Source organism: Saccopteryx bilineata, chromosome 8 (assembly GCF_036850765.1).
Source record: "Saccopteryx bilineata isolate mSacBil1 chromosome 8, mSacBil1_pri_phased_curated, whole genome shotgun sequence".
NCBI lineage: Eukaryota > Metazoa > Chordata > Mammalia > Chiroptera > Emballonuridae > Saccopteryx > Saccopteryx bilineata.
The window spans coordinates 3,895,400-4,024,237 of NC_089497.1; the positions used below are offsets into that span (position 1 = coordinate 3,895,400).

At 46.0% G+C, this 128,838-nt stretch overlaps 1 protein-coding gene across 2 annotated transcripts; it reads right to left on the reverse strand.

Moving 5' to 3' along the window:
* Positions 1–14,167: 14,167 nt before the first annotated feature.
* On the reverse strand, positions 14,168–106,056 carry PLOD2 (procollagen-lysine,2-oxoglutarate 5-dioxygenase 2). Of its 2 annotated transcripts, XM_066241323.1 has the most exons (20): positions 105,789–106,056; positions 68,347–68,438; positions 64,724–64,860; positions 54,834–54,997; positions 51,317–51,429; positions 48,889–48,952; positions 47,531–47,628; positions 40,133–40,234; positions 35,254–35,379; positions 33,994–34,115; positions 31,933–32,037; positions 28,396–28,521; positions 25,342–25,483; positions 24,118–24,180; positions 22,934–23,047; positions 18,476–18,541; positions 17,308–17,412; positions 15,203–15,349; positions 14,964–15,089; positions 14,168–14,771 (listed from the first exon to the last, which is right to left on the reverse strand). In XM_066241323.1, the coding sequence occupies exons 1-20, from the start codon at positions 105,907–105,909 to the stop codon at positions 14,616–14,618; spliced, it is 2,289 nt and encodes a 762-aa protein (XP_066097420.1). In that variant the 5' UTR covers positions 105,910–106,056; the 3' UTR covers positions 14,168–14,615. The 2 variants fall into 2 exon arrangements, with proteins under 2 accessions (XP_066097420.1, XP_066097421.1); XM_066241324.1 differs by lacking the exon at positions 24,118–24,180.
* Between the last annotated feature and the right edge of the window lie 22,782 nt (positions 106,057–128,838).

Consider the following 128,838-nt stretch of genomic DNA (forward strand, 5'->3'; position numbering starts at 1 on the left):
GGCTTCCATGAGGAGGGAGAAGGAGGAGGGAGAACAGAAACCGAACAGAGGAGCCAGGAGGAGGGGCCGAGGGGGGGGGCGAGGGCAGGGCCGGCCAGCCCGGTGCGTCCAGGCAGCAGCCAGGAGGAGGGGCCGAGGGGGGGCGAGGGCAGGGCCGGCCAGCCCGGTGCGTCCAGGCAGCAGCCAGGAGGAGGGGCCGAGGGGGGGGCGAGGGCAGGGCCGGCCAGCCCGGTGCGTCCAGGCAGCAGACTGAGGGTCAGCTCGGTGCCGGAGCTGGTGCGTCTGGACGTCGGAGTCCGTCCCTTTGGCTGTACAGCAACTGAAGCTGGCTAGCAAGTAACTCATAAACCGCAGGATGTGTGTCACGTAACAGGTGTGCATAGAGTCCCACAGCCGGGCTGCCCCAGTCACAGGCCTCGAGCGAGAATCAGAGCTGCAAACCGCAGCGTCCTGGGACCCAGGACGGGGCTGGGGGCCGAGGTGGAGCTGCTGCTTCTGCTCGTTCTTCTTGCTCAGATCTTCGCCCCCGAGGTGCACAGCTCGAGGGGGACAGGCCTGTTCACTGTAGCAGGAACTTGGCCAGAGGTGAAAGCACAGGATTGAATAGATGCTTTTGATTTGTCATAGAATACGTTAACGGTGACCGCCAAGCTAGAACGATTGGATCGTGGTTTATCAGCGCAACACACTGGGCTGAACGTTCTACCAAAAAGTCTCGTATAAGCTTCCGTTGTGGACACGTTCTTCTCAGCGAACTCTCTGTGACGGCTCGTCAGATTAACATCGGTCAGATGAACCATCAGGAATATAGCACACGTATGCCCGGTGACATCTTCAGCCCCCACGAGCACAAAGTCCAATGGTGAGGGCTCCACCCTTATGACCTAACCCTCTTCCAAAAGCCCTAGTCCTTAACGCCATCACATTAAGGGGCAGGTGTCAAGATATGAATCTTGGGGGACAATCAGTCCTAACGGGCACCTAATTATAGATTTCTGTGAGACTGTACCCCGCTTTGATGAAATGGGCATCGTCTCCCTCCGCCTCGGATTGCTGACGTTTTAGGGGCTTCGGAAACTAGCTGCCCAGGAAGTTCAGCCACACTTCCCGTCGGCTGCCTGGAAGAGGGGCTTTACCTCCCTCGCCTCCTCGCTCACTTTCTGGTGCAGGCACTTTTTACAAGGAGGGCGTGTGTCTCTTATCACAGGGACAGTCAACTTTGAACAATCATTTCAAACTAAACCTATATGAGATTTTAAAAATAGGTATAATGTGGATTTGCAGGGGGAAAAAAGTCTATTGCTATATAGACTCTTCAAGAAAACATGTTTTCTCTCTTGCTTTAATCCGGAGGGCCTGAAAATTCCATTTATTTTGTTCTGTAATACCCAGAGGTACAATTTTACTGGAACCCAGGGCATCTCTGCAATCTTGTAAACGTCCATTTTTCCAAAACACAGACTTTCTATACCCAGGAGCCAGTAGTTTAGGTTTGAAGAGGCATTTCCCCGACCCAGGGAAGGCTGAGAAGCGGAATAGCTCTACTTTCTAGCCGTGCTAGTGGAAGGAGATGAGAAACTGGAATGGCTCACGGCAGCCCAAGTTCACCGCCGCCCGTAACTGGCATTCTGCATAACTTGGTGGCAAAAGAAATCAGGCACCAAAACCTCCTATCTGGAAATGAAATTCCTCTGCACAGGGCAGAGTAGATGAGCCTTTGCAAACAGCCTTTCACAAAAGTGTTGGCCCCTGCTAAAAAAAAAAAAAAAAAAAAGAAGAAGAAGAAGAAGAAGAGAGAGAGAGAGAGGGAGATGAGCTATTGCTTAAATAAAAATAAACTGAAGTGTTTGCGGAGTGCATTAAGATGGTGTCCGTAAAATGTTGTTCTTCAGAGGAGACAGTTAACCTCTCAATAATGGAAGGCAGATGTTGGTCGGATGCTAGATATATGGACTTGACCCCAAACGCGGCTTTGTTGTTACTGTGGGTAAGCTCAGATTACGGCTCTCTGCACTTGATCCCACCTAGGCTTGTAACTTGCACGTAATGGTAGTCTGTGTTCTCCTAATGCCAGAGTGGAGAGCCCGGGGCTGTCTGCGTGGCGGAGGGCGCAGCCTGGTGGTGGTGACCCAGGGCCATCATTAGACCTTGGTTATGATGTGTTAAAATGCGTAATGGGTATCTTTTCGAAAGTCGATTCTTGACCACAGTTCAGGAATTTTGTGAATGAAAACTGTGCTGCGTACGACCTTTTAAAGTGCGTCACCGTAGAGATCAAGAGATCGGCCCTTTGGCGACCCTCTCCTGGAATTAGTTCTTTTGTACAGTGAGGTGGAGATTCTCCGCCGATCTGCCGGCCAACATCCCTAGCTTGCTTCCCGTCCAGACCTCCAGTCCCTCTCTGTCTCCATTTCCTCTCTCAGCGAACATGAATTCTGCTCGCAGGTTTTGTTTCTATCACCTTAAGGCAGGGGTCCCCAAACTTTTTACACTGGGGGCCAGTTCACTGTCCCTCAGGCCGTTGGAGGGTCGGACTATAAAAAAACTATGAACAAATCCCTATGCACACTGCACATATCTTATTTTAAAGTAAAAAAACAAAACGGGAACAAATACAATATTTAAAATAAAGAACAAGTAAATTTAAATCAACAAACTGACCAATATTTCAATGAGAACTATGCTCCTCTCACTGACCACCAATGAAAGAGGTGCCCCTTCCGGAAGTGCGGAGGAGGGCTGGATAAATAGCCTCAGGGGGCCGCATGTGGCCCGCGGGCCGTAGTTTGGGGACCCCTGCCTTAGGGTATGCCATAATCTAAAGCGGAAGAGAGAAGTGACTCGGAGTGATGTCCAAGGCTGACCTTTCAAGACAGGAGACAGTTCAGAGTCCACACAAGGAGAAGGAGGTTACGGACGTCTCCTGAGTACAGGGTTATGTCTCTAAGTTCTAAAAATCACTTTTTTCTTTAACTGAAAGAGGCAGGAGGTATAACTGTATGAGGAAGTAGATCACAGGTTTCTGAAGACCTGGGCTTCGTGTCTAGTCTGAGAAACGGCACAACCCCACCGCCCGGATTTTCACGTCCTGCCTTCTTTGTGGTTTCAGTTATCCATGGCCATTCGTGGTCCCAAAATATTAAGTAGGAAATCCAAGAAATACACAGCGGGTACGTTTTCAATCCCACGCCGTTCTGAGTGGAGGAGGAACTCTTGTGCCTTCCCCACTCCATCCCACCGGGGACGTGAGTGGCCGCCTCACCAAGCGCGGCGATTTTCAACCTGTGTGTTGCGGGGCACACGGCTCAGATACTTAAAACATGCAATACCTGACTTTTTCATCAAGAGACCCTTCTCCCTTAGATGATCACATAAAAAGAATGACAGCAGCCAACACAGCAACAGCCACCCTGTGTGAATACATCAAACTGATCCCTGTTCTTAGCCCTACTCTGGTAGCTCCGTTGGTTAGAGCGTCCTCCCCACACACCAAGGCTGCAGGTTCGATCCCCAGCCAGGCCACATAGAACAATCAACCAATGATGGCATAAACAAGTGAAACGACAAATCGATGTTCTTCCTCTCTCTCTCTCTCTCTCTCTCTAAAATCAATAAACTTTTAAAAAATCAATTATACCTATTTTTTTGTGTGTGAGATTGGCAAATATATATGTTTTGGTGTGCCGCAGAAAAGTAGGGATTGGTTTATGTGCGCCACGAGAGGGGCAAGGTCGAGCATCTCTGGTCTAGCGTGTCCACGCTGCGCTCGCCGTCTGCCTGCTGGTCACTCGGCAGGTGTGTTGGTTGTCCGATCAACGGCTGCAGCCTCACGGTGCTCGCTGAGGTCGAGTCAGCCGGACGGGAGCTCGGTGCTGCCTCCCAGTGGCCACGCCGTGACTTTGCCTCATCACCTCTCCTATACATTGTGTCACCTCACATCGTCACAACAAGGGGGAGTACGGCATCATGAGATACTGTGAGAGAGAGAGGGAGACCACATTCTCGTAGCCTTTGTTACAGTTTTCTATTATAGTTGTTCGATTGATTAAGAGTTGCTATGGTTACTCTCTTACTGTGCTCAGGGGCGCATGGAGAGGACTCTCCACAGTGGCCCGTGGGTCTCTCCCCTTGACGTGGCTGTGAAGAGAGCTTCGTGATAGCTCTGTGTGCAATCACAGCCCTGCTTGTCTTCATTTAATGTGAGTCCTTTGGACTCTCTCCCTGAATCCTTGTAAGTGGGCACGATGGATATTATGAAACCTGTGAACTAGTGCCTTCCAGCCTGTACATCACAATCCTCAGTGACCATGTGCTCATTACACCAAGAATCACGGAGGACACTGCGTGAGGGGGCTCCTTGCCTTTATATAACGGACAAGTAACATTTTAAAAATAAAATTCTATCCTGACCAGGCAGTAGCAGAGTGGATAAAGCATTGGACCCAGGTTCAAAACGCCAAGGTCACCGGCTTGATCGTGGCTTCATCCGGCTTGAGCGTGGGTTCACCAGCATGAGGGAAAGGTTGTTGGCTTGAGTATATGATCATAGACATGACCTCATGGTCACTGGCTCGAGCCCAAAGGTCGCTGGCTTGAAGCCCAAAGTCGCTGGCTTGAGCAAGGGGTCACTCTCTTTGCTGTAGCCCCCCGATCAAGGCACATATAAGGAAGCAATCAATAAACAACTAAGGTGCAGCAATGAAGAATTGATGCTTCTCATCTCTCTCCCTTCCTGTCTGTCTCTCCCAATCTGTCCCTCTCTCTGACTCTCTCTCTGTCTCTGTCACACACACACACACACACACACACACACAACAAAAACAAAGAAAGAAATTCTGATTCACTATCCTGTAATGCTCAGGCGATCTTAACAACTTTGGGGGTGGGAGGGAGAGAAATGTCTTTGCCAGATGACCCAGAGCTGCAAGTTGAAATCACTGTAGTTGTCCTAATTAACCCTCCTCACTCAGCGCTGTGATTAGTTTCAGATGGGCCCGACGGAAAAGATTTTCCGCTGCCAGGCTCTCTTAAACAGCGCTCTTTTCAATAGCTCTGAGATAGCACAAGTCAAGGAATAAGAAAGTAGTTTACTTTTTGATGTGCCTTGAGACCTGGTATTTTAAAGAAAAAAAAATAGCCACTAGCATGGGATGAATGCGTGTTTTATTTGGAAGACCCTGGACATTTGGAAGCCATTCTGTATCCCACGCTTCTTGGAAAAAGCCATTTGATCTGGAGGCTCACCCAAATTTATTCACTGTGTGATCTTAGCGTGATTTACATACAGTACATGTTAGCCCAGTTACACTACGCATAAACCCAACAACATAAGGCTATAAGACATAGTAAACCGAGGTTAAACTTCATCATTTTTTTATTAAAAAAAAAATCCTTTCCAAAGTTTTCTAAACACTGTATAGACACTAGTAGTAATTTTAATGTTCCGTGTTGAAGACTGACCTTAAAAAATTACATTTGGAAGTTTTGGGAAGAGTAGTATCAGACATCATTAAACTGGAACAGAGAACTACTATAGTCTGATACTTGCATTCAAATAAAAAAAAAACTATTTATATACAAGTTGAGGAAAACCTTTAAAAGTGAAACTCATTTAATTACACATTTGAGTCACTGGAACACTTTAAAAAATACCTGTACCCAGGCCTTCGTCCCCGGGGTTCTGGTTCTGGTGGTCCAGGCCAGATCATGGGCAGCGGTACTCTTTAAAAGCTCCCCCCCCCGGGGGGGGGTTAAATGCATGGCCTGGTTTGAAGGTCACTTACCTGGCGTTTTCTTTTAAATCGCTATAGTATGACTCCTGTAAAATATGGCAAAATTCTAGGCTTCATTTCTACAATTACAGGGTCCAGACCAAGGGAGACAGCCAGCCCTACTGCCATCGTCCTGTGGCTGTGACCCACCTCCTTCAGGGGCCACAGGGGACAGACCCAGGGAGTCACAGAGGATAGGACGATGAGACAGACGGGTGTGAAAACCTGAAATGATGACCTTGGATAGCGGATATAGAGAAAAAACACAGCCCACCTGCATCACTAGCACACGGGAAAGAGGCATTTCCGTTCAGCCCGCGTCCCTCCAGAAAGCAGGACGAGAGGCCACAGGAGGGGTTTGGGGGGGGGGGCAGCTGACCTCAGCTCGATGTGAGAAGAAGCCTTCACAGCGAGAGCTTCGTGAGCAGTGCTGAGCCATCGGCGACGGCCACGGGCAGAGACGCGGGAAGGAGGGTGGACTGTGGGGTCTCTTTATTCTCTTTCTTGTCATACATACAGGCAACCTGAGAGGAGAGCTTAACACTTCACAAAACGTCTTAAAACAGGGCCCTCGAGTTCTGGGAGCTAACGCAGAAGAAAACACCCGACCGAAGAACTTTCCGACTGTCGGCTGGAAACCACAGCCGTCTGTCTAACCGCGAGGGGTCTCTCCTCATGGAACTGCATCGGGGCCAGTGCAGCCACCTGAGTGCTGGGCACAGCTCTGGAGGCGGGAGCCCCTGGGGAGAAATGATCGTTTCTCAACATTAAATTTGAGTTGTTGAGGCCCTGGCCGGTCGACTCAGTGGCAGAGTGTCGGCCCGGCGTGTGGAAGTCCCGGGTTCGATTCCCAGCCAGGGCACACAGGAGAAGCATCCATCCACTTCTCCACCCCCTCCCCCTCTCCTTTATCTCTATCTCTCTCTTCCCTTCCCGCAGCCAAGGCTCCATGGGAGCAAAATTGGCCTGGGCACTGAGGATGGCTCCATGGCCTCCACCTCAGGCGCTAGAATGGCTCTGGTTGCAACAGAGCAACGCCCCAGATGGGCAGAGCATCGCCCCCTGGTGGGCATTCCGGGTGGATCCCAGGCGGGCGCATGCAGGAGTCTCTCTGTCTTCCCACTTCTCACTTCAAAAAATAAAATAAAATTTTTTTGACTTGTTAATTTTTACCTAGATTGTCATTGAACAATCAATCAGACAACTTTCTTTTAACATAATTCCATTATTAGCTGGAAACTCCCACGCAGTGTACTAAATGTACATGAGAAGTATTATATAGTGATTTTTAAAAAAACCACGGATCTCTGATGAGAGAACAATGATTCAATGACTCTCCTTCAAGCTCAGCAAGGCCAAGTTTATTCGGGGCCTTGGCAACAGGTACAGGAACCCCCTCCGTGGGTCGCTGCAGTGCGGGAGAGAGACGGGATTCAACCGGGAAGGTCAGCACGGGCCAGCGGGAACGCAGAGCCATGGAGCAGGGTGGCGCCTGCGCCGCGGAAATGCCTCCGAGGAAACATCTGCAGAAGGGGGGGGGGGGGTTCTATCTAAACAGGCTGTCTGTCGGGCACCCCTGCTCCGCCAGGGACGGCGTGGGCGGTGAGGTCCCCGAGGTGGAGGGGAGCACGGAGAACCGGAGGAGGTGAGCCTTGTCCAGGGCTTTATCGCTGCTTGCCCTCTGCTGCTTCCGGTGCTCCTGATGCCGCCGCCGTTCTTTCTGCTTCTGAGGCTCTTCCCGGACTCTCCGTCCGGATAACTCCTCCCTCGCAGTCCCGGTGCAGGTAGATAGGGCTGAGGGGCCATGGCAGCCGCGTGGAGCCAGCCTGACATCGACTCTTCCGTCAGTGTGGCGATGCCAGCTTGCTGAGCCCGCGAGCTTGTACCCCAAAGGGTCGCCTTCCGGGCGGCTGACCTAGAAACGCCTGGGAGCTGAGGCCAAGTCAGCGAGCCTAAATATGTGTGGGAGCTGGTCCTGGGGCGCACGCGCAGCCCAGAAAGTCGGGGAGCTGGTGCTGCTTCCAGTTTCTTATGAGAAGCAGGGCTGGCTTCCTGGCTTTCACTCTGGGGCTCCTCACAGAGGCCTTCCTGAAGGCCGCTGGGGGTGACCAGACGTTGCCTGGGGGAGGTTGCCGGGAGATGAGCCCAATCAGGTATCGAGGGTGCTCAGAGGCTGAAGGTGAAGGTCTTCCTGCTAACCTGCGCAGAGACGGCCCCCCCAGAAGGTTCCGGAGCCTGACTAATGTTTGGCCAAAGAAAGAATCTTTATCACCTTCAAGGGTGGAGCTCAGTCAGGTCCTCCCAACCTTCCCTTCCTATTACAAGCATTTAAGGAGTCTTTTCAAACTCACTGATGGCCTGGCCTCACTCCCGGAAAATGAAATTTGATAGGTGAGGGGGGTGGGGACCACAGCATTAAGTGCTTTTAAAAACTCCCCAAGGGATTCTGAGAGGGTGCCGAGGCTGAGGACCTCTGAGTCCATAAACTCCCTAAAATGTCAGGATTCTATGTTTGTTTTCCTTTAACGGCAAATAGAGATATCGTTGCCTGCAAAAAAGTAAATTTTAAAAAGGTGACCGGAATTGGCACTCTGTTTAGAACACTCGGCTGGCTTATGGTCAGTCATTCCAGCCTGGGCAGGACATCCTGTGGGGTTTTGTAAATGACCAAGGTCCCCGATGTTGCTGAAGGCCTATGCCTCCTCTTGAGTGACAGGAATCAGGAGGGAATGACAACATTATGTCGACTGGGAGAATCAGCTCTCACAAAGATGGCAACAAGCAAAACCCAGTCTCAAGGCGAACAGTAGAATTTAACTGAATAGCATTCTCTCCTGGGCTCCAGGAGAACAAGACAGTTAAGTATTATACAGTGACGTTGTGGCTCAACAGCGCCACCTGTGAAGGAAAAGAACATCTCACACCTGCATGTCCATTGTCAGCAACATGACACGGCGGCCTGTTCCCCACCCACAGCAATCTGATATTAAAATCTATGGACTGACACCGAATTCTGAGTAACCTTTCACTCTGTTTCCACACCGCTGACATTGACCTAGCATGTTGCATTTAGATCTGAGCACACCACGGGCATACGGACCAATCACTCCAGCTGCAAAGAGCAATGTCCCAAGTGTTGTCAACACTTGGTGACATCAGCAAGCAGCGGTGCTCAGCAGACAGAGCCTCCAAAGGAGGTCATACAATGGCTCATGAAGAATCCCGTGTTCTAGGGACGGACAAGGTCAAATAGGCTGAGGCATTGGGTGTGTGTGTGGAGAGAATGGTGATGATTAATGCTGTTAAGTTTTTGAAAGATAAGCCTATATTAAAAGGCATTATTTTTTTAGCCTGACCAGGCGGTGGTGCAGTGGATAGAGCGACAGGGATGCTGAGGACCCAGGTCTGTAACCCGAGATCACCAGCTTGAGCATAGGATCATAGATAGGACCCCAAGGTCACTGGCTTGAGCCAAGGGTCACTGGCTCAGCGGGAGCGCCCTGTCAAGGCACAGACGAGAAAGCCAGCAGTGAATAAGGAGCCGCAACTACAAGTTGATGCTTCTCATCTCTCTCCCTTCCTGTCTGTCCTTCTCTCTCGCTCAAAGAATAAAAGGGGGGGGGGCATTTTGTTTTTCATATCATTCCCTAATGCGTAAACATACACTTTAAAGGAAGTTACAAAAGACAAATTTCGGCACGGTTCCGGAAAAAAACTTTGCCGTCCCTGGGTCAGGATTCAGGGAATTGCCCGTCTCTGGATTGTAATGAAGGAGGGTGTCTAAGTCAGGTCTCTCTCAGGTACAGTGATGGGCGCGTCACAGAGACCTAGCAGGCACTCACTAAAGGAAGTTCTCCAGTCCTGTCTGTGTGGCCCTGGACCAGAGCAGTCTGAAAGGGGTTTGTTTAGGGCGGGAGCAGGGCCGGGACTGAACTCGCTGAGGTTTGGGATCACGTCCAGTGCTGAGATTCCACTGTTAGATGATGCAGATGAAATCCCTACACCCTGGAAGAACCCTAGGATTTCATGACTTTACAATTGGTACATACCTAAATCCAAATTCAATGTATCATTTATTTGTGACATAGGTGATCATCGGATTAGGTAAAAAAAGAAATACACAGCACATGCAACCTAAACCCTTGGGTTAGGTTGGCTGTGTGTGTGAGAGAGAGAGAGAGTGTGTGTGTGTGTGTGTGTGTGGCTCACATACCTGGATGACCCACCGAACGCGGTCACATGGCCCCACCTCACTGGGAGTGGGCGGGGAATCTGGTCAGCACAGGGAGACTCAGGGAAAACACCCGGGGACGGTCACAGAAGGAAATCACCCTAGAAGATTGAGATTCTGGGCCACGAGCATCAGAGGGTGACCAGCAGTTAATCATGTCTCGCAGACAAGAATCTGTTCTGTACCCTGCTTCTTGTTCCTCCCTTTAGGCCCTTCAGCAACAGCGCAGCATTGGAAGAAAGATTTGCAAGGAAGCCTGTTGAAAGATGAAACCATGTGAGGAATGAACAGTGTGCACACAACACGCTCTCCAAAGAACAATAGGCTCTTCTATCTCCAGGCCAAGAACGGAGGTCCCAGATGAGCAGCTGTAACCCCTCCAATCAACGGCAAGTTCGTGTCCGGTTGGGGAATGCGGGTTGACCGCCATTTTTCACATTCCTACTTTGAAATATAATTAGTTTGATTATAACGTCTGAAACCTCTCTGCTTTCTCTCAAGGCTTTATTTGCACCCTGGAATTCACTCTTTGTTTAGCTTTTCTCTGTCTCAGGTCTGCCAAATCCTCGACCAATTTTAAACAATGAGTAATATTGCCTCCATATTTACAGAACGGTACTGCTTCCCGAGTCTGATTTATTCAGTCTTACATGCAGACTAGAAGTTTCTCAGTTCTGGAGCGGGTTTTGTTGTTATTGTTTGTTTGTTTGTTTGTTTGCGGGGGGAGATGTAGGGGGGCGTTTTCTTTTGCTTTCTGACATCACCCCAGTTACAGCTCTCCTGAACAACTCAGGTTTTGAACAGAGTTAAACAGGTCTCTACTTTTGAAATTATAATATTTTAATGCCATTATTTATCAGAATTCTAGGACCAGGCTTGAACAGATATGGAAAGTGTTTGGTTCAACTCAACCAGCCACGCCCCGTGAGGCAGGGCCGTCTGTCACCATGGCGACCGCCGTTCCAGAGAAAGCAGACATCGAGACCACACTTTCCACGGCATTGTGGAAACCCAGCTTTCACAAGTTCCTATTTCCGAACTCTTTTTCAGTTTCAAGTGGGCTAATAAAAACGCAGACTGTTTAGTTAGTCTAGTGGCATAATGCTTTTTAAAGCTTTTTTACTAAAAACTTTTGTTTTTGAGAGGCATCAAACCAAATTCATTCCATTCAAAATACTTCCGGGAAGTCTTCATCCCTAAGCAGGTTACTCCTAAACTTGCTAATCCCTGTCTCAGGCCTTCGGCCCAGAATGCTGAGGGCAATGGTGACATCCTGACGTGTCTTTTCCTGACGTCCTCGTATATCACACTATCCAACACGGAGCCACCTACCAATCCCTCTGTGCAGAAATACATATACAGGCCCTGCTTGCCAGGTTGGCTCAGTGGCAGAGCGTCAGCCAGGAGTATGATTGCCCGGGGTTCGATTCCTGGTCAGGACACACAGGAGAAGCAACCATCCGCTCCTCCCCCTCTCCATCTTCCTCCCCCCTCCCTCCCCTCCCTCATTTCCTCCCACAGCCAGTGGCTTGGTTCATTCAAGCGTCGGCCCCCAATGGGTGATGTTGGGTGGACCCCAGTCTGGGTGAATGTGGGAGTCTGTCGCACTATCTCCCCTCCTCTTGCTTAAAATAAATAAATAAGTAAATAAATAAATACACGTAGAGACTTTCTCCAGTCTTCAGCTCAGACGTCAAAACCAAAAGGGACCTCCATTTCTTATTTTTGGTCTATCTGCTAGACGCACAACTCCCGTTTCCTCCAGGCCACGTGCTAAGCTCTAAGGCGCGAGGACTGACTGAGGCCCGGTCTCTTCGCTCAAAGAACCAGTGGTTCTGCTGAGGAACACGGAAGGTGAGGAAGCAATCCCGGGGGCTAACCCCTTGGAAGAGTAGCCCCAAGCGGAGGAGCAGCTGAGGAAGCGCTCCCCGTTTTGGTTATTTATTGCAGGGTACAAACCACGCAGAGCCTAGCGGCTCCACAGGATGGTGTCTTCCTCTCTCACGGTCTGTGGGCTGACGGGGCTCAGCCGGGCGGCTCACACGGGTCTGCAGGCAGGAGTCAACCATGGGGACGAGAGTCACCTGAAGGCTTGACTGTGTTGGGTGCCCAAATAATTCACTCACAGGGTGCCAGGTGGTACGGGGGCTCAGCTCCAGCGGGCGGCCAGAGCGCAAGGACACGGCCTCTCCACGGGGCACGGGCTTTGCACAGAACCGTGCTTGTATTCTAGAGGGAGCACCCCCACAGTGAACGTCCTGGGAAATCAAAGCCCTGGGTCTCTCATGACCTAACTGGGAAGTTATGCAGAGTCACTTAGACTGCCCCCTGTTGGTTCCAGAAGGCCCACCCAGATTCAACACAGGCGGGAACAGGACACACACAGGGATCCTGGGAGTCATGGTTCACAGCGGACCACCTGTAGGGACTCGCTATCACAGGTACCAAATGATTTCAGTTTCAGTAATAGGAAACTTCTTAAAATGTGTCTCTCTTCTTGGCTCACAGATAATCCACAGGGATACTGCCTGGAGACACTAGGAGGATATGGGAAGTCCCTCTAGGGTTAGATGAGGGGCCCCTGGGTTCATTCAAGCAGCCAGCACACAAGGTGGTCCATAGCAGACACTAAAAAAATACCACTGAGCCCAACCATGTGGTTGTGCAGTGGACAGAGCGTTGGACTGGGATGCAGAGGATCCAGGTTCAAAACCGGGTCCCAAGGTTGCCGGCTTAAGCATAGGCTCATCCAGCTTGAGCGTGGGGTCACTGGCTTGAGTGTGAGATCATAGACATGACCCCATGGTCGCTGATTTGAGGTCAAAAGTCACTGGCTTGAGCAAAGGGTCACTCGCTCTGCTGTAGCCCCCCCCCCCCCCCCCCCCGTCAAGGCACATATGAGAAAGCAATCAATGAACAACTAAGGAGCCACAACAAAGAATGGATACTTCTCATCTCTCTCCCTTCCGGTCTGTCCCTCTATCTGTCACAAAATACACACACACACACACACACACACACACATATATACTACTGAATAAATATACATCAAATAGAAGAATGAATAAAATAAATAAAATAATAAATATATATCTCTATTTCCCCACTTGTGAAAAAAGTTAGATCAAATCCCTAGTCACTTTGTGACTGAAAATCACTCCACTTCTAATAGAGTTGTCATTAAGTTATAATACCAGTAAATCTATCAAAAAGTCACAGCCTGTAATGGCCATAGAGTCCTTCAGGCATATCCATTATGATTCTTTTAAGATACACCACCAATAATAAAGAGAACACCTGAAACTCATTTTAAATTAATTTTATTTTTCATAATTTTCTAACACATGGTGTTAGAAAAATGAATTTTGGCACCATGATTTAGAACTTTATTTTTCAAGTTTAACTTTTAAATTAAAACAGTAGCTACAATAGGAAGTTTAAACCTCAGGGAAATGGTGAAAATCAAGGCACAATTTTGTGTACGGGGTGTGTGTGTGTGTGTGTGTGTGTGTGTGTGTTAGGAAAATGATCTCAGAGTGAGATTTTTTTTTTAAAAGCTAGTAAAAAAAGAGTAAGAAAGGTAAAAATGGACACTAGGCTGGGAAGACAAAAAAGTGACTAACCACCCCGTACAAAGAGGGCAGGAGGGGCCAGAGGTGAAAGAGAGGCTCGCTAACTTACTTCCTGATAAGAAATTCAAGTACTTAACAAAAATTAAAATTATAAAATGTTGCTACTCATCTCAAAGAGAAATTCACCCTCATTATTTTCTAGAATGAAAACCACCACCACCTTGTCTGACCTAAGGACACTTAGTGATCTTAAGACAATATTTAAGAAATGGAAGGCTTGAAAGCTTTTTTCTAACTCTAGTGTCTACCTGATACAATCTACCTTGGAAACTTCTTCGGAAGGAACTCAGGGCCTTATTTCTAATACAAAGGTTAAAAAAATAATAATCTAACAATCTAAAATAAACAAAAATGTTTTCGACTGGATATTCAGCTCACTGTATTTTTGGACTAAGTTTCTAAAGGAACAACATTAAATACTGTCCTTTTATCCTGCCAGGAACTACTGCAAAACATACCTACAGAGGTGGTCAAAAGGTACTTTACACAATTAATTGCACACAAATTCAGTTAGAATTCCAGTTTTTTCAGACATTTCAAAAATTGCCAATTTTCACTTATTTCCATGTTAGGTACATGATGATAAAATTCTTTCTTTCCGGATTTTGTTCAATAAGAAAATATCATCAGCCTCATGTGTCCCCTGTACCTTTGTACCTGAATTATTTTTAGCAACTGACGCACACATTCGGAAAATGTGCCATTACCCTCAGAGACCCTAAGGCGAAGAAATAAATATTCACTGTTCCTTCCTTTCCATCCTCAGTCTGTGGTTTAAAAGGCTCAGAGCAGACATCCCGGATGGATCAGACGATTCCTTTTCCATCAAGTGTTGCAAAGGGGTTGGCCCAAGGGGAAGCTGGTCTGTAGGAGTTTCCTTAAATCACCCCCACGCATCCCCTCAGGCACAACCGCAGACGTGTTGCGTTCTTCTCGCCGCAGATGGTCACCCACACAGAAGAGCCGAGGGGGACCGCTGACTCAGGGGTCGATGAAGGAGACGGCGATGTACCTGGTCCCGCTCTTCACGGGCAGGCCCTCGTGCAGGTGCGTGAGCCGCCCCGGGTGCATGAAGCTCCAGCCCTTGCGTGGGGACTCGATGGAGCAGTTGTAGCGCAGAAACTTGCAGCCGCCTCCCTGGAGAGACAGGGCGCAGACACGCGCGTCAGCCTCCGGGACGCCACCTTTTACCGGCGGCAAAATCCCCACCCCACCATCTCAGCAGGATCTTCCACGACCAAGCGGGGAAGGCCGTTTAGCTACGACCTAAACCCTAAACCGGAGGGAAATGTGAAAAGGAAAAGAAAAAAAAAGCAAAGCCCCGCTGACCTGGAAGTCCTCTCCGACGCTATTGAGGGCGATGTTGATGGTGAAGGTGGACGCGTCGTGGTGGGGGCGGAGCGAGCGCTGTCTCTCCGGCGAGTATTTCACCACGAAATTCAATAACGCGAAGCCCTAGAGAAAGGTAGGGTGAACAAAGGGGTCTGTGGATCGGGAGCGCCTTCACGTGAGCCCCACTCGTGTAAAGACACGGCAGGGGGCGCGCGGGAGGACCGGGGAATAGCCACCTTGGTGTAATAGCCCGCGAAGACCTTCAGCGTCACGGGCGCGATGAACTCGCGGATGAAGTGAAGCCAGACGTTCTCCAGGTCAACCTGCTTCATGTGGATGTCGTCGGTGGGGACGTTCTCGTAGCCGCCCGATATACGGCTATCCTGGGAACAGCGGTCATGACCCCGTGTAAAGCGTGGTCCATGAGTGGGCCACAATTATACACTTGGAAGTTTTTCAACCCCCAAATCATTATAAACAACAAAACAACAACAAAATTAACAGTTTAATTATGACATACCATCTGCCTGAACGGCAAAAGTATCAAAAACAAATAAACAAAAAAACCCACAAAGAAACGCTTAGGGAACATGGGTTTGCAAATCAAAAAACACTGCAGCGTCAGTAGACTCCTTCCCTACTGATTTAATGTGTGAACCCCCAAAATAAAAAAGGCCAAAGTGAGAGGCAGCACCTTTTACTTGAGACCCAAAAGAACAGTTATTCAGGAAACACTGATCCGGGAAGACCCAAATCAGGTTCACACTAGAAGATTTAGAACAGTGGTTCTCAACCTGTGGGTCACGACCCCGGCGGGGTGTTCGTGACCCACAGGTTGAGAACAGCTGATTTAGAAGGTGAAGGCAGGGGGCGCTCATGAGAAAGGGAAGGGGAGTGATCACATCCATAGGAGGCACTTTTCTACAGGCGCAGATAAGCTAGCGATGGTGGCGCTCCTACGAAAGGATGATTTTCATGTCCCGTCTCCTCATTGTACACACGGTTCTGTGGATACAATGTAATCTAAGGTCCAGCCCAAGGTCACTCTGCCCTGTCCCGATATTCCAGAGTTCCAAGGAATAACACACACCAAGTTCTGGGATGGCAGCTCTAACTCCACTTTAAAGTGGCTCCATTTATATTAATGTGTGTGTGTGTTTTTTTACAAATGTATATGTGAGGTCTGACTATAAAGTCAATAAAGTTGATTTCCAAAGCCCTCCCATGCCCCCCAGACAGTGAGTTTTTTACAGTGACCCCTGCAGGCAGTCCTTGGCTGCCTGGTGGGCAGAGACTGGAAGAGCCACCACCCGACAACCTTTCCGCCTCTGTTCCTCACGTCTCCTTGGCTGCTCCCAAAGCCGTTCTCTGAGGCGCTTTCGTTATCCTGCCTGCAACCTGCTGACTTCCAGGGTTTCCCCAGTGCCAGAACTTCTGTGTCCCTGATCACTAAGGAGCTGAGGTCCACCAGGAAGCAGACAGAGGCAGGGAGATTCAAGACGGTCCACTCCCCGATGGCCTGGCATTGATAAGGAGCTGGCCCCGACAGTAAGACTTCCCGCCAAGTCTTCGACACTGAACGTGAATGCAGAACCGCATCACACTAAAAGGCATTCCAACAGATTCCCCCTTCTTGAGTTTCATACAAAATAAGAGCTTTGACAGTCAACCAGATAAACTGAGTCCTGGTATTTTCATCACAGTAGCTCACTGTGTAGCTGTCCCAGGTTCAATTCCTGGTCAGGGCACAAAGAAGAAGTGACAATCTGCTTCTCCATCCCTCCTCCCTTTTTTTTTTCTCTCTCTCTCTTTTCCCCTTCCAGAGCCATGGTTTGGTTGGAGCAAGTTGGTCCCAGGCACTGAGAATGCTAAAAATAGCCTGTTTGTTGAGCAACAGAGCCAGGGCCCCAGATGGGCAGAGCATCGCCCCCTAGTGGGATTGCTGGGTGAATCCTGGTTGAGGTGCATGTGGGAGTTTGTTTCTCTGCCCCCTCACTTCCTTACTTAAGAAAAATAAATGCAGAGACTGAAAAGCATCCTTGAAACACATCCCACAGTAAAGACATGCATTGCCTTACCGTGTCCAGCCTGGGGACACTGACCCTGCGGGGGTGATCCTTTGTAATGACATGTGTAAATGAGACAGTGACGTCCGGACAGATCACATGTCAAACACTAACGTCAGTGGCAGAATCAGACTCAACATCCGCATTCCTGACGGTGCGCTGGCCTGTTTGCGCAGGTCGACTCAGAGAGGGACGGCAGAAAGGACGAGTCCGCTCTGAGTTCTGTAACTGTTACCCCTCCACAGTTCTGTCTTCTGTGTGGAATGACAACTCACGTGGTGTTTCCCTCCGGACCACTGGCCGTAGTGCTCCATTTCCTCCACCAACTCATCACAGGCTTTTTCAGAAAATATGGGAAACCAGAAGACATCTGGGCAAGGCTATGAAACAGGGCAGCACCGTTAGGAAATAACACTCTGTCTTTTCACCAGGAACTAGCATTTCAAAAGCGATGGCACATACTATTCAAGATCCATCTCACGCCAATGTCCTTTTTAAGACATTTGTTCCATATTATTCACACTATGATTACAAACAATACTAGGTTGGTGTTTTATTTTTCGTTTTAACACTTTCTGAGTCTATTTTCTTTTTAACATCAGTGAAATCAACACGTGTCTTCAAGTCATAGCCAAGCAGCCATTGTGACGTAGTTTTAATGCCACAGAGAATGGTCATTCATTCTGTCCTCACCTTTGTGTGTGTGTGTGTGTGTGTGTACCTGTGTGTGCCGGATGCATACACCCATTTACTTGGTACTTTTGCATTTGCTGAACTAGGCTGCCCTTTAAAAATGTCTTTTAACATGATTATACTATAATTTGCGACAGAAACAAAAAGTTACTGTGTATCCATCCAATGCACTAGAACATAGAACATCTATGCCTTCATACCTCTAAAATAAGTCTTCAGATATGTATAAAGGAAAACATTCTAAGTAACCAGAAAACATTGTGTCATAGTATTATTGGCAGCATTTTTTTTCTTTCTTGTGGTATACAAAACAAGGAGGTATCTCAGAATCAAAGATGCCTCACGTTCTCTGAAATAAGACAGTAGCAATAGTTTGGAACACTAATCTAAAAGAGAGTTCATTTTGTGAAAGACATCTCTGAGAAAAGATTCTTGGAGCCCAATTTCTTTTAAAGGTAAAACTTCCCTGAAAGAGATCTGCCAATGGGTCCTTATTTTTAGTAGTCTGAGAAAGCTATGCTATTGGGAGCCTGCTTTAAAAAACACATGGTCTTAAAAAAATCTTTGTTCATCTCCACTTTCTATAGTTTTACAGTAACAATTGTAAAATGAGGAATTAAGCTATGTGAGTTATACCTAAAGGATAATAGTTTATCCACTTTCAGAACTTCTTCCTCCAAAGCAGTATTGTAGTAACATAGCAAAAAAATTACCACAGTTATTTTTTTCATAGTAATTATTAATACAAACCTGTTCGACTATATTTTCAGTGAAAATCTTTGAATAATCACGGTTTATATATTTTTCTTTCCAGTCCTACAAAAAAGAAAAACATTAATCACACAGATTAAAGTAAATAACTTTACAAATACTTTAATAAAAAATATAAATTATATGCATTTTAGAAATTGCTTAAAAATTTTATAAGACTATGTGTTTCAGACAAAACAAGAGTTCTCAGAAATCAGTTTGTTTTTGAATCTTAGCCTCATTCTGTGTTTGATCTTATCTTTCTAGGAAACATAAACTTTGCATTTATGGAGTTTTTTACAGCTCAGGATTTTAAAACTTGAGTAATCTTACCGTGATTACATTTCTACTCTACATCCTATGCATAGACACAGGGTTGATAAATAACGTGTCGATAACTGAACAATAACAAAACACTACTGACAAAATTGGTAAATATTCATGAACACATCAACTTGAGTCTCACCTATAATTTTATAGTAAACTGCTCTAAAATAGTCATAATTTTTAAAAGTGTATGAAAATTTCCTTCCATCACCCTGGTTTTTAACAATCATTGGGTCACTGACGCTTTCACTTGCTTCAGGTACTAAGATCAAGGTGCGGTGCCATGTATTTAAAAAACTGGTCTTCCTCAGGCTGACTCAGGGTCCTGACTCTGCCCTCTGACTCACTTCGACACAAGAACCACACACTGCGGTCCAGTGTAGAAAAGAAAGGCTTGTAACCTAAATGATTTTTGGCAAATTTACTTTCTCTAAAACAAAGAGACTTTTAGCAGAACTTACTTTTCTGAAAGTAAGTTATTCCCTATTGGCCTTGAGGCTGGTTTCCCAGGCTGTGGCCTTGGACTAGCTTTGCAAAGTTGCGAGTGTTCTCAGAATGTTTCTCCCTGAATTAACCCTATAGATCAGGGGTCCCCAAACTTTTAACACAGGGGGCCAGTTCACTGTCCCTCAAACCGTTGGAGGGCCGGACTATAAAAAAAAAAAAAAAAACTATGAACAAATCCCTATGCACACTGCACATATCTTATTTTAAAGTAAAAAAACAAAACAGGAACAAATACAATATTTAAAATAAAGAACAAGTAAATTTAAATCAACAAACTGACCAGTATTTCAATGGGAACTGTGGGCCTGCTTTTGGCTAATGAGATGGTCAATATGTTTCTCTCACTGACCACCAATGAAAGAGGTGCCCCTTCCGGAAGTGCAGTGGGGCCGGATAAATGGCCTCAGGGGGGCGCATGCACCCCGCAGGGGCTGTAGTTTGGGGACCCCTGCTACAGATAAACATTGTAAGAAAGCTTGTTTCACTGCTTTGTTTCACTGCTACGCTTTCTCTCCTCCCCATTCCTCAGTCAGTATGTAATTCTCCCTATAAAAGCCAGCCCCAAACTGTGTTTGCCTCCACATTGATTTGAATGACTTAGGTTTCCATGCGGTCTGCATAGCCAGCAAAGTAAAGACTCTTAATTTCTTAATTTGGCTAATTGATTGATTGTGTGGCAAGGCGTTTGTTATCTCGCTATCTCGCTGTTCCATCATAACAACGGTATCTCAACGTCTGTTAAGAAAGCTTTTTCCGGCCCTGGCCGGTTGGCTCAGTGGCAAGAGTGTCGGCCTGGTGTGCAGAAGTCCTGGGTTCGATTCCCGGCCAGGGCACACAGGAGAAGCGCCCATCTGCTTCTCCACCCCTCCCCCTCTCCTTCCTCTCTCTCTCTTCCCCTCCCCCAGTGAGGCTCCATTGGAGCGAAGATGGCCCGGGCGCTGGGGATGGCTCCTTGGCCTCTGCCCCCGGCGCTAGAGTGGCTCTGGTCGCAACAGAGCGACGCCCCGGAGGGGCAGAGCATCGCCCCCTGGTGGGCAGAGCATCACCCCCTGGTGGGCAGAGCATCGCTCCCTGATGGGCGTGCTGGGTGGATCCCGGTCGGGCGCATGCGGGAGTCTGTCTGACTGTCTCTCCCAGTTTCCAGCTTCAGAAAAATATATATATAAAAAAAAAGGAAAGCCTTTTCCTAGGTCGAGTGTTTCATTTAAAAACCCAGTGATTTCAAGGGTATATATTAAAGTATGGAGTGACTTATTACCCAACAAGATCCCTTCTTGAATGTATTTAGACCATCTAGTCTAACACAATTCTTTATTTTCTCTTTAGGAGGTACAAATAAAAGGGGGCCAATGGGGAAGAATTAAAGTACAGATGTAAAATAATTCCGATCAAAATATGTTCTAAAAATTACTTGTTTGAAATATACCTCCTGAGGCCAGATTTCAGAGAAGTCCAGATACTGTATTTGTCATTCTTAGTTTTGCATCTCAGCTTATACGCTGCTCAGATACTTTCTGATACAGAGAACCGAAGCTGTCTGCAAATTCTTTATTAAGTCTCACTTACAGTATATAATTATAAAGATCAGATGACTCTATTTCCTCATTATTCCCTCTAATACGGATTAGTTTTCTGATTCCAAAATATGAGGGAAAGTTAGAAGCAAATCCTCATTCGTAGCGTTTCAGAATCTTTCTGCATTCTTTCCTATGCATCATTATTGACTCCTGAAGTTAAAGAAAAAAAGACTCTAGGATTTTACATTCATTTTTCACTTTAGACCACCTTTCAAATCTCACTGAACAAACTGTGGCTTTAAGTAACTTCTCAGAAGTTCTGATAATGGGGCAGTCATTAACTATTTTGCTACGTATATTCCTCACACGGTATATCCATAGGCTAATTTCCAAAGGACAGAGCAAAGCCACAGGGAGAGAAGCTGCTCCAGCTTCCTTGAGTTATTTGCACGCTCTCCAAGGACCAGAACTGTTACCCAAACACCTACAATTCAGGATCTAATGTGGAATAGTTTTTCAGGGCGCTAACATTACCCAAGAAATCAAATAATTCCATTTCTCAAAATAAACAAGAAATTCAGTGTTGAAGTATAAAATAGGTACTGTGTTTTTCGCTCCATAAGACACGCTATTTCCACCCAAAAGTGGAGGGGGAAATGCCCTTACATCGTATGGAGCGAAAAATACGGTATTTTATCAAGTATTTTGACACGCCATTTGGTTCAGAATATTTTTTTCTTCTTTTCCTCCTTAAAAACCCTAGGTGTGTCTTATGGTCAGGTGTGTCTTATGGAGTGAAAAATATGGTAATCCTATTTTCACTATTAAAAAAAAGTGTCTTCGCAAGTCCACGCCTGTGGAAGGTTGAGGATGTGCAGCTAATACGGACTGAGAGTACTTTTCATACACACGAATCTCAAAAAGAGATGCTTTTTCTATTCACTCAACAGAGTATTCTAAAACCATTAACTTGACCATTCCTGGGATGTCCACTACTCCAACACAATAAGACAGAATTCTGATGGGGTGGACTGGGTCTCTGTCATTTTAAACTTTTACTATTTGCAAGGGAAAACCCCACACGGAAGTATAAGAAAGATGATTCCTGAAGAGAGTCTTTTCCCTTTAATACATGTGCTGACTTGGCTAAAGACAACAGGCCCCAGGAAGACCCCACCCCCAAAAAACACATTCATTTCTGGATGATTCGAGTGTTTTGGCAAAGAAATAATTTTAGAATTTAAAAGGAAATTGTTTCCTCAAGTTAAGACTTTCTTTGTATGCTGAAACCACATACTCTGCAATTTTCTCTGGCTATCTTCGGTACACATTCACAAAATTGTTATAAAATAATAAACAAAATGATAAAATAAAATGCATTTTCCCAAACTAACTCTTGCATTTTCTTTCTGAAAACCAAAATATAATATTGTCAACATGTGAGCTACTTGTAAACATTTTTTTCTGCAACTGTGACTAAATGTGTGATGGTGTTTTTCAATATGTAAGTTAAATTACTGGAATAAATAAAAGATCTTTCCTTCCCCAAACCTAATATATATCTTAATAAAAAAAAGTTCTCCGTCAGGTTTAGAGTTACACTATAGGACATGAGTTATAATCAATTATACATTTTTACAAATGATATAATTTTAAGAATTCTTTTAAATTCTCTTATCACATTTTCATAATCAGCCAATTTATTTTCATCCATTTAGAGTTACAGCAGTGATAGTCAACCTGGTCCCAACCGCCCACTAGGGGGCGTTCCAGCTTTCATGCTGGGCGGTAGCAGAGCAACCAAAGTATAAATAACAAGATAGATTTAAGTTATAAGTTGTTTTATAAAGATTTATTCGGCCAAACATAGTGAAAATCCAACATAAAGTACTTGGTAAGTAATTATTATGATATGCTTTAACCTGCTGTAACTCTGCTTTATAAATTTTATAAAGTAAAGTTATGTCCCTTCTTTATAAATCACCATGACTGTGGAACTGGTGGGCAGTTAGAAATTTTTACTACTAACAGAGATACAAAAGTGGGCGGTAGGTATAAAAAGGTTGACTACCCCTGAGTTACCAGAAAAGAAGTATAAAATACATACCACAGGATTTTCAAAAATCTGCCAGAGGTCATTGTTATAATGGGAAATATTGTAATTGGCAGTTGATAACAGCCTTCCAAATTCATGTCTATTAGAAATGTACATAAATACACCCTGTATGTCAACAAAATAAAGAGTATTAACAACCACAGAATAAAGTGCAAGAAAATATACCACAGAAAAAAATATGACATTAAACTCAACCTTTATATTTTCATTCATTAACATGCATTTTTACTTTTCATATAAAGCATGCATGATTGAAAAGGAAAGAAATACAATTTTGATTCGTTATGAATTCAGACACAACACAAAACTAACCGCTACCACAGACTCTCAACTGTAAAAGAAAGCAGAGACAGAATGAACTGTGTTTGCCCCTTTTTCCTTGATCCTAGATGTAGACATCGGGGGTAAAATCCTGTTTGAAAGCAGAATTATTTTTGAGACACCAAAGTGTCATGAATTGTACTTCTTTTGGCTTCTTTCCCTTTCAAAGAAGACATCACATTTTTAAAAGAGAATTCAAATGTCAGCATTCTTTCATTCATGTCATTTCATTTCAGTCTATTTTATTCTTCTATTGTCCTAATGTTGAAACCCCGAACACAGAAGCTCCTCATACACTGTCAGGCAGTATAGAAAATCACTCTCCTACCCTTGGTCCTAAACCAAATAAACGTGCAACACCACCACGGTAAGGTGGTTTCCTTTTGTACCTGCGTGAGTGGTAAAACAGGGCGGGTTAGTGATGAAATGACTTTTAAACATTCAAGAAGAGTGCCCGAATCCCATGTTTATCAAGATGTACTTTATAATCACGCCTACTTCTTCTCTCCTTCAAAAAAAACCAACAACTAATGAAAGGGATTTCGGTTTCATTTTCTCATCAGTCAACCACGAAATGTAATCAGCCCAAAGAACGGAGAGTTGAGTACCTCCCAATGCCCCTCCCAAAACACAGTGATAACAGGCAAACAGGCAGATTCAGAACCAATGAGTACCAAGTGTTCACTAAGCTCAATAAAAAGAAGAGCCTCTACGGAACTTTACTGCTAGGCAATATACCTATATGTATGTATACATACATATATATATATAAATATACAAAAGAACAAATTGTAAACAAAACAAATACAAAATAACAAAACAGAAACAAATAAAAAAATAAATAAAAATAACACCTTTGGGGGGCTGAGCATTTGGAATGTTTCCGGAGTAGGGGAGTCTTTTTCCCTTTGCAAAGTCTAAAATGAAGAGAAGCATTGGGTAAGTTCACCTGCACGCCCACCCTCTCAGGTCAGCACAGGGCAGCCCTTGACGCCAAGCTGGCATTCTGAAACGTCCTTCAGAGAAGACATGCAGAACAGGCAAAGCTTAGAGAGCACACAAAGGAAAAACCCCAGCCCTGTGTGTGTGTGTGTGTGTGTGTGTGTGTGTGCGCGCGCGCGCGCGCAACATAAATCCAAGCTCATTCCAGAGTAGAATTTCCATTAGACACAAAATTAAGACAAAGGAAAATGTGGGTGAGAAAGGCCATTCCAGGATGCGCGCCGTTGAGTCAAATTAGCCAAACATGAGCACAAATTACAACCACAGGTACTGAAGATACTCAATACAACAGTGCACACAGGCTTTTAGGAGAAACAAACATATTCCAAACCACACATGCCTTATTAAACTAATAATAAAATTTAAAAAAAAATAAAAACACTTGCCAACTTTTCTGGTTTCTCCTAAAAATTACATTCGCTTAAATAAATTTGAAGTCAATAACCCCATTCTTTCTAAAGCAGAAAACCTGGTGAATAAGTTTTAAAAGACATTTATCCATTTTGAAACACAGATTATTTTCTATAGCCATTTCAGTTTAAAAAAATGAAAGCAGATTTGTAGAAGAGCAATGCAGCATTGATTCTGCAGAGATGGCAGATACTGCAGACCTCAGGCCTCTCAGGTTAGTGGTAAGGACTGTGGAGATACCGATGACAAAGTAGGGATATTGATTTTCAGAGCGAAAGTGTGTTCTTGAATTTGAAAACTATCATTTCAGCCAGGTTTACATCTCATTAATTTTCATTCGGTCCAGTTTTCAAATATAGAACGTCAAATGAAAAGTGAAGAGAAATTCTTCAACATGCCAAGCTGATTTGTAACAAATTCATGTTTCTTACTGAATCCCACTTGTTGCTGATGAATTTAGCCTTAAGTACCAACCTAAGTTTTCAAATGTTCCCTAGGCCAATATTTGCAAATTAGTCTCCACAAGTGTGCCCAATTTTTTCAACACAGAACCAAAAAAATTGGCTAGTATTTACAGATCAGAAAGAAGAGGCACATCGTAAGACGGAGAAAGCAAGCCATTGTCCAAGACCATGGAGCAAGCCATCAATCACTGCGTCCCCTACCATGTCTCTAGCATTGCGACAAAGAGCCATGTCGGGATCCAGTCTGTCACGAACAAAATAGTTCCTCTCGTTCATCTCTGATCGGAGCGTCTTTCCTCTAATCAAGTACACGTTAGCCATGTACGGTACGTTCCATATCCCTCTGCAAGTACAGAGAAGGCATTCCAAAACACCACAGATACAAAATAGTGCAGGTTTTATTTTTTGTTTTAAAAGCAAGTGCCTGGTATGTTTTAAGTTTTGTATATATAAAATATTGAATCAAATTATGTGCAAACGACACGTGTTTATGGTATCTGACATCTATACACACACACAGATACATCTGATATATTCATATGAAATTATCTGACATACACCACATTCTTTATGAGATAAATCATTACCTCCATAGATAAACTTTATTGTGTGGTTGATGACATCTGTTGGGCACTTTGGCTGTCACCCCTCACTTATTTGTTACAGTTAGAGTATAATATTCTGCTGTACAGAAGGTGTTTCCATTTAAGATTAATCAGTTTGTTAGAAAAAAAAAAATGATGACATACACTGACTACCCAGGGCTGATTTGTAACTTCACTTCCCGAGTCTGCGCTCAGTGACTTCACATTAGAAGCTTGAAATCAGCCGTGCCAGCAGTGTTTACACCACAGAAACTGGCAAACACTACAAACCAGGACATCCTCCAACCCCCAGAACCAGCTGCTAGACATTTCACCAGCATACCACTGAAGAGAGCCTAAAATTCTCCTGAAATACATTCTCTTGAAATTCACTAAGCCATCTCAGATTTTTGTAAAATAAAAGAGAGAGAAGATATGAAGGAATATAGGCAGAAGAGCATGGAAGGCACATTATTTTGTCCTTCATTTTTCACACAGACCCCCTTCTCCCTCTGAGCATGACTCCCTTCCTAAGAACAGTGTATGAAAGGATTCGCCTGAAGGGAGATATATATACACACACCAGTTGCTTTTAGAGAATAGAAAGGGAAGATCCTGACCCCCCCAAAAAATGTATATATTAAAATGAATATGATTTCATTTTGTCTTACTCAATGAGCCTCAAGAGACCTGGTCATAAAAAAATAAACATTGTGGCCCTGGCCGGTTGGCTCAGTGGTAGAGCGTCGGCCTGGCGTGTAGAAGTCCCGGGTTCGATTCCCGGCCAGGGCACACAGGAGAGGCGCCCATCTGATTCTCCATCCTTCCCCCTCTCCTTCCTCTCTGTCTCTCTCTTCCCCTCCTGCAGCCGAGGCTCCATTCAAGAAAGATGGCCTGGGCGCTGGGGATGGCTCCTTGGCCTCTGCCCCAGGCGCTAGAGTGGCTCTGGTCGCAACAGAGGGACACCCCAGAGGGGCAGAGCATCACCCCCTGGTGGGCAGAGCGTCGCCCCTGGTGGGCGTGCCGGGTAGATCCCGGCCGGGCGCATGTGGGATTCTGTCTGTCTCTCCCCATTTCCAGCTTCAGAAAAATACAAAATAAATAAATAAATAAATAAATAAATAAAAATAAACATTGTGACATCTCAATTCAAAAACTATTCACTGGCCAAGCACAGTGCTTCCATTCTAAAAGGAAACACACGTGCCGTGTAGTTTTTGTAACATGAAGTGTATTCATGTATCAACTAGAAGAAAAACCTGTATCTTATTCTTACCCTCACACTTTAAGACATGACCTGAGATGGGACAGAAAGTCACCCATGCCCACAGCAACGTAAATAAAACATGAATTCTCTATTCCACCCCTGGGAACCCTAATTTCTACTATAACCTCAGACAACACCAGGCATCTGGTCTATAAAACAACCCCGGGACAATAAAAGTACTTAGAACACAATCTTCATAGTGTTTGCTCAGCTACCATGCTTCTTAATTGCAGCTTACAAAGGCCTGTATCATATTTCTATCACTCAAGTTTACTATTACTGTTTTTACACCTACTATTTTCACAAACAATATATCATATCTTTTTCTACTGTCCACTGTTGAACAAGCAGTGTGTGATTTTTCCCCCCTCAATTTAAAGGCACATGGTTGAGTCATGAAAGAATGTTTTCCCTTTTTAACTAGGCTGACATATTTGAGCCACCAGGCAAGGCATTGAATGTCTCAGTCACTCTGGTCTTTGTATGAGAAAAAGGATGACAGTCTTTGACAACATTACCTTAGAAAAAAAAACAGGATTTCTACTGCAATTATTTTTTTAGTTTAAAATAAGTATCAAATGTTATCTGTGAAGTAAGTATCAATCGTGCACACATTTTGCAACAAGTATTTTCTTTTCGAATTCTAGAAAATGAAATCAGATATGGGTGAAATAACTGACTTTAAAGCAAACCATTAGCTATTTTATCCAGAAAATGGTACAAGTTTTTGCACATAGGAAATGTGGGAAGAGTCTGACTCAGAGTGGTTTTTGTTTGTTTATTTATAAGTTTTAAAAGGTATGAAAACAACCTTTGTCTTCGCCACTAAATGAATTAGCTAAAATAATTTTGCTTTCCAAACTTTTAAATAAAGAATATTCTTCTTGCCTGGCCTGGGGTGGCACAGTGGATGAAGCTTCGAGACCACAGGAATTGCCTGGTCCAGGCACATATGAGAAGCAACTATGAGCTGTTGCTTCCTGCTCCCCCCTCACCTTCTCTCTCTCTCTCTCTCTCTCTCTCCCTCTCTCCCTCTCTCTAACATCCATGAATAAAATATTTTAAAAAATAAAAAATATTCTTCTTCTGATAACTGATCAGAAGACGGCTACCCATGAAAACCGTAGATTGTCCCGTGGTTACTTCTCACAACTGTGAGTTTGTTCCTTTGAAGATTTAGAATTTTAAGAACATTTAAAAATAAAAATAATAATAATACTTCACACTAGTATTTTAGGATCCCAAGCCTTTTCCAGGTTTTCAAGCCTTTTCCAGGTTTTCAAATTTCTATTCCACATAAAGAAAAAAGAGAGTAAAAAAGAAAAGAAAAATCAAGAAAGATTGACAAGACCCCATCTCCAGGGCACGGTGTCTTACAAGAAAAGATGAACTGCAGTGACTTACACTCTGTTCCCTTGAACAATGTCGACGTAATCTTCGGACCGAGCGTAGTACCCGTCGGGGCTCAGCGCGCCCCAGAAGTTGGACCACAGCTTTCCGTGACGAGTTACAAGAGGAGCGATGATCTTTCTACAGAGAAAGAAAAAAAAAATCCCAGGTAAGTTTTTGTTTTTTTTTAAATGGCCACAAATGTGTTCTGAACTTAGCATGACACATAGCAACAGAGGCTCTCTGAACACTCACATAGTTAGTCCAGAAAACTCAAAAGTAAAGCGAGAGACATTCCTTCCTAACAATTTTTCTTAAATAAGTTCACTGCTGATTTTCAGTATTTCTTAAAAACAGTCACAAAAGGAATTCATTCTTTTAGCTGAATGAAATAGCTGTGAATGAGAGTACTAAGAGGGACTTCTAAAACTCCCTTACCTATGTCCAAAAAGTGAAACGGCCTCTATTATGTAAGTATTTCAGAACCTACACTATATAAAATCAAACATTTTTGTTTTGTTTTTTTATTAGAGAGACATAATAGTCCCTGGCGATGATGGTATCCAATATCAATCTGCTGAATAACAAATGAATGCTGCTGGGCAGAAATGTTTGTAAACAGGCCTGTTTCCCTACAGCTCAGTCCTGAATTACTTTCAAGTTTGTTTCCACTTTACAACTTTTAAAACCAGCCGTGTTCACCCTGGCCACAGGGCACATTTTCCGGGCTCTCTCACTATGTTAGAAACCAAAGGAGAAGGTAGCTGCTCTGGCGCTCTAACTGCCCACCAGGAAACGGTCCCTTCCCGACATCTTCCAAATGAGGTGACCCACAATCTGAAGCACCGCTAGGATATTCCTTTCCAAGTAGACTGCGTGGCACACAAAACCCCTCCAAGAGAAAGCTTACGGACCAGCTGCTCACGAGAAGCCGCGTCCACAACACGCCGACCGTGCCAAGACCCGGTGTGCCCTCGCCCACAGAAAAGTGAACCCTGCTCCATAAAATACCCAACACGCGACATAATACATCCGGCTTATATTTCCTGGTGCCCATTAAAAAAAAAAAAAGAAAGAAACGTTCACCCAGAAACACTTCTATTTTGATTTGTTTAAAAGACCGAAAGAACAGGTTAGAATCTATCATGGTTAAGAAATCACTCAATGTCAGTCATCGACAAGATCAAATATTTTATAGAAAAGAAAAATCTTGTCATGAAAACGCCCACTGCCGCCCAAAGATCGATGGACCAAGAAAGGCTGAAAAAGCAAAGTCCACCCGAGTGTCATTTGCTTTGAGTGGGAAGGACAGGAACTTCCCCGCAGCGCAGGGTGATGAGCTGCACTAAACAGCTGAGAACCTGACTTGTGTCAGGATTTGGAGCAGGGCAGTCAACAGCAGAGGTGAGAGGAGGGGAGGAATACAGAACTAAGATGTGACCCCTCCCGCCCGCCCCGCCCCTCCAGCCCGCCCCTCCAGCCTCCTGTCAACTCCACCAACTCCTACAAGAGTCTGGCTGGATGTAAACGCTTTACAGATACTACTACAGGGGTCCCCAAACTACGGGCCCGCGGGCCGCATGCGGCCCCCTGAGGCCATTTATCCGGCCCCTGCTGCACTTTCGGAAGGGGCACCTCTTTCATTGGTGGTCAGTGAGAGGGGAGCATAGTTCCCATTGAAATACTGGTCAGTTTGTTGATTTAAATTTACTTGTTCTTTATTTTAAATATTGTATTTGTTCCCGTTTTGTTTTTTTACTTTAAAATAAGATATGTGCAGTGTGCATAGGGATTTGTTCATAGTTTTTTTTATAGTCTGGCCCTCCTACGGTCTGAAGGACAGTGAACTGGCCCCCTGTGAAAAAAGTTTGGGACCCCTGTACTACTACATGCTTGGATCCGGGAGCGTGTCCTGTGAGCCTGATTCTTTGATTATGAACAGAAAGTTATGAAACTGGAGAAATAACCAAAGTTCTACTGGCTCTCTGCTGATGGGGGAAATTCTATATTTTATAGGATGTAAAACATTAGGTTGATATGAAGGGGGATATATGTGAAACGTATTGTATGAGTTCATTAATAGTTCATGAGAAGAATTAGTAAGTCCCTACACCAAGTGACATATCATAGCATCTAAGTATTATTAGGAGCACAGGTATAATGAATGATACAGTATTGAATTTCAATCAAATTCAGAGGAAATTAGCAGGGCAATTTCAAGAAAATATTACTGAATTCCACCCCGTTTTAAGAATTAAAAGCTACAATCCTACTCCGTAGGCTTTTCCTTATGTGATGATTAACCTATATGTTTTGAAAAATTACCTGTAATGTATACTTAGTTTAGCTAGATAAGTATCTGTTCATAGCTAGACAGCGGGGCCGTACATACAGATGAACACTGAGATCTCAGATTTATAGGTGGTCTCTTTTTTCCCCGTTCCAATTCAGTTCAATGAAAAAAGGCACAGACCGGTGATAATCAGTTCTGTTCTAAATATAATAAAACCCCAGGTCGAACTGTAAAGTAAGCTGTACCTCTCAAACATCGAATTCTAAGAACCACCGCTCCTTGTTTGCCGTAAGTTTTTAGGTCAAAAGGTTTTATGAAATTCTTTTAAAAAATCTACAGAGCCCTGGCCGGTTAGCAGAGCAGTAGAGCATTGGCCCAGAGTGTGGAAAGTCCTGGGTTCGATTCCCAATCTGGGTACACAGGAGATGTGACCATCTGCTTCTCCTTCTCTCTTTCTCTCTCTTCCCCTCCCACAGCCATGACTCAAATGGTTAGAGGAAGTTGGCCCTGGGCACTGGGAGGATGGCACCATGGCCTCGCCTCAGGCACTAAAATAGCACGGGTGCTGAGCAACAAAGCAGTGGCCCCAGATGGGCAGGACATTTCCCAATAAGAGGCCTGCCTGCCAGGGGGATCCTTGTCAGGGTACATGCAGGAGTCTGTCTCTCTGCCTCCCTGTCTCTCACTTAATAAAATATGTGTATGTGTGTGTGTGTCTGTGTGTGTGTGTGCATCTCCTGTGTACCCTGATTGGGAATCGAACCCAGGACTTTCCACACTCTGGGCCAATGCTCTACTGCTCTGCCAACCGGCCAGGGCTATGTAGATTTTTTTAAAGTAGAATTTCATAAAACCTTTTGACCTAAAAACTTATGGCAAACAAAGAGCGTCGGTTCTTAGAATTTGACATTTGAGAGGTGCACACACACACACTATTTTTAAATTCCAAATTTTACTGGTATCAGATATATCATAGTTTCACCTATCTCTAAGTAGAAAAACAGGCCAAGTACAATCGACAAACATCGAATTTGTGATTGTAACTAATACCACACACTTCTAATTTTTATCAGGTTATTTTATAGTTGACTCCTTTAAAAGAAAACTAGTTCATTGGAATTGCAAGTTTTTAAGATGAGTTCCCTCATTTTGCTCCTTCCTGCCTGTTCCTTCCACAGGAGTCGGAGCTGTGTGTCTGTACCAACCAAGGCCATGACCATCATTTCAAAAATAAACTGACATCCAACTTTATATAGTACCTGTTCTGTTCAATCAAAATTTTTAAAGTCCTTGGGTTTGTCAAGACCACATCTGCATCCACACTGAAGTAATAATCACAACTGTCATCCTGGCGGCAAAAGTCCCTGACGTTGCAAAAGAAATGAAAAAATTAGGAAAAATAAATATCGCTGTTGAAAAATGGTCATTTAAATCCTGTATGTAAAAATAAAGTTTCTCTCACATAGTTCTCTAATCAAAATATAGTTAAGACAATATCCAAAAAGATAAATATTATCTTAAATTTCAAAATGGTCATTTTATCCACACAGACAGATCCACACTAAAACCTTTAGGCCTGGTGAAATATGTTCTCAACCAGAAAATATTTTAGCACACAAAACAACCAGTCAGAATGGCAACTTAAAATTTAGAAGCAAATCCTCTCTAAAAGGGAAATCATTTACACCAATGAATTTATTAGTAATATTTTTTTTTCAAAAATACCAAAAAGTTTTTGCACATGTGTCCACACACACAACAAAATCTTGTATATCCACCAATTCAGTTTTTAGGGAATTTTGAACATACAAGTCAATGACATTTTAGGGATTAACAGTTTCTGAACTTGATTTGTGTGAATTCTTTCTAAGCCGGTTACTCCTCACATCCTACCAGGGACACTGACTAAGGTGTGTGCTTTTCTTGGAAGAGTCTGTGGTGTCCTATCAGGACACCACAGAATAAACCACTTGTGACACAGGACATTCTTCCCAGTATGATGGTTTCTGCATTTGGGGTGCCCCTTTCTGGGTTCCTGGGTATCACTCTGAAGTACTGTCGAGGGTGTATCTTCCCACCACACTTGTTTCTAAGCAACTGTCCAACGAGCACACCAGGCAGTAAAGTAGTTAAAGCTGTACAAGTAATATTAAACAATAATTTTTGAATGTAGACCCAAGGATTCTCCAATAAACAAGTTATGGAACCATTAGTAAAAACATATCCCTCACCCCCCACACCAGGCAGTAGCCATGACACGGGGCACCAAGCTATCACAGCACAAAACAAGAAGCCACCATGACTTCCTGAGCAGGCGGTGGCACAGTGGACAGAGTATCGAACCTGGGGTGCTGAGGACCCAGGTTCAAAACCCAAAGGTCCCCGGCTTGAGCACGGTTGCACCAGCTTGAGCACAGGGTCGCTGGCTTGAGTGTGGGATCGTAGACATTCCCCATGGTCACTGGCTTGAGCCCAAAGGTCGCTGGCTGAAGCCCAAGGTGACTGGCTTAAACCTTAAGTTACTGGGTTGAACCTGGGTTGCTGGCATGAGCAAGGGGTCACTGACTCAGTTGGAGCCCCCCAGTTAAGGCAAATATGAGAAAGCAACCGATGAACAACTAAGGTGCCGCAACTACAAGTTGATACTTCTCATCTCTCTCCCTTCCTGTCTGTCTGTCCCCATCTGTCCCTCTTTCTCTCTCTGTCTCCTTTACTAAACAAAAAAGGAAAAGCCACCACGACTTACCAACCTTTCCAATGGCAGCTATTAACCCACTGCCTGGGATATTCAATTAACATCTACTAAATAAAAGTTTGTTGTTGCAATTACCAGAATTCTGTTAGTAATCTCTGAAGTATACAAAGGGCTAAACAAGGAACTGAAATATTTCTTTTGTTACTGTATATGCTAGATCAGTTGGCAACTAGGATATAGGAATACCTTCATTTCCTACTCAGTCTAAAACACTTATTTTTATCACACAAAACCTTCATATAGTAAACATTTAAATCACTGCTTACATAAGCCATACATTTGTCTGAGTATTTTTTTAAAATCCTTGATCTGAAGTTCAATTAATACTTTGACTAAATATGTGGACTGTTAGTCACTAAAAACAGTGTAAAGAACTTCCACGACCTTTGATGTACAGACACAGATAGAGTCTGACCCAGCGGTGTTCGGACGCGCGCGCACAAGCACACACAGAACTGAGACATCCAAGTTTAGGGTTCTCTTTTTCCTAAAACGTTTTTTTTTATATTGATATATATATATTTCTTTAGAAGAAATTGTTTAATTTAAATTTGTTAAAACATACATTCCCATGTTTCTGGCTTCGGCTTGACTTAGATCTTCTTCTGGTCCAACGATTTTTATCGTACTGATTTCATGTTTAGCTTTATCAAAAAATACCTTGATGTCCTTTTCATGATACACTTCCTGTAACATATTAAAAAAAAAAACAGAAAATGAGTGAGAAAATAAGACAATCCGATGACTGAAGTATTCATACATAGGGATGGTTCACATTCAAAGTGGTGAATTCCACGATTCACCTATTCACTCAATTACAGACAAAAATAACCAAAGTAAATGTGTTCTATTTAAATGTCACCTGGAATGTCACATACAGAATCTAAAATAGATACATATCAATATTTTTACAGAGAAGATACTTCAATATTATTTTAACATTTACTCCTAAACAGATACTGACATAATATTTAAATTCTGGATGCTATAAAGTGTTTCTAACTGGGGAGACAGAGGTAGGGGCATGGCTTATGGGCTGACAATGTTACACATGTGTTATATCTATTAAAAATGTATATTAAGCCTGACCAGGCAGTGGCGCAGTAGATAGAGCATCAGACTAGGATGCAGAGGACCCAGGTTCAAAACCCTGAGGTCACCAGCTTGAGCCCAAGGTCGCTGGCTTGAGCAAGGGGTCACTCGCTCTGCTGTAGCCCCCAGTCAAGGTATATGAGAAAGCAATCAATGAGCAATTAAGGTGCTACAACGAAGAACTGATGCTTCTCATCTCTCTCCCTTTCTGTCTATCTGTCCCTGTCTGCCCCTCTCTGTCTCTCTCTATCTCTGTCACACAAAAAAGTACATTAAATCTAACAGATAATTATCTTTTAAATAATTGCTTTATAAAATAAATATTTCAATATTCTGTGAAGCCAGAGAGAAAAAAAATAATGATTACACATAAAATTGTGGTTTTATAAACACAGTGTTTAACAAAATTTATTGTGGGAAAATTATCAACACAAAGTCACCAAATTCATTTCATTTAAACTGTGCTAAAACTTAGTAAGTTGAGCTATAGGAAATGGTGATATTCAACTATTGTTGACCTACAAAATTTGTCAGGTTCATGAAGATTATCCTAGTATTATGCTACTTGTTTCTAGACTCTTATGCTTAGGTCTTAAAAAGTCAGGGCAGTAACTACTCCAACCACCATAATTTAGTTCAGTGAATTTTTTGAGGCACCAACAGATAACAAATCATTCCAAGGATAATCAAAAAATACTTTTTTACATAAAATAGTCATTTCTCAAATACTTACTTTGTTATGAATAAAGACTTTAAGTGCTTCTTTTGGGTACTCCAGTGTCAACAATATATCCAGAAATCGAGATAGGAAAGGAGTTGGTTGCTCAATAAAAACACCTATTGTTACATTTGGATACACCTGCATTTTACAGCAAACATAAGAAAAAGAATTATTACTTTGGTTTCACTGTAAATTCTATTCAAATCTTGCTGAGAACACCACCAAACATACTCAAGTATCAGTTCCTTTCTGCTACACTTCAATGCCCTGTGGCATTTCTCTAACACTTGAAACACATTTTTGCAGATCCCATCAAACTGACTGGGATTCCACCAGAGCTTAGCATCCTGAATTAGGTTTAAGGAGGAAGTCCACGATCAGACTTATTACATGGCTCTAATTAAGGATATTGTCTACGTCACTAACCAACGCTTCCTTTATGATAATCCTTAAAGAAACTGCTTTCAGATCTGATTCTATTTCAGGGGCTCTATCTAAGAGAGTGGAAGGATACTTTGTTTCCCCTTTTGCCTCCATGGTTTAGAAGTTCAGTGGTTAATTTACAGTTCGAACAAAGCAATTATGGAGGGCCTGGGCCTTTATTACTGTCCTTAAATATCTCCTTTAACCTAATTTCCCTAGTACTCTTTTGCATTACTGATATATTTAGGAAAGCTATTTTCTTTAACTAACACATTTTACCTTGTTGTACCTATGTTTATCTATTTTCTTAAATGCTCTGGGTATGTTTTTTTGTTTTGTTTTGTTTTTGTTTTTGTTTTGTTTTGTTTTTTTCATTTTTCTGAAGCTGGAAACAGGGAGAGACAGTCAGACAGACTCCCGCATGCGCCCGACCGGGATCCACCCGGCACGCCCACCAGGGGCGACGCTCTGCCCACCAGGGGGCGATGCTCTGCCCATCCTGGGCGTCGCCATGTTGCGACCAGAGCCACTCTAGCGCCTGAGGCAGAGGCCACAGAGCCATCCCCAGTGCCCAGGCCATCTTTGCTCCAATGGAGCCTTGGCTGCGGGAGGGGACGAGAGAGACAGAGAGGAAAGCGCGGCGGAGGGGTGGAGAAGCAAATGGGCGCTTCTCCTGTGTGCCCTGGCCGGGAATCGAACCCGGGTCCTCCGCACGCTAGGCCAACGCTCTACCGCTGAGCCAACCGGCCAGGGCCGCTCTGGGTATGTTTTAAGGGATGTTTATCTTTCATTCATTGTATTCTAACCTCTGAACTATCCATTATATCTACCAGTCCTTGGGGATAAGGAACATTTTTAAAAATGCATGAACACAAAAAAGAAAAAGTGTATATAGTGGGGAAAAAAGGAAAAAAAGAAAAAAGTGAATAAGAAATAAATAAATGAAAGTTTCTGCTTGAAAACTTATAAATGGCAAGGGAAGTCAGAAGCCTACCTAACAATATATGTTACATGTAGTAATATTAGCAGAACTATATGGAAGACTTCTTTATAATGCCATTTTAAAACCATCTTTTAAAGCTTGGATTTAAGTATTAAAATTTAAAAAAAAACACAGATGTTAAACGCTGCATTTGGTTACCTCACACACTCCTTCGTTACCTGGATTATAACCTAATATTTGTCAGCACTGAAGTACACCTTGAACAACAGAGTATTTCTTTATCATTCACTCACTCACCCAACTATTCACTAATAAGTGAATAAACAAATACAACCAATTAGAGAGAAACTACCACCTAGTTCTTAATACTAAAGAAATAACTACAAAGTGGTTCGCAACTCTCTTATCAAATGAGATAATACATTTCATTTAAATTCCATAACCTTAAAGTTACTTATGACACCAAACTTACATGTGAGAAAAATGGAAGTTAGAAAAGTCAAGCAACTGAGAACACATAGCTTAGTAGGTAAAGAGTGAGGCTTCACCAGGCCACACACCATCACCTAAGTTCACTTTTATATACTAATGATAACAACAGTTAACATTTACGGAAGGCTTAGCAATTCATACGTGTATAAACTGATACACATTAAATGCCATTTTATATATTATACATAATATATATGTATGCATGTATGTATGTGTACACACACACATGAAATTTCATTTATTCATCCTGCCTACGCTCTGAGGTGACCACTTTTATTTTTACATATAAAGAAACTCCCCTATGGCCCAATCTAAGAATACAGTAGGCCCAAGGTCTAAACTACCCATATAATTGTAAGTTTTATATCAATATTGCATAAAAACTACATATACAAAACATAAGAAATTTATTCTGTATAATAGAATGGTCTTCCTTTCTAATATACTTTAATATAGGCTGTAAAACAAAGTAGACTAAGTAAAAATCAAGTTATTTCCTCCTATATGCAAAAAAAAAGATAAAAATTTTAATACAAATACATTTCTATCCTTGCATGTAAAAAAAAAAATATGTCAATAAAACCAAACAGAGAGAAAGTATTAACTCCTCCTCCAGGGCACAAAACTTCTTTCTGCAAAAAAGATCAGGATCTATTTTTACACATCGTCATAACGCAGTTTCCTTCAGAAACATTCTGGTGTTCTTTCCAGGCAGGAAACATTCGGTTTGTGATTTGAAAGACTGGCTAAAAAATCTTAATTTTCAAGTTGAAGAGGGCTCTCCACAAGAAGCTCCTCAGTGCGTGTGGAGAGGCGGAGAGCACAGGATCTGCAGACCTGGGAAGGGGAGCCATGGAAACGACCCTCCCCCTAGCGACAGGTGCAGGCGGCGCCTAAGCTCAGGGGCGGGCGGAGATACAGTGGAATGCTCCTCCGCCGGAGTAAGAAAAGACAAGGTAACTGCCATCTGCGACAACGTGGAGTGACCCTGAGAACAGCGTGCTAAGAAATAAGCCAAATAAGTCAGACAGAAGATGCCAAGAGCCAGACTATTTCAGTCCCATGTGACCGAGAAATTTAAAAGCAACAGATGCACAAAGAACAACAATAAACAAGCGCTCATAGCCACAGACAACATCAGGGCGGTTATCAGAGGGGAGGGAGGCGTAGTGGTAATACAGGGGTGACAGAAGAGGATCTGACTGGGGGTGGCGGGCACACAATGCAGTGCACAGGCGAGGTGCCACAGACATGTGCCCTTGAAACCTGCATGATCTCATGAACCAATGTCACCCCAATGAGTTTCATTTCAAACAAAATGTGACGCAAGAAAAGAACTTTAAAACTAAAAAGCTCTTAAATGTGCATGAATTACTGAGAGGCAGAGAAAGCCTCTCAGATACTGATAAGAACAGAAGCTATTTAACTCGGGTGATTTGAGGCTCCACAGTGAGAGTGGGTTGCATTTTCCCGGCCCCAGGACGTTATTGGGAAGTTTATTTTTGTCTGTTGGCTCTACTTATCGGGCATTCTGCAGACACTCAGTGCACTTAGGGTGAAGGAAGATTGGCTCTACTTATCGGGTATTCTGCAGACACTCAATGCACTTAGGGAGAATGAAGGAAGGAATCAGCCCTAATGCTTAACGTCGTCCCTCAAATTCATACCAATAACAGACTTCCCAATTAGAAGAGTAATTTTTTGGAAGAAAACTGTTACCATCCAATATCCTATAACTGCTCTGGTTGTTGACAGAAGAATTTATAAACACATTTTACAGATAAATAATTAACATTTCCAATTGCTCATTTACCCTCAAAGTGTAAATGTAAAAAACTACGATATAAATCTCTATAAAATACATACAGGGGTGAGCAAAAGTAGGTTTCCAGCTGTGTGAGTACACGAAACACAGAGTTTTTCTCGCATTATTATTATTTATTGTATTATTTTCCATACAAACAACCATAAGCCAACAACGGCTCACCTGGGATATGTAAGTACCGCTGTGCCTGGCACATTTGCTATACAGTGATATCCAGGCAAAATCGCACGGTGATCAAAAACACAGGTTGGGGAGTCAGACTGCCTCAATTTAAATCCCACCTCCAACACAAAAAAATTACACACCCATTAGCAGGTTACTTAACCTGTATGGACCTCCGTCTTTTCATCACACACCTTGGTCAATAATACTAGCTACAGTACTGAAAAGAAAATAAGAGGTTTAAATGAGTTCTTCTATGTATACAATACTTTACATCAGTGGTCCCCAACCTTTTTGGGGCCACGGACAGGTTTCATGTCAGAAAATATTTTCACGTACCGGCTTTTAGGGTGGGACAGATAAATGCACAAAATAAAATTATGCGACCGGTGTAAAAACTGTGGTATTTTTAAATATAATTGTCAAACTTATGAGACAAGCATCAAGAGTGAGTCTTAGACAGATGTAACAGAGGGAATCTGGTCATTTTTAAAAAATAAAACATTGTTCAGACTTAAATATAAATAAAACGGAAATAACGTAAGTTATTTATTCTTTCTCTGAGGACCGGTACCGGTCTGTGGCCCGGGAGTTGGGGACCGCTGCTTAACATAGTCCTTAGTTACAGAACATATTATTTTACAAGTGAATTTAACATCAAGCGCCGATCAAATTAGTCAGTAAACATGCCGAGACCTGTAACCGTTTTCTCCTCAGTGCTTTTACCACACATAAGCAGACTGAAACAAAATAAGCGCAGCCAATCATAGCAAGCTGTTAAGTATTAACCACCAAACTCCTTTCAGTGGGGGCACGGCCATCCTCTGGCTTGCTTTGCTCTCATCAACAGTTCAGATGTACACAAATCTAGCAATTTTCTGAATCACCATGTACATTATACACCCATTCTCTCTCATCAAAACTAGACGGTCAAAACTAGGCAATCATGCGCGTCCCCCCCCCCCTCGTTTTTTCTTGTACACTTCCCTGTATTTCATGACAATGTCTCTTATGACAACGTTTCACACGCAGTCAATTCCACTTACATTTACGGTAGACAAGTCAATTGTATCCAACTCACAAAAAGTGCAGCCATTATCCTGTGTCCATGCGTTAGGCACATAGTTTCCGAAATAATTGAGGAGAACCTGGGAAAGGAAGGAGAACCGTATTAACAAGAGCAAGCCTCTCCCCAGACACTGAGTCATAAAGCAGGTCAAACTCTGTCTAGAAATGTTAAAAAAATAAAATAAAATAAAATAAAAAAAAAGCATTATAAATCATAAAGGTCATTTAATTTTATGATGGGAGGAATGATACCAGAAAAGACACAAATAAAGAAATGTGTCCAACAATGAAACAGACAGTTTTAACTGGGCTGAGACTTATTAGAAAAACACCACAAATAAGAGTCCCCATTCCATGAGGTGTAAGTCAGTAACCAGATACATGTTTACAGGATCCGCACAGACAACAGCAGCGAACGGGCCGCGACCGAATGACCTCCCACCAACCACACAACTGCCGCACAAAACGGACTGCATACGCTTGATTATCAAAAGGCACTAAACTATGCTGTCTCCTATAAACTACGCTTCTGGGACACTGATTTCAGGGGGAAGGAGGGGGGGTACAAACAGCTCCAGAACAATCTCCAAAGACAGCCACCCCGCAAATCCTATCAACAGGATGCTAGCGCAGCGCTGCCTTCCACCCACGCCTTTCGGATCTACCAAGAGTGTCTCCTCCGTGACTCATCCGCCCCTTTCGGGAAGCACCGCCTGGCATCCCTTCTTCCTGTGAAATCTGGGTTCTGGTGTGCATTCTGGCTGAGGGAGCCGGTGAGAAAAGACAGACGGAGAACAGAGATAAGCAAACAAAGATGTGTTCTCAGCCTTCCAACGCATCTTGGAGATCCCTTTCATTTGAACATCTGAGGGGAAATTCTGCCAACTTCCTTTTTTAAAAAAAAAAAAAAAATCACCACTCTTTTCTACTGCAATAGTAACACCGGCTGGGCTGTGAGCATCTGTGGAATTATAGATTTTTTTTTTTATCATCACTTCTTTTTACCAACCCAATGACTTCAACTCCAGGCGGTGAAGCTGTAGGTTGCCTTCAGCAGGAAGCACCTACAATCCTCATGATGCTCAGAGCTCCCGCCGAGTCTTCACTGAGATGGATGGGGAAGAAAGGGATGTCTGCGGACAGAAGTGCCAACTCAGTTTCTCTAGCTCCCTACGACCCTAGGGAAGAGTTTAAGGTACAGAGTGACTGAGGTCATCAGTCCGATACCATTCTATGAAAACCCTCCAAAATATCTGCAACTCCATCCAAATATCTCTATGGCACGGAAGCTTAAAAAAAAAAGCTGTTGAAACAAGTACCCTATTCCCGACAAGGGGGGGGGGGATCTCCGTGTTCCACGTAGCGTTCCACTCAATCTGTACAGCACAGAGGACGTCCCAGAGGACGCGAGCAGCAGCCAACGTCTTATGAACTCCATGATTATTCCAGAAGACATTACAAGGCACAGAACCAGAAGTCGTGGCTTTTCATTCATGACATTGCAAGAGTCAACGCAGTCACTCCAATGCACCTCCATAATAATAATAATAACAACAATAATAATAAAAAGTTGCTGTTGTCAAATGGCAGATGCAAGGGTCGATTTCAGCCAGTGCCATGGTTTTGCAGGAGGAAAAGGAACCCATCCCTGTGGATAGGCACCCTCTGCGGAGCATTATTTGCAAAAAGAGATTTTTTTTTTTTTGAAGGCTAGTGGGAAATGAAATACACAACTTTGTTTAAAATAACCCTGGGAAAGAATTCTTTTTTCAAGAAAAGAAAAGAAATCCCCCAAATAGTTGGCCGTCGCTACAACTCCCATCTATCTATAAAAATCCGTCCTTTCCTTCCCCTCAGAGAAGCTCATGAAAATTTAATATTAATTTCATGAATTATTGATTCGTCTCTGAGAACCCTCATGTGAATATGAAAACGGCCAACTGTTTTTCTTAAACAGGTCTGAGCACACAAGGCATTGCTTTCTGTCCTCAAAATGAAAGACTTTTTTTTTTAACAACTTTGCCGCTCTCCCCCTCAATTCACCTTCCCAGATAATGCGTCTGTTTTTCCTGCGGTAGCTCCTGACGGGATACCTCCCTCTGGGATGTCTCCCCGCACGGGCAGCGGCCACCCACCCCTGGCCTCTGTTTCCATCTGCTTCCTTCATTAAAGACGGCAGACACTGATGCTGGCAGCCGGATCGGGGCAGGGAGCTCTGGATGCGTTCATGATGCTCTGGGCAGTGTCCCCCCCCCCCCCCCCCCCCCCGCCCCGGCTACTAGGTGGCACGCTTTCCTGGCCCTTCTTTCGCAACATCGAGATGTTTCCAAATGTGATGTCATTTCCTGGTCAAAGAAGCTTTTCCAACCTTCTCTTTGTTTCCTTTGATTTATCATTTCCCCCCAATCACTCAATGACTCAAGGTCACAGTGACCCAAGCATGGTCGTGTTTAGGCATGAAATACTAAATCTGTCATCACGCAAATCAAATCAGTTTCAAAAACGACTTGTTTTCAACGTGCGCGCTATTGTTCTGTTCGACTTCTGCTTGTGTATATCCACCACCACTTTCATAATGATTACCTTCAAGGGTATATTACCTGCTCTTTGAAAGAAAAGGTTGGGTATGTCATCTCTTCTTTCGGTTGAGTAGTATTTCACTCTGTTCATGGACCACATCATTATCCAACCATCTTATGAAGGACACTTCAGTTCCTGCCACTGTGACTAATCTTGCAGTGAATGTAGGGGTGCATAGATCTTTGTGAATAAATGTTTTCAAATTTTTCGGGTAGATACCCAGATAAGGGGTTGCTGGGTCATATGGTAACTTTATTCTTAAATTTCTGAGCAACTGCCAGACTGTTTTCCATAGTGGCTGTACCAGTTTACATTCCCACCAGCAGGGAATGAAGATTCCTTTTACTCCACAGCCTCTCCAACACTTACCTGTCTTGTTGACAACAGTCATTCCAACAGGTGTGAGGTGGTTTCTTGTTGTAGTGAATAGTTTTGATTTGCATTTCCCTAATAGCTAGTGAAGATCAGCATCTTTTCAAAAATTTATAAGCCATTTGTATGTCTTCTTGGAAGAAGTGTCCTCTACCCATATTTTAATTAAATTGTTTGTTTGGTGTTGAGTTATATGAGTTCTTTATGTATTTTGGGTATTAACCCTTGGTCGGAGCTGTTGTTTGCAAATATCTTCTCCCATATGTGTTAAAATAAACATCTTGGGCTCCTGTGAGGTTTTGTTCCCTGGTTTATGTAGTCAGCTTGGCTCAAATAAACTCTTATAAAAGTTGTCAAAAAAAAAAAAGAAGCATCTTATAATATGTTATTAACAATAAATGAGCTTCAACAATAAAAAGTACAGCTTCAAACCAGAAATCAGTTTCCATCTAAAAACTGATTTACGTACATTAGATTTTATCTAAACAAGTATGAAAATGACATAGACTACAGAAACATATTTCAAATAAAATGCTAATTAAAAAGCACAAAGTTGTTTACAAATCATTATGAAAACTATAAATGTAAACTGTGATTTTAAAAATTATTTATAAATTGTTCTTCCTAATAGCATGAGATTTAAAAAAAGTAACAAATTAAGAAATAAACTCATTTTTATCTATTTTGGTCTATAAACACAGTACAAACAATTTATCATTTACAGATGATATGTATATACTTATAGTCCCCCCCTCACTCATGGGTAAATTTTCTGGGGTTTCAGCTACCCTGGTCAACCTCGATCCAAAATATTAAAAGAAACATTCCAAAAAATAAACCACCTCTAAGTTTGAAATTGCACGTTGTTCTGAGCAGCATAATGAAATCCCGCTCTCCCCACTCACTCCTGCCCGGGAGAACATCACCCTGGGCCCAGGTACCATACCCGAGTCCACTCCACACCTGTCCAGTCCCTTGGTGGTCCGTCACTGAGCAGCCTTCTCAGGTATCAGATCAACCGCCGTGGTATCACCATGCTTATGTTCACGTTACGCTAACTTGACTTAATCATGGTCCCCCAGTGCAAGAATAGAGGTGCTGGCAAGTTGGATGTGACAAAGAGAATCGTAAGTGCCTCTTTAAGTGAAAACGAATGCACACGCAGGAAAAAACTCAGCACGTATAGGGCCCGGGACTCTCCACAGCGTCAGGCATTCGTGCGGAGTCTTGGAATTCGTCCCCTGCAAATGTAACGAGAGTCATCTGCTTTCTTTCCCCGGCAGCCTGGGCACAGGGGAACGTATTCATGGGCCCCGATTTAACTTGAACATAACGTTATAACATAAAGTAGTAGCATTAGTTGAATGCTTATGTGCATAACCCTCTCTCAGATTTTCATGTTATATCCAATAATGAAACAAACTTGCTTCATTTTTTTTGTTACCCAGTAACATCAGAGGCAGGGAGACTAGCCAGGACCATGCCCGAGAAGATGCGACAGGATCACCTGCTGCTGTAGCTGCTGCAAGCCCTGACAGCCCACGCTGAGACTGTTTCCCAGGACACACGCAGCTTCCTACCTGACCACGGAGTAGGGAGCCTCTGCTCGCGAGGAAGCCTCTACCCGCTTTGTACGGCTCCAGTCAGATGACCGCGGGATTTCGTGAGGAATTGCTGATGTCCCTGCAATCACTGGTCCCACAAGAGCTTAACTCCCAGGACCACGCTCCCTCTTTAAAAAAGACTTTTAAATTGGATTAAAACAGGACATTACCAAAAAGGAAGAGCACACTGTTCAGTTACAGACGTCAGGGTAACTTGACGAGCCCTTGCCTAACAGACATCAGGGTATGGGAAGGCAGAGGACAGAGGCTAAGAGAAAACAGAGACACGGACACGCGCACACCCACTGTAAAGCGCTTCACAGACAAAATCTGTCCGTTTATCAAATTGGCTTAGACACAGTCCTGGTAACCAAAACAATTTTACGACTATTTTGTCCTGCCAGAAAAAAAAACCAGACAAAACAAAACATGGTTTACCACTGCCAAGAATAACGCTAGTCACGACACGGCTTCGACTCAGACAACCTGGTTCCACTCCCTGAAGGGCTCCTTTCCCATGTGCCCCAACTGGGATCCACCTGGCAACCAGCGACCTCTGTCTGAGGAGATGCTCTGCCCATCTGGGGCCATGCTTGCAACTGAGCTATTTTTAGTGCCTGAGGCAGAGGCTCCATGGAGCCACTTCAGCGCCTGGGTCGATACACTCAAACCGTTTGAGCCATGGCTGTGGGAGAGAAAGAGAGACAGAAGGAGGAGGAGCGGAGAAGTAGATGGTCACTTCTCCAGTGTACCCTGACTGGGAATTGAACCCGGGACTTCTAGATGCCAGACCAGCTGACACTCTACCACTAAGCCAACCAGCCAGGGCCTAGAGCAACATTTTAAAAAACGCCTTATGAGACAAGCTGGGAGTTTCCAACTTCATACCTAAATCCACAGAAAGCACTACACACATCAGTCATGTGATCGGGTTTCTACTTTGGTAGAAGGTTCTAGCTCCGGGCTACCAGTGGGAGGTGGCAGATGGCCCGAACTAAGGAAGTTGCCATGGGCACTGAGAAAATGAGATAAACCACCATACACAGCAGTCAGGAAGAGCAGCTCCCGACCCAGGAGCTGAAAGCCACCACAGCCAATAAAAACCGAGGAGGTGGAAGGGGGGCGGAGCTTCAGCTCAAGCTCTGGGTCTCAGGGGGCACACAAGCAGCTCGACCCCCTTGGTGGTGAGACCCGGAGTTCAGGAAAGGTAACAGGAATCAGGACAAGGGGCTGAAAATCATCCGCTTGAAGGGAGGCTCTGCTGAGGTGGGAAGGAGGCACATGACCCAAGACTACGTGCAGCAGAGAAAAGGAAGACGTCTCAGATGGGTTACCTGTGGCACACGTGACTAACACAGTCCAGGAAGAGGACCCCCCCACACTCTACCCCCCCCATACACACAGCGGGTCAGGTTTTTAAAACACACGGCTCACAAAAATGAGGGGACCGGGGAACGCGCAGACACTCCAGTCCCTTCAGCCTGGTGTCGAGTGCGTTTCCCCAATGAGATCAGAGTGGGTTCTGTGGGTTCTGCCTCTCCTTGGCATCATCGAACCACTCTCTTTGACATGCTGTCTGCTTTCCCGGTGTTCTTGTTGAATAAAAGATCAGATGCTGCTTTTTTGTTTTTTAACGCTTCACATTCTTTTTGAAATATCCCTAAGGTTTGCGAGCAGTGCAGATATAGAAAGAGAGAGAGAGGTTGAGGAGTCGAGGCCAGAACATTAGCAGACAACCCAGCAGCTCATCAGAGAAACAAGACGAACGAATATTTCAAGTAGGACGGGGGGGGGGGGGGGGTCCGCTCCGGCCTGCGGGTGAAGCAGATATGAGGTCTCGGGGTTCCCTGACAGGCGCACTGCCCGGTGTGGCGGGCAGGAAGGGGCGCAGGGGAAGGGCACCCTCTCCGCTTTGAAGGACTGTGACTGGGACGCAGAGGACGGAAGACAGGTGGGCTGTGGATGGAGGAGGCTGTCCCAGTTCGCGCTGGCTCAGCGACGTGCTGTTCAGAGGACGGGAGGACTTGGGGGTCTCTAGTGAGGAGGAGAATGCCGCTGGGGAGACTGACAGGAGACAGAGGAAGGGGGCCCTTGGGAAGCGGGCTTTGCGGGACAGCTGGACCAGGAGGAAAAGCCAGGCGCACTGAAGAAGGAGAGCCCACTTCCACTCTGACGCTGGAAACACTGCTGGCCTGGGCGTCCCCTTGAGTTCCTTCCCAGGCGCATGGCCTCTCTTCCCCTGCACACGCTCACAATTCACGCTGCGTTTTAATGGGGCACCAGCAATACAAACTTGACCAACTCACCGGTGAAACTGCGGAGAAGAACACTTTCAGCAAGCTCAACGGTACATGTTTGGTGAGCACCCGGGATGACAGGAGTCCAGCTACGCTTGTCCACTAGCACCCAGGTAGAAAGGGAGGCAGAGGCAACGTTCCGGCCACACAGGGGGACCCCAGTCTTAGCAGCCTTGGTCATTTAGAAAATGGTGACTCGGGTGAAACGGATGACCCCTGACCAACGTCGACAGTCCGTGTTCAGATACCGGGTAAGAGAGGCTCACTCTCCAGTGAGCGGTTGTGATTAAACACTAAAGGAGCACGTACTACAAACAGAATTAAAAGGTCCCAGCCCATCTGAACAAAACCAGGTCATAAACTATGTAAAAAAAAAAAAAAAGAAAGAAAGACAAAGCCAGTTACCATGGTTGGCACCAAAACAACGCCTCTTAAAAGAACGTTAAAAAGAAGAGAGTCTACGTAGCGCTCCACCGTCTGCCTCCAAGAGAGAAGAAAAAGGAGAAAAGTCACCAGGACTCACCTTGGTGGGGCCGTTTCCGTTAATCGCCACCGGTAACGTTTCATAAAACACATTCTTAGCTCGGGCTTTGCCATTTTCAAACTTCAAAACCACTTCGTCTAAGTTAAAAAAAAAAAAAGCAAGCAAACAGATTTTAGTAATTTAAAAATGTGAGTATCTATTCATCTATGTACATATAGTCATATATATATATAAGCATATATACACACACATATGTGTATATATCTTCTTGTTACAAAACCGCTCAGGCCCGCTGTTCCGCCTGCTCCAGGTCGGCAGACGCCCAGATGCCCACAGGAGACGGAACTCGGAGCCCCGCCCTGACGCCCACCCACCCCGCAGACGCAGGCGCCCAGCCCCCGAGGTGACTGCGGAAGGAGAGCGCATCTTTGCGACGGCCTCCGCCTCCCGCAGTGATGTATGTGGTCCAAGAAGAGTCCCAGTCTTGCCCCAACTTATTCCCCCGTGAAAGGGACCCTCGCCTGCCTTCCAAGGTCATGATGAAGATGATAATCTATGGACAGCAAACAGAACGCTGGCCGGCGCCAGAAAGGAGGTGTGCACAGCCGGCCACCACTGACAGACCACGGCTGCGCCGAGCGGACGCACAGCCGGCCGGGAGCAGGAGGGGTGTCCTGTGTGCTCTCAGGGTCCCCCCTCCCAGTCCCGGAGCACCCCTAACCGCTGCTTCCCACTCCGAGAGCCCGGGCGCTCTATGTCCTGCCTGGGAGCACGGCACTGAATTGCAAGGTGTTTGCAAATATTGTTCAAGGATCGTGCCTTCGTGAATTAATGTATGTTGATTTGGAAACGTTTTTGATTAATTTTAATGTTTTCATCTATGTTATCAGGAGATAGGTCTATTTCGGAAAACACACACGGACGTGCATGCAAGCAAATGCACACGCATATGCACACACATACACAAACACACACACACACTCCCCATAGTGAGTATGCCCGGTCACCGGGCACCTTCCAGCGAGGTGAAAATACTCTCATATCCACCATGCCTGAGTAATTCACCATACAGATCACTTACAATGGAAAATGTCTAACGGTAAGGGTTAATTAATTTTAAAATACCTCTACCGTCTCCAGATGCTGAGATACTAAGATGAAGGTACCTAAGTCCAGAAACCTATCTTTTTCGCATCAGTCTTAGGCAGTAATTTTAACTGAACGTACTCAACTACATCCAATAGCTCAAGTCCGGCATTTTTTAAGAGCTATAATAGGTACTCAGCAAACCCTCGCCACAGCCCCAAAAATAAATAATACCAAAGGGCCGACAGTTGAAAACACAGCTGTCCCTCCGCATGCGTGAACAACCCAATGCGTGAATTTGAGAAGCATACCCACAGCTCCGTTTAAAGCCTGGAAAATTCTGCATTTGTGATCCAACGTGATGTTCAGCGCTTCCTAAAATAAGAACAGAGGCAGTGTTAGACATGACCGCAGAAACGACAAACACCACCACCCTATCTATATACCGTGTGTTCTTTTAAAAAAAATAAAAAATAAAAAATTTTAAATCCTATAGGTCAATAATGCCAGCAATATTCTTCAGAGAGACAGTGCTTTTCCCAGTGGTTTACATCAGAGGACAGAAGGCCTGGGAAAGCATTCACGCTGTTTTCCAAGTGTTTGCACTTCTCCACCTTCTGACTGACCAGTGAAGCCTTCGCTGAAGGAAAAGGCATCCCCTCCGACCTGGAGAGGCCGTTACCAGGTCAAGACCCTGCGCGGGCTCCTCCTCCTCTCCGCATACAGACCAGCGGGGCTGGAGACGGGGCTGCCCGCTCTGCCGGCCAGGGGCCCGAGGAAGCGACCACAGTAAGTGGAAACACCCTGCTCACCGATAAGGGACCCGCAGCAGGAAGGACAACCCTCTGCCCGGAGAAGCTGCCGTGCCTGGGGGGGGGGGGGGGCTATTACCGCAGCACCAGGCCTGAATGCCACACGGGCTGGTGACCAGCCGTCAACCCGATCCGGAAGATCAATCTGCTTTAGACACCTTCCGATTCTCAACACACCGGTTTTTCAGCTGCACTGCTCTGCTGTCATAATACTCCTCAAGTTGTCTCTGCAGGACCCCGTGGATTGAATATCGGTGTCCCCTCACAGTTCATACGGAGAAGCCCTGACCCCAGTGCTACTGGGCCCACTGGTAGGCAATGAGTATTTGTTACATTCAGGTTATGAAAGTGAGGCCCTCGTGATGGGAATTTTGCCCTTAGAATACAAGAGTTTGCACACACATGCATGTGCTCTCTCTCTCTCCTCCTCCTTCTCTCTCTCTCTCTCTCTCTCTCTCTGGCATATGGCGACGCAGCAAGAACACAACCCTCTCCAAGCCAGGAAGAGAGTTCTCCCCAGACCCTGGCCACGCCGGCAAGCTTATCTCCAACGTCTAGACTCAGACCCATGAGAGAGAAAATCTCTCCTGTGTAAGCCTCCCAGCCTGTGGCATGTTGTCACGGCCACCCGACTGGACTAAGACACACGCTGACCACATAAAGCCTTGCGCTGAGAGATGTAAACAGGATTTAGCCAACTAAAAGCTGTCCTAAACCCAGGAAGGAGGAAGCACCCGAAAGCAAAGAGAACTACAGGAGGCTCAGAGCACTTTCCCAGGTGAGTTCCAGCAAGCAAAGGCGAGCCACACACGGTGAGGACAGCACTCATTCCCCGGCTGGGAGGCCAAGCCCTCAGGCTGCCGTGCCGGGGCTGGGGGGGGGGGGGCAAAACGGGGAGATGAGCAAAAATAAAGTTTAAGGATGAAATTTCTTAGGTATTCAGTGTCTAATGAAAATATTTAGATGACTAACGTATTCATCTAAAAAACAGAGACAGGCCCTGATGGTTGGCTCAGTGGCAGAGCATACACCCGGCATGTGGAAGTCCCGGGTTCGATCCCCGGCCAGGGCACACAGGAGAAGCGCCCATCTGCTTCTCCACCCTTACCCTCTCCTTCCACTCTCTCTCTCTCTCTTCCCCTCCCGCAGTCATAGCTTGATTGATTTTAGCCATTGGCCCCAGCTGCTAAGAATGGCTCCATGGAGCCTCTGCCTCAGGCACTAAAACTAGCTCAGTTGCAAGCATGGCAGACCATCGGCCCCAGACAGGGGCTGCTGGGTGGGTCCCAGTCAGAGTGCATACGGGAGTCTTTCTCTCTACCTCCCTCTTCTCACTTAAAAAAGAAGAAAAAAAATTTTTTTAAGAAAAAAAGAAACAGAAATAGCAATAGTTGCAAATTCACCATAATAGGCACTTAAAAAAAATCTTGTTTCCTAAGGGCAGCGCCCACAACTATATAGTTCAGTACATTTTTAGAACTGTATCAGTTAGAGATAGTACATTTAGCAAACATTAACTTATATTAGGTAAATATACTAAAAATACTGTTGAATTAGAGAACTTGGGTTTCACTTTCCCCCACAGATTCATTTAAATGAATCTCAGGAATGTTCTCTCCAGGGCCTGTGGGGAGACTGCCGTTGGCCCCCACAGTCCCCCACTTTCTGAAAGAACGCAGATTTCTAGCAGGGCACACGTGCTGGAAATCAAGGACAATGTGTCCTTCGTATGTTACAGGTAGGTCGCCACGTAAATATGTTGTGGTCAAAAAATGAAAAATACAAGCAAGCACTTTGTGGGAAGGGGGCTCACAACACTAAGGCGTTCCCGTATTTACGGTTCTGCCTGGCGACTTCCCGGAAGACCCCAGTTGCCACCGTGGACAAGGGGGTGACACCGAAAATGGGAGCAGGAGCTGTGACACACCCTCTTCAGGGGATCGATATAAATCTTAGTGTAAAACAGCTGATCGTCATCATTGTCCTGGAGATTCCACTGCTGAACCATACGGTTGATATAAGGCGCGTAACCAATAAATCCTGCAACGACACAACAGAGAGAGAGAGAGAGAGAGAGAGAGAGAGAGAGAACAGAGGAGTGAGTATCGGAAGACCACCACTCGTGACTGTGTTCATTCCACTGACCCCCCGGCACGTAAGACAGAGTCAGTTTTCATGCCCACTGCAAATCAAAGCGTCTCCAAATAAACACAGTCCCAACAGGAACAGACACAAGAGCGAGGAACGAATATTTTCCAAGGCTCCTCAGGGAAACGGTTTCCAGGAAAAGAATGGAACAGACACCACCAGGATATTCCTTCTGACCTTCCCTCAAGGGCTCTCTGTTCTTGGATCCTTTTCTAGTCCCTGTTGCTGACAAAGAAAATCTCTACCGCCGTGGTGCCGTGTCCCTGCCAGATGCTAACACCATCAGGGGGAATGTTGGCTGGGTCCCTGACAGCCAACATCCCAAAGAAATTTTATATCTCGGACAGTTGGGGAATTTTCCCTTTTCCTTGGGCGGGTCGGTACTGTACCTGCTAAACCATTCTCTGGCTAGCTTTCGTGTGTCACAGCCTGGAGAAAGGAAGTCTAAAATTGGACGGTTCCCCCTTGGCCTCAGAACACAGGCATGAAGTTTGCCAACCAGCGTTGTCTACCAAAACACAGACAGCGGGATCATTTTTCCTTGTTTGAGTCTTCCTCTGAGCCTCAGAAATGCAGCCAGACTGTGGTTCATTGACATGGGATAGCTTTGAAAAGACACCAATTTTACTCCTGTGAATTAAAAAGAGACCTATTTTTCTACCCTCAAAATGAAAATTCCCTCGTAAGAATAAAAGAATGAAAAGGGATCGGTCCAGGAATATGACTGCTACCTAGAAAACACAGAACAAAATTAAAAAAAAAACATGGCTAAGCCAATCGCCAGCTGCTCCTCTGTTATTTTTGCCAAATAAAAAAGATCTTCAAAGACTGAAAAATGTAATTTTTAATACTGTGACCAATCTTTTCTGATGGAGAAATACATGCAAGTAGACCATAACATTTTTAATGGTTTATAGTATTGTTTTTCAAAAATTATGCCTCATCTTTTTTTAAATAAATCTCAAACATCCTTAAAAAAAAAAAAAAATGGAAAGGAATTAGTTGACCCGTGAGCAACGTGGGTTGTTCTACATGGGTCCACTTAAACATGGGTTTGTTTTTTGTTTTTGTTTTATATTTTCAGTAAATATACAATTAGCCCTCTGTATATCTCTGGGCTTCCTATCCATAAACTCAATCAACTGAAATAAAAAAATAGTATTTTTGATCCAAGGTTGAGGATCCATAGATGGGGAAGTCTGGCTATACGCACTGTTTTACACAACTTCATAGAACACTTGAGCATCCAGCAGACTGTGTGGCCAGCAGGGGATCCTGGCGTCAATTTCCCTCGGTTACTGAGGGGCAGCTCAACTCTCTGAGGAGTCAAAATCTCCCCATGAATTCTTGACTAAACCCAGATCAGCACCCTTCACTTCATGTGGTCCAACTAACTGTCAAAGGTAATGTTATTTTCAGAGTGCGTGATAAGTGTTTTATGTGATTTAAATTTTTCTATTAAGCGGCCAAATTATTTCCAACCAATAAACTTCCTCATATTCTGGAATGTTCCTTATAAGGAAATATGTTCACTGTCTGTCATAAAGATAGTTTAGTTAAATGATACACCGAAAGACAAAACTCATGTCCTCTAAAATTTAGAGTCTAACTACCTCTCAACAGCTCAGCCGGGAGATGACATAAAACTTTTATTGGACATGTTTAGAGTTTCCACCATCTCTTTGGTTACTGTACTACAACAATGCGTAAGCATTAGGCTTCGATACTCCCGTGTGATCGCTTTCCCACGTCTAAGCATCTTTTCCTGACTGAAACCGGCTCACACAGCAACTGGCGTGGTAGTTTTCTTGCTATGTACATAGTACTCTGCATCTGTCTGAAATTAAATTCCTGAGTAGATGCAGCATGATCCAGATGAATTTACGTATCTCCTTATGCATGCTAGGTTTAGGAAAAAAATGAATAAATATAAAATAAAACACCCCAGAGTTTTACAGCTAAATGGCTTTTTTTTTTTTTAAGTGAGAGCAGGGGAGGCAGAGAGATAGATTCTCCACACGTGCCCCAACCAGGATCCACTTGGCAAGCCCCCTATTTGGTGATGCTCCACTGCTCAGAAACCAAGCTATTTTTAGTGCCTGAGATGGAGGCCATGGAGCCATCCTCAGTGCCCTGGGCTCACTCTCTCGAATCAATCGAGCCATGGCTGCGGGAGGGAAAGAGAGAGAAGGGGGAAGGGTAGAGAAGAGATGATTGCTTCTCTTGTGTGCCCTGACCAGGAATTGAACCTGGGACATCCATATGCCAGGCTGAGGCTCTACCACTGAACCAACCAGCCAGGGTTACTTAATGGTTTTTAAGCTAGCAAGGGTTTATGGCAATTTAAAAGATTATCAGTTATATACATACACACACACACACACACACAGCATGGGGCAAAAGGAGGTTTACAGTTGTGAGTACACAAGTTTATTCTTGTATTACTATTTATTATTGTATTATTTTCTATATGAATAACTGTATTCCTACTTTTGCCTCCTCTATCTATCTATCTATCTATCTATCTATCTATCTACCTATATCACTCATATGTTTTTCCCAATGTGGTCTGCATGTCTAACAAGTCCACCCCTTAATCCTATTTAATTTTATCTTCTGGCCATAGGTTTACACTAATCTCAGTTTAAAAAAATCATTTTAGAGTCATAATAACATCCAAAGTCAAATTTTATGTCATTTTTTGAAGGCAGGGAAGAACTGTGATAATTTATTCCTTTAATCTGTGGTGGTGTAGCTAATGCAGCACTTTAAGTATACCAGACACTGCACGTTGAATCTTTTTGACTAGTGATTTCAAGACCAATTTCTCACTCACTCAAATATATTTAAAGTACATAAAAAATTAAGTAATGCCTGTTTTTTTAAAGCTTGAGTCTAGCTTGCACTTTTCCTTAGGAGAATTTACTAAACGTATTATTAGTCAGAAAATTTCAACGACTCTATAATCAGAAGACCTGGATTTATCCTGCTTTTCCTTAACCACTCAGTGTCTTTCAAAGAAGTCTCTAAAATTGGGAAACATAGGTTTTCTCGCTTATAATTTGGAAATAATAAGTATCTAGTGCCATCCCTCATATGACATATACGGGAAAATGCTCTGTCAACGATCAAATGCACTGTGGTTTTTAAACTGATGTAATATTTCCACAGTAGGAAGATCATGGTGATTTAAAACCACACATGTCCATAGTTATACATACCAGAAAAGGTTGTTTCATAATTACTTACAATGGACTACAACTGACAGTACACTTCTCCGCCAGCCTCTCACCCACCTCCCGAATTCAGGTAGCGTTTCCCGATGTGGACGACGGGATACTTGTCCGCTAGTCGTTTATCTGGCCACAAGATTCCGTCTGCTGCGAAGACCAGTTTGTGGTTGGACTTCTGGAATTTTCTTAGAACTTCCTCTGGACCACCCGCGAATACGACATCAAAGCTGTTTCAGGAAGGGGAAGGAAAATTTTTAAAATACAAAAAAAAAAAAAAAAATATATATATATATATACTTCTCACAATTAAGGCACATAAACCAAGAAACAGTCTCAAAGAGAAGTCAGAATTTAAAATCCAACGCAGAATGAATTCCAACTATTGACAGAGTTCACCAGACAATTCTTCCTCATGGTCAACTACACGGATTGTATGAGATTATTAGTGTTTGCATTACACTGGAAATTGAGGTGCAAACAAAAGACATCTATCCTTAGTACGAGTCTATTTTTTCTTGACTACTGTATCTTTTTTTACTAGGTAACTCTTGTATGACCTAGGTCCACGGCCATCCTGCTAAAGTCTTCTGCATCTGGATGTGGTCACCTGACCTACTCTGCTCAGTGACCTGAGCATGGGACAAATGGCCTACGGGTTCTTTAAAAAGAAAGTGGCCTTCCTCTGCCTTCTGTCTCTCCCCCTCTCTCTTCCCTTCACAGTGAACCAGGCCTCACGCGACAGTTGACGTCCACACCCTCACCACACAGTCTATTTTGGAATCTTAAATGAAAAAAAAAAAAAGAGGATTGAAATGTTAATGTGCAACTAAATTTAGCCATGGTGTCTAACCAATTTTATCCTAAATGGCAAAAACAAGGTTGGAATCAGAGACACAGACGACTTATTTTCATTTTAAATTAAATTTTCTTTCTTACATTGTTCTCGACGATTCCATCATTATCGTCCGTCTGTATTTCGGTGACAGAATAATAACAATTCAAGATTAAAACATAGCTGTAGGCACACTTGGGTACATAGGTTTTTCTTTATCCCAGGATCAGCAGGCAAGAAATCGTTAGTCCTTTTAAAACAGAATCATAGAGTGGCCTATGTGACATGCAACTTGAAGTCGGCCAGAGGTGTTTCTAATCCTGGCTCGGCCCCATGCTGTCTTACGTAACCTTCGATAACAAGTGAGTTCCTTAAACTCTTTATGCCTCAAGTTTTTGACGAAGAAACTGGAAGAGAAAATAGCACCTATCTCCTCAAGTTATTGTAAAAATAAATAAAAATGACCCTGGCCAGGTGGATCAGTGGATAGAGCATCATCCCGGCTGTGACTAGGTCAGGGGCTTGATTCCCACCCTCATCAGGGCACCTATGAGAAGTAACCAATGAGTGTGCACAACTAAACGGAACAAAGAAGTGGGATGAGTTGATACTTCTCTCTCTCCTCTCTCCTCTCTCCCTTCTCCTCTCTCTCAAAACAATAGGAAAATTATAAATAAGTAAAAATGAAGAACAATACATTAAAATAACCAATTGAGTTAACAAATATCAATATTATTATCACAAGCAGAAAGGGGCGTCGGCAAGGGGAGAGGGAGGAGGAAGAGTCCTCTTGGGAGTTTACACGAATCTGCAACTTAAAATAATTTCATTTTCAACACATTTTAAGACACATGTTATATTGGAATAAACGTGTTCTAACTAAACCCTCAAACCAATTTTCCCTGAGTTGACATACATACATAAATAAATAAATACAGAATTAACCTGACTTCGCAAAACAATACTGGCATAAATCTATCAAACTCGCGTTTTTCTTATAAACAAACACCTCTGATTTCCTCAGCGTGACCACTTACATACGCTGCCTCTTGAGATCATCTTATCTTTTCTGACGAGGGCATTTTCCTCCACAAGACGAGTTGCTGAGATAATTTTTAATCGGAAGATTCAGAAATAAGATCGGATTTATGGGTCGTCGCACCATGAGTCACGGAACCAAATAAACCAGGGGTCCCCAAACTTTTTACACAGGGGCCAGTTCACTGTCCCTCAGACTGTTGGAGGGCCGGACATTAAAAAAAAACTCTGAACAAATCCCTATGCACACTGCATATATCTTATTTTAAAGTAAAAAAAACCAAAACAGGAACAAATACAATATTTAAAATAAAGAACAAGTAAATTGAAATCAATAAACTGACCAGTATTTCCATGGGAACTATGCTCCTCTCACTGACCACCAATGAAAGAGGTGCCCCTTCCGAAAGTGCGGTGGGGGCCAGATAAATGGCCTCAGGGGGCCGCATGTGGGCCCCGGGCTGTAGTTTGGGGACCCCTGAAATAAACCAAACCGGGGGAGACAGAGACAGCCGGGCAAGCCACAGAGGGGCCTGAGCCTCAACACATCGTGGGGGAGGGGGGGGCAAGAAACAGCGCTGACTGGGTCAGAGAATCCTAAGATCAGGAACTGGGGCCAAAGTGCAGGTAACAGCACTTCCGCTGAGTTCAATAAGCACGTCTGGAACGTGAGTGTTGTCTGTCTCTGCAACCCTAGACAAGGACACACTATCTCCAGTCAGTGTCTCCCAAACGATTAGCGGAAGCCAAAGGCTTAGACAAGGAGAGCCGCGGACACTTGGACTTTTATAAGTTAGTATTGTATGAGCAAGCGCATGCATTCCCTTTATCACAGAAAGCAATTATTTTAAAGCAAACTGTGAAGGCAAAAAGTTTTTCTTCATGTTATTCAAATGAGAACATTTTTTTTTAATTTAAGGTTGCTAAAATATTTCCATCTTATTCTAGTGCCATTGCTATTTCTGTATTTTAAGTACTTTAGAAAATTTCTTTGAATCAATTTAAAATTTTCCAAGGTTTCCTACTGAAAATTACTTTGACCACAAAAACCCAAATAGTCAAGTTCTTTTCTTTCTTTTTTTTTTTAATGCACAAAGTTCATAAAAATAATTCTCAGAGGAATTCAGTCCGTTTAAATATGCAGAACAAATAAAACTTTCCAGAGTTCACTTCAGGTGGTCATGCTGAGGCCACCAACCACACGGGGCAGAGTTCTACCTCCAACAGGTCATTGAAATTTTACAACCACGGCCTGACCAGGTGTGGCACAGTGGATAGAGCGTCAGCCGGGCACACTGAGGACCCAGGTTCGAAACCCCGAGATCACCGGCTTGAGTGTGGGATCATAGACATGACCTCATGGTCACTGGCTTGAGCCCCAAGTCACTTACTTGAGCAAGGGGTCACTTGCTTGGCTGGAGCCCCCCCCCCCAGTCAAAAACTAATGATTGACGCTTCTCATCTCTCTCTGTTCCTGTCTGTCTGTCCCTATCTGTCCCTCTCTCGGTCTCTCCCTCTGTCTCTATCACAAAAAAAAAAAAAGGAAAGAAAATATCCACCCATCTGAACCTGCAGAATAAATAAAATCACAATGGAAATAATTAAATTTCCTCGGTGGAACTGAGGACATGATAGTAGGGACTTTCAGCTTCTATAAAGTAGGAACTATTTTCACAACCGAGCATTTTCCTCCGCACGAAACATAACCGTGTCTCCTGCACACAGCACTCTGCCTGGGGCTGGGCAGGGGGCGGAGCCAGGAAGACGGACAGGGCCTGGCCGGAGGGTCCGTTTCCCCAGACTGCGTTCTGCGTGCGGGTGGTGGCCCAGGGCTGCAGTGACTCCCAGCAGCGGCAGCTGAGGAGAGCCTGGCGGCCGGCGGCCGCACCACCGTCCCCATCACTTGCTGCTGAGTCAGTCTGCTGAGTTTTTAAATCAGTAGTTAATAGATGGTTAATGAATGAAAATCTCTCTTTAGTTCTAAAGTGATAGTTCATGTATCCTGGTCAACGCCCCCCCCCCTCCATATTTTGCACCACTTAACAGATGCTTAATACATGTTTACTTAAAAGACTAAATTCACAGAGTAAACAATATGGTTTGGGGGGGATATACTGTGGGTGTATGCATGTATGAATGTATGTGTATATGTGTATGTACTATGTATGCATGTGTATATGTGTATATATATATACACACATAATCATGTATGTGTGATATACACACACACATGAAATATACAAATCAGGTTATACCAGACTACCACGCATCAATCTCGAAATACAGAAACACCGCACGTTCCCCTCGCACGCCACCGGCTTCTTCCTCATCCTACTACCTACCAACACCCTCAGTAAACAGTCACAGGACGTCTGGAGAGCTTGAAACAGGAAGGCAGTCACGTCCTACAGAATGTCCAAGCATCTTCAGCTGTTCTGAGTGAGCTAGAAGGCAGTGCGATATATTTATATATTTAAGTGACAGCTAACAGCTCAATCTTCCCATCAAAGGCAGAGGGGGCGGGGCAGGGCGGGGCGGGGGAGGGGGGAGGGGGGAGGGCGGCAGCCCAGAAACCCAGACCTTGGACACGCTCTGGCCTCCCTTCCCCCTCACATAATGAAACGCTGTCCCTCGCTAATGACTAGGTGCTTTATGTCTGCACACTTAAACTGTCATCACGGCCAGACCAAAGGAGTCTGTCCCATAAACCCACCACCGCTAGTTGGTGAAAATTACAGCCACCGCACTGGAAAAGCTCTGCTTTCAGAAAATGTTGACTCCTGTCTTGTTATCAACTGCGGGAGACCCGGTGAAATGCAGGCACGCTGGGTGGGTATGTCAGCCCAACTACGAGAGGCATGAGGTGTTTATTTCGTAGACTGAGATAGGTTCTGATCTGCTGCAGAATGCGTCCAAATGACACTTACGACAATAACCAAGGAGTAAAAATATTTTCGCAATGAGTAAAATGACCCAATCAAGTCATCTTTCACAGTTCCGTAACAGTAAATGATTCTAAGGAGATCATGCCCACATTCAGATTTTTCTTTTTTTTTTTTGGGGGGGGGGGACATACTTTTTTCCTCCAAATGAGGTTTGTTCAATTTTATTGGCAGAATTAGTATAATATGAGCATTCCTTGAGGGCAGGATTTGCATTTATTTCTTTTTCTAGAATGTGACGTTCAGGGACAGGATCACAATTTATGTTCAAGACATGTACACATGCAGTCTGGAGAATCTCTTCACCGAACTCACCTTTAAGCAAAATGATGTTTAATTAGCAGTCGGCTGGCATGTGAGAGACCAGAACCAAAGACCATCATTCTCATAGTTCCTAACCAAAATTCAATTTTTAAATAAATTTTTTTTTAGAAAATTGGCATGTTTTTTCTGCTTTTCCTAATTCATTTACATTCTCCAAATGAACGAGGAAGAATCTTTAAAAATAGTAACAAAGCACCCACATTATTTTTCTTTCTTGAACATTGTTTCTCCCTCTCTTTGGATACAATTTCCTCTTACCCGGTGTTTATTGAGCCCCTGCTCTTTACTCTGACAACATGGAAACCAGATACAGTCCCCAGCTTCACTGTCTGAAACATACAAACCAATTACAATTCAGTCTGATAAGTACATAGAAGCTGGCAACGGAGGGTCAAAAGGATAAGACACACAGCCAAGATCTGCGTGACTGAGATTTTCTGCCCAGGTTGATTCATCCTCAGTCATTCTCCCCAACCAAAGCCACCTATAAAATTACTATAACAATGGCTTTATTTTGCCTGACTGGTGGTGGCGCAGTGGATGGAGCATCAACTTGGGAGGCTTGAAGTCCCAGGTTCGAAATCCCAACGTAGCCAGCTTGAGCGCAGAGTCGCTGGCTTAAGAAAGGGGTCAGGCCCTGGCCGGTTGGCTCAGTGGTAGAGCGTCGGCCTGGCGTGCAGAAGTCCCAGGTTCGATTCCCGGCCAGGGCACACAGGAGAGGCGCCCATCTGCTTCTCCACCCCTCCCCCTCTCCTTCCTCCTCTCTGTCTTCTCTTCCCCTCCCGCAGCCGAGGCTCCATTGGAGCAAAGATGGCCCGGGCGCTGGGGATGGCTCCTTGGCCTCTGCCCCAGGCGCTAGAGTTGCTCTGGTCGCAACAGAGCGACGCCCCGGAGGGGCAGAGCATCGCCCCCTGGTGGGCAGAGCGTCGCCCCCTGGTGGGCAGAGCGTCGCCCCCTGGTGGGCATGCCGGGTGGATCCCGGTCGGGCGCATGTGGGAGTCTGACTGTCTCTCTCCGTTTCCAGCTTCAGAAAAATACAAAAAAAAGAAGAAAAAAAAAAGAAAGGGGTCACTGGCTTGGCAGGAGCTCCCAGGTTAAGGCACATATGAGAAAGTAATCAATGAACAACTAAGGTGCGGCAATGAAGAATTGATGCTTCTCATCTCTCTTTCTTCCTGTTTCTTTCTCTCTCATAAATAAATAAATAAATAAATAAATAAATAAATAAAGGCTTTATTTTATGTTCATTTTAATTCTACATTAACTTTTATATTACAACACTGACTACCATTCTAGTTTAAGTGACATTCCTTATTGCTATGACTAGTTAGCAACAGCCTATAAACGGCCAACTCAGTGTAGTCAATCTTCTTTAAACAAATACCTCAGTGAACCAAAATGCTTCAGTAGATGTTTTCATAGAGGAAATACCGCGTTTGCTGAGGCAAATAACCACCACTAAGTACGTTTTTCAAATATTTCACAAATTGGGAGTCTTTCAAAATGCAGCATATTTGCTCTCTGGTTAACAGTATAATATTGTGCCACCAAAAAAAAAAAAAAAAAAGTATAAATAACTGCATAGTCCAACTTCATATTGAAATAATTGCACCAACTTTATTTCAACCACTTTTCTTCCAAAGAATTTTCTTAAGTCTAGAATAAAAAGAGTAAAATAAATAGCCAAAGTTTTTATTAGATATTTATCTGATATCCAAAAGGATTCTTCCATGTGCTTATCTTAGGATCTGGATGCTGCTACTTTACATTTATTTTACTGTCCCTGTCACAGAGTAAGTTTGTGGAGATATTCAGGATGCATCTAATTTACTCACAGCTACTCAAACATTTTTTTCTTACATATTGGCCCATACACGACTTAAAAATAATGGACAATATAGAATAACTAGGTCTATTGGCCATCAACGTCACTAGCGTCAAAGAAAAACATGCTTTGGAAGAAAATTTTAAAGTAATGCAAAGTACCTTATTATAAAATTCAAAATGCCCCCAGTTCTCTTGTTTAAAATTGTTTCAACAAATATTTAATGACAACAACAAAAAATTGTGTTCAAACTGGATAGGCTTTGAGCCTATCTCAGTGAGCTCAAGAGCTCACTTTGGGGTATTGGGACTATTCCAAAATCCAGTACCGATGATAATTGCACAACTCCATAAATTTATAAAAATTATTAAATGTAACACTTAAAATGAGTGTATGTCTTGATATGTAAATCATACCTCAATAGAGCTAATTTTTAAAGAAGCCTATCTAAACCATTAAGCGTACAATCTGTCTTCACATAGCGTATTCCTCATGTATAAGACACACCTCAATTTGGGGGCCCGAAATTTGGGGGAAAAAATGTATTACATAAAATTAATGAACTCAAGTTTTACTCATCATAAAATTCATACAACTCCTGCCCACTGTCAAAACTCCCATCCATCAGCTTGTCCTCATCTGTGTCTGATGACGAGTAACTGTCTTCAACAATGAGCACAAAAACCAGCATGAGAAAGCAGAAAATGCATACAAAAAAATATCTACAACCAGTGTATAAGACACACCCAGTGTTTAGACCCCAAATTTTTCAAAAAAGGCTGCGTCTTATACACAGGGAAATAGTGACCCAGGCTTCCAAAAAAACAATTACTTTTGAATGGTCCTAAAAAAAAAGAAATCATGCCAGAAGTAAGAATTTGCTTCATTTATTAAAATTAATGTATTCCGAATTCTAACCTCAACCAGAGGGAAAGCTGAATTCGATGGTTAGCAATTCTGTGACGGAACGGGTAGCCTCTTCCAAACAATTTACGAACAACCTAATTCACTGCTCTGTAGTTTTCAATTGCATTGATCACTCCGTACACAATACATTTGTTTTTTTAAAGAGGGTGTTGTTTAAACAAAAATAAGAAAGAAAAAGGCTCTGAAGTGACACCCACTCTCCGCCCCTCTTTTCCTTGGTGACTTCCCATCCTCCTCACGGGGCTTCCCCAGGACACACGAGGCAGACAGGCGGTGAAGAAAATGTTAATGACCCTTCCTCAACAGTGGCTTGTGCTGGAGGGGAGGCCACATGTTTTCAGTTAGCTGGCTGTCCTCACAGAGGAAGTCGTCAGAAATTTGGTCTGTTTGGGTCACGGTTATATAGTCCAAACCCTAACAGCATCTGGCGGATGCTGGCCTCCCATTAAAATTGTATTGCCTTCTTCTGTATCCAGCTGGGTCTTGAAGTTATCGTCTAAATAAACAAAGGAAACCTCAGCCGTCTTCAGCTACCACTCAGCTTCTCTTCCTTCATTAATAAGGAAGTTCACTGGCTCCTGAATAAACCCCTTTCTTCCCCGGCTCCCTCTCAGGTGAGGCGGGGAAGGCAGGGCCAACACAGAGTGGAAGCTCTTCCTAAAACCATCACCGGCGGACAGGCGGTAGGCAACTTTTACAAGGAGCTGCCTCAAGATCAGAACTGCAACCTACAACATGTGTATGGCAAATTCAAGCTGACCAAAATGGGTTGTTCAAAATCCACAGTAATTTAAAACCAAAATAGACTTGATATTTAATCTACACACTCATTATAAGCTTCCTACTCTTGTGCCAAGGGTAAATATATATATATAATAATAAACCCTGTAGAAAAATGCCCAATAGACAGCACCAGCTCAATTACATCTCATATAAGCAGAGACTAATTTTTTTTTCTTTTTTTTCTTTTTTTTTTTTTTTTACAGGAGATATTAAGAATATTTGAGATGCACCTGACCTGTGGTGGCGCAGTGGATAAAGCGTCGACCTGGAAATGCTGAGGTCGCCGGTTCGAAACCCTGGGCTTGCCTGGTCAAGGCACATATGGGAGTTGATGCTTCCAGTTCCTCCCCCCTTCTCTCTCTCTGTCTCTCTCTCCTCTCTCTCTGTCTCTCACCCTCTCTCTCTCCTCTCTAAAAATGAATAAATAAATAAATAAATTTAAAAAAAATAACAAAACAAACAAACAAACAAAAAAAGAATATTTGAGATGCAAGTATAGGGACCCTTTCAAAACTTTTAAGCTCAGTAATACTGGAATTTATTACATCTATTTTCATTTCAAACTGTATGCCTTTGCTATTTATATAACACATCTGCATAAAAAGCATTGGTCTTAACTTTCATCTGCAATGATTTGGGGTTTTAGATTTTCACATTGAAGGAGAGATATAAAGAAATTTTCCTGAATTAGAAAAGAAAAAATCGATAACCAAAACATAAAAATAAACAAGGCAGAGAAGGTGGCGACCACTAATGACTCACAACAATGTGACGTTATTAAAAACAGTTAAAAAGGTAGAGAAAGTGGTAGGCGCCCAAAGTTAAGTGGAAGTAGAATGGTATATAAAATAAAAATTACATATGGGAAAGGCCCTGCTTTCTTCATGAACACAGATTTTCTTATTTGTCACTTATAGCTTTATGTGACCTAGTATTTCCTCCTTGTTGACCAGAATTCCTTGAGTGATTCTCCTCAATAGGAAAGTTCAACATGATCTTAACTCCATCTCTACATCACGGTTAAAACATGAACTTCACAAACACGTGACCTCATGCCCTGCTTTCTCATTGGCGTCCATGGCAACTCATCAAATTTGATCATAGCACATCACCGTGTCAGACCCTGGATTTACAATTATGAGTCAAATCCACTTTTTAAAGCAATGATTCCTCAGGAATAAAACAACTCCATGGGTCAGCGACACATACAGGTTTCAACTCTTTGTAAAAATAAACTAACACAGACTTGAAAACCCACAGAGTGAGTGAGTATGTCTCTTACCATTCCGTAAACAAGACGACCAGGTCCTCTTGACTGGCATAATGTTCCATAACCTCTTTCATCAACCTTACTTTTTGGCCTCCTCCAATGCTGTTAATTCCATCGCCCCCTCTCCACTCTTCTCCTTGACCAAGGACCTGTAAACAGAACCAACAGTTCATCCCTGAGCGGAATTCACAGGACAGCATCGTCACAACAGGAAGCCAGCCGCAACTTGGCAGGGTATTCCACAGTAACTGCATTTTAGATGTTTCACTCAATCACGATGACTAGCAAGAAAACAGCCGGAGACCTAGGTCGGGTCGTAAGTCTTCCATGTTATTCCACCCCGTAAAATGCCATTCCCAACGTTGCCATTCAAAAGTCGAGTCTCATTGGGGAGAGAGGACCAGCCAGGCAGGGTGGTTCGCAGAAAGTATTTCTCGCAATTTATTTCTATTTGTTCTGATTTAAAAAAAAAAATGCAGCAAGTTCCCATCCCCATTTTCAATCGGCCAGGAAACCAAGGCGATGAACAGTGAATACCCCTGAGGCTCAGTGACCCCCTGACAGGACCTTCCGGCATTTTCCTACTGAACCCAAAACGGGCTGTTCAGGGCAACACAGAGGGTGGCATGTCAACCAGCACCCTCTTCGCTGTTCACAGCGCGCTCAGAAGCTCCAGGAAGTCATCGCAGCAAGAAAGTGCCCGAGCACAACCAAGCAGAACTGAGCCGGGGGCCGTCCTCCTCGAGGCCTGCATCTGCCTCTGTGGCCCCGTCCTCCTCGCGGCCTGCGCCTCCTGGCTCCCTCCTGGACGCCCGTGCGGGGCCACACCCCAGGCTGGGAGCGCCCAGGAGGGAGGTGTGTGCCCCGCGCCCACACACGTGCCTCGGAGCCTGGCTTCATCAGAAGTGAGTCTGAACTTCCCAAAATGATACCCTGGCAGATTTGTGAAATTAAGGGGGAATGAAAATTTTAAAATTAATCCAAAATAATAAAAGAAATGTAAAAAAATAATTACTGCCTGACCAGGCGGTGGCACAGTGGATAGAGAGGACCCAGGTTCGAATCCCTGAGGTGGCGGGCTCGAGTGCAGGCTCATCCGGCTTGAGTGTGGGGTTGCCGGCTCAGCACGGGACCACGGACAGGATCACATGGTCACTGGCCTGGGCCCAGTGTTTGCTGGGTTAAGCAGCAGTCAAGGCTCATAGGAGAAGCAATCAATGCACAACTAAAATGACGCAACTACAAGTTGATGTTTATCTCTCTCCCTTCCTGTCGCATTCTCTCTCTCTCTATAGCTTAAAAAAAAAAGTTTTCTGTATCTATAAGTCTGTTTCTGTTCTGCTTGTTGATTTATTTTGATTCCTTTTTTAGATTCAATTGTTAATACATATGTATTCATTGCCAGGAGAGGCCAAGCTGCAAACCAAGGTGGGTGGCTGCAGGAGCTGTGTGCCAGGCACCACCTAGCAAGAGGTCTGGGACACGCAGAGGCCAGATGCTGCTTGCTGGAGAGAATTAGGAAAGTCTGAAGCATGAGGCAAGAGAGGCCATTTGTACAGTGAAGCCACTGGAAATGGCTTGGGTGGGCACACAAGCTGGGTGGGGCAGGGTCTCAGGGAATCACCAGGGTAAGGCAAAGAGTTAGAGCCAGGCTGATGGACACTGAGACAGGGCACCTGCCTGCTGGCTCTGGGGCTGGGAGTGTCCCAGAAAAAGAACTCTGGCTTCTGCCAGCACTTGTGTCTGGGAGAAAGCTGCCCTCCCACCCCCAGCTCTTACTCTGATGTCTGACAGTCCAGTTCCTCCCCGTGCGCCCCTGGTGCCCTTCAAGCTGCTGCCCCAGTGCCAGAGCCCAGAGGGAGGGAGTCTGAGGCAGTCTGTGTGGGCCCTTTAAGAGGAACGCCTGGGACTCCAGCAGCTCCGTCTCCCTCAGCCACAGTCCCTGCTGGTTTTACAGTCAGAAGTTGTGGGGACTTCTCTTCCCGGCACTGGGACCCTGGGCTGGGGGCCTGGGCTGGGGCTGGGACCCCTCCCTCCTCAGGGGGAACCCCACAGCTGAGGTTTCCCTCCTGAGTCACCACACCTGGGTGTGGGACCAGCTCATTTGGTGTCTCTGCCCCCCCTACCAGTCCCGATGCGGCTTTCGCTTTTTAACTAATTTTCCCACTGAATTGAGAGAGAGAGGAAGGGTTAGAGAGAGACAGAAGCATCAACTCATTGCTCCACTCAAGCTGTTCCATTTCATTGTGTGCTCACTGACTGTTTCTCATTTGCTTCTTGTTCATCCCTGACCTGGGATCAAACCCATGACCTTGGGGCACCGGGAGGACATTTCACCCACTGAACCGCCTGGCCAAGGCATCTATTGATTTTTTTTTTAAATGTACTGATTGCTTTTAGGGAGAAGAAAAAAGAGAAGGTGAGGAGAGAAAGAAACACTGATTTGTGGTTCCACTGATTCCCCCATTCATGCTGATTCCTGCCTGTGTCCCCATGGGGGGACTGAACCGGAAACCTCAGCGTATCGGGAGGGCGCTCCAACCAGCCAAGCACTGGGCCCGGCTGTGCTGCTCCTTCCCGTCCCTCAGCGGCAGGCCTTCCGCTGAGCCAGATCCCAGGCGCCTGTGAACGGTGGCTGTTCTGACGTCACTGTGGGAAGGCTGGAGGACCACATTCACCTAGAACTACCATCGAGACTAGAAGTCCGGCTCCACCTTCTTCCTACATGACATATCGGAACAGCTTGATCTTCCCTAAGCAAAGATACCCCCCCCCCAACCTTTTTAAAAGTGTTTCGGGTTTTTAGGATTTTTTTAGTTGGTTTTTTTTTTTTTGGTTTTTTTTTTGGTAAATGTATAAATTTGTGTGCGTGTTTGTTTTCCTTCCTGAGATCCCTCCCCATTCTCCTCTTACTTGTGGAAGGAAAAAAAACAAACAAACCTGGCTAACAGATCCTTGTTTTTATTTAAAAAAAAAAAAATCAGTTTAAAAATCAATCAATAAATAAATGTAAAAAGCCTTTCCTAGCTCAGGCTTACTAGTTTTAACAAATTCCTGAGGTTTCCTCTGATCATTGATCAATGAGTATTCCCCGAGAGATGTCTTCTAAAATCTTTTTATATTTTTATAATGTCCCAAACTCCTCTAAAACAAACCAATAAAAAAACAAACAAACAAACAAAAAACAGGGAAAACAATTCATAACGGAACAGAAGGAGGAAGCCCCTTCTGTCCCGCCTCCAACTCTCTGTAAACAAAGAAACACACTAGGGCAGACAAAGAAAAAACTACTGCCCGATCTCAGTTATACTGCGCTTACACAAAACTCTCCAAACAAATAGAACTAGAAAAATACACATTTCTCTGTTATTGCGTAAACATGTGTATACAAAGCATTAGCACATATTAAGACATTCTTGTCAGAGTGGCAGAGTATGAACAAGGCCACAATGTGTCTTTGAAACAATCCAGTGTGTGTAAATTTCAATAGCAACCATGTAACCAAATCTCACCCTCCTTCTATGGATTGCAGGTTGAGTTGCTATTGTTACTGTGTTGTTGTTGTAAAAAAAAAAAAAGAGAAAGTACCATCAGCACATATTTTAACATCTCCACCAAGGAAAGATGTAACATACCTTCACAGTATAATTGAAGTATTTGGCTGACTGCATAAACCGATGAAATCCATCACTTTCTTTCGTTGCTACAGTGATGACTAATAATTTATCTGCAAAGACAGAAGAAAAGAACGGTAAGATGGTTTACCGAGACGGAAGCTCCAGGCTCCCACTTTTACAATCACCATAGTGACCTGAGGCCTCCCGTATCCGTGGGAAAGGTCGGGTTTGTTCATCTACATAAGGACGAACTAAGAGCTGTTGGGGGAAAAAAAACAAGCAATTCAAGCTGGTTACGGCACCGCCCAATGATGTTCCGTCAAACAAGAGATCCCCTTAATGGTAAGAAAGTGCAAGAACATTTTCAGCAAACCATGTCCTCAACAGAGAATATCAACACTAAATAAGGCCCTTCTGTAAAATATACAAAATTTTTATTCATAACGCCAAACTCTCTTTCATTATCACATCTTCACTGTCACTGTAAATTATCCACGAAGTCTGAAATCATCACATTGTATCACTCAAAATACCAAACATGCAATTGTGAAACTGGTCCTATCTTTTTTTTTTAATAAACTATGATAAATTGGGAGCAAATATTGAAACACAATCTTAGTTGTTCTTCCTAGTAATGAATTTTTGTACATGAAACATCTGTAAAAGCAACATTTACATCGCCTTCGATGCTTTATTTTTCTCTTTTAAAGGTTAAAAGGAGTCAAAGTCAGCCCCGCCCTAGTAAGTATACAGTTTTTAACCACCGTTTATACTGGATTTATTATTTTCAATCCAACAGAACACTCCCTCCTAGTAGAGAAGAAGATAGATTTAAGGAGTCATTTCAAAATACCTATAGAAACTGTTAAAGAACATGCTTATGAGGGAAAGACATGCTGTAAGTACATAAAAGAAACACCTGGCCTGACCATGTGGTGGCTCAGTTAACAGAGCATAGACCTGGGACACTAAGGTCCCAGGTTCAAAAAAATCCTGAGGTCGCTGGTTTGAGTGCGGGCTCACCAGCTTGAACACGAGGTCGCTCGCATGGAATCGTAGACATGTCCCCATGGTCACTGGCTTGAGCCCAAATGTCACTGGCTTGAAGCGCAAGGTCACTGGCTTGAGCAAGGAAGGGGTCACTGGCTCAGCTGGAGCCCCTCCGTTAAGGCACATATGAGAAAGCAATCAATGAACAACTAAAGTGCCGCAGCGAAGAATTGATGCTTCTCATCTCTCTCCCTTTCTGTCTGTCTCTCTTTCTATCTCTCTGTCTCGGGCTAGGACACTTTTTCTTTAACATAAGGACAAAGGAGGACCAGTGGACTAAGAAAGCAAAATTAACATCTTTTTCACACACTAGGCATTTGGTTAACACTTTCCTGTCATCAATAAGGAAAAATTCAGAGGTTCTTAAGGGTCGCCTAAACAACAGACAATCAGTGAAAATAGCATTAATGTATTATAGGAATCAAGTAAAAACAGTTTCATACGACCAAAGGTAACCAGCAAAATTTGAAAGTAAACCACAAAACATAAATAAGTGCAGTATACAGAAAGAAGTCATAAAGTCACAAATTCACTAGTCAACTCCAAAAAGGGAAACATTTCCATGAAGATAAGTATCAACATTCTTATTTTTTTCCTGTTCAGAGGCATTTCTCCCGTTAACAGTCACCACTGTGAGAAACAAATATTGAAGGAAAAATAAGTCATTTTCATCAAGTTGTCAGGCCCCCAAGTAAATAAATTTTAAGAGTATTTTGTCAATTAACTATCCTTTTTTATTTAAAAATTTTCATTTGTTAACTTTTTTAAGCCCAGCATTTTATTTATTTATTTTTCTGTTATTGATTTTAGAGCGCGCGCGAGAGAGAGAGAGAGAGAGAGAGAGAGAGAGAGACAGAAATACTGATCTGTTTCTGTATGTGCCCTGACAGGGGACTGAACTGGCAACCTCTATGCTTCTGGAAGATGCTCTAACCAGCTGAGCTACCCGGCCAAAGCTTGTTAATCTCTCAAACAGTGTTTTACTGCTTAAGAAAATCTGACATGTTGCCATTCACACACACACAAAAAAAAAATCTGAAATTGTGAATACCCGATTTTATTTATAAAGAACACGGTTTTTTACATTTCTTTTCTCGGTAATATGATGTCTATTTAAAGGTAGCTTTCCTTCTTAACGTTTCTACATATAAATCATAAGAATTAACTACAAGTCTAGGATTTTTAACTGCGTGGATTTTTATGCTTACCATGCCCAGTACAAACTTAACAGCAAGAATTTCATCATCCTTAATAGGAAAAGTACTGTGGGCCAAACCCAATGACTCAGAGGACGAAAGTAAAACTGTGTGGTCTGTCTGGCAATCTCCTGCCAAATAAGGACGACTGCTATTTCAATACTGTTGCGAATGACAGAAAATAATAACAGTAGTAATAATAACAAGTAATTTTGTTAAATGATGCCATGTTTAAATAACATCATCTACAAACACCCATCTTCTCCCACCTGCTAGTCAGTATCAGGACTGGGATGAGAAAGTTTTACTCCGCCAGGGGAAGTAGAAGGAAGTGCTGAAACGTACCACTCGCGAGCTCTCTCTCCAAACCAGCTCAAGAGTCCACCTCGCTCGCCCTTTGTGCAGTGTTCTTGCCACAAAAGTTAACCTACGTGCAATGCAAACTTCAGATTTCACTAAAATTTACACTACGAACTGACCTAAAATTTGAAGACAAGGCAACTGGCCTACAGACTCAATGGCACATTATGGGGAAAACAGGAAGGAAAAGTGTTACACCGTATTAACAGAATCCAGAGGGGATTCAACCGAAGGTGGATCACGAACTTCGATTGGGTCCTGATTTGAAAAATGTCACTGCAAATAAAAGTATTTTATGAGAAAACTTAGGAAACTTGAACACTCATTGGGTATTTGTTGATAATTAACATGCAAATGATATTGACTTTTTTAAAGTCCTTATAAAAATATTTTTTTTAAAAACAACAAGTTTTATAATCTAACAACAGATAGGTTACACAATGAAAGGATACAGTGTTTGCAATTTGTTTCAAAGTTAGTTGGGGTCAGATGGAAGACAACGGAGGAGGAGGAGGATTAAAGATTAAACAAGACTGGCCATACCTGAAGCCTGTGAAAACTAGATTTCTTTTGTATAGGTTTGGAAATTCCAGAAATTAAGAAAAGAGAGTTGGCATGACTGGGCAGTGGCACAGTGGATGAAGCATCGGACTGGGATGCAGAGGACCCAGGTTCAAAACCCCAAGGTCGCCAGCTTGAGCGCGGGCTCATCCAGCTTGAGTACGGGGTCGCTGGCTTAAGCGTGGGATCATAGATGTGACTCCATGGTCGCTGGCTGGAATGAAGCCCAAGGTCACTGGCTTGAGCCCAAGGTCACTGGCTTGAGCAAGGAATCACTTGTTCTTCTGTGCCCCCCCCCCATCAAGACACATATGAGAAAGCAATCAATGAGCACCTAAGGAGCCGCAATGAAGAACTGGTGCTTCTCACCTCTCTCCCTTCCTGTCTGTCTGTCCCCCCCCTCTGTCTTTGTCACACATACAAAAAAAGAAAGAAAAAAAAAAGAGAGCCTAACTTTATGCACAATCCCTAACATTCCAACCAGAAAGATGGCAAAAATACTCAAAATAACGTGTGTTTTTTTAACAGTCTACATCACCTAAGTAAAAGGAAAGATAGACCAGATAGAAAGCAGACATTTTCTAACCAAACAAAATTACAATAGTAAAACAACTAGAAGGAACACCCAATCCAATCCCTCCACCACTGACGTGATCACCTGAGATGACAGGGGGACAGGGGCTTACATGACAGGCACCCTGCGGACACCACCACCACCAGCGGGGAGGCAGAGAGACAGACTCCTGCATGCACCCAACCGGCGGTGGCCCAGGAAATGCAAGTGGAGGCTCTGCTGTGGCCAAACCCACCCTCCGCAGCCACTGTCCGCTCTGTTAGCAGATAGAACACAGCAGTGTGCACCAGCAGGGCGCGGCGTGTAGCGTGCGCAGATCAGGGCAGCCCCTTACTGACGAAAACCACATCACAGAAAATGAACAACAGAAAGCTTCTGTAATCGTCTTGACAAAGTCCCACATCATGCCCATCCGGAGAGGGAGATTTAATAAATGCCAAAGTGGCTAACCACTCAAACTCTCTACAAAAATCCAGAGGAATACCAGGACATCTCCAAAATAAAGGAGCTCGTTTATTTAGAGAAGCCAGCACAGGCTCTGACTCTCTTATGAATGCACTCAAATTTTTTTTTCTCTAAAAATTGCTGATGGGAGAGCAGAATTTATCAGTATTTAGTGATGGCCTCATTTTTGTTTCAAAGACAAACCGTGCGTTGAAAACAGAAAGTTTTGTTTGTTTGCTCAGCCCCAGCCTCCTGAGGTCAGCTGGATCGAGTGTCGTCCTGATACGACAAATTTCGGGTTTGGTTCCCATCAGGGCACATACAGGAATCAACCAATGAATGCATCGATAAGCGGAACAACAAATCAATGTTTCTCTTTCTCTTTCTCTTTCCCTCTCTCTCTCCACCATCCCCCCTCCCTTTTCTCTAAAAAAATAGTAATTTTTGCTATTATTGATAAAAAAAAACTAATAATTTTTTTTAAAAAGCATTTTTGAAAAAGTTTTTTGGTTTTTCTTTTGCTTCTATAGCCTGTCTCCAAACGGTGACGCAGCACCTAAAAACCAGCTGAACTTCATTCTCTTAATGACAGGCTTTGCACTAAGTACGTTGGCAGCAGTCCAGCTGCCTCTGACCCCGGCACTGAGGGAGAACCCTCCCCACTTCCCAGGTAACATTCTTTACGCAGCGTCCAAGCGGCCTTCATTATAAATCTGCAACTCAAGAAAAATGATTCTACTCCAGGAGCTCGGAGTTCACTGTCTCCCTCCGCAACGCACTCTCTTTCTAACCAGACACGTTCGGGAGTTGAGAGCAGGAGCCCTCGGCTGTTATCAAAGGAGCGTGTTTGCTAAGGATGCTGAGCAGAGCCCGGAGGTGCAGGGCAGTGACCTTCTGCTGTAAAAGGCACAAATAGTCAGTATTTTAGGCCTTGTGGCCACACCTCATCTCTGCCACCACTCTCCTTCTTTCTCTTTCTTCTTCTTTTAAACTCCTTAAAACTCTTTTCTTTTTAAATCTGTGGTTTTGTTTCATTGTTTTTGTTTTGTATTTCTCTCTCTCTCTCTCTCCTTCCCTTCTCTAAAATCAATAAACTATAAAAAAAAATAAAAAATAAAAGCCCTATGCAGTTAGCGTTATCTGCAATTCACCAATGAGGATGGTCAGGCGGAGACAGGTTAAGCAAGGTAGACAAAGTCCCCGATCAAGTTCCTGGCCAAGCCAGGAGTTGAACTTCGGTTACTCCTCAAAATCTACTTCTTTCCAATGGGTCACGTGGCTTTACCTGTGGTTGAGAAGTCAAGAGGTCCAGAGTAAGCTCTTCAGTTTCCTTATGTGTGCAGAAAACAGCGCAGCAAACCCTGAGAGGACCATTCTCACAAAGCCCTGCTTGCAGGTCCGTCCTCGACTGACATCTGCAAAATTAAACTTGTGCAGGGTTCTGACCGTCCTGGATGAGGACGGTTCATTGTGCTGAAGTTGCACAAACGCCTGTGTGCGTACCCTGAACCTGTGGTTTCCTTCTAGGAGCTGGGAATGCTGGTACAGACGCTGCCTGTGTGACCCGCCCCCATCGAAACCCTTGGGCACTGAGACTCTTTTTGTGTGTGTGTGTGTGTGTGTGTGTGTATTTTTCTGAAGTGAGAAGTGGGGAGACAGAGAGACAGACTCCTGTATGCGCCCAACCAGGATCCAGCTGGCATGCCCACCTAGGGGCGATGCTCTGCCCATCTGGGCTGTTGCTTTATTGCAACCAGAGCCATTGTAACCCCCGAGGTGGAGGCCACTGAGCCGTCCTCAGCACCCGAGCCAACTTTGCTCCAATGGAGCCTTGGCTGCGGGAGGGGAAGAGAGAGACAGAGAGAAAGGAGAGGGGGAAGGATGGAGAAGCAGATGGGCGCTTCTCCTGTGTGCCCTGACTGGGAATCGAACCTGGGACTTCCACATGCCGGGCAGATGCTCTACCGCTGAGCCAACCAGCCAGGACCAGGCACTAAGTCTCTTAATAAGACTACCTGACAAGTAACACGTCACGTGTGCTGTTACAGCTCGTTACCAGGGAAGTTACACAAACCCTGTGACTCTCCCAGGACAAGACTGTGGGCAGTTGGGTCTGGTTCCCTGGCCTGGACCCATGTGTCCATCCCCCATTGACGATTTAGCCCGGTAGCAACTCCTGGGACTAAATCCTGGCCATGAACATGACTGTAGGCTCCCTCTACCCTCTGAGTCCTCCTAGGAAATGGTTAAAACCTGCGTGGGAAGAAAGGCCCTTCCCACGACGCTTCTCACTGTAAGTGTTTGTCTGAAAGAGGTCCTGCAGGACGGCCTGGTTAGGTGTCTGGTCCAGGGCTCGGTACCGGGCTCTGGGCTCTGAAGCCAGGCTCTCTCGAGAGCTGTCGGAAACGCTTCCTGATCCAGACGGGCTCCAGGATTGAAGACTGCATTCCAGACGGCCCTGATACCCTGCTTCCTGCCGTCGAAGGGTCATTTCATTTTAACAGACACGCGGCCTCGTGAAGTCCAGCAAAACCCGCTTCTTTTAGAGAGCAAGCCACCCAGGTCCCACGGGGACAACAATCTGGTCCTGAACTGAGGACTCCCAGGGGCTGAGAACAAGGCTTCCGCGGGGTTTGTGGCGCAAGGGCGCCGGCTCGTTCCACTGAGTCACCCACACACGACGGCACACTGCAGCCTTCCAGCCTCGGCGGCCAAGAAAACGCTTCATTTTTGTGGCCGCGTTGAAAGAAAAGTCAAGGCGGAAAAATCCTCAAGAGCAATTCACACAACTTCAACCAGGGGGAAAAAAAATACTAAAATAAAAGAAGCGTCCCAGAGACATCAGGAGATTCTTCAGCATTTCGCTAGTGAAGGGGAAAGGGGAATAGTTAAAGAGAAAAAATAGCAACTTTCTACCGCGAAGGCGACCGAGGACACGTGCTCCCACACGCGGGCGTTCGGATGGGGCCCGAGCGTCCAGCCGGCACGTGGACCACACACAGGCACCCGGCACACTGGACGTGCCCTGAGGCTTGGGGGGCAGGGGGGGCAGGGTGCGGGCTGCCCAGGACGAAGGAGGCGGCCGGAACACAGCGCTCTCCGGTCTAACGCATGGGAAGTCCCGGGCACAGAGGGACGGGTGGGTCATCCCAGCGTGACGTGCCAGGTGAGTACCGCCCCAGACGTGCAAGAGACCGGCTGAGAAACGGCCCAGGACACGGACGGGAGAAGGGCAGACCCTTCTAGAACCAGAATGTCAATCAACACCCAATGCCCAGGGAAGTGGGCGGGACCAAGACCTCCCGAGGCCTCAGGCACTTCGTAGACCAAAGTGGGCTGGGACCAACTCCGTCCAGCGTTAGAAAATCAAATCCGAATACACCTTTTTAAACTATTTTTTAAACTTAAAAAAAAAAAAAAAAGAGGACACATGCTAAAATTAAAAGGCTTTTTTTCTTTTTTAGGTTTTCTGATTTTCCTTTGAGTTACCCACCTTTTCGGAGTATGCCGTATCTCTCCATGTATAAGATGCACCCTTTTACCAAAAAATTGGGGGTCTAAAAACTGGGTGTGTCGTATATCGTGGTTGTACTTTTTTTTTTAACTTGCATTTTCTGCTTTTTCGCACTTGTATAAATTTTATGATGAATAAAACTTGAGTTCCGTAACTTTATGTAATACGGGTTTTGTGGGGTTTTTTTTTCAATTTTCAGGCCCCCCAAATTAAGGTGTGTCTTACACAGGGGAGCGTCTTATACATGGGGAAATATGGTATATACACACGTATAGTTTGTCTACTGGGTAACCTAGTACGGAATGGAAGACAGATTTCAAGACAGAGGCAAAAGGGCTATTAATACTATCCTCAAGAATTCCTCACAGCTAGGGACAGTTGAAGAATTAAAAAGGTTTTCATCTGAAAAAAATTTTACAAAGAAAAAGATTCACCATCTCCTCATTTTTGAAGAGGAAAATCCATTTGATTTTCTCTCTCTCTTCCTTTACAGGGAGGGGATGACTGGCTGAGGGAAGAATTGATGGAGAAGAAGAGGGTTGTGTATTGGCGCTGCGTTCGTCCATTCGGACTGCTATCCCACCTCCCACAGACCCGGTGGCCTGTAACAACAGAAATGTATTTCTCGCGGTTCCGGAGGCTGGAAGTGCAAGGTCACGGCGTCCGCACAAGCAGGTGACAGGGACAGCCTTCCTTCTTCCTGGTGCACAGCCAGCACCTACTTGCTCTGTCCCCACAGGGTACCAGGGGCCGGAGCCTCTCTGGACCCTTTTCTTAAAATTTTTTTTTAAATTTTTTAATTTTATTTATTCATTTTTAGAGAGGAGAGAGAGAGACAGAGAGGGGTAGAGAGAAGAGAGAGACAAAGAGAGAGAGAAGGGGGGAGGAGCTGGAAGCATCAACTCCCATATGTGCCTTGACCAAGCAAGCCCAGGGTTTCGAACCGGCGACCTCAGCATTTCCAGGTCGACGCTTTATCTACTGCACCACCACAGATCAGGCTGGACCCTTTTCTAATAAAACCACTAACCCCGTCTGTGAGGACGCTACCCTCATGACTGAAGCAAAGGTCCCACGTTCTAATACTTTCTATCCCCTTGTGGGGTTAGGACCTCAAGATACGAATTTGAAGCGTGGGGGGGCGGGGCACGCACGCTCAGACTGTAGCCAATCCGAGGTTCAGGTAAAAGAACGCGCGTGGGCGGTGGGCGGGCTTTTCTCGCAGAAGCACTTTTACCATCTTTCCAAATCTTCACACACAGAGCACAGGACCGTTTCCCAGGATTTACGAGCTAGTGAGCACACTCCCTCTTTTCAGAAGTTACGAACTCTGCAGCTTGGATGTAATTTTAATGTCGAGGGGAAAGGGAGCGGCCCCTCTCCGACAGCGCAGACTTTCACGGGCTGAGTTCCAAGGGGTTCAGAGGTTGCGGGGCGTCCTCCCGCACAGAAAAACGCACCAGCACCGAGAACCTCCCTGGAGCGGGGCCGCTGCACCCGTCTGCTGACCGAATGGTTTCACTGAGACCAGGAACTGCCCGCCAGAAGTCTGGTCCGACGGTTGTTTTCACTCAAAAAGCTTCCGTCTCTTGCTTTATAGGTCCTAAAAATATTGGCCACACTCAGAAGCAAAGAGCATCGACAGTAAACTTAACAACCAGAACAAAACAGCCGGGGCTGAGAGAACACATTCCTGCTACTCTGCTTACAGATGAGGAGTGGGCGGAGTCCACCTTGTGATGGACTTGCGGTTGAACGAGCCATGCTCCAAGGGAGAGGTGTAAGGGCATGTGCCTAGAACAAGATGACTTACTCGTCTCCATAGAACAAAAAGGAAACCTTTTCTAAGTTTGCCTAACCTAAAGGAATAAAAATCAATAAATGTGGAATGTAAAATTAAGAGCAGAATGGTCAATCACAAAATAAAATATATTCACTGTAAGAATAAGGGGCTATGCCTGACCAGGTGGTGGCGCACTGGATAGAGTGTCGACCAGGGACGCTGAGGATCCAGGTCTGAAACCCTGAGGTCGCGGGCTTGAGCGCAGGCTCACCAGCTTGAGCGTGAGATCATAGATATGACCCCATGGTCACTGTCTTGAGCCCAAAGGCTGCAGGCTTAAAGCCCAAGGTTGCTGGCCAGAGCACTGGTTTTGCTGCAGCACCCTGGTCAAGGCACATATGAGAAGCAAGCAATGAACAACTAAAGTGCTGCAACTATGAGTTGACGCTTTTCAGCTCTCTTTCTTCTTGTCTATCCCTGCCTGTCCCTCTCGCTCTTAAAAAACAAAAACAAAAAACAATAATGGTTTCTGGCTGTACCATAAAGAAAATGATAGCACAGTTTACCCCAAGTTACGAGGCTGTAGTGTCAATGTTGCATCCATAGGAGGTGTATGACAACCCTCCGCTGTTTCCCGACAGCCCACCCGTGTCACTCAGCTCACACCTCTCTTACCAGTGTCCAAACACAACTCACTCTTTTATTCAGGGTTGCTTAAATAGGCATGCGATTGTTGTGTCTAATTTAAAAGTTCATGATTCAGTGTTCTAATTCAATATAATGCTATATAGCCACATCCCCCCTCAAAAAAACTTTTTTTAAATAAAAGTGGACGTGATAAACTGTGTCGTGGCTGTAACAGAAACAAAGGAGAAGAGAAAAATCCTAACTTCCATTCACCGTCTTCGAGTATCTTCAGACACAGGAAAACATTGCTTCTGCCACTGCACCTCGCCATGGACACAGGACACTTTGTAAAAAGAGGCATTTTCTATTCCACCCGCCTTGCAGCAAACTAGCTCGTTTCACCTGAGCAGGGGCCCGTCCCTCAGACTGTGGGGAGAGTTTTGTGGCATCTGTTTCCGCAACTCAGAATCCCTCTGCCCCACCCCACCCCACCCCACCGCGTGCTAATTCCCCACACGGTTCAACCAGTGGAAGCCGCCATGTAACAGACTACTTGAAAACAGAATCCATATATGAGAGAGTTCAGGGACATAAAACTGATGGTCGATGATCTGGTATCGACACCTACAGATGTCTTCTAAAGCAGTGGTCCCTAACCTGTTCTGGGCCACGGACCGGTTTAATGTCAGAAAATATTTTCACAGACCGACCTTTAGGGTGGGACGGATAAATGTATCATGTGACCGAGACAAGCGTCAAGAGGGAGTCTTAGATGGATGTAACAGAGGGAATCTGGTCTTTTTTTAAAAAATAAAACATCGTTCAGACTTAAATATAAGTAAAACAGAAATAATGTAAGTTATTTATTCTTTCCCTGTGGACTGGTACCAAATGGCCCACAGATGGGTACTGGTCCACGGCTCGGGGGTTGGGGACCACTGGTCTAAAGAATTATGACACGACTCTAAAAACAAACAAAAAAATTGTAAAAATGGAGCTTTAGTATTCATGTTGGCCTGTAAACTGTCAAACTGTCATAAATTTTCATCTTTCTGCAAAAGAAATGTCTTTTCTTTGCTTTCTTTTCTTTTTTCTTTTTTTTTTTCTGGAGAGCATCCCAGAAAAGATCAGAAACGTTCCAGCATTCACAGTGCCAAGTCAGCGGTTTCAGAATATGTACTTCTGCACACAAGACCGCTGTCGGCTCTGTGACTCAGTTTCTTGCGCTAGGAGAGGCTGTGGGACCCGGTTCTTTCCCGGCAGATGCTCCCGGAATCTCGCTGACTTCCCTCGGAAACACCAATAATATCGCTATGACGATGCTTCAAGAGATACCTTAGTACCTCTGTAAGCAAATACCCTTTAGACCCGTTGTGCATGCATTTTTTTTTTGATTTTACATACGTATGTGAGATATTTTCAAATGATTGACCTATAATTTAACCACCATGCTACTGCCAGATGTTGACACTGCTTCTCATCTGATGCTAGGTGGCTCAGTTGGTTAAAGCGTCATTCTGACACGCCGAGGTTGCAGGTTTGAACCTTGGTCAGGACACAAGAATCAACCAATGACAGGAGGAATGGTAGAACAAACTGATCTCTCTCTCTCTCTCTCTCTCTCTCTCTCTCCCTCTCTCTCTCTCTCGCCCCTTTCCTTTGTCTCTAAAAATCAATTTTAAAAAAACCTGCAACTGATAATGATACATAAGTAACTTTTTGCAGGAATGGTAGAACAAACTGATCTCTCTCTCTCTCTCTCTCTCTCTCTCTCTCTTTATTTTACTTCATCCGTAAAATAAATTCCACGTAGAAGTTCTGAGTGAAACATGTTCCTCCCACTTGCCATCTATGTTTTGACGCCCTTTGGACCGTTCAGGGTTTGCGGGCAGACTCTTATTCCAGCGGCACTGTGTTTATCTACCACTGACTCTGACCTCTTCTGGGTTCTGGGTTCTGTGACAGATACTATAGGGAAGGTCTTCCACACGCTGCACAAGTAAGTGTGAAACTGGGATGGCTGGAGTACTTGGATTAAATAAATTAAGTCTATCTACATGATAGACATTATTAATAATAATAATAATAATATTAGTAGTAGTATTTTAGCAACTACTATGTCATCCTTTTACTCAAATTTTTTAATTGCTTCATAGTGCATTTAGAGTAAGAGCGAGAATCTTGACCCAAACCAGCGAGGCTCTGGTCCGTGTAGAAAGTCTGGCTTTTACTCCAGATGCACTACGAAGCTATCAGAAAATCCTGAGGAAAGGACAGCACAATACTGCCCCAGCAGACAGCTCAGCTGCTTAGAGCATCACCCCAAACCGCAGACATTGCTGGTCCGATCCCTGGTCAGGGCACATACAGGAACAGATCTATGTCCCTGTCTTTTACTCCAGATGCACTACGAAACTATCAGAAAATCCTGAGGAAAGGACAGCACAATACTGCCCCAGCAGACAGCTCAGCTGCTTAGAGCATCACCCCAAACCGCAGACATTGCTGGTCCGATCCCTGGTCAGGGCACATACAGGAACAGATCTATGTCCCTGTCTTTTACTCCAGATGCACTACGAAGCTATCAGAAAATCCTGAGGAAAGGACAGCACAATACTGCCCCAGCAGACAGCTCAGCTGGTTAGAGCATCACCCCAAACTGCAGACATTGCTGGTCCGATCCCTGGTCAGGGCACATACAGGAACAGATCTATGTCCCTGTCTTTTACTCCAGATGCACTACGAAGCTATCAGAAAATCCTGAGGAAAGGACAGCACAATACTGCCCCAGCAGACAGCTCAGCTGCTTAGAGCATCACCCCAAACCGCAGACATTGCTGGTCCGATCCCTGGTCAGGGCACATACAGGAACAGATCTATGTCTGTCTGTCTGTCTCTCTCTCTCTCTCTCCCCCTTTCTCTGTCCCTAAAATCAATAAATAAGAATAAAAACAATATTTTAAATTAAAGAAAAGAGGGTGACATAATTCTACTATTATTAGCAATGGTAAGTGTCTATCATGTCGGTACAATCGACATATGTAATTCATTCTGATTTCAAACGTACGTTGTGTTGCCCAAAGTTAACTAGAGTACACATGTCAGGGCCTAAATTTGAACCCAGGCAGCCCAGCTCCAGGGCTGGTGCCCGTAACTGCTGTTCAAGCACCACATCCCATGATGCAACTGGAATTTCACAGGACTGCTTGGGCTGCTATGACTGAGGGTAAAACGAGGAAGCCCGAGGGCGGCACTTACTGCAATCTCGACAAGGGGTGACGGTGACAGGGACAGGGACCCAGGAGCAGCTGTCAAGAAGGTAAAAGGGCCTGACCAGGTGGTGCAGTGGATAGAGCGTCGGACTGGGATGCCGAGGACCCAGGGTAGAGACCCCGAGGTCGCCAGCTTGAGTGTGGGCTCATCTGGTTTGAGCAAAAGCTCACCAGCTTGGACCCAAGGTCACTGGCTTGAGCAAGGGGTTACTCGGTCTGCTGAAGGCCCGTGGTCAAGGCACATATGAGAAAGCAATCAGTGAACTAAGGTGTTGCAATGCACAACAAAAAACTAATAATTGAAGCTTCTCATCTCTCTCCGTTCCTGTCTGTCCCTGTCTATCCCTCTCTCTGTCTCTCTGTCTCTGTAAAAAAAAAAAAAAAAAAGAATTCTTAGATCCACAAAGCACTTTCCATGAAGCCTTTCCAGGCATTGAGCATCCCAGTCTGTTAAACCATGGAGTTTCTGTTCTTTCTCTAAACACTTTTTAATAGGAATCAGGACACAAAATGCTATAATGAAGCAAAGCATACCAAACAAATATAATCTCTTACTGATGTTTTATGACTACTTCGTACTGTACTCTCTAGTAACAGAGTAATTCTTACTGTATCTCTAGTAATACAAGTAATTCTCCCCCAAATGCACCTAATTCTACAGGGTTTTTTGTCCCCATAATAAGTGGCTCAAGAAAAACACGTTTCCCACCAGCTGTCTCTGACCTTAACTGTCCCGGCCAGTCTCCATTCTGGTGGCTCCGTGTCGCTACGCCTGCTACGGCAACGTCTCCAGTGTACTGAGTGGTGGACAACTCATGTGTTCATACTGGGCATTAAATAAAGTCAGTATAGTGGCCTGAGCTGTGGTGGCACAGTGGATAAAGCGTCAACCTGGAAATGCTGAGGTCGCCGGTTCGAAACCCTGGGCTTGCCTGGTCAAGACACATATGGGAGTTGATGCTTCCAGCTCCTCTCCCCCTTCTCTCTCTCCGTCTCTTCTCTCTCTCTCTCTCTCCCTCCCTCCCTCCCTCTCCTCTCTAAAATGAATAATAAAAAAATAAAAATAAAAATAAAGTCAGTATATGGTTTCCTTATCTTTAATCAGAAACAATAAAAAGAAACAACTGGAGGTTTCAGATTAATTATGGGCAAAAGGTACCAATTTAACTGCTAGGAATAAACTTGCTATATTTCATAAAGTCATCACCAATAAAAGGATCACTACCCACTGAGGTAGTTAGAAATTTAGCTTGTAGCCCTGGCTGGTTGGCTCAGTGGCAGAGTATCGACCTGGCTTGTGGAAGTCCTGGGTTCAATTCCCAGTCAGGGTGCACAGGAAAAGTGCCCATCTGCTTCTCCACCTCTCTCTCTCTCTCCCCTCTCTCTCTCCCCCTCTTCTCCTCCCACAGCCATGGCTCCATTGATTCAAGCACCTTGGCTCCAGGAGCTGAGTGAGGATAGCTCTGTGGAAACTCTACCTCAGGTGCTAAAAATAGCACAGTTGCAAGCATGGCCCAGATGGGCAGAGCATCAGCCTCAGATGGAGGTTGCCGGGTGGATCCCAGTCAAGGCACATGTAGGAGTCTGTCTATTTCCCCTACTCTCACTTTAAAAATAAAATAAAGACTTAAAAGAGAAAAGAAATTTAACTTGCATCTTAAACTGCAGACACCCCACCACCCCCACCCCCGCCACCAGATGCAGTTTTACAAAATACAATCTAACATTAGGGCGGTTCTGGCTTTCACTGAAGGAAAAGTCAGGCTGACCTAAAACATTCTCAGGCCAACAACGCCACGAAACCTGTCAGGCTTCCACGGCATGTGGTGAAAAGGCCGTGTCGCTTTGATAATTATGAGAACGGCATGAAAAACATTCAAAAGCTCCCATGGAAGAGAAAAATACACACACTTATACATGCACACACCCCACCTACAAATTCTTCTGCCCAAAACTAAAACAGGCCGTAGCTGAAGAGGAAAGAACCCTTCAGCCGTAAACTCCACATGCTTCTTCCGTGAGGACAGGAATTCTGGACCCCTGGTGACGGCTCATGACCTTTCAAAAATACCGATGCCCAGGCAGGACCCACCTCGGCCAGACCAATGAATCATTCAGAATTGTTGGGTGTTTCCTACTTCCCAGTGCAGAGAGGCAGATCACGGTGGTCAGAGAGAAACTCCTGGGAACCACAGGGCGACCATGGAGGTGGGGGACACCTGGGAATTTCAGCCTTGGTTTATACTCTGGAACTAGAGACTTAAACCCCAACTGCATTCACTCGGAACCCGACAAACAACCCTCCTCGGGGGCTTTCACCTTCATGTCTTCAACAAAAAAGTTCTAGACTGTTCTCTGTGAACCAGGCACTGTGTGAAACACTAAGAGAGTCAGCGTAAAAATGCAGGACAATGTAAACTCCAGGAGCTAATTAATTAACGCATAACACCCCCCCCCCCATTCCTAGTTCACACAAATTGTTAGTAAGCATTCAATAAATACGCTGAGGAGGAAGCCAGGAAGGAAGGAAGGGATGCAACAGGAACTTTTGGGAGAATGGATCACTACCTTCACAGATCTTACAACATATTGGGGGTGGGGGATGCAGACAGCAAGCTCATAATCGCAGGACAAAGTGTAGGTGGAAATTGTGGTCAACGGGAAGGATAACTTCAAAGCAAGAATAAGGTGAGGGATTTTAACAGAGGAAATCTGTTTGAAACCGGAAGTTTAGGGAAAAAGTCAGGGCCCTGGCCAGGTAGCTCAATGGAAAGAGCATCTTCTTGGTGCACCAGAGGTCGTGGGTTCGATCCCAGGTCAGAGCACAGATGAGAAGCAATCAGTGAGTACATGACTAAATGCAACAACTAAGGTGAACAAGGAGTTGATGCTTCTCTCTCTCTCTCTCAAATCAATGGAAAAAATTAAAAAAAAAAAAAAAAGGTCAGGAACTCACGGTATAATTGGTCCTGTAAAGAAAGATAAGTTTGCCCTGGCCGGTTGGCTCAGCGGTAGAGCGTCGGCCTGGCGTGCGGGGGACCCGGGTTCGATTCCCGGCCAGGGCACATAGGAGAAGCGCCCATTTGCTTCTTCATCCCCCCCCCTTCCTCTCTGTCTCTCTCTTCCCCTCCCGCAGCCAAGGCTCCATTGGAGCAAAGATGGCCCGGGCGCTGGGGATGGCTCCTTGGCCTCTGCCTCAGGCGCTAGAGTGGCTCTGGTGGTGGCAGAGCGATGCCCCCGGAGGGGCAGAGCATCGCCCCCTGGTGGGCAGAGCATCGCCCCTGGTGGGTGTGCCGGGTGGATCCCGGTCGGGCGCATGCGGGAGTCTGTCTGACTGTCTTTCCCCGTTTCCAGCTTCAGAAAAATACAAAAAAAAAAAAGAATAAGGTGAGGGATTTTAACAGAGGAAATCTGTTTGAAACCGGAAGTTTAGGGAAAAAGTCAGGGCCCTGGTCAGGTAGCTCAATGGAAAGAGCATCTTCCTGGTGCGCCAGAGGTCGTGGGTTCGATCCCAGGTCAGAGCACACATGAGAAGCAATCAGTGAGTACATGACTAAATGCAACAACTAAGGTGAACAAGAGTTGATGCTTCTCTCTCTCTCTCTCTCTCTCTCTCAAATCAATGGAAAAAATTTAAAAAAAAAAAAAAAAAGGTCAGGAACTCACGGTATAATTGGTCCTGTAAAGAAAGATAAGTTCACATAAAGAAACATGCTGTTTATATAAGGAAATAGAATTATAGTGACAGCCCAGTAACACTGGTGTCTCAGGGGCCCCTCTTTGCCAGATCCCAATTATTTTTTTCATTTCTGTCCTTAGAGAGAGAGGATTGGTCCCAATCTCCCTTTCTGTGTCACTGACCAAATGTCCCTGTCAAAAAAACGCAATGTACCAGGTTACAATGTAACACAATGTCTCACATTTCAGAAAGATGAAGCAGATACAGACCCATCTGCAAGTAACTCTAAATCAGACACAAGGGAGGCTACAGTCTACGGTTACTTAATAGCCTTTATTTAAAACAATGATTTTTTTCTATACCTCTAGCCTACATCAATATGCGTATTTCCATGTGTCAGTAAATAGAAAACTATGGAATCCAACCAATTTCCTTGGGTCCATTATCAAAACGAGTGCCCACTTCACTGTCCGGCAGTTCCAACCACCCCCTCCTGGTACTTCTTTCAACTACTTTTTCCTCTCTTCGCTGATTCCTATCCCATCTTTTTCCTTTTCCTTCCTCCAGCTACTCCAGAAAATGAATTGCCATGCATTAGAAATCACCCAGAAACTTTTTTGTGATTTGCAACTACAGAGTAGCTGCATTTTTATGTAAAGGATGGTCCAGTTGAAAGTACTACTAAAACCCAAACCTCTTATATTACAAGAGGAATTTCCCCCATTGAGCTAAATGGAGACCGAGCCAGAGGAGAGGGTTTCCCAGGGCTTGCCTTTCCACGTGATGTAAGCCGCATGCACACCAAATAAAACGGGCTCAATTCAAAACAAAGCTTTTTCGTTCGTCACAGGCATCCATCACCCGAGAGGGGAACCGCCAGCGTCAGCACATTCCGATCTGTCCAACCAAACGCTGCAGGGCCCCGGTGCAAACCGCCGTGACGCCGCCTCCTGGCAGCAGCCCTGATCTCAGAGTCTGAGAGCCGTGAAGCCAGAGCTACCCCCCCTCCACGGATCCCCCTCCTCCTTGGTCTGGTTATAGGACAATTTCTATAAACCTTTAACAAAAACAAAAAAGCCTTCCTGCGCGGGTTCCGTGACTTCTCGGCACTGTCCTGCTGTCCACGTGTCCGCCGCGCGCTCCCAGGGCGCGGAGCTGCTGCCCGGCCTCCTTCCCGGGGGTTCACACCCCGACGCCCCTCCAGCGTGACCGCTGCAGGGGCCTGTTTCCCAGCACAGCACTCGGCTGCGTCCACACTCGGATAACGACGCGCTCTACATTCGAACCGCGGTCAAGGAACGGTCACGTGGCCACCCAAGTCTCCCGAGGAAGGTCCAGTCCGTGCCAAACAAGAGTGAGGACTCGGAGACCGTCAGGCGGAGGGCAACCCAGCTGGTGCAGATCGGGGCCAATTCGCGTCAACGCCTCTGTTCCTGGCAAACTCCCCGGCTCCCACCTGGACCCTGGGCTAGCTAGCCACCTCCCTGCATCCACCCCCACCCCGACTCCGTCTCCCGGGCACACCGCCCACTCAATGACACGGCCACACTCCAGCAGCCAGGGTGACAAGTCCTGCAACACAGCCACCCAGCCCAGGGCCAGTGGGGAGGAGGGGGCTGACATCCCAGCCCTCCTCCATGTAGAGGAGGTAACTTCTTCTGAGGCACACGGATCTTGTCCCCTTTGCCCTCAGAATATTCCAATGCTGGTGGAGAGGAGGAGCGAGAGGGATTGAGCAAAAAAGAAAAGAGAGAGAGAGAAAAAGCAACTCATGGCCCGCCACAGCAGCGTGGGGACCTGGCTTGGGGGGAGGGGGCGAACACACAGCACAGATGTCATGCTGGGGAACTGAGCACTAGAAACCTGGATCATTCTGTTAACCAGTGTCCCCCAAAAAAGTTCAATAGAAAAGAGAAATAATGAGAGAATATTCCAATGGTTTCCTTCCTGCTTTCAAATTCCAACTCCTTGCACCGTCCCCACATCCCTTAGAGTCTGGTCCTGCCTGTCGTGCGGCCCTCTTCCACCTCCACACCCCCCCCCACGCACCCCCACTGCAGGCACCCCGGGCACGGCCCCTCTTCCGGGTCACGTCGAGCACAGCCGGGCTCAAGGTGACGGCACCGGTGAGTCCTGCTGTTCCCGCCGCCTCCTTCAGATCTCGGCTCCCACGGAGCCGCCGCCACGGGACGCCTCCCTGGAAACCAGTTCTGACCTCAGCACTAGGATCCCTAAACCTGTTCTATCCTCCTCCGTAGGGCTCGTCTCCCCGAGCACATCGGTGTCTTGCCCTTCTTCACGCCACGAGAATGTGCACGTCACGGCGGGGACTCTGCGGCTCACAGGAGAGACACCAGTGACAAAAAAATAAAATAAAATAAAGGATTACGTGGCAAAAAATTTTCAAGTAAAAACCATTGAAAATAAATCTATAATTATGAAGTACCGTTATGGTGATCCTCAAAAGTTTTCTTTTGTACTTTTTCTTTCATGAATATTGAAAAAGTGAAGTCAAATTAAACCCTTCCTTCCTCAATGAGTCAGAATCGCTCCCTATCTCTCACCTCCTCAAATTCCCGAGGTTTTAAGTAAGACCCAGTTGTTGCATCTCAGAAAAGTGACGGAAGCCAGTTAAATATTTACTGAAAATTAATAGTGTTGTAAAAGATGAAACCACTAGGACACTAAGAAAATGCCTAAGTAGCCGAAAGTCAAGCAAACACTATAAAACTGTGATTGGAGATAAGCCACACTACGCTGCCCCCACAGAAGTTAGTGAAAGGAGGATGGAGGGAGAGGAATCCCTTTTACTCTGTTGTCTCTCCTTTATGGGTTTATTTTCCCTACAACTTTCTCCAGTTGTTGTTCTTCCTGAAACCCGAGAAAGCACTCAGTAACATGAGAACTTTATAACAGGACCCCATGTTAACAAGCAGAGCGGGTGTTTCATGGACTGCTGAGGCCATCACTGCCTCCTGACTGTCAAAACCATATCGTGGCCCTGGCAGTTGGCTTGGTGATAGAGCATGGGCCCGGCACGTGAATGTCCTGGGTTCAATTCCCAGTCACGGCACACAGGAGAAATGACCATCTGCTTCTCCACCCCTCCCCTTCTCACTTCTCTCTCTCTCTCTCTGTCTGTCTCTCCCTCTCTCACTCTCTTTCTCTCTCTCTCTCTCTTTCTCTCCTGCAACTACAGCTCAATTGGAGCAAGTTCGCTCCAGGTGCTGAGGATGTCTCCATGGCCTCCGCCTCAGGCACTAAGAAGAGCTTGGTTGCTGAGGAACAGGGCAACACCCCAGATGGGCAGAGTATCACCCCCTAGTGGGCTTGCTGGGTGGATCCTGGTTGGACTGCATGCAGGAGTCTGTCTTTGCCTCCCCTCCTCTCACTGAATTAAATATATATATATATATATATATCATAAAATTCTAAAGTTATAGAATAAATTTGTCAAGCTTCAAGAAGAACAATTACTGAACAAAGTCATGGGGAAAAGAGAGAGATTAGAGTGATCTTTCCCCAACTCCCTTGGAGTTAGGTGAGCTTCTAGGTGAACATCACGGCCCTTTGTTCAGCTGCACTTCTCTGACAGCTGGAAAATAAGACTGTCTCCTCCCGCACCTCGTGGGGCCATTTCTATTGGTAAGCAACTTCCAGAAGATGCGGGGCTCACTCCACATTAGTGTTCCAGCCACCTACTTTGTACAGGGAGGAGGAGAGGGAGGGAAGGAAAAGGAAGGAGGGAGGGAGGGAGGGACAGATGGGGGACAGGGAAAGAAGAAAGAGAGAAAGAAGGGGAGGAGAGGGAAAGAGGAAGGAAGAAAGACAGAGGGAGGAAGGCGGATAGATACCTGGCAGAGGCAATAGATTCTGCTTCCTGGAATCTGGTCACCTGCTTCCTGATCCCTGACAGACAGTGACAGTTTGGAACACGGCAGTTCTCCTGTGGGACTCCTGACTCCCCGACTGGGGTGACGGCAGCTGCCTCCGAATCTGGTTGGCCCCCTCTGCTGCGCTCGGAGGGAGGGATGAGGCTCAGCCTGAAACCCACTCTTCCCGCCTTCCCGGTAATTCCACAGCCCGTCCTTTACTTTTGTGAAACCCCTTCTGCTCCAGATCTCTTAACTGGTTTCTCTTCCCTGAGGGGAACCCCGCCAGACAGGGGTGCCCACTCCTCTCGTCAGCTGTGAGTGGGGCAAACCATGGGTGACAGACTAGCCCTCTGTAGGGTCTACTGGTAAAGAAACTTCCAGAGCGAGTCAACAAAACGGTATGTTCCCGGCGTAATAACAGACAAACAGACCAAGGGAACCACGTGAGGAGCCCAAATGCATCTGTGGTCAGCGAAGGCGTGACCAGAGAGCCAAGAAGGGGCAACGGAGAAAGGACAGTCTTGTCAATAAACGGTGCTGGCCTCACCGGACAGTCACACAGAAAAGAATGAATCTGAACCCACCTCTGACACTGCTCAAAAAGTTAACTCAAAATGCATTAAAGACTTAACACTGAGACCTAAAACCACGAGGAAAAAAAAAAGAGCCAATTTAAATATGGGCAAAGGACCTGAATATAGACAGTTCTCCAAAGAAGACATACAGATGGCCAACGGGAATCAGAAAAAGATGTTTAACATCACTAGTAATTAGGAAAATGCAAATTAAAACCACAACGAGATGTCACCTCATACCAGTCAGAAATGGCCAGGATGAAAAAAAAACAACACAAGAGATGAGTGCTGGAGAGGTTGTGCAGCATACAGAGCCCTCCTCCCTGCTGGTGGGAAGGCAGGCTGGTGCAGCCGCCATGAAAAAACAGTACGGAGGCTCCTCAAATGTAAAAACAGAACTGCCGTAGGACCCAGTAACCCCACCTCTGGGAATACAGCCCAAGGAAACAAACACACTAATTCAAAAAGATAATCTGCGCCTCCCTGTGCACAGCAGCATTCTTTACAACAGTGACGACAGGAACACAACGTGAGGGCCCAGGGACGAACAAATGGGTGAGCAGGTTGTGGTCTGTCATCAATGGACCATTATCCCAGCATTTGAAAAAGCAAGGAAATCCAACCCTGTGCGATGACATGGCTGGACCTTCAAGGCATTAGGCTTAAGTGAGATAAGTACATACTCCCCAATCTCACTTACATGTGGACCCCAAAAGAGAAATAAAAAAAGAACCATAGAAAAAAAAGAGGTCAGACGTGTGGTTACCACAGGTGAACGGTGCGGAAGGGAGAATTAGAAGAAGGTGATCTAAAGGGACAGACGTCCAGTTATAAGACAGATAAATGCTCGGAGTGGAACGTACAACAGGATGACAATACGTTCAGTTACTCGGGTTAGAGAAGCAGGGACTCTAGTGAGGAAAAGCGTTCGAAACAGGTCTTTAAAATAAAGTTTCTGGTTCTTTAAAAAAAATGGCTTTGGGTATCACCAAACACAGCTTCCTGAATGGACAAGACGCCTCTGCGACAGTGAGCGGGGATTCCAACAGTGGGAGGGAACTGGACAGACAGACACGACTATAAAAAGGTTAAAGCGGCCCTGGCCGGATGGCTCAGCGGTAGAGCATCGGCCCAGTGTGTGGAAGTCCCGGGTTCGATTCCCGGCCAGGGCACACAGGAGAAGCGCCCATCTGCTTCTCCACCCCTCCCCCTCTCCTTCCTCTCTGTCTCTCTCTTCCCCTCCCGCAGCCAAGGCTCCCTTGGAGCAAAGTTGGCCCAGGCACTGAGGATGGCTCCATGGCCTCCGCCTCAGGCGCTAGAATGGCTCTGGCTGCAGTAGAGCAATTCCCCAGATGGACAGAGCATCGCCCCCTGATGGGCATGCCGGGATCCCGTTCAGTCGCATACGGGATTCTTGTCTCTCTGCCTCCTGGCTTCTCACTTCAGAAACACACACACACACACATACACACACACACACACAAGGTTAAAGCATGGTATTTCAGCTGGACAGCAAGGAGGGCAGTACATCTACCCCGTGGAAACTCTAGGAGGCAATCACCCTTCTAAAGAAACGGTGACTCAGAGAAGGTAAGACACTCGGTCCAAGGACAACCAGCAAATCAAGTGTTTGCGATGGGAGTCAGATTGCTCAGCCCCTGCCCTTCCCTACCAGTCTGCACTGTCTCCCACAGGGCGCCTGTGATCATTAGCACGCAAGCCATTCTGATCAGCTGGCCTTAAAAATCAGTCACACGTTCTGGTAAGCCAGCCAAGTTCATACAGACCTTTACTTCGCAGTTAGGAAGATACAGCCCCCTTCTTGGATGAAGACCCCTCCCCGGCAGTATCTAGACAGCAAACACCCTTCTGCGCGACTTCTGCATCCTCCCAAGGTCAGGAGAGCAAAGCGGCACCTTCCACAACTGCTTAGTCATTTACTCAGCACGAAACACAGGCTGAGACCAACACAGCTCTCCAGATAATTCAAAGCCCAACACACCCCGTACCTCAACTTAGAGACACCAAGCGATGTGAAGTGCCCTGTTCCAGGCTGGAACAACGCACCGCAGTTGGCATCGCAGTCCCAGCGCCGGTATTTCTGAACCTCTGCTGATCACCGAGGCAACGAGCCCATCCCTTCTGCCACATGAAGAGCAGATCCGGGACCACACACTGTGTCCGTGAACACGTCCTGCCAGAGTCAACGCCCGCAGGACCGCGGGCCGAAGTCAGGGGGTGGCGGGCCTGCCCAGGACAGACAGACAGCTTGTCATGGCTACTATGAAATGCTGCACCATCAGCAAGCGTGACCCTGACCAATAAATCCCCAGCACGAAGCCACGCAGAGCACGTTTCCGTGTAGGACACATCCGGTGTTACACGTGGAAGGTTCCCCCTTGGCCAGAATCTGGGGCAGGGGCTTCTGTCTAGTTCAGGTTTGTTCTGAATGAATGCTCTGAACCCGTTTAGATCACCTGTTTTACAATAATTTTCTAACACAGCTGCGAGCAACGTCACCCCGTTCCCTGTCGTCCTCTGCCCTATCAGCTCTTCCCACTGAAGAGGGCTGAGAAAGATGGCCCCACGCTTTGATTCCGTGTGAAACTCATTCACAGGTGGACCTCTCGGGCACTTCCTAAGAACAGCGTACACTTAGCGACTATAAGAACTGACATCCATGTCTAGAAGTAGCTGTCAAGTATCACGTGTGTTCATTTCTTAGGTTGGCACGCATGGTTTTAAAGCAGGCTTCTTAGAGTTGATCTTTCGGCCTCACACTGAAAGACCTCACTATCCAATCAGCCATGAGCTGTAACCCACCGAGGTGCTGAGGGTCCATTCAATGCCTGGCCACAGGCGGGGCTGGGGGCTGGGGTGTTCAGGATTTCACGCCCCCTGATAAAACCCTATGCTTACGCTGGAGAGACAGAAAAATGTCAACTGCTTTATGTTAAATGATAACACAAAGGTACTTGATCATTTCAAGAACACAGATTCCCCTGTCACCTGACCCAGTACTCTACCGGAAAACTATTATATTTACTTCCCTATTCAATGAATCACAGTTCATCTTTGAAAACCACGTCTGGACTACCTGGGATCTGTGGTGTCTGGTAATCTAATTACACTTGAAAACAGTAACAACTGCGTATCTTTGCAACATTAAGCCACTCTCTCCCTCTCCACTTGTTTTATTTGAGCTGCTTCCTTCATTTTACCTAAAATCCCTCTGCAAACAGTATGAAAAAAGAGAAAGAAAAGGTGTTGGGCACCCTTCCCACATCTCCTCCAAGACTGGGTCTAAGACGGCGGCCCTCAGCAGATGGGTTCCTTCCCGGGGACGCACGCACATGCAGAATAAATAAATCTACTGAGACAATGAGCAGGCATAGGAGTGCCGGCCAAAGGTCTTCACGCCAACCTTCCACTCCCCGTTCCGGCCTAGCCGTGATCTCCACGCTAGGAACACATGCTTACACACAGACACACGCTCAAACACTGACTCTCTCCCCTAGACTGACTTTACTTACCAAGTTCCTAGTTTACTAAAGTAGATTGTTACTTTAAAGCGATTTAATGCACTCAAAAAGCAGATCTAGGCGACTGGAGAACTGTTTCCGAAACAATTTGGAGGAGGGCCTCTGATATTTAAATAGCACATTCGTGTACAAATGAAAGTGTTTCATTTCTAAGAGCTACCAGCATCATTTTTCGTTAACTGATATGACTTAAATGGTCAGGGCTGAAACAGAGAAAGGAAAAAAAAAAAAAAGTTCATTTTCTAAAGAGTACAATGTCGAACTGTACTCAAGAGGACACGATTCTTCACAAAACAGACCAGAGAATAGCTTCATATAAACACCAGACTGCTTTCTCCTGTCATATTAGAGACACTGGGAATATTTTTAAATGTAAATTTAGTTCCAGTTATTCTTGGCCTTCCTTTTATCTCTACATCAAAAAAGCTAATGAGGAAAAGTAGCAATACTGAAAGGTCTGGCCAAGTCCAGCTGCCGAAAGAATCGTCAGAATATTAAAATATAAAACAACTTTCTTTCCGCTGCTTCCTTTGGCCTAACAAAAATACTGACGGGAGGTTTACTGACCGTCTGCTTTCTGAGGCTTGCAGCACATCTATCTGTCTGACACTTAGAATTCCAGTATCATCAAATAACGAAGCTGTAAAGATCGGAGATTACCAAGGAAGTCCAGAGAGGCGGGGTCATCGGCTCAAGGTTGGTGAGTGGAAGGCTTAGGACCAAGATCTAAGTTTCCTAACGCCCAGATGTCCACACACTTGTTTGCTTGACGTGTCTAGTCTTACATACAAATAATTTCCCCCGTGAGAATCTTCGAATTTCGATGTGGAGCAGACACTGAGCCTGGAGTGTTGGTTTTGTTGTTTTTTGTTTATTTCGTTTTGGTTTATTTTGTCTTGTTTCGTTTTTCTATGTTTCCTCCACGTTAACACAACTCAGAATGCAGCCTGATCATTCAAGAAATACTGGCTGACTTAAATTTTGAAATATTGTCACACTTCAGAGTTCTTACACAATAGCAATTATTCCCGGCATACATGATCTAAAAAGTTAGGACATGGTTACCCTCTGGAGAGAAAACAAATTCTGGGAGAATTTTTCAAGCTTCGTTTATCAAATAAACCTAGATTTTCAGAACTACTTAGATTCATAAAAGCAAACACAAATTACTATTTAAAACCAAGAATTAGAGTAATACCAGAAGACTTACAGGCGAAAGTACATAAAAACTTCCACGTGTGGAGAAAACAGATCGTCTCATGGCTTCGGTTAGGCTGACAGGTCCCCAGGAAAGTATCAAAATAACTAGTCTCCTATGTCAAGTTTCTCGTCTACTACTTACACACAATACTTCTGACAGTAATTATGGTTTTTTTTTCCTCCCACATTGATCAATTGTCCCACACCAACTGGGTGTCCCAATTGGGTGAATTCAGTTCACTTCAACCAGAATTAGTGCAGACCCCACAAGTTAAGGTCTCAGTCCCATAAAACTGCTCCCACTTCAGAAGACAATCTTAAGGATTGGGTTCCCGGGTATCCACAGCTTCTGTGTGACTTGGTTACAAATCAGAGGTTCCCAAGAACCCCCTCCTTCCGTTCATTCATTGGCTAGATCCACTGACAGAACCAGGGAAACAATTGCTCACTATTTATTGCCTGTTTGCTACAAAGACTATGATACAAGATACAAATGAACAGCTAGATGGAGAGGCACACAGACAAGGTTGGGAGGGTCCTGCCTGCAGCTTCTGACCCCGTGGAGCTGGGGTACCCCCTCCTCCTAGGCTACAAATGCAGTCGCTGACCCAGAAGCCCATACTTCGGAGACCCTTACAGACGCTTCCTCGTGTAGACGTGAACGCTTATTAACTTCTTTTCTAACTGCCCTCTCTCTTCAGAAGACGGTGGCTCGGGCTGCCAGTTCCAAGCCCCTCATCTTCCCGGGAACCAGCCCCTTCCCACGAGCTTACCTCTCATTAGAACAAGTGATGCTCCCGTCACCCAAGAAATGACAAGGGCCTTAGAGCCTTGTGTCGGGAACCAGGGTCAAATGCCAAACATGAGCAGGAACGTGGGGGACAGAGACCAGATGTCCACATATATTTTTATTATTTCATAAGCCACTCGCTCCGACCTACCCAGGGACCCCCCCCCCCCCGGACTCTCAGCCTGCAGGAGAACGAGCCGCCTGCGTGCAGGAAAGCGGTGAGCAGTGAGGAGTGTGGTCAAAGAACAGGGGGACACAGCCCCTGAGCCCCAAGCGCGCCAGAGGTGTGGGTCCTGTCTCCTCAGAAGACTGCGTCTCTACTTGGTTATGTTCGTTTCTTTGCTTTGGTGGATTTCCAGGCTCAGGTTTTTTTTGTTTTGCCTTTGGTTACCTAGTAAAGTCACTGTATATAAAAAAAAGAAATTCCAAGCCTGTTTAAACTGAGAAGAAAAGGAGACCTGTCCTTCTCGAGAGGCGGCGGACAGGAACTCCGGAGGCTCTGGACAGAGCCAGGCACTCTGGCCACAGCTGCGGTGCCCACTGGGGGCCAGCAGAGACCCAGCAGGGCCGGGGCAGGGCAGAGGAGACCTCGGCAGACAAGGGGTCTCAGAGCCCACGGGGCCCTCTGCCTAACAGCCCTTTAAGTCTATGCCCGGGGGCTGAATTAGGGAGGGCGCTCTAGCCTGCTTGCAAAGCCTTAGTCAGTTTTTTGTTCTTAAGCAATTACTTCTTAAACCCTGTATTGGCTGATTTCTTGTTTGTTTTCGGAGAAGCTAAAATAGCTGCCCCTGGTGTTTACCCTGTTGCTAGAACCTCGAGAAATGGGTTACAGGTTTAAAGAACCAGTTAGAGCAGGGGTCCCCAAACTACGGCCCGCGGGCCACATGCGGCCCCCTGAGGCCATTTATCCGGCCCCGCCGCACTTCTAGAAGGGGCACCTCCATCTCATTAGCCAAAAGCAGGCCCATAGTTCCCATTGAAATACTGGTCAGTTTGTTGATTTAAATTTACTTGTTCTTTATTTTAAATATTGTATTTGTTCCCGTTTTGTTTTTTTACTTTAAAATAAGATATGTGCAGTGTGCATAGGGATTTGTTCATAGGTTTTTTTTTATAGTCCGGCCCTCCAATGGTCTGAGGGACAGTGAACTGGCCCCCTGTGTAAAAAGTTTGGGGACCCCTGAGTTAGAGAATAATAATACACAAAAGGAAGGGGTTCCCTTCTTAGCCCAGTAAAAAGTAATTATTTACCTGAAAAGTAATTAGCAACCTAAGGCCCCTGGCAAGTTTTGGCTTCAAACCAGCAAAACAGCCTCGTCAATGTCAGAGCCTGGAGGATGGGGCACAGGCTCTGTGTTGGGGCTCGCTGGTCACGGGAATTAAGGGGTAACAGCTTCTGGGACTTTTCCTGAACAAGGTCCCAGAGTCAGAAACCCAAGACGGCCAGGATCCCACGGATCTCTTCTGGGCTGTTGTGCCTGCAGAGAGGGTGACGCTGTGTGACAAGATGCACACAGTCCGCATGGCCTGAGCCCGGAGCGTTGGGACTACTGGGGAGGGGGGGCAGTAAAATTGCACCTCTTTGAAAGTCCCTGGTGCCTAAGACCCTTCACCAAATGGTGTGCCCAGCACAGAGGAGAGGGTCCCCAGCACTGAAATCAGAAGGAAGCCTTCTTTTTCCCGTTGAAAGGAACTCTAGAAGCAGTGTCAGCAATTACTGGATCAACACCAGGTGTCCTATGCATCCAAAGTAATAAAAGCAACAGTAACATCACCATGACAGTCAATGTAACAAGTGAAATTTAATTTTAACTCTGGCTCAGGTTAGCAGCTCGACCATGCTTGTTACAGACACCTTTCCTGACCCTGTAGCCCCGGTCTTCAGCGGCACGTCCTCCAAAACTCTTACTTGTATTAGAAGCTTTATTTAGCATATTTATAGTTACCAGCATGTCCTTTGACTTATATTGAAACTTAAAGGTGGGTTTTTTGGTCATAGTAGTGACTGGGGAGAGTCCCCTCCTCGCTCAGAAACTTGCAGACAAAGTGTCACTTCCCTGTCAGAAGAGGAGAAGTCAACAGAACGGTAAAGGAAATGATTTCAGTGCTGACCCTGCTCGAGATAAAAGCAAAGGTTGTCTGCTCACTATTGACAGCTTTCTCACTAATGAGACAAAATTTCATTCTACCTATGAACAAGAAACCTATATACAAGCAACACTTAACACCAAGTTTCATGTAACAGAACAGACAGTAAACCAAGTCTATTTCTACCCCCAACAAATTAAGCCTTTTCTCGTTTAACCGCATCTCCTTTAAGAAATAAACTTAAGGGGGGGGGGGGGGAGAGGCGAAATGTATCCAGATTTTTTTTTAAATGTATTTTTTGTTTGCTCACTTTTTTTTTTTTAGATTTTTATTTATTTATTCATTTTTATTATTGAAAGGGGGAGAGATAGAGAGAGAGCAGGAAGCATCAACACCCATATGTGCCTTGACCAGGCAAGCCCAGAGTTTTGAACCGGCGACCTCAGTGTTTCCAGGTCGATGCTTTATCCACTGCGCCACCACAGGTCAGGCCCCAGATTTCAATAGAAATAAAAAATGATTGTTATTTTCCCAAAACTGTTAAAATAGTATTCTGAAACTAATGAAATTAAGGCCTGAAAAATGCTGATGAATCAATCTATTAATTAAATGTGTAAGTGTACCAACTTGAATTAGATTTTAAAATTTTTAATGTATTGTGTTGACATGGTTTCAAGTGTCCCACTCAATACGACACCCCCAGCCCCCCCACGCCATGCAAAGTCTCTTTCCATTCCCACTTCACCCCCTTCCCCCCTTTTACCTGCATCTGTGTTCTATGTACATATCACTGGGCTAATAATCCCTTCAACTGCTTTGGAATGACATCTTTTTAATACAGAGATTTATACTTAGAAACAAAACGAATAACCGAAGTCAAGTTCCCTCTTTTAACACGCAACAGAAAATACCTAATGGAAGGTCGCCGGTTCGAAACCCTGGGCTTGCCTGGTCAAGGCACATATGGGAGTTGATGCTTCCAGCTCCTCCTCCCTGTCTCTCTCTCTCTCTCTCTCTCTCTCTCTCTCCCCCTCTCTCTCCTCTCTAAAAATGAATAAATAAAATAAAAATTAAAAAAAAAAAAAAAAAGAAAATACCTAATGGAAACCTCTCTCCTCTAGGTAGAAAAATAAGAAACCTCTGCTCTTGGAATTTTGTTTTCAAGTTACCCTGAGTGGAGAACGTTGAGTTATTTGAGGTTACTGTCTTTTTTTAATTCCACGCAGTCTTTCCGGAAGGGGCATTCTTGGGGCACAGTGAACAGGATGGTAGTAATCAGTTCTCTACTGCCATCGCCCGTCTTCCACAGCTGGATCACCGTGCACAGGTGACAACAGACAGGCCTGAGGCCAGGAAACAGCACAGGCTGCCATGGACACACACTATCTACCAATCTACTCCTCTGGATGACGGTCTATGGGTAACTAAAATCCCAGGAGCTCTGAAGACCACGTCCCATTGTTCCACTTGAGTTTGAGGAGGCACATGCGAACCAGCGAAACAGAGGAAACCTGTCACCCTGGAAGCAACCCAGTTCTCCGTGTCGCCCGACTGAGCGCAGCGCCGGAGGAATAAAAACGCTCCCTGATCAACGTGCTAATCGTTTCCTCCAAGGACTCTCTGAAGAAGAAAGAGGCATCGTCTTATCTTACCAAACGGCCATCGCAAGGGCTTTGTTCACTTCTGATCATAAGTGCACTGTTTATAACAAAGGGCCTGTCCAGTAGCATATAGCACCGTGTTTTTATTGTTCTTGATTTTAGCGAGAGAGAAAGGGGAACAGAGAGAGACAAGAACATTGAGCCATTCCTGTATGTGCCCTGACCGGGGATCGAACCGGCAACCCCTATGCTTTGGGACGATGCTCCAACCAACCCAACTATCCGGCCAGGGCAGCACTGTGTTTAAAATGAGGTAACGGAGTGGCTCTCTGTTTGAATTCAAAGGTCTACAATAAAAAAAGAAACAAACAAACAAAAATCAGGCCTTCCCAAAGGTACACGCTTGCAGTTCTCCGGTGGAATTCGCACTCGGGAGAAGCACAGTGAACCCCGCCAGACGATCAGAGAAGTGGGGGAGAGGGGAAGTCCTAAAGAGCTCTCATCACAAGGAGAACATGTTTTCCCTTTTTATTTTCCTTTTCTTTCTTTTCCCTTTACTGTTTCCACAGGAGAACACCACCGACATGAGGCGAACCTGCTATCGTCGTCAATTCACATCACACGTCGATCAAACCATCCGGCTGAGTGTTCACCTCGACCTTGAAGACGGAAATCAACAAATCCTGCCAGGCCTCTCCAATGCCCAGAGCCAGCGGCTGCTACCCAGAGCCAGGCCCTCCTCGGGCGGCAGCACAGGGGACCTGCATGGGCCACAGCCTGCGTGGGGATGTCAGCTCCGAAGGTCCCGGCCCGCTGGGGGCGTTTCCCGTACCACTTAGAGACGGAAGGCCTGACCCTCTCTGCTCTCTCGCAAAGCGCCCACCCACCGGCAACAGGGACACGAACAAGCAAACGGAGCGGGGGGGGGGGGAGGCAGGAAGCTCTGGGGACCCTAAAAACTGAATCACGTGTCATTTCCATTGGCCACAATATAGTTGTTTCCTGTTGCTATTTTTCAACCATTTAAAAATGTGTCAAAACCACCCTGGCCAGACAGCATCGCCCCAAAGCGCAGAGGTTGCTGGCTTGATCCCCGGGGTCAGGGGATCTACAAGAGCAGCTCCACGTTCCTGTCTCCCCCACACACACACCCCCGCCCTCTTCCTGCCTCTCTCACTAAATAAATAAGTAAATCAGTAAATAAATATGCAAAACCACTGTTAACTCACCAACCGCATGTACAAAAGTAGCCAAAGGCCCTTGGGGATTTAGCCCGCGGGGCTGTGGTTTGTCCCCTGGCCTGGGACACCGGGTGCCTTCGGTTTGTACCTATCCCACCCCCCCCAACCCCAACCTGACTTCAACCTGCAAAGTACAGGCTTCCTCTTTCAGCAGCGATTTAATTCCTTTTGTGTCTCTAGGTCTCTAACCCCCGGTCTCTACTTCTTTTCCCAAGGTCCCCAAAGTCCAACAGAAGGAGGGAGAGGACTAGAAGGACACGGCGTGTGGCCTGAATGCGGGGCAGGGTCCCCGCCCCTCCGGCTTCGCTCCACAGCCCTGTGCCCTTCTGCCGGTTCCGGAACCCTTCCGAACCTCCACCGTGCCGCCCCACCCCGCGCCACGCCACGGATAAACAGAGGGTCCTGGTATCCAATCCCCTGCATGCCCCTTTCGGAAGGTGACTGGCAAGGAGCAAGGAAGGGAGACCAGAAAACAGGACATTTAGAGAAGAGCGGCCCACCACCGGGCAGAAACCAGGCCCCCAGCCTGACCAGGCAGTGGCACAGTGGCTAGAGCGTCAGACTGGGATGAGGAAGACCCAGGTTCGAGACCCTGAGGTCACCAGCTTGAGCTCGGGCTCATCTGGTTTGAGCAAGAGCTCACCAGCTTGTACCCAAGGTCGCTGGCTCAAGCAAAGGGTTACTCGGTCTGCTGTAGCCCCTTGTCAAGGCACATATGAGAAGGCAATCAATGAACAACTAAGGTGTCGCAATGCGAAATGGAAAACTAATGATTGATGCTTCTCATCTCTCTCCATTCCTGTCTGTTCCTATCTATCCCTCTCTTTGACTCTCTCTCTCTGTCAAAAAAAAAAAAAAGAAAAGAAAAGAAAAAGAAACCAGGCCCCGCCCGACCTTTGGTCGGGATGCGGCTAGACCGTGGCAGGGTCTGGACGCCCAGGTAGAGAAAGGAAACTCGGTGAATTTTAATTAGAATCCCGGGAAAGGGAGCCGGCGGCAACCTTCCTGACTGCCTGCCACTATTCATGCTTCTCCGCGTGGGCCAAAGACTCCACAAACACAGACTGAGAATCTTCTTTGTGTCCGAGACACAGGGGAGGTACTGTGAAGAGCCCTGAGATGAATAAGGCTCAGTCCGTCCTTCCTCCAAAGAACGCATCGTTTATGAAACGTCAACAGCCGTCGGACAGAGCAGGTATGGTCTGTTGAAAGAAGTTCGAAAAGAGAGCCAAACAAAAGACAGGAAGGGGAAGGATCTCCTCGGAGCTCAAGGTCAGCAATGAATAGAGCTTCAAGAAGAGACAGACGCCGACTGACATTTGGGGGTACAGACGCCCCTCGGGATCCGCAAGGAGCTCGTTCCAGGGGCCCCCAAGGGCACCACCATCCGTGGATGCCCCGGTCCCGACAGAAAACGGTGTGCCAACTATCTCCAAAAGTCGGAAAATAAAATCACAGCTCTTTTCCTTGTAAAAGGTAATAATAATAACAAAAACAATGTATGCAGTCAGCCTTCTGCACGGACGGATTTCCACCTGCTGATCGAGAAGGCAGTGGTCGGCCCACCGTCCGTGGATTTGGAAGTGGCGGATTCAGAATGGTGGGTGCGGAGGGCTGGCTGTCCCACGGGACCACATGTAGGAGAGGAGGCTTCTCGATGCCAGGGGACATGACTAAACTCTCCTCCAAAGATGCTGCTCCTTCAGCAACCGCCTGGGAGCGCTCACCCTTCCAACACCGTGTCTAAGCGGAGTTCCCTTTAGAATGCTTCTGCCAAGGGGATGCCTAGAAAGGGGTATCCCAGTTTAATTTTTGTTTCCTGTCCTCTGCTTGTCTAGAGCTGTTTTACATGTCTGTTTTTATCCATACTATGAAATAGAAGGCACAGCCCGTCTGTCTGTCTCAGGGAGATGAGTCGTGTGTGGCTGGAGCCCCAGACCCAGAAAGTACAGAGGACAAGCCTGCCTCTCTCTCTCTCTCTCTCTCTCTCTCTCTCTCTCTCCCTTCCTTCTAGAGGTTTCTCCGGGATCCTCCTCTTTCCCCTCTCCACCCCGTAAATTGCCGGTTTACATCAGTGGAGGGAGACCAACCTCGCCTTTCCCCGCCTGCGTGCGCCGGAGTAAATGAAAGAGTTTATAAATGAACATGGTGGGAAAAGTACTGGTCTTGACAGAAACATCTGAAACCATTTCCTCCATGTTTGCCCAAAACTTGGTTTCTGTCCAGTTTAGATTATGAAATAGTCAAGGTGCCTTCGAAAACATTCAAAAAAATGTTCACCCGGGTCTTGGGAGACCGGGTTGCAAAGGGCTTGACACAGCCACCCTCTCACCTCCTCTTGTCTCCTCTGGAAGGTAGAGAAACGCAGGAGAGACACAACAGGGGGTGAACCTCGTTTCCTCAGGAGGGTTTGCCACAAAAGCTCCCACGGGGATATATTTTAAAGCAAACTTCCTATAAAAGATTCTAGGAGAAGATGCTTGTTTTTCACCAGAATCTCGTGTCGATTCTTTCCACGCTCAGAACAAAGCAGCAACCAAACAGGGACCAAAGCAGCCCAGGGCAGAAGGCGCGGGAGGCGGAACAGCACGCAGCGGCCTCCACTCCGGTCAACACGCAGCGCCAGAGCTCGGAAAATCTCCCTTCCAAACTCTGACTAACACGACTCAATGAGCACATTCCCCCCACAACAGTGGAAAACTGGAAAATCACTCTAAATATTTGCTTCCAAAAAAAAAAAAAGAGTTGCTCTGCTCTGCCCTGGCTGGGTAGCTCAGTTGGTTAGAGCGTCGTCCTGATATGCCAAGGTTGAGGGTTCGATCCGCAGTCGGGGCTCAGACAAGGATCCACTGATGAATGAATGCATAAATAAGTGGAGCAACAAATCAATGTTTGTCCCTCTCTTGCTCCCTTCCTTTCTCTCCAAAATCAATAATTTTTTAAAAAAATGTTTTAATTGTTGCTATCATCATCTCAGTAACACTGTAATGCTACAGTGCCTCAGACGACACAGATTTGCCTAATCCAGTGGTTTTCAGCCGCTCGGGAGGTATTTGGCCAGTTTCCGTGTTGAGACAGTTTTCCTTCTCATACCTGGAGGAGGGCACCCCTGGATGCCAGGGGTGCAGGACCAGGGTGTTGTTAAGCATGGCGCAATGAACAGAGCACCCACAATCCATAATTATCTGGCTCAGAAATGTCAACAGGACCAAGGAACTCTAGTCTAATCTATTTCTTCATGACTAGCCGGGACATGGTGACAAATACAAGAAGCACTTTTCTTACAGACCTCCTATTAAGTTAGACAACTTAGAGTTGTACGGTTTGTTTGCTATCTACATACATAGTTTCCAATATAGTAACTCTCTTTTTTTTCTTAAGCTTTTATGGATTGATTTTAGAGAGAGAGAGGAAGAAAGAGTGAGAAACATGGATTTGCTCCACTTAACTGAGGCACTTCTTGGTTGATTCTTGCATGTGTGCCGCCTGGGAGTCAAACCTGCGACCTTGATGTATCCCAACCACAACGTTCACACAAGTAGCTCCGAGCTCCTTGGCCAGGGGCAATTTAGTCATTTCCACTTGAAATATTTTAGGGAGAGAATGGAACACAGTCTAGGATTCTAGCCCTGCCATCAGCAGTGTACCATCTGTATCTATGAGCTTATCACATCTGCCTACACAAAAGTTGCATCGTCAAACTGCCTATGGCCAGCTCTACCTAGTACAAATTAATACTTGCCTGCATTTAGGCGATAACTGAGTAACCCATCCATACCCACTGAAGACAACTGGCTCTCAGATTTCAGCAATGGGTTTTCTGTGGTCACTTTGGCTAAAAAAACACCCATATCTGAAATCTCCTTTCTCTGATGTTACGGTCCATTCAAACATTACCGTCCAGCCAGCTCCATGAAATCTAAAAGCCAGAGTGGGAAAGAAAAAAAACGATTTGGATTGTAAACTTAAAGGCGACCGCAAAGAAACGTCATCCGTACAAAGTAAAGGTGGTGTTGGTGATGAAGAAAATAAAACAGACCAAGGCTAAAGCGGGTGGCTCCACAAGTAGCAAAGCCCTGAGAGGTTACTTCATTTCCCAGTAAGTTCCACTGGGTGTTTCATAAAGAAAGTCATTCTTCTGGTGAATTTTTTTTTAAAGTCTCCATTTCCAAGTTTGCTTAAGGCATTTAACTTGTCTATTTTCTAGCTGTGACACTAAAAGAAAATTGTAGAGTTATGGAAAAACTGAGATCAAATGTAAAGGCGCCACGCATCTCTCTGAAAGAAGCATTGTTAGCTGACAGAAATCCGTCTGCAGGCTGAAGTTTCTCCAGCTAACAAAGCAGGAGTGGAGAAAGACGGGCAGTCTAGCCACGGAAGTTTTCTGAAACGCTGAAAAGATGAAGATAAAAACTATTGCTACAGAGGATTAGCTAAGCTCTAAACCAAATGTCAGCTAGCTTCTCGGGGGTAAGCCTTGAAAAAGACGTTTCTGTCTTTGTGTTAAGCAAAATTCGAGCAGAAAACTGCCCCATGTACTTCCAAAAAAATATGGTTCCAAAATGATCCAAAATTAAAAAAAAAAAAAAATTGCAGGACATTTATGTGCAAGGTCTAATTTCAGCTAACCGAGCACAGAGTCCCAGCACAAAAGGGGCACACTCAAAGGACAGCCGTGTGTGACAAATGGCACCAAAAGTATGTTTAGATAAACATGTGGTGAGCGCATCTTGCATCTGGCTGAATGTAGCAAGTCCTGCTTTACATGAATTTTGACGAGGCTATGCACTGCCGTCCCAGCTTCTGAAAACAAGAACCGGCCCCGGGTTTAGGGAAAGGGGGGGGCGGGGGGCTGTCCACGGCTTCCCTCTCCAGGTCCCCAGGGAGGAACGCCGCCTCCAGCCAGGAGGCACCGGGTAGCCAGGCAGCCTCCCTGAAAACAACCCAGGATTTTTGAGCGTTGTTTTTGGCAAGCGGGAGGTGTTACCGGCTGCTTCCCGGGGCGCTTGGAAGGAATGTGTCACCATCAATCAGAAAGTACACTGAGCCCGGTGTTCGGGTCACAGAGGGAGTCCTGCTCCCCATCCCACACGGATGCATCCTGCCAAGTCCAGGAAAGGAGGAGAGAGGAGCGAGCAAGGGAAGGTGTGTCGGTGCCCAGCGACCTGCAAGACCAGGGGGAAATCGCGACCAGCGCGGGCGGAAAGGTCCCGCGCTCTCGGGTTACGGCGCGCCCGCGGGGCCCGCCGGGGGGACGGGGCGATGAGGGGCGATGAGGGGCGATGGGGCGCGCTCCCACCGGCCCGGGACCAGCGCGGCCGCAGCCGCCCCGGCGCGGGGACTGGCCGCCCGCCCTCGCTCGCCTCCGCGGCTGCGCGCCGCACGGGCTCGCCCCAGCTCACCTGGCCAGCCCGGCGCCCCGCGCCGCAGGATGAATGAACGGCCCCGGGACGGGGCTCCGGGGACGCGGGCGGGCGGGGGCGCTCACCTGTGGGGATACTGGGGGCGGCCTCCGCGTCGGCCCCTCGGCAGGGCCCCCCGAGGTGGAGGACCAGGGCCAGCGGCAGCAGCAGCAGCAGGACCGGGGGCTGCGCCGCGTGCTCCCCCATCTTCGGCGCCCCGAGGGCCCGCGCGGGCTCGGGCACCCACCGCCGGGCGGCAGCCAACTTCTCGCGAGAGCGCGGACGGCCCGGGCCGACGGGCGCGGCGGGCGGGAGCGAGCGAGCCGAGTGCGCGCAGCGGGCCCGCGGCCGGAGTCAGGCCGTGGCGGAGGCGCCCCCGGCGCCGCGGGCCACTTATAAGGCTCCCCGAGGGGGAGGCGACGGGGCGGGCCGCGCCCCGGCTATTGGCCGCCCGCTGACCCGCCGCGCCGCGCGGCTGCGTGCGCCCCTGCGGTCGGCTCCGCGCGCCGGGCCAGCCCCATGTCTAGGTCTGGCCGCGCTGGACAGACCTCATTAGGGAACCATCTGCGGCTACGTGGGGAGGCGCACGCAGGGCTCCGCGGGTCCCGAGTCAGGGAGGGGGCGTGGGCCAGCGGGGAGGGGCGGGCGGCGCCCCGCTCACCTCTGCGCCCCTGCGCCTCTCCACGCCCCCCTCCATCGGCCCCTGAGCCGGGGACCTGCGCGCCCTGCCTGTGGGTGCTGCCCCCTGCCCCGAGCGCCTGCAGGGCCTCCCCGATCTTGGCTGAATGGCACCCGGCCAGACGCAGGGCACTGGGTTCCCCACCCTCACCTCCACCCCCGTGAGACACGGCGGTTAGGTTTCCTCGCTCCGCAGAGGGAGGCCCGTGTCTTTATTCCCAGGTCAGCCGAAAGCTTTCATCGCCCCGGGGTTGGGGGCACGTTTCTGCTGCCTCCCCCGCTGCCAGGGCGGCCTCGGACGCCCTCCAGCAGCGGCTTGTACAGCCCGCGGGTCACAGCCCGGCGCGGTGCGCTGGGGCCCGGCCGGACAAGCCTGTCCTTCCTTCCTGCACATGGAAAAGTACTCCCGGACACGGCTGCTGGCGCGCCCGGCTCTGCTTCCAGTTTTAGTTCATGCCTAAGCAAATGCCTTTTTTTTTTTTTCTTCTTTTTTTCTTTCCTGCGTTATTTCTCAACATGTTAGCCAAGCCAGTGTTGACTCTGTTAGGATGGGCTGGAGCAAAAACACCAGACGCAGGCGAAAGTGTGAAGATGTTGGTGACAGGAGCTGTATGAGGGGACAAAAAAAGAACGAGACTCGCCCTATGACCCGACCCGTATTCTGTACGCTACCTCAATCTTCCTAAAATAGAAAAAAAAAAACCGTTTTGAGGCAATTCTCTTTCCAGCTCTGAGCGCCTTTGAAGTTACCATGGGGGGGGGGGGGAACCACTGACAAAGATTTGGCCCGTTATGATCACATTTTTCTCTAAAATTAGTGTGATATCTAGATAACATGAGCTCTAAAAGATCGAATAAAAAACAGGTGGAAAGAAGTGCAGAGAAATGTGGCGTGGGGTGTGACATTTTAGAGAAAGAAGCATTTCCTGTGCCCAGAACGAAGCCAGTTGTTACTATGTTTTGAAGGTTTGGTCTCAGTTTTTTGTTTTTGTTTTTTTTTTTTGAAAGGAAAACTGGAGAAAGTTCAGAGAAGACTAACCAATAATTAAAGAAATGGAAAGTCTGACCTGTGAGAAGAATAAAATGATATTCGACCCGAAAAACAGAAAGCTAGGAGATCGATTTCTCCGCATCGTGCCCGGCCGCTCTGCAGACGGAAGCGGGAAGCAGATAGCCTTTGTCCTGGGAGTCGGAGGACCCCGCAGCCGCCGGGAAGGGCTGGTTCCGTGGCCCAGTCTCAGCCGCCAGAATTCCAAACCTGTTGCGCCTGAACTCTTGCCAAACGTTTTGAACTTGACTTCTTGCTTCCTTGGTTGTTCCGTGTCTTCAAGAACGTGCATGGGGCCCTGGCTGGATAGCTACGCTGGTTGTTTAGAGCATCCTCTCGATTGATTTCCAAAGGCTGCAGGTTCGATCCTAGGTCAGGACACATATAGGAACAAACCGATGTTTCTCTTTGTCTCTCTCTTCCCTCCTCTCTCTCTCTCTCTCTCTCTCTCTATATATATATATATATGTATATATAGATATAATTTTAAGAAAAGAACTTGCATGGTTAGAACCCAGCTTTCTGCCTTCCCTCATGCCCTCAGGTACACTTCCAGCCTCCTCACATCACAAGTGTGTGCCCGCTCCTACTGCGACATCGCCTCTCATGGCAATCATGGCAGGTTACCGTGACCTTCGAGCCGCAAGGTCGGCACTCTAAGAACACAGCAAGTCTTTCCTGGGGATTTTTGAATTAGCCAGACGCACGTATCCACGTCTGAAAAATCCTTCCCGCCTTCTCGCGTTTCCAGCTGTCTGCGGAACGCCTCCTCCTGGACATGCCCCGGGCTCGGAGTCCACCTGTCCGTCACCTGTCCAACCCAGATCGCACCCAGTTTCCTCGCCTCTGCAAAGGAGACCGCTGCTCCCCAACCAGCATGGCTCTGCCGCAGCCCCCTCAACGCACAAAACCCTGCCATTGTTTTCTTCTCTTCGCGAGTTCTCGCCATCTGTTCCTCCCCGAGCTGGGGGCCACCGCACTGGGGCAGCCCCGCATCTACCCTCGCTGTGCCGTCTGAGCGGCTTCCTCCCTCCCCGTGGGCTCTCCCCGCCCCCAGCCTTCCCCCAGGAGAGACCACCGCTAGAGTCGCCACACTCAGGTATCCCTTAGGGCAGTGTTTTTCAACCAGAGACATGGTCAGGTGTGCCCTGGGGAAATTAAACATGGGTCTCCAAACTAGGGCCCGCGTGCCGGATCCGGCCCTGGGAGACTATTTATCCGGCCCACCACCAGCCGCCTCCATCCGAACATAAACATTCCCCTCACAATCCCTCCAGCTATGAGCCACAGGAAGAGTGGAGGCACAGGGGACGCTCACTGACCAATCACCTTCTAGGATTCATCCCGACCACTAGCGATGAACCAATAGTAGGCCGCCTCTCATCCACACTCAGGAAGGTCCCTGCTGGGGCTGCCGCACACTTGTCATTGTGTGGCCGCAGCGAGTAGTTGAAGCTGCTACTCCTCCCCATGGTCCCAATTTCTAATCCTGGTCAGGACTGGAGGTAAATGTTGCCACCACTAGATGAAGCCTCAGCCTCAGCTGGTTATGTCTATCCTGATGGTGTAGATAGATATTTGACCTTTTTCATTTTAAAAGAGGCCCCCGCAGAGGGTGATATACAATGCATCACAATGCATCACAATGTTATCTAACTTTAAAGCTAAAGTTTGCTGATCTTCCTTTGAACAGTTTTTGGTTATCTATTGCCAAGGAGTTCCCCATTCTGGCCAACAAAGCTATTTTGACATTGCTCCCGTTTTCAACCACATATCTATGTGAGCTGAGCTTCTCAAGCTTGACTGTGATAAAAACTAAAAACAGAGAGAGACTGAGAACTGTTGAGGAAGAGCTTCGTGTGTGTCTTTCTCCCATTCCTGCCAGGATATCCCTTTTGTGTTCATCGAAACAGGCCCAGGTTTCACATTAAGTGAGTATAAATACATTTAGAAACTATAGTATTAACTATATGTATAATATGGACTGTGTTAGAGTGTCATTTTGTGTCATTTTGGTAGGTGGTGTGCCCCAGGATTTTGTAAATGTGAAAAATGTGCCGCGGCTCAAAAAAGGTTGAAAATCACTGCCTTAGGGAGCCGTCATCCCCAAACTCAAACACGTCAAGGAATTTGGAGGCATTCCAAATCCTTGAGCCTAGAATTCAAATTCCTTTGCTCTCAAGTATCAAACCTCAATCACTTCTACGTGGATCCTATATCCAGCTAATCTTGGTTCCCATTGTTATATCCCCAAGACTGTTATTTTTGTTGTCTAGAGTTTGGGTAAAAATCACTGTGTTCATGTGGGGTCTCCCAGAGGCCCACCCTGAACCGAGATGTAAAGACCAGGGGTTTCCTGGGGGTTGGGAGGAAAAGGGGTGGTTGAAGGTGGAGTGATACAGGAGAGGGGTGCTGGCCAGTCATGGGTGCATTACTGAATCCACCACAGTCACTGACTAGGGCTTGCCTTTGTTCGTGATATCGATCTAGAGAGCTCTTCTCCAAACCTCTCCTCCTCCCTGCATTGGGCTACCTTCTGCCAGACTCAGATGCCACCTCCTACACGAAGCCCGACTTGAGTACTTCACCCTGCCCGGGGCCGGCTTAGGTCACTGCTCCCTGCTCTCTGACTCTTCAAACAAACTTCTCTCATTTTTTGACCTATTTTTATTCATTTGTTTATTGTACACTAAATGACTAGCACATAGTAGCCTGTATTCATTCATTCGTTCATTAAAAAAAAAAAAAATTCATTGTGCCCTGACCGCTGGTGGCCCAGAGGCTAGAGTGTCATTCTGGGACACTGAGGTCCCAGGTCTGAAACCCCAAGGTCACCGTCTTGAACACAGGGTCACTAGCTTGAGCAGGGGCTCAATATGATTCCATGGTTATTGGCTTGAGCCCACAGGCTGCTGGCTTGAAGGCAAGGTCTCTGGCTTGATAAGGGGTCCCTGGCTCAGCTGGAGCCCCCCGACCCCCATCAGGACACATATGAGAAAGCCACCAATCAACAACTAAAGTGCCGCAACTACAAGTTTATGCCTCTCATCTCTTCCTCTTCCTCTTCCTCTCTCTCTCTCTCTCTCTCTCTCTCTCTAGAAAACAAATAGCAATAGAAAACAGGTAACAACAACAACAAAGCACATTATGTGCCTGCATGCCTGCTATAGCTCGGGCCCTGTTCTAGCTGCTGGTAAAACTAACATCCTGTTTTTCTAGTGTTTTCACTCTTCTGTGAGAAAAGAGAGAAACACACAACAGTGAAAGGGCTGGAGAGAACATGAATCAGGAATGTCACCTGGAAAGAACCAGACACTCTGAGTAGAGGGTCCTGGAAAGGCCTCCCTGGGATGTGGACGCTTCAGCACAGACCTGAACGTGGCGAGGGAAAGAGGTGGCCCCGGGTGGGGACAGTGACCAGGTGTCCAGTCACGGCACAGTGAGAGGGAGGTGACAGCTGAGTGGTAAACAGGAGGGAGGGGTCAACGGTGAGCAGACTGTGAGACTCGAGCAGAGAGCCTGGACACACGTCTGGCCTTGCGGACCCTAGGCTGAGTGCACCAGCGGGTATGTCAGCCACCGCAGGACAAATACTGCCTGATTCCACCTGCTTCTAAAAACCAGCTCACAGAAGCAGAAGAATAAACGGTGGTTACAAGGGGCCAGAGGGAGGGAGGGAGGGAGGAAGAGAGTATAAGATGTCTGTTCTGCTGATGAATACATTCCAGATCTGCTGTACAACATTGCATCCTTAGATAACAATACTGTATAAACAACCGTCACAAGTTGTTCTTGCCACAATACTGGAGGAGTGGGGAGAGTGGAGAGAGCCAGCAGAGACCTATATATTTTTTCTTTTTTTGTATTTCTTTGTATTTTTTGCTGAAGTGAGAAGCAAGGAGGAAGAGAGACAGACTCCCACATGCGCCCTCCCGGGATCCACCCGGCACGCCCACCAGGGGGCGATGCTCTGCCCATCTGGGGCATGGCTCCATTGCAACCATAGCCATTCTAGCACCTGAGGCGGAGGCCATGGAGCCATCCTCAGTGCCCGGGCCAACTTTGCTCCCATGGAGCCTTGGCTGCAAGAGGGGAAGAGAGAGACAGAAAGAAAGGAGAGGGAGAAGGGTGGAGAAGCAGATGGGCACTTCTCCTGTGTGCCCTGGCCGGGAATCAAACCCTGGACTTCCACATGCTGGGTCAACGCCCTACCGCTGAGCCAACTGGGCAGGGCTGACCTGATCTTATGTAGAGTTTGAAAAGGTGACAGAGTCCAGATGCTGGGTTAGACCACGACGAAGGGAGATGTGTGGGAAAAGTCAACACGAGGCCAGCGAGCAGTGTGGAGCTCCATGCAGAGATCCAGGAGATGACGCTGGCTCCTACCCGGTCGGTGGGGGTGAAAGCAAGTCAGCGTCTAAGTAGGTTCGGTGGTGGAGCCGACAAAGCTTGATGGTATGAATGTGGGTGTAAGAATGAAAAAAAAAAAAAAAGAAAGGAAGAAGTCCAGGATATTTATCCTATGACTATTTGTTGAATAAATAAGAAGCAAAGCCTTGGGAGCCTGTGTGAATAGCCTTGGGGGCGGGAAGGGCGAGAGGGGTTCAGTGAAATAGATGAGCAGGAGCAACCAGCGGCCAGGAGCAAAAAGTAAGAGAAGGCTGACCCTCGGAGGGGGCAAGGCGACTGGAAGGAGTCCGCAAAGGAGCCTGGCCAAGTCAGACAGGCTTGGCCAAACAGAATGCTGTCGTAGAGAGACTTGGGGACTAGGGGGAAGCCTGAGAAAAGGCCACCACCGGGGACAAGGATTTGAGATCAAAGCCTTGAATGGGACCAGAAACCACAGCGACGGCAGGACGGCAGCTGGAGCTGAGGGCGTAGCTACACTCAGAAGTGGAGCCTGCATTCAGGGACCCTCCCCCTGACTCTGCCCTCTGCTGCCCGGTTCGTGGGTGGCCCTTCTCATTGTAGGGTGAGCAGGCGGCCCCAGAGCTGAGGCTGACGGTGCCATCTGTACAGGCGGTGCCTGAGAGGCTTGTAGGTCCCACCTTCCTTTTCCCTAAAATCCCTGTCACCCTTTAAGCCACAGCTTGCAGGGGTCGCTTTCCAAGATGACTTTTTCAAGAGTTGGCCTGTCCAGGCGAAATCGCTCATATGAGAAAACAGAAGTGAGCTTTCTCAATGGTCCCCAAACGGGCTTCTCCCCCCAGCAGGAAGTTGTTTATCGTAGGGGACTTGTGCGCGGGTTATCTCCTCGAGGATTTTACTCCTCTGGCTTCTTACGGTCTCCAGGAAAAGACAAGAAGCCTTGCTGTGGAAGCGCTGGTTCTCAGGCGGCGCTTCCAGCGAAGGTGCCGTTTTTATTAACCTTCACGGTATGTTTTAGTCATCTGAGCATGATTGATAGGGTCCTCCTGTCGACAATAAGTAACGTCCAAACCGGTCCAGAATTTTTATAGTTTATTGGAGCCAAACTAACAACGTATGCCAGGGAGCGGGATCTTAAATGCTCCCTAGAATAATAGTTTTGCAGCGTCTTTTCTGAGTTTGAAGGAGAGGCTTTAAGAAAAGTTCCAGGAGATAGCAAAGTTTACAGGCTCTCTGATATATATATATATACACACACACATATATATATATATATGGAGGGAGAGACAAACATTGATCTGTTTCTGTATGTGCTCTGACCCGGGATTGAACTGGCAAACTTTGCGTAGTGAGACAGTGTTCCAACCAACTGAGCTATCTGGCCAGGATATTATGTGCTTTCTTAAAGGGTGGTTGTGGGTGGGTTATCTCAAAATTGTGTTAACCTAGTTGCTCAGAAACAGTGGACAGGACTTGCTTAAAGCAAAGAAATTTTATTAAAGAAGTTATCTGCATCCACTGATAGAATTAATATTCTTTTTTTTTTTTTAAGTGAGAGGAGGGAGATAGAGAGACAGACTCCCACATGTGCCCCAACTAGGATCCACCTGGTGACCCTCATCTGGGGCCAATGCTCAATCACCAGAGCTATCTTCAAAGCCTGAGCCTGACACTCGGACTGACTGAGCCACTGGCTACGAGAAAGGGAGAGAGAGAGAGAGAGAAAGAAGGAGAGAAAGGGGGAAAGAGAGGGGAAGAAAAGCATATGGTCGCTTCTTCTGTGTGCCCTAACCAGGGATAGAACCCGGGACATCCACACACCAAGCCAGCACTCTATCCACTGAGCCAGCCAGCCAGGGCCTAATCTAATGTTCTTTTGGTTTGCACTGGGATGCAAAAGAAAAAAAAATCCATGCACAAAAACAAAAAAAGAGAAAAAATCACGTGCTTTCTGTCTGTTTTTTGTGGTGGCCTGGATGAAACGGGGCTACATCTGCAGACAAAGAAGAGGGAAGAAACAGAAGTTACACGTCTGGGGTGTGACTCCCCACTATGACCTGCCCACTCAGGAACTCATGATCAGAGTACCCTATTGGGTTACTTGCCATGGAACCCCTTTTCCCTCCTTCTTCTTCCTTTTTCCTATGGAACACATTACAAATCTGCAGATCCTCCTTGCACTAGGGCCATGCTGACCTCTGTGTCGTCCCAGGGTCAGCACACGTGCGGCCGAAACGAGCATTAGAATCCATCTTCTTGGTTCACACTCCCTTGGTAGATCTGAATTGCGAAACCCTCATACCCAGCAAAACTATGTCAGTTGTAAAACTGACTTCAGCCAGACTCAAAGTAACAAGAGCAGGCCAGGGCTAGTTAAGAGAGCCAGAGGACACACAGGCTTCCAGAGATGGCCCTAACAGATGTTTTGTAACCAGTCTCACTGATTTGGACAGAGCTGTCTGGGCCATGAGTCACCCTCAAAGGTCAGCAGCAGAAGTTTGCGGCTTCTGCATTGTCTTCCAAATGTATTTTACTGACGTTCCAAGCCATGACATATTTGTTGGCATCGGTGACACCAGTATGACATTATCATTAACCACAATACAGTGTCAAAATCTTTTTGTTCAACAGTAGCTTTTCCATTCTATTTTACTTTATTTACATATTGATTTTTAGAGAGAGAGAAGAAGGGAGAGAGAGGGAGGGAGAGAAGAAACATCAGTTTGTTGTTCCACTTATTTAGGCACTCATAGGTTGATTCTTATATGGGCTCTGACCGGGGATTGAACCCACAAACACGGGATATTGAGAGGACGCTTTAGCCAACTGAACTACCCGACCTCAGGCTTCAACAGTAGTTTCTAATGATTTTTTTTTATGGCTCTCTGCCCTTAAGGTCCCTCATTCTCCTGTTTCTTGGGAATACTGAACTCCTTTTCCTGGAATGATTTACCCTGAAGCTGAGAAACTTTGTGTCATTTCTCTCCCTAGCAAAGGACATCTGTGAGTGTCGGGAATGCCGGGAGTGTTCACTCTCTGAGGTTGGGAAGAAAGCCAGGTTGTAATCAAGAACAATTACTGAAATATAACAAGAGAACAACAAAATATTTTTAAAAAAAGAAAAATAAGCAATAAAAAGAAAACAGAACAATTACTGAGACAACATTTCTTAGACACTATCTAAGGCATTCTAGGAAAAAGAGGCTTGAATCCCACAAATAAATTATTAGATCTTCTTTTTGTATCCTACATAAGTACTCACGGCTTTCTTTTATATTGGTCACTCGAGTCTGGGGTTTTTTTTCTTAAAGATTCCTTAAAATGATATAAACTCTAGGCCTCATTAATCATAATTGGCTCCTTGTCCTATCCCTAACATCTAGACACAATCCTTTTATAAATATTGAGAATATATGGAGTCCATAATCAATAATTCCTGGACTCAGCATGGAGGTGGGCCTTCCTGGGCCAACTCCATTCATAGGCTCCAACAAGGATATTCCTACCTTATCCCTCCCCGATGGAGTGCTTTCTCACGCTACATTGTATCAAACTAAACTCCAGTGCCCTAGTAATCAAAGCAGCAAAGTGCTGGCATAAAAACAGACCTATAGATCAGCCGAACAAAATAGAGAACCCAGAAATAAAGCTACATATTTATGGTCAACTGATACTCGACAAAGAATGCAGAACATACAATGGGGTAAAGGTAGTCTCTTCAATAAATGGTGTTGTGAAGATTAGACAGATACAAGCAAAAAAAAAAAAAAAAGAAAGAAAAAGAAAAATGAAACTAGACCACATTCTTACACCACACACAAAAATAAACTCAAAATGGATTCAAGACTTAAACATAAGGCTTGAAACCATAAAAAATCCTGGGAGATAAACATAGGCAGTAACATCGAGGACATTTCTTGAAGCAATACTTTTCTGATATATCTCCTCAAACAAGGGGAAAAAAAGAAACGAACAAAAATAAACGAATAAGACGACATCAAACTAAAAAGTTTTTGCACAGCAAAGGAAACCATCAAGGAAATGAAATGACCACCCACAGCTGTCAGAGGGGAGGGGGTTGGGGGCTGGGCGAAAAGGGGGAAGGGATTAAGCAAGTAAAACAAACAAAACCTCCCAGGCTCAGACAAGAGTGTGGTAAGTACCGGAGGAAAAGTGGGGTGGGGGTGGAGGAGAGGGAGTAAAGGGGGGTGCATGGGGATGGAAGGAGACTGGACTTGGGGTGCTGAACGCACAGTGCAATATACAAAGGCTGTGGTATATAGAATTGTGCACCTGAAACCTATATATACAATTTTATTAACCAATGTCACCCCAATAATTTTTTTTTTAACGGGAGCATAAAGGAAGTGAAAATGCTAAAGCTTTAGCCTGGGAGAAATGGACATTATTTAGATATTTATGTGTCATAAAAAGTACCAGCACTATTTTTTTTTTTTTTTAGTACGCATCATATTTTTAATTTATTATTTCTATAATCTGGAAAACAAATTCTGTGACATTCGCCAAAGGAAATATTTTTACAACGTCACCAAAAGGATAAAGAGTTCAGTTTAAAGTGGGTGCCCACCGAGGGAGGAGGCACGGCGTCGCGGAGGTGCCGTGCATTGCCCAGCCTGCGTGCGGCGCCCAGCCTGCGTGCGGCGCCCAGCCTGCGTGCGGCGCCCAGCATTATAAGCGGTGTCTTCCTCAGAACATTTTCCATTACAGGTTTCCAGAAGGGATGGTTTGCAGCAGATATAATTTTCTGTACCGTAGAGACATCACCATGCATAGCGTCCCTTTGTACTTTTTGAAGTTAGCCATAATGACGGTGCTGCCCGTCTGCTTACCCGGCGCTTTGTATCGGGCAGGGTACTCTCCGTGAACTTCCTGCAGGCATTGTATTTTGCAGAGTTTCCCGGACGGACAGACATCAATAACACCACTCTGGTGTCTTAAGGTAGCCATTTGGAGACTGCACTCTAATTTCTTTAAACTTCAATCACAGTGTTTTTCTTAATTACCGTTCTGACGTTCCTTTGTGACTGTGTGGCCTTCTTATTCATTGATTTACTGCTTTCTTTTCCCCCAGTTAATATGATTCTTAAAAATCACCATTAATACCAATTTAGCCCAAAGTAGAAACACATATTTGGATGCAAAGGATCATTAGTATTTTTTTTAATATTTCAGGTATAAACTATAAAAAGCAATAATCCCTTAACAAAAAGTGTTTTAAAACAAGAATTGTTTTTCTTTCCTTACAATTAAAAAAAAAGAAGAATGGCCCTGGCCAGTTGGCTCAGTGGTGGAGTGTTGGCCTGGCATGTGGAAGTCTCAGGTTTGATTCCCGGCCAGGGCACACAGGAGAAGCACCCATCTGCTTCTCCACCCCTCCCCCTCTTCTTCCTCTCTGTCTCTCTCTTCCCCTCTCACAGCCAAGGCTCCATTGGAGCAAAGTTGGCCTGGGCACTGAGGATGGCTCCATGGCCTCTGCCTCAGGTGCTAGAATGGCTCTCGCAGCAATGGAGCAATGGCCCAGATGGGCAGAGCATTGCACCCTGGTAGGCATGCCAGGTGGATCCCAGTCCGGCGCATGCGGGAATCTGCTCCCTACTTCTAACTTCTGAAAAATACAAAAAATAAATAAATAAAAGAATATCTCAACATGGAAGCATTATCAAATCAACTACTCCTGTCATTATAAGAGACTCTAGAAAATTTTAATGAAAATGCATTCAAAGCCAAAAAGGAGATACACTGGGAAGCCAGATCTCATCAGACTGAGATAAAGGCTCTGGGTAAGGAGGGTTTCGCAGTTTCTTCCACGAGTTTGAAATGAAGGAGGGAACGAAAGGGAGATTACCAGAAGTGGGAGACGGTGAGGAGCGGCCACGTTACAGGATGGTTAATAAGACTGTGTGCTCTCTTGCAGGTAGTTATTTTAAAGATCTGTTAACCTAGACGCACAGACGCAATGAACAGAGCTTGCTTAAGGCAAAGACCTTTTCCTAAAGAAGTTATATTCCTAGGGTGTGACTATGCTCCTTGACCTGCCCAGTTAGGGATTTATGATCAGATCACCCTGTGGGGTAACTTTCCATAGAACCCCCTTTTTTCATTCCTACTCTAATGCCTCCCTTTGAATTCCTCTGTTTTTTAATAATTGTAATTTACTACCTACATCAAATAAATTGCTCCAAATCAATCACAAAAGTAAAAAAAAAAAAATCCCTTTTCTCTTTATACCATGATTTCCTTAAAGTAGGTGTGCCGTGGTTCATTCATTCAGTCAATAAACAGTTTGTGTGCAGGAACCAGGTTCCAGATACTACTCTGTCTTCAAGACTCCAAGTTCAACTAGACACTTCTCTCATTTTGAATACATCCATGCATGTATAAATCATCATTCTTGCCCTGGCCAGTTGGCTCAGTTGGTAGAGTGTTGGCCTGGCATGTGGATGTTCCAGGTTTGATTCCCGGTCAGGGCACACAGGAGAAGCAACCAACTGTTTCTCCACTCCTCCTCCCACTCTCTTCCCCTCCTACAGATATTGCTTGATTAGTTTGAGTGCATCCGTCTCAGGCACTGAGGATGGTTCCGTGGAGCCTCTGCCTCAGGCGCTAGAAATAGCTTGGTTGTGAGCATGGCCCCAGATGGGCAGGGCATCGGCTCCAGGCCAGGGTTGCTGGGTGGATCCCAGTCAAGGCACATTTGGGAGTCTGTCTCTGTAGCTCCCTTTCTCTCACTTAATAAAAAGAAGAAGGAGGAGGAGGAGGAAGAGGAAGAAGAAGAGGAAGAAGAGGAGGAGGAAAAGAAGAAAACAAAAAGAAGAAGGAGAAGGAAGAGGAAGAGAAGGGGAAGAAGAAAAGAAAGTGAAGAAAAAAGAAGAAGAAAATTGAACAAATAAGTAAAATAAAATCACTCATAATCTAACCCCCCAGAAGTAACCAGAGTTTGCATTTCGATGTGTTTCTTTCAGTGTTGTGTCTTCAGGTATGTGAGTGAGAATTTTTATATGTGAGTGTGTGTGTGCTTGCCGATGTGCATCCCCACACATGTGAAGCAATCACAACATACAATCAAGTTGTGTGCCCTGTCATTATTTTTGTTGTTGTTGTTGTTGTTTTTTGTATTTTTCTGAAATGAGAAGCAGGGAAGCAGAGATCTACCCGGCATGCCCACCAGGGGGCGATGCTCTGCCCATCGGGGTATTGCTCCATTGCAGCTGGAGCCATTCTAGTGCCTAAGGTGGAGGCCATGGAGCCATCCTCAGCACCCGGGCCAACTTTGTGTTAACTTTGCTCCAATGGAGCATTGGCTGAGGGAAGGGAAGAGAGAGGAAGGAGAGGGGGAAGGGTGGAGAAGCAGATGGGTGCTTCCCCTGTATGCCCTGGCCGGGAATCGATGTGTATTCTGTCTTTCAACCCAAGAATTGGTTTGCCTCTCATTGGCTACTTGCTCTAACCAAGTTTATATTTCAGCTTTATTTGCTTCTGCTGATTCAGCTCAGTTGGTCTTGATAGAGTTCCCTGTGCTTAAGGCTCTGTGTCCGGTGCCCACAGCCTGCCACTGAGTATTGCTGCTCGTTAGGTGAGTATTTGCCAATCTCAAGAAGCTTTTAAACCTAGAAATGAACAAAGTCACTAATTACCCCTGTCCAGAAACATAAGGCTCCAGGCTCAAGCACAAGGAAGTTTCCGCCCCCATAAACCAGACCCTGCTGCCTTCTGTTAAGGTGTCATTCCTGGTACAACAGGAAAAACAAGAACAAAGGTCCTCTGACAAATACCACTGCTCCCTTCCAGCCATGACTGACACGGCCCCAGGTGGACCACTTGACCACCTGAGGTCTCCTTGTAAACAAAGGTCAAAAACAATTGAGGAAACTCCCATCTCCTCAACTGGCAGCTTCATCTACCAACGACCGGTTTTTCTGAGGTAGAAAAGAATCCAAGTAACATCTCCCTGGCTTCTGTGCCTACTTCCAAGACATCTGTTAGATCCTCAACCTCCACCACCTGATAGGGCTGAGGCGGAAAAGTTTTCTGCAGAACAACTTGATGAGGAGAAGTTATGTCCAGATTTGTATCCCAGGAAAAAAGCAAGATCCAGAAGTAACTATCTCTTTCCAAAAGGCTTAAAAGCATCTAAGAGCAGGAAGGGTAGCTGCACTATACAATGTGTTGTAGTGTGTGTGTGTGTGTGTGTGTGTGTGCGTGAGAGAGAGAGAGAGAGAGACACAGAGTCAGAGAGAGGGACAGATAGGGACAGACAGACAGGAAGGGAGAGAGATGAGAAGCATCAATTCTTCATTGCGGCTCCTTAGTTGTTCATTGATTGCTTTCTCATATGTGCCCTGATGGGGGGGTTACCACAGACCGAGTGACCCCTTGCTCGAGCCAGTGACCTTGGGCTCAAGCTGGTGAGCCTTGCTCACACCAGAGGAGCCCACACTCAAGATGGCCAGCTTGCAGCTTTGAACCTGGGTCTTCTGTGTCCCAGTCCAATGCTCTATCCACTGCGCCACTGGCTGGTTAGGCACAATGTGTTGTATTTTTAAACAAACAAAAAAGTATTTTTATGGCAAATAGATATTTTCAAACAGGTAGCATCTCCTTCAAAGTAGCCATCATGGCTAGGGATACAATAATTCTAAGGATTTAAATTCTACTTTTGAAATTATCTTTATAGATGTCATTGTCCCTAGACAGGCTGGGACAAGAGTGGGTTTATGGTGTGAGTATAAAAAACACAGAAGTTATTCTTATATTATTATTGATGAAATTATTGTATTATTTTCCATCCTAAACAACAGTAAACCTACTTTTTCCCCCACTCTCTATCCAGCGGCGTTTCCTCGACGTTGATTCAGTGTCTGCTTCTTCTTCTTTTTTTCTTTTTTTTTGTATTTTTCTGAAGCTGGAAACGGGGAGAGACAGTCAGACAGACTCCCGCATGCGCCCGACCGGGATCCACCCGGCACGCCCACCAGGGGGCGGCGCTCTGCCCACCAGGGGGCGATACTCTGCCCACCAGGGGGCGATGCTCTGCTGCAACCAGAGCCACTCCAGCGCCTGGGGCAGAGGCCAAGGAGCCATCCCCAGCGCCCAGGCCATCTTTGCTCCAATGGAGCCTCGGCTGCAGGAGGGGAAGAGAGAGACAGAGAGGAAGGAGGGAGGGGTGGAGAAGCAAATGGGCGCTTCTCCTGTGTGCCCTGGCCGGGAATCGAACCCGGATCCCCCGCACACCAGGCCGACGCTCTACCGCTGAGCCAACCGGCCAGGGCAGTGTCTGCTTCTTGTTAGTCACTGTTGTTGGCGGTGAGGTTACAGTGGTCAATAGGACAAACAACGTCTCTGCAGTGACTGAGATTAACCTCAGAAATTATTGCGAATAAACCAACAAGCAAACACATACTATGTCTGATGGTGCTGAGTGCCAGCAAGAAGAAGGGAGGACGTTGGGGAGCTGGAAATGTTTTGGGGAGGGGAGGTCAGGGCATGCCCTCGAGGAGGTAGACTGTGAAGTAAGCTACCCGAAGCTCTGGGGAGAGTGATCTCGGACCCTGAGAGGACACACAGGGGACACACGGGGACAGAGAAAACTGCTAGAGCGTTGTCAGAAGGGAGCACATCACTGGGTCAATTGCTGAGATTGGATTTGGGACATGTGGGTGAAGGTGCTGAGTGATTCAACTGAGTCACAGAGTTCATGGAACAGATGGAGTTTTATAATTTGGGGAGTCATTTTTTTTTAGCTAGAGGAGGAGAGACAGAGAGACAGACTCCCACATGCGCCCCAACTGGGGACCACCTGGCAACCCCCATCTGGGGGCCGATGCTCAAATCAACAGAGCTATCCTCAGTGCCTGAGGCTGGTGCTCAGACCAGTTGAGCCACTGGCTGCGGAAGGAGAAGAGAGATAGAGAAGGGGGAGAGGAGGGGGGAGAGAAGCAGATGGTCATTTCTCCTGTGTGCCCTGATTGGAGGTTGAACCTGGGACATGCACACTCTATCCACTGAGCCAACTGGCCAGGGCTGGGAGTCGTTTTTAAAATATACTGCTCACAAAGATTAGGGGATATTCCAAAATAAATATGAAGCTATAAAATATCCCCTAACATTTGTGAGCGGTGTTATCATTTCCCAATCTGTGTCAGCAACAGGGACCTCTGCTGGTTCCCTGCACTGGCCTCACACAAACAAAGTCTATGAAGAGTAAACATCTCGGTGACAGCGGGTGTGTATACATGAGGGCAGTTGAGTTGGTTAAGAATTTAATGTGTCTAAGAACTAAACATATAAATTGTATGTAAGGTAGATAATATGTTTACTTACACTGTTTTTCTTTTTTTGGGGGGGGAAGGTTAAATATGCTGTTTGATTTTTTTTTTTTAATTCTTCATGGAAACTGGAATAGTATCGTTGAGTCTAGCATTTGGCTGAATAATCACATATTTCAACTCAGAGGAGCCTGACATCACACAGTCTCCTTAAAGTCTAAAAACAGAAATGGGTTCTACCTAGACCTCTGGAAACATGGCATCCGCACACATTTTTTCCCCATTTCACTTACTTTTACCACTCCGACTTGGGGGATCTTCCTGTAAACTTGTCTGTGACTCATCTTTGGGTCAATGACTTAATCTAACCAAGGGAAGGGAACATGATTATTCAACAGATCCACGATCTCCAGTTGGGGTGCCAGGAATCTCTAAGGGGACTAATCTTGTGGCCTGGCACTTTTTAATCTTTTCTTGTTCCTTAAAAAAAAAAAAAAAATCAGTGCTTACAGTCAGTCTGCTAGCTGTCTGCTCTTTCTTTTACCCACTGAGGGTATTTCTGGGTGGGTTTGCTTTGCTCCCTCAGAGAAGACAGCACTAGGAGCTGGTCAGCTTCTCTGTGTGCAGAGGGGGAAACTACCCTTTCCCTGCTACTGTTCCTTCTATTCTCGTGCTGGGTAAAACGCTCATGTTTGGAATAGCCCTACCTTATCCACATCCATGATCTCACTGGAATTCTTAAAATAACGCTTTTATCCAAACAAGTTAGGCATCGGGAGCTAAATGTTGCCGCAGCAGAAGAAGAGCTCGACCACAGAAACTCGTTGGTAGCTGGAGTCCCTGAATTACCCAGGGCAGCTGGGGGACTCCACGTCTGGGCCCCACAGTGTGTCCTGCGCTCTTCCCGGGAGACCGCGTGTCTCTGCAGACAACACCTAATACTCTCCAGAGGCCAGAGACGCGCCTCTCCGCCCCACCCCCACCCCCAGCGGAATGGTAGACACCGCGACAGTGTAAGCCTGCATTGTTCCCCGATGGCGTGTGTGTTATCTGTCGAGGTGGTTTGTGTGCTTAATGGAAAATTCTAGATAGCGCGGGGTTTACACGTTGGCCAGACAATCGTCCTTCTTTCCTTTCAATTGACCGTTTGCTGAAAGAGCCTCTGTGCTTTTTTGCTGGTAACTGACACGGAAAACAGCAGTTAGGAGATAAATTTACCCAATTCTCCGTTTAGCACTGGCAGGCTATACCCTGGGGCTCACATTTCTACAAGAATGGAGGCAGATACAGATTTTTTTTTTCAATTAACGTGTTTACAGAAATAGGGGATATATAATATTAAAACGTGATATATGATATATATTCTATTTATTTACATTATGTATTTTAATATGATAACAGTTCGAGGGATCTTTACTTGATTCCTCCAACCCGTTTCTAATTTGTGAGTTTCTTCAACATATCAGTTATATATATTGTATTAGTCTTCTCTCATCTTTCCGACACTTGATTATTGACAGATACACTAGACTCCCAAAATAAAAAACAAAAATAAAAAGACAAAAGAAGGGAGGCAGATAGTACCCGAAGGAAGGGTTCTTCACGTCCTGCACACACACGCTCACACACACGCGCGCACACCGGCCAAACCCATCTGTGCATTTTCTTGCTTTGGACCCTTCCTGTGCGATGCAGAAAAGAAAAAAGAATGAGCAAGACTTGGAAGGAGGTGGGCGGGCTGGTTGACAGGAGGGAGGTTGGGGGTGGGGGTGGGATCGCGGAGTCTGGCAGCGCTTCGCTCATTGGTTGAATCGGGTGGAGGAATTCAGCCAAGAATCCGAGAGCCCGTTGATACAAAACCCAGGTCGACTGGGGAAGAGAGATAAACAGAGAAGACTCTTCAGGTCGTTTTCTAGGCATCGCCACGGTGACCTCGCTTTGCTTTTCCCTCGGGTGTTCTGTCCCCGAAAGCTCCTTTTCCTACGGGGGTCCACGTTATCCTCAGGTGACATGGAAACACTATTTGTGTTCGGGGTGTAAGGTTGTCAGATTTCACAAATAAATATACAGGAAGCTCTGGCCCTGGCCAGCTGGCTCAGTGGTAGAGCGTCAGCCCAGCATCTGGAGGTCCCTGGTTCGATTCCCGGCCAGGGCACACAGGAGAAGCGCCCATCTGCTTCTCCACCCCTCTCCCTCTCCTTCCTCTCTGTCTCTCTCTTCCCCTCCCGCAGCCAAGGCTCCATTGAAGCAAAGTTGGCCCAGGTGCTGAGGATGGCTCTGTAGCCTCTGCCTCAGGCGCTAGAATGGCTCTGGTTGCAATGGAGCAATGTCCCAGAAGGGCAAAGCATCACCCCCTGGTGGACATGCTGGGTGGATCTTAGTCGGACACATGCGGGAGTCTGTCTCTGCCTTTGACTTCTCACCTCAGAATTTTAAAAAAAATTGAAAAAAGAAAAAAAGGTGGGAAGCCCTGCTCAGTGTATTATCACAGAAGCAATGGGTCATTCTTTTGTGTGTGTGCAAGTCTCACATTTTGCATGGAACAATCTTTTATTGTAGCAAACTGATACCGGCACTTCCAATGTAACCAGGCCGGCTGTTTTGTTGAACAACCCTATTCATTGGGTGAAGATGTGGATAAAAGCCAAGAACCTTTGGCTTTACCGCAAATTTGAAGGAGTTTCCTGGGCGCTTCCAGACAGTAACCTCTGCCCCCAACTTGGGTGTGTCTTAGGGTCCCCCCCGACAGTCTCTGAAGTCCAGTGCGGGGGTTCTGAGAGGCCTTCCAGGTGACACGAGCGGGTGCGACCACGAGAAGCCAGGAGACTGACTCGGAGGGTTCTCGTCCTGCACAGCACAGATCAAAGACCTCAGGGACTCCTGTAAAGTACCCACAGCAACGACATCAGAGCAATTAAGTCATTGTCTGGAGGTAGACCCCCTACCTTGCAGTTAAGGAAAAACTCTCAGTAAATTGTAATGCTCCTTCAAGGGCAGGAAGCCCCAAATTAGAGGCGAACCCAGGACATCCTGGGGAGGAGGAGTTACAGAAAACTTAAAAAAAAAAATGTATCTTTAGATTTCCATTCAAAATGGTGGCGGAGGTCAACGTGGTACTCACCTCCTCCCACAACCACATCAAAACTGCAACTAAACGACAGAGCAGCCGTCATTCAGAACCGCCCGGAATCTGGCTGAAGGGAAGTCCTACAGCTAGGGAGTTCAGGAAGCCACATCAAGGCTGGTAGGAGGGACGGGAATAAGGGACCGGCTGGTCCCACACCACGTGTGGTGGTTTAAAATCACCAGGGAAACCTCAGCTGTGGGGATTCTCCTTGGGGAGTGAAGCCCCCAGCCCAGGCTCCCAGAGCCGGGAAGAGAAGTCCCCACAACTTCTGGCTGTAAAACCAGCAGGGACTGTGGCTGAGGGAGACGGAGCTGCTGGAGTCCCAGGCGTTCCTCTTAAAGGGCCTGCACGGACTTTCTCAGACTCCCTCCCTCTGGGCTCTGGCGCTGGGGAAGCAGCTTGAAGGGCACCAGGGGCACACGGGGAGGAACTGGACTGTCGGACACCAGAGCAAGAGCTGGGGGTGGGAGGGCAGCTTTCTCCCAGACACAAGTGCTGGCAGAGGCCAGTGTTCTTTCCTGAGAACCCTCCCCTCATATCTGACTGTCCACCAACCTGCCTCTCACTGTTAACGCCAGCTAGACCCTGAGACCCCTCCCCACCCAACCCGCTGGCCCACCCAAGCCCTTACCAGTGACTTTTCCATACAAATGGCCGTGTTGTCTCCTGCTTCAGATTTCCTAAAGTCTCTCAATAAGCAGCATCTGGCCTCTGTGTAGCCCAGACCTCTTGTTGAGTGGCCCCCGTCTGGCACCAGCAGCAGCCCGTGTTGGTTCACAGCCGGGCCCCTCCCGGGCACCTCCACGCCCAGCACAGGTCGCAGCCATCTGCACAGCGCTCTGTAGCTCGTGCCAGGAGGAAGCTCCAAAGAGAGGCAAAGGATACGTGTCCGTTATCTTTTAAAGAGGCCGCCACAGCTCACTGTTAATGGACCAGCCGGTTTTACCAGGCCTCCACATCAAGGAGCTGCCGCGTTGGTTGCAGGCTCGGCTCTGAGTGGGGGGCTCCGGGAGCTGTGTGTGGCAGGGGCACTGGAAAGCGTTCCTGCCCATTCTCCCTCCGACCCCTCGTTTGTTTGCCTCAGGGACCAGGGGCTGCACGAGTGCCCACCTATTGAGTCTGAAAGACGGAACTGGGCAGAGGCAGTTTGGTCCCTTCTTTCTGTCTGTTTGGAGAGGCAGACAGCCTGTAGGGAGCATCCCCCCCCAGCTCCTGCCTGGGGTCAGTGTAATAGGAGGCAGCCCCCCACCCCACCCCAGCGACCCCTCCAGTTTTCCAGCCCCGCTTGAGACAGGGCAGAGAACTACCACCCCCAGCACTCTGTCAGCCTACTGTCGGCAAAGAACCATATATCCCGAAAATAGCCTCATCAAGATAAAAACCATTTCTGCTTCCTTCCTGTGTCTGCTCGGCAACTGATTTCGTTCGCGAAGTACTCTATCAAAACACCCGCAGTATATAAACAGTTTCCCGTTGAACGTGACAGAGCGCTCCTGTGAAGAAATGAGCATCACACTCCCCCTGATTTCCGTGGGCAGGCATGTCCAGGGGCCATTCCTCAGACAAGGGGCACCCACTCCTCAAACACAGAAACATACAAGGCCACGTGGCACGGAGAGAAACAGACCGATACAGGAGACACCGAGGAAAATTGCAATGCCCTCACTAGAAGAAAAATATATATATTATGAACAAAGCCATTCCGGGCGATAAAACAGACCCTGAGCATTGCCGGGAATAATCCTCAGCTCCCTCCATGAAATGACCCCGTATTCCCAACCATGTCACCTGCTTTTCTCATCTGCCAAGGCAGCAGGCAGACCAAGTCACCTCCACACAGGACTCGTGTTTGCTTCCCCGCTGGGTGTATTTTCCTTTCCCTTCTCAGGGTGACGGTGTGAATGTCTCTTTGTTTAAGAGATTCCTTTTTGAACCAACAATTACATTTCTTCAAAGCTGGAAAACCGATCAAACGACGGATAGTATTTTAACAACAACAAGAACAACAAAATCCCTAATAAGTATCCACAGTGCAGTGAAGAAACTGAACTCCAATGTAGGGGGTGACTACGAAGATATCATTGTATCCACAGATGAATAAGGGAGATAAACCTCCGTGTTAGCCAGACACCGATGTTTTAAATGTTTTTCTTGCTGTTTTTGTCACATAGTAATTTAGTTTCCTTTTCTCATAAACTAGAAGATCTCTGAGATGTGACTCTGGTTGGCTGAAATAGATTCTATAAGCACAGGCTTAAAAATGATTTAGAACATTTAAGACAATTTAAAACTGGGTGTTTAATGTCTTCAATGCTTAAAACTTCAATATGATGAAAGCTGTGGCATTAAAATGTTTTCAGTCCCAGCTAAGTGTTGGGTGCGGTGGAAGAACATTGGAGTAAGAAGTGGAGATCAGCACTCCTACTTCTGGATCTATGACGGGATCCCAGAGTCGCTCATAAATATCTTCATCTGTGCGTCAGACTGTCTGTCCAGCAGAGAGTTCTTAATGTCCCTTCTGACTCTAAAATCCTACAAGTCTATTCATGAAGACTTAGAGATTAGTACCGATCTATTCTTGGCTGGAAAATAAAAAGGGAGTCTAGGTTACTAAAAAGATCCCTGAGCTGGTGCTGCCCCCTACAGGCGGCCAGGATGAGGGTGCTGCTACAAAAGGAAACATGGTGTCATTCAAATTGCCACCTGCTGCCACCTTCTCCGTGCCTACCCTTGCAGAACCTTCGGTTTAAAAAAAAAAAATGTCTAATCCTTAGGTGGTTTTTTTTTTATCTGCGCTAATGAAAAAAATGACAACTCAAATAAATTATATTGAGTGACTGTTAGCGAAGAGAGTTTGAGCCAATGTGTTTTTTAAAACTGTTCAAACAAAGGATTGTTTTGGTAATTCCCCCTAAATAAATGTATCTGAGCCCAGGAACCTGGGACACCCGCAGAAGCAAAAGCAAGTCTCTCCGAGAGAGCACCTGCTCGGACCGGACTCCCTCCGAGCCTTGTGGGTTACCCAGCAGCAACCCTAAACTGGAGAGCACCCCACAAAAACCATGTTCCTGTTTGACTTGAGGGCTGTCTCTCGGTGTTTCTCTGTTAACACACAGAGAAAGCACATCTCCCACAGAAGCACAGAGCACAGGGATTTATGGGGTCGCTTCTGGAGCCGGCTTCATATAACGGTTTTGTGGGCATAAGGTAGATATGTAAATGTCTATTTTCTCATCTGTGAAACGGCAGTTTTACAGTAATTATTACAGTAGCCTTTCTCCTTGGGTTCTGAGAACTGATGGATCAATACACGGAAAGTCCTTAGAATCACGCTGGGTGTCTACCTTTTTAGGAAGCGCTGAGGAGTTAGCTGGTACCTTCATCACCGTCGTTGCTATTATAGGTAGCTGGTCACATTATGTCATTATATCATGGTTATTGTGGTTGGGTTGGTTTTTCTCCATATGTGCTCAGGTGCATAGCCGTGTGGCCTGGATTTAAATCTCAGGATAAATCTAGCAACCACACACCTCAAAATTATGCAATTTCACATGAGCGGCTGCTCTGTTGAGAAGCAGCAGAACTAATAATTGCCGGAAAACTTAATGTGCATCCATTCCGCTAATCAC

Bases quoted from the DNA above. Each gene is read 5' to 3' on its own strand.
- PLOD2 (XM_066241323.1), bottom strand. From the start codon at position 105,909: ATGGGGGAGCACGCGGCGCAGCCCCCGGTCCTGCTGCTGCTGCTGCCG. The intron at 15,350-17,307 runs GTGAGTTGTCAT...CGCTGTTCCCAG, and splicing joins GGTCCGGAGGGAAACACCAC to GATAGCCGTATATCGGGCGG. The intron at 14,772-14,963 runs GTCAGCGGGGCT...CTGTCTCTCCAG, and splicing joins GCGTCGGAGAGGACTTCCAG to GGAGGCGGCTGCAAGTTTCT.